At 45.3% G+C, this 113152-nt stretch overlaps 4 protein-coding genes across 9 annotated transcripts; 3 read left to right on the top strand and 1 right to left on the bottom strand.

The window, feature by feature from the left end:
• Window positions 1-4134: 4134 nt before the first annotated feature.
• Window positions 4135-23789, bottom strand: LOC308672203 (synaptophysin-like protein 1). 2 transcript variants are annotated; one of them, XM_081334916.1, is made up of 6 exons: window positions 23667-23789; window positions 12787-12905; window positions 10859-11069; window positions 8878-9066; window positions 6350-6501; window positions 4135-5012 (listed from the first exon to the last, which is right to left on the bottom strand). In XM_081334916.1, exons 1-5 carry the CDS (start codon window positions 23733-23735, stop codon window positions 6370-6372), a joined length of 720 nt encoding a protein of 239 aa, XP_081191042.1. In that variant the 5' UTR covers window positions 23736-23789; the 3' UTR covers window positions 4135-5012; window positions 6350-6369. The 2 variants fall into 2 exon arrangements, with proteins under 2 accessions (XP_081191042.1, XP_081191041.1); XM_081334915.1 differs by having other exon boundaries at window positions 4135-6501.
• Window positions 23790-24913: 1124 nt separating this feature from the next.
• On the top strand, window positions 24914-88140 carry KMT2B (lysine methyltransferase 2B). 5 transcript variants are annotated; one of them, XM_081334253.1, is made up of 37 exons: window positions 24914-25649; window positions 37491-37566; window positions 39706-41894; window positions 43915-44022; window positions 44271-44433; window positions 47038-47278; window positions 50419-50474; window positions 56983-57228; window positions 57699-57793; window positions 58165-58263; window positions 59104-59217; window positions 59438-59584; window positions 61981-62076; window positions 62750-62867; window positions 63759-63872; window positions 64935-65119; window positions 66139-66231; window positions 66317-66406; window positions 66870-66943; window positions 67901-68025; window positions 69002-69105; window positions 70665-70802; window positions 71765-71923; window positions 72195-72315; window positions 74754-74832; window positions 75678-75829; window positions 76631-76846; window positions 77410-78925; window positions 81734-81829; window positions 81914-82020; window positions 83203-83340; window positions 84036-84110; window positions 84283-84460; window positions 85005-85112; window positions 85720-85803; window positions 86366-86495; window positions 87221-88140. In XM_081334253.1, the coding sequence occupies exons 1-37, from the start codon at window positions 25308-25310 to the stop codon at window positions 87494-87496; spliced, it is 8448 nt and encodes a 2815-aa protein (XP_081190379.1). In that variant the 5' UTR covers window positions 24914-25307; the 3' UTR covers window positions 87497-88140. The 5 variants fall into 5 exon arrangements, with proteins under 5 accessions (XP_081190379.1, XP_081190378.1, XP_081190382.1 ...); XM_081334252.1 differs by having other exon boundaries at window positions 24915-25649; window positions 75669-75829; XM_081334256.1 differs by lacking the exon at window positions 63759-63872 and having other exon boundaries at window positions 24915-25649; window positions 75669-75829.
• A 2733-nt stretch (window positions 88141-90873) lies between these two features.
• Window positions 90874-95428, top strand: PSENEN (presenilin enhancer, gamma-secretase subunit). The gene is made up of 3 exons (XM_081334946.1): window positions 90874-91109; window positions 94580-94684; window positions 95064-95428. The coding sequence occupies exons 1-3, from the start codon at window positions 91049-91051 to the stop codon at window positions 95201-95203; spliced, it is 306 nt and encodes a 101-aa protein (XP_081191072.1). The 5' UTR covers window positions 90874-91048; the 3' UTR covers window positions 95204-95428.
• A 10514-nt stretch (window positions 95429-105942) lies between these two features.
• HSPB6 (heat shock protein family B (small) member 6) lies at window positions 105943-111397 on the top strand. Its single transcript, XM_081334841.1, has 3 exons — window positions 105943-106232; window positions 108009-108131; window positions 109988-111397. Exons 1-3 carry the CDS (start codon window positions 106038-106040, stop codon window positions 110177-110179), a joined length of 510 nt encoding a protein of 169 aa, XP_081190967.1. The 5' UTR covers window positions 105943-106037; the 3' UTR covers window positions 110180-111397.
• The last annotated feature ends 1755 nt before the right edge of the window (window positions 111398-113152 follow it).

The raw sequence follows: 113152 nt of genomic DNA, 5'->3' as shown, positions 1-113152 counted from the left end.
GAGATTGGAGCACTGCTATCATGTCACCCTCACCCTTCTCTTCATTAAACTAGACACACCCAATTCCAGCAACCATTCTTTGTTAAGTTTTAGCCTCCAGTCCCCTGATCATCCTTGTTGCTCTTCTCTGTACTCTTTCTAGTCTCAACATTTTTACATCATGGTGACCAAAATGATGACATGTCTTTCTTACCAGAACTTTACTTCTCACCAATAGACTGCTCTTTCCCCAGAAGATTCAGCATGTCTGAAAAGGACTCGCCTGCCAATCTCTGCAAGTTAAGTTATATTAGTGGTTCTCAAACTGCTAGAAGAAGAGATTCAGGGCCAGGAATGTATGGAATAAGGGTGCAGACTCAGTGCTAGGACTGTAGTATAACTCCCCCTTGTCCTGGTCAAACAGTAAGTGATTTGGTGGGTGGCAGAGGAAGAAAAATGAACCAAGAACACTTAGATTCTGGCTGGGCCACTTGATAGGTGCTCCAACAGAGCTGGGACAATTGCAAAACACAGTGTGGTGAGCACAAAACTGGCTAGCAGAGAACTTTTGGTGTTAATCTGGCTTTCATGTGGCTTGCTGCCAAAGCGTGCTTTCAGCAAGGAGCTCTGTTAAGAGTGATGTTTAGTGAGGGGAAGATGTTAAAATATTATTTTAGGGGCTCACTGTCTCACACAAGTTTGAGAACTTCTTGGTTAAGCCGAGGACTGCTAAAATGGGCCTTTTAATCTTGTCAGCAAGAGAGGCCCCTGAACCTCTCTTGGAAACCAGAGGCACACTTCAGGAGAAGCTCCAACTTTTGAGAAGCCCTTGTTTAGGCCAAGAGTAAGGTTCCCAACAAGATCCATGGCCCAGACAATGCCTAACTTGCTTTGGTCCCTGTTCAGTTCTCTTCTCTAGGCACGCCAACCAAAGATAATTATAGAAATGTTCACATATGGACTTCACATATATTTCCCTGTCTCTGCTATTCATAGACCTACACAGGAATCAAATCCTCCCCCCTCCCACACCCTTTGGCTTCAGGATTTCACTTAAACCTTGCCTACAAGCTGTTGAACACACCGTTTCCCCAAAAACTTTCTTTAATGCATTTTGAGAATGGCAGATTTGAGGCTTTCCAGCTATCATTTTAGGAACTAAATCCCGAAATCTTTGTATATTTGTCTATTTACTCCCATTTTTGTGTTCAGATACTTTAGGAACAAGAACTTCACTTCCTTAGCTGCTTTCAAATAAAATCAGATAACTAGCAGATCAAAAAGGCACAGAAGCGTGGTGAAATGTTGAAACCAAACTGTACAAACTCTGCAAACTAGAAAGCAATTGCAACTGAAGATATTTGATCGGTGAGCAAAGTATGTTTATTAAACCAGTTGTGCACAGAACATATACATTCCCAAATAATTCTGATGAGTGGAGGAAATGCTCAAGGTGTGTACATGAACTTGTTTAATATATTTATATACGCGTGTGTGTAACAAAGCATTTGGCCTCTGTCTCCAACATAGCAAAATGCAAAAGGCAGATATTGGCACATCAACTGTAATTCCAAATGTGTTCAAGCTGATCAGGTATATAAGGCCATAGTTGCAAAACATGGAATTCCCTGGAAATGAATGAATAGGCCACAGACAGCTTTATATTGTATTATATACAGTACAGGGGAGGGAAAACATATAAAATGAGCTTTTATTTGTGTTACTTACAGGGATTTTGGAGAGAGCTCATCAAGTGATAAAATATACAGCAGAAGAAGTTAGCTCTGTTTTATTAGCATTCTTTTCAAATATTCTTGCTTTCAGCATTTCAAAGGAAGCAGCAGCAAATCTGCATAGCTAAATGGGATTTTAATTGCATCCAGTGTCTGAACTGCTGTGCAAGACCTGAATTTAGACGGAGGGTCTCTCTCATGGTTAAGCTTTTGCTCTACAGGCTGAGTTGTGACTAGCACTTTTTTGTCACTTCCATTTAGTGGTAGCAAAGCTGCAAGGTATTTTAGGAAATGGAACAGAAGATGAAATCAGATGGAAAGAAGACCAGCCAGTTATAATTCTGACATTCCCATAATCCTGCCCCTGAAAGGTGCTGCACTGGGATGACTTCTGGGGGAATTATGGGAAGGAAAGTCAACCTAACATCCTAGACCAGTGTTTCTCAACCTTAGCAACTTTTAAGATGTGTGGACTTCCAATTCCCCGAATTCCCCAGCCAAGAGTTGAAGTCCATACATCTTAAAGTTGCTAAGGTTGAGAAACACTGTCCTGGACCAGGAGAGGGACCAGGAGAGCTGGCTCAGGAATTCTGGGAGTTGAAGTGTGCAACTCATAAAAGAGCCAAGGGCCCCCACCCCTGTCCTAGACCAAGGTTCTAAACTTCCTCTCACGTCTCCAATGTAATAGTAGATACAATTTCACCCACCCCTTGGTATCTGCTTTCCAAATTTAGGCCAAAGGGTCTCTCTGGAATACTTTCACCCAACCCTCACGAAGATTCATTCAGTGTTGGTCTGAGATTTGTGTGCCAAGAGATCAATTTTCACAGCTTAGGATGGTCAGGACCGACAATGTTGTCAAACTGGAAGTCCACTTCCTTCAGCACCACCAACTGGCCAAAGAAAGAATTGCAGCTATCTAGGAAAATTTAAGATTACCTAGCTTGGACCTCACTAAATGACTATCGTGTTTAGTGACTGTTTGAAGTTTCAGCGGCACTGAAAGAGTCACTTTACACCAGACCTTGAATCTACAACTGTTGCACTGTCCCAAAGTCACCTGCACACTTCACTGCCGGCTTCCAATAAGAAGAAGCCAGCAATAAAATTGCAAGTTCTGATCATGTCACGTCTCGCTTAACAGCTGAATGGAAAGTGACAGTGTAAGCCAGGGGTCTTCAAACTTGGCTGGCTGGCTGAGGAACTCTGGGAGTTGAAGTCCACAAGTCATAAAAGGGCCAAGTTTGAAGACCCCTGCTGTAAGCCCCGTGCAGTCACGTGATGTTTCACTTAGCAAATGTAATGGTGTGTGGGAATGACCTTGGGAGAGGGCTGGGGAGAAAGGCAGCCTAGAGAACAATCAGATAAAAGAGGGTACAGCCCTCAGCTGCACAATGGGCGGAGAAAGAAACTCAGAAAGGAACATAACATCTCAAGCTGTAAAAGAGACGTTGGGGAGAGTTGTACTTTCAAACTTGCAAGAATCTGTTAATGTAGCCTTACAATAAAGTAGAATTAGCTCATCTAGTTATGTTTCCTGTCTGTTCTATCAGGAAGGCTGACAATGACCTCACTTGTCATTAAGTAAAGGCTTCTGAAAGAGGTCCAGAGCTACTTCTTCCTCTTAGCAATAGGGGACTTTTTCTTATGGTTTCCAGCCTATAAATCGAACGCTTGCATATTTGTTCTCTACTGTAGCAAAAGGATAGGGTTCTATGGATTGGGAAACCTCATGCCCAAACCTTAATTTTATAGGAAGAACCAAAGCTTATTATTTTAAAAAGTGGGAATTCTCTCTCTGTGGCAATAACAGAATAACAGACTTGGGAGGTCTACTAGTTCAACTTTCTGCTCAAACAGGAGGCCCTATATCAGGGGTCTTCAAACTTGGCCCTTTTATGCTTTGTGGACTTCAACTCCCAGAATTCCTCAGCCAGTGTGTCTGGCTGAGGAATTCTGGGAGTTGAAGTCCACAAGTCATAAAAGGGCCAAGTTTGAAGACCCCTGCCCTATATCATTTCAGACAAATGTTTGTCCAATCTCTACGCTATTCCATTCACCCAACTGTACATTCTGCTCAAGCCAGGAACAAACAGTATGACAAGTCTGTTAACAAGCATAATGATGACACTGACATGACAATGATTTTTCCCATAATCTCCCCAATGTTGATGAAACACTATTTTTAATAAGTAAGCTTGTAGTCCTAGCTTTCACTGTCCTGCAGTAAAATTAAGAACAGTGATTAAGTGAATAACAGTGAATAAGATGGGTTTTACAAAAGGTTGATCTTATATAGGTTGATCTTATATAGACTGGGGGGGGGCAGATTAGGTGCTGTCCCTAACAAAATATAAAAATTGAAGGTTTAACTGTAACATCTTACTATGAAAATAATTGTAAATGAAAGAAAGACAATGAAGAAAGTAAATGCAAATTATATTAAAAGGGGAGGAAAAAATCATACAAGCACATCTAGGCATGAATAGGAATCAGAGCAAAAATTGATACACGGCTGATCACATTGTCCATTATTTTAAGAATCAATCCAAAGAACACACATGTTCTTTACGTAAGTTTGCAATCGGAAACTTTTCTGGATTTCCACAACCAAGGTGGAATACCTTGGCAAAGCAAGTTGGCACATCGAAGGCAACAAAACAGCAGCAAATGGGGCAAATTCATACATGGCAGAATGGGAAACATGATTAAAGTTAGCATAAATGGACTGATAATATTACCTAGTGTGGTAATAAAACGTCTGCAAGAAAACCACCATGCTCAGAGAGCACCAAGGACCCCACAATTCAACCTTGGGCTACAAATGTTCTCTTCTATTGGTAGTTAGAATAAAAAATAAAAACCATGCAAGATACATTTTCACTTCCAGAGATCCTGTCTCTTCATTTCTGGTATTTGACATCATGACAAACAGAACCTCAAGTTCTAGCCAATTAAAAAAAAAAATTAAAACCAAATATTTGGATGACAGTATTTAAACCAAGATATCTGGAAAATTGTGCCAGAAAAACCACCAACCCCCAAACCTCACACCAAATTCTGCAATCACAAAATGTATATTTACCCAGAAAATATAGGAGATGACCAGGCTGAGCTGGAGGGAGGGGTCAAACACACCATCAGTCTTCAGTCCCTTCAAGCCCACAAGAAATCTAAGTCCAGCCCATCTTGAATTCCTTCCCCTTGGCCGTTAATAGTTCAGATTCTTGCAGAGAGCTCAAGATTACAATAAATCTTTAAACCCATTTGAACTGTCTGGATCTCCTGAATTTCCTGGTGCTTGACAGAAAAAAAGCAATTGTCAACTCCTTCACAGTGTGATTCCCTCCCCCCTAAGCTTCTGTACAGTTTATAGAAAGCCCTGATTCTTTGGCATATATATTTTGCTTTGGGTTGGATCATTTTTTTTAAGAGGAAGAAGCATAAATTCACAGCCTTGAGTGATGCTGATCATTATTTTAAAGGATGCCTCGTCTGCCAGAAGGACTAGAAGTTAAACTCTTGTTTAGAATCCCTTTCAACAAATTGGAAGCCATGATCAGACACCACTTTTCCTGCAGGTTCCTTGGATTCATCAGCAGAATTCACTGCCATCCTGCACCAGGGCTGCGCCATTATTTTTCAGCCATGCTAACTAAGCACGTGAGTGACATTTGAGGAGACCCCTTCCAGCTTGTGAAAAGAAGCAGAGTAGTCCAGGCCAGGCTAAAACCTAATCTGAATTCAAGTGTCATTAAACAAGCTAATTAAATACAATCTGGAAGATCACTGCCCATGGGTTTCGCAACATTCAACAATATTCAGGATTACAACTCGGTGGCCTCTTTTATTGCAGTTGCACCAAGACTACGAGAGGGGTGGTGGTGGCTGTGGAGCTTCAAGTTGTGCAGTCGCTTTGGGGGACCTGGGGCCCTTTAACTACGTAACATGCGACATGCTCACAAGGGCCACATTAGCCAAGTCTGTTGGGTTTGTAGATGAGAATATTGGGGGGGGAGGAAGATCAACTGCCAGCATTTTAAGTTATCTAGCTTTAAAGAACTCCCAGAGTTACGGTTGATTTGGAGTTCCATGTAAACCGACTGCAAAACCCAGGCATTTATGCATTCTGGACAGCAGTCAGAAAGGCAAGATCAGTATAAAACTGGATGCTTTAAGCGCAACTCTCTTCAGGGGAATCCAAAGGCAGGATCCTAAGCATGCTTAATGGACAGTCTGTCCCACTGAATTCAGAGGGGGACTTCCTTCTAAGGAAGCATATGGTGATAGAGGTGGCACTTCATATCAAGTGGGACAACTGAACCCTGACAAGCTGCCTTTGATCAATTGAAATGCTGGCCACTCAATCTTTTATTAACATGGTGGAGCCTTCGAACCCAAGACAGCAAAATCCTCTTTTTCAATGCAGGGAACAAGTTTTCACACAGCATAATGGTCCTCATGCATGGTGTCACTTTCGGTTCTGTCCTCAGCATGGGAGCAAAAACAAAACATGAAACCCCAAAGGGAAACCCATCAATTTTTCACACAACAATTACACAACGGAGGGAGGGAGGAGAGGGAAGGTTTAACAGCCACGAGGATCATCCTGAGGCGAGGACGGCGCTTTTCCATACCAAAGGCCTTTTCAGATTCTTCACATCCCTGAAGGAGACGGAGAACTGATCGCATTTGGAGAAGCGCTGGAGGGAGGATTATGTAGGTGAGTTTCCTTGTAGACAAACCAAGCGTTGCCGGCCCACAGAATCAGGTTGAGGAAGCCAACAACCTAAGAGGAAGAAGAAGGTGGGAAAGGTAAGATTTTTAGGCCTAAGCAGCCCAAATGGATTGGATGATCCAGCAGAAAACTGAAGCAAAGGCTTTGATTCCAGCTTTCGAAAGTGGTGGAAATGTATTATTCAGTACCTCCAAACAATATATTTGACACATGATATTGTATAGTTCAGGGGTAGGCAACCTTGGCTCTTTTATGACTGGTGGACTTCAACTCCCAGAATTCCTGAGCCAGCCATGCTGAGGGGAAATGGAGAGGTTTCCAAGCTGTGCCATGCTGGTAAAAATTTGGTAACAGAGGGTTAAAAATGTCTGGCACGTTTGCCAACTGTTTCACATTGGGGAAACAAAACTAAGATATGCCAGCAAGATATCCATGGGTTGCCAATAGGTTCAACCCATGGAAAGCAGCTAGCAATAAAAATGGAAAGACTCAGAATATGCTCGCCCTAAAAATAAAATTGGCTCCCTTCATTTGTGTGACATTTTGACAACACGGCCCTCCTGGGTCTTGCATGACCTGCTGGAATCCCTGCCAAAAAAAATGTGTCTCCAGTTACAAAAAGTTGTGATGAATGTTATCTGCTTTAGCCGTGGCATTTCATCCTGGTCACTTTCCAGAGAAATTTCCTTACCACGTTTTTCCTTAATATTCCTGATTTTATAAAACAAACTCCTGCTTGATTTCTTTTCTAACTCAAAAAGGCTCCAAGCCTTTATTCGAGAACATTTATTTTTTATTTTACTTGTAAAATTTATCGGCTGCCCATCTTATCTCAAGGTAATTCTGGGCAGCTTACAATCATAAACGACGAAATATATAAATTAAAAGCATAAGTAAGTTAGTACAAAATGTCAAACATGCAGCACAATGAAAAGAGGGGGAGGGCGGGAGCAGGATGATGGGGGAGATGGGAAACTGTTCTTCATCGATCCACCACCTCCGCTAATATAGACAAAATATAAAAACAAAGATCAAACAGCTGAAAAGGGAACACGTCTAAGCAACAGGGCTCTTTTGCAATGGAACACATTTTGATGTACGCAACAATACACAGTGCCAAAGAGTGCCCCATCTTGAAATTCTGTCTTGCAGAAGAAAACACACAAGGCACATCCCAAAGGGCTGTGTGGAAATGCAGAAAATGAGATACTAAATCCTCATAGAGAGAAATCCACTTGAACCGCTGAGAATTGAAAGATCCAGCAGAAGCATTTTCATTTTGAACAAACAGGTAGTTCTCAACCTAGGACCGTAATGGAGCCTGCCCATTATGGTCATTAAGTCGGGCAGTCTTAAAGCAGGCTGTCATTTGTCTGACCCTATTTTACGGCCTTTTTTCGTAGGTTTGCAGCAGTTGTTAAGCAAATCACCACAGTCATTAAGTGAGCACTACTATGGCTACTTAAGTGAACCCATCGTTTGCTATGGGGCGTTTTTGCCGAAAACTGGAAGTAAAGGCCAGTCTTCAGCAAAAAAATGTCTCAAACTGCAGTCATGAGACTACAGGATACTGCAAAAAACCATAATTGCAAGCCATCTGAAATGCAATCACGTGACTGCGGGGGTGGAAGTGGGACAGCCACTGGAACTTCAAAACTGGACTGTAAATATCTTTTGGGAAGGTCAATCATAAGCCTGAAAGGTCACTAAGTGACCAGTTGCAAGTTGGGAACTGCTTGTATAAGTATTTCCTACAAAGCTCACACCACCTTTCCAAAACATAAAGTTCTAAAAATTTTAGAACACAAAATTCTCAAAGTTGAGCGTATGGAACCCAGCCAGTTTTTATCTTCTTCATCATGCCCTAAGGAGTTGTGGAGGAATTCAATTTTGAAGCATGCCCAAACATGCTCTAGTGAAACACACCTCAAGAGAGGCATATTCCTAAATAAATACAAAGAACGCTTATTCCTGACGGTTTGTCTAGATCGGGGGTAGGCATTCTTGGCTCTATTATGACTCGTGGACTTCAACTCCCAGAATTCCTGCAAGTCTTGGTAGCTGAGGCACCCTATGTCCACTTTCCGTGTCCCCTCACCCTTTCAGGCAACATCCCCTGCCCTTTCTGAATTCAGAATTCTCCTCTCCATTTCTTTCCCAGCAGCTGTTGCTTAGTAGATAGATGTGATCATCAGAAAGTGAGAAAGACGAAAAACAGGAGATCAGAATTAAGGAAAATAAGATAATGTTCCCCATTCATGTTTGGCTCCAATTCTTCTTACTGCTAGTTTCAGCTAACATGCAATCTGCATGAATTATTAGCCTATTATTCTGTCTCCAACAGAGTGGCCAAGAGTCTGTGGCAGCCTCATATCAATGGCACCCCTGCCACCTGTTCCTCCCCCCATGTACCACATGCCCACGTACCACAGACACATTCAGGGATCCCATCCTCCTGATCTCATTGAAATGGCAAAACCCAGGCTGTGTCGTACAATACTCATTTCCCGTAACTATGTTGGATCCGGTGGATATTTTGATATCGACAAGTGCCTTCGCCCAGGCTGATGTGCTGACCAGCCACAGAAAAGAAATGATGACTGTAAAGATGAAGTCCTGGAGAAGGAAGAAAAAAAAAAGAGGCTTTAGCAGAAACGATCAAGTAGATCAACTCTTATCACTCTAAGGACTAACATTGACTATATCATAACTATGGGATCCACCAAAAGCTTATTGACCAAGGAATGGCCCAAACTTTCTGAATTTCAAATTTGAGCAGGTGGGCTTGCTAGTAATATCTATTACAGCTCCTGCCTTGTGGATCAGGAGGTATTTTTGATCTACAGAAAAGATGTCACACTCACCACAGCTCCTGGAATCCCGGCGGCAAGAGAAAGAGGAAGAAAGATTTACTGTTATGGTTAAATATTTCTCTGAAGGATGCAGAACCTCTTCTCAGCATCAGTTAACTGTTCCAATGCATCCAGCTGCCTAGGCATGGGCTGAGGTGCTGCACACTCACCAAAGGCATAGAGCAATGGACAGAGATGAGAGGAAAACTGTATTTAAAAAAAATCACCAAGTAAGTGAATCTTAGGGCTTTAAAAATATCTTTTGTCGGGAAACTGCCACTTTGGCTGGAAGGAGGAGGTCAAGCAAGGGCCCAGTTTGGAGTCTTTGCACAGCAATAAGCAGCATAAGCTAGACCTCCTCTAAGATCCCTGAAGCCTTTACTTGCTCATTCCCAGTGGAAGGCAAGCAGTCTGGTGAGATTCTTGTAACATAGGCAATAGGCAATAAAGTTGCTGACTTTAGCTATTTACAAGCTCTGGTTGCTTGCGCTTGAAACTTTTCTTGCTTTTATTCCAAATAAGGGTTTTCTCTATAATATTTACGGTATTTTCTAATAAGAGGAAAATATATTTGTACTGAAGAAATACCTTTAGAATAAGGCTTTCAAAACTTGCTTTTAGAAACAGGTTTTAAAAAAACGGCATGAGACTCAGTGAGGGTAAGTGAATGATGAAAGAAAGGTATGATAAATCCTTGGTCTGCCCAAGATTAATAAAGCAATCTCAATTAAATAATTATATGTTAGCCTTAGTTACCCCACCTTTCCAGAAGCCTTTTTCTCTTTTGAAAGGCTTGTTGGCTAAAAAGAAGGGAGATTAAATTCTAATCCCATCTTAAGTGTGAAAGTTGGCTGGGTGACTTTGGGCCAATCACCAGGAGATAGTGAGTTCTAGTCCCATCCTAGGCATGAAAGCCAGCTGGGTGAATTTGAGCCAGTTCCTCTCTCTCAAGTCCAATTCACCACATAGGATTGTTGTGGGGGAAACTGGAGGAGGAGGGGACATTATGTATGCTTACCACCTTGAGCTCTTTATAAAAATATCAAAGATGGGATATAAATGAAAAATAAACAAATAAAAATAAAACTGCAGCTCAGTAAATTAACCTTATGGATAAATGGCACCCACGATTGTTTCCCATCCATGAAGTATGCATACCTTCAAACAGTGCTATGAATTAGTGGTCCCCAACCTTTCCAGTTTGGTGGCATGGCGCCCGGGGGGTGGGGGGGAGAGGCACACACGTCTGTGCACAGCTCCATTTGTGAGAACAGCACGCAGGTGCGCCTTCCATACACGCAGATGGAGTTTTGTGCCCGAGCGAAGGATGCTTGCGTTTACACATGACGTTCCACTCGCGGGAGCGTCAGGCGCTTGAGCAGAGGGTGTTTGCGTTCGCACACAAAGCTCTACTTGCGCAAGTGGAGGTTCACGTGCCCGCGTGCTTGCCCATTTCTCCCGCAGCCTGGATTCTAACAGGCCGCAGCCCGGGGGTTGGGGACCCCTGCTATAAATAATAGAAAAGCAAAGTAAAAAGCCAGATCAAGTTGACTTACAACCATGGGGAGTTTTCCAGCACCTCGATACAAGTGCATGTAACCGAGATACAGAATTAAGGCTCCGATGCAGTACAGGAATACGAGAACTGCAAAAGTCACAAAGAACTCAGCAGAGGAGGAGAAATCTCCCAACAAGTAGATGGGCGAGCTCCAAGTAGTGTTGCATTTTGCTGCCGAGTCCAGAGGTCCAAATGAAATTTTGCTCAACCTGGCGACAAAAAGGAAAAGCTGACAGTTTTCAGCCATATCTTTGCCCAGCCAGGCATCCATACATATGAGGCTGACGAAAAGCTTGTGTGTTTGCGTGCCCGTGTGTCATGTCGCAAATACTGCAATTGAGTCCTTCGGGAGAAGGGCGGTATAAAAATATAATAAATAAATAAATAAATAAATAAATAAAAAAATAAATTTACATACTCGCATCAGATAGCCGAAAAAGAGTATAGGACAGGGTTTACAAAGGGATAGGCATGTCGTAATTTCAACATAATTTTGGTTTACTGTGAATGTCCACTTTTTCAACCAGAATACATTCCCACAAATATGGAAGCTTCTTTGTCTCCAGCAGTTTTTGCTGATCCAAGTTTCTTTAAGTGTTTTCAGATCAGGTATGTTTCTACGCAGAAGATCTCATATATAAATCTAACAATACTTGGGCAGGATACATATAGACCTCAGGTTATAGGTTACAACAATTGGGACCAGGATTGCCATCACTAAGAAATGTGGTCATAAATCACCACATCATGCGAATGCATCTCTTAGCAATGACAATCCCAGTTACCACCATAATCCCAAGATACGCAGCTCGTAAAGTGGGAAACGGGGTGGGAATCCCAGTAAGGAGTGCAGCCTGCCATTGGGAAGTGTGTGCCACCGGGGTGAGGGCCTGCACAGGTCACATGCAAGCTGGGGGAAAATAGAATAGAATAGAATAGAATAGAATAGAATAGAATAGAATAGAATAGAATAGAATAGAATAGAATAGAATAGAATAGAATTCAGAATGAATAGAATAGAATCCAGAATAGAATAGAATAGAATAAAAAAATATTGTTTGCTAATGTATGCTACTTTATTGGTTGCTAATCAGCATACATTAAAATGAAATTTCATCATATTCAGCTCTCAAAAAATAGCATTATGCATATACCCACACACACACACACATATGACAGAGAAATATCACAGTCTAGTTTGAATGTACATATACATAGCAAAAAAAAAAAGAATGCTGTGAATTTACAAGACAGAAGGCATGAGGAACAAAGCCATTACAACAGAAGTGTCAAACTGCCGGCCCGCTGACCGGATGCATCATAGTGAAACCGTACCCACCCCATTGCCAGCAATGGAAAAAAAGTCGTGACACGTCGCGACATATCACATGACATTGCGAGTTTGATACCCCTGCATTAGAATCTAGTAGGTCTGCTATAAATACTCGGAAACCTGAATAGGCTTTGGGGAGCAAAAAATTGGAAGCAATTTTTCCAATAGTAAATGCCTTCCATAGAACCAGCCATGAGGAAAAGGCTTGCTAAGTGTTTGAAAATGGATGACAAAATTTACCCTTCCATCCTTATTTCTTGGTTGTGCAACTGAATGAGAATTATTTCCAAATATTCAGCTGCCACAGGATATTATAACCATGTGTGTCCTGATTACTGTAACTTCTCCAACAAAAATATTTATCTGCTCATTTGATTCAGATCCTGTCTTTCCACCAGGAACTCAAGATGGCGTCCTTAACCAACCTTCAATTTTTCACCATACAAGGCAGATTGTGGAAAAGAGTAGAATTGGCCCAAACCAGCTCTATCTCAATTACAAATAACTGTCATCTCCTACAATAACTTTTCTTAACCACAGGCAGATACACCCAAGAACAACCACGTGGATTTGAAAAAGTGACATAGTCTCACCTGAAAGGATAGAAGAAATCACGGGTCCATGTGATATTTTGGCCACTTTTACAGGTGAGAAATATAGATGTTTGCCCACTGTATCCGCCACAGGTAGCAAAGGCAAAAATGGAGAATATCTATGAGAAATTGAGGCAAAAAAAAGGTTACATGTCAATGATGTTTTCCAGAGACAAACACAGTATGGGCCTTCACAAGAACAATCCATAATTCTTTCTGCTCTTCAAAACCATCTTCCAATTTAGGCCTATTGAAAGCTTGCTTAGAGATCCATCCTTTGAATCACTTCAGCAGAGATCTCTTAAGAACTTCAAGAGAACAGAGAGTGGGTTCATATCTTGTACTGTTTGGCAAACTGGTGAGGTTTGCACATAGTTAAGATATAAGCTCCCTTGGCTGGATTCAGCCTGTAATTTATGCCCCGCTCCCAAAAAATATACAGTGGTATTTTGGTACTCATTGTTAATTGGTTGTGGGAGGTGCGATGAGGATCAAAAACAATGAGTACCCAAACAAATTTTTCCCACGAGGAATAATGTAGTGAGTCACAAGGCAGCCGACAGTGACAAGTTCTAGCTTGTGCATTGAGTATCAAACAAACAATGAGTACCGGGACAAAAATTTTGCATCAAAATGTGTTGAATACCAAATTCGATGAGTTTCAAAGCAGTTGTGTACCCAGGTTCCACTGTATTAAAGTTTGATGCAAGGCATTAATGTTTGCAGCATGACAAGGGAGAAAGTAATGGTCAGATTGTGGGAAATGTTATCAAAGCCCTTATCAAACCCAAAACAATTTAAGTTTTATTTATGTACTACCCGATCTATATGATTTTTACAGACAACTCAAGGTGGCAAATATATCTAATTCTCCTTCCTCCTCCTATTTTTCCCCACAACAACCCTGTGATGTGAGTTGGGTTTGTATGACACAGGCTGGGTTCACAGATAATAGAATCCCTATCCCTGAAAAATAGAGACTTATCTTTTAGTCCAATTTATCTCCTACAGTTTTCCTGTGCTCTTAAGGACGCAGTCAAAAGTACATGTCAGTTAAGGAAGGCCAATCTACTCAGACTGACTGCAAATTATGTCATTCCACTATAAAGAGTAACACCCAGAAAATAGTCTCCTGTTAACTAAGGCTGTGCAAATCCAAAGAGGTCTTTGAAACACCTTTCAAAGCAATTCTCTTCAAATGGCTAAAGCTTGGAAAATAATATGGCTGCTTTAATTCCAAAAAATGCTTCATGTACTTTTCCTTGGGTTCCAAATATAGCACCTTTTTTAAAAAAAATCCACAGGACCCTCCAGGCTCATTTAAAGCAGGTCATTTTCATTTTAAATTTAGGAGAGCCTATCCAGAAATTCCTGAAACACACATTTCATTCCTATACCGATTTTCTTCGGAAAGCCAAGGTTGCTATTTCAACATCTTATTTATTTATTTATTTATTTATTTATTTATTTATTTATTTATTTATTTATTTATTTAAATTCCATTTATATCCCGCCCTTCTCCGAAGACTCAGGGCGGCTTACAAGCTTAGCAGTAGCCTTCATTCTATGTATATGCCTGCTTGTTAGGGCTTTCACACACACACCAAGCGGCATTATTACAAAGTCAGATCATACTTAAAGCCAGGAACCTGTTGTGCAACATTTTACAATTTGCTTCAGTTATTGCTTACCAGAAAATCTTCCCTCCCCAAGAAGATTGTAGTTCTAAATTAAAACTGTTAAGGGCAACCAAAGAACAATGAAAAGTTGAACCCAGGAATGACTGATGTCTTGTATCTCCACTCAATATGTCCTACGGATTAAGGGGCAAGAGAAGAATTTTCCCCTTTGGCTCTGTTGGATTTCCTCGTGCTATTGTGAACTTCCTCTCTCCAGCATAGGCTTACACAATTATTACCCAATGTGAATAGAAGCGCTGAAACTGAACATAACCAACCACACCATGGGATGTAAAACTAAGGGAAGGACAAAAGGTCCATTTGGATGATCACACATTGGCAAGGCAAACCTAGAAATCTCCACACATGGACGCCTAAGGACCCGGCCAGGTTTTCTGTGAATGGCCCTAAAATACCATTAGAGCAGGGATCTTCAAACTTGGCCCTTTTATGACTTGTGGACTTCAATGCCCAGAATTCCTCAGCCAGTCTGCCTGGCTGAGGAATTCTGGGAGTTGGAAGTCCACAAGGGACTTAGAAATCTACAGATTGTCCTTGACTTACAACACTTCATTTAGTGACCATTCAAAGTTACAATGGCATTGAAAAAAGTGACTTAGGAGCGTTTTTTTCATAGAACCATTGTAGCTTCCCCGTGGTCACATGATCAAAATTCAGAGGCTTGGCAACTGACTCATACTGATGACAGTTGCAGTGTCCCAGGATCATGTGATCACCTTTTGTGACCTTCTTCACTTATCAACCGTGTTACTAACTTAACAATTACAGTGATTTACTTAACCGTGGCAAGAAAGTGGGGCAAAATTCACCTAACAGATGTTTCGCTTAGCAACAGAAATTTTGGCTCAGTTGTGGTTGTATGTCAAGGACTACCCGTATATAAGAACTCAAACAAACAAGCATCTCCTGGTTTCATTCTTTCTGAAATCTGTCTCTTAGGAACAAAAGGCTTCAGAGCACAGGAAATAATTCAGAACCAATTTGCATCTCTGTTGCATTTGCCCCAGAGCTATTTTAAAAATTAATTTTGGCAGCCAATCAAAACAGTGTCATAGACTATTTTATGCTATCATGATTAATTTCACTTTTATATTGTTCTCTCCCTGGAGTCATCCAGTGAGGCATACAAAAAGAAAATCGTATTTCTATAAATAAATAAAAAACAAAATGATCTATCATTTTAAAAAAGCTCCAGAATTAAAAAAAACAATGTTCATTTTAGAACAGGTCAAAAGGCAGTCTGGTCACCTAATCTACTGTTTAGGTGAATGTCCTTAGCTATTGCTTAAAAGAAAACAATATACCGGTATTTGAAGAGGACAGTTAATATCTCTTTCTTCCTCTGTATTGCCCTGTGGGTTTATTTTCTTTGCCATCATTGTCTTGTGATATTTTGGTGGAGGTTTTTTTTGTATTATTCTGTTTTTAAAAATGTTTTAACCATTGTAAACCACGCAGAGTCACTAAGAGTTGGGCAGCCTATCCATTCTGCAAATTATTATTGGCCCATAGTTTGCAGGAACAAATCAACAATATGTACGGGTGTACCTCAGCAATATTGTGGGTTCGATTCCTGACCACTGCAATAAAGCAATATCACAGTAAGGCGAGTCACATAAATGTTTTGGTTTCCCATTGCAAGTTATAACCAAGTTATATTTATATTATACTGTAGTCTATTAAGTGTGCAATAGCATTGACTTTAAAAAATGTACATGCCTTAATTAAAAAAAAACTTTATTGCTAAAAAAATGCTAACCATCCAGACGTCGTACTTTTTTTTTTACTGGTGAAGGATCTTATTAAAAAAAACCTCACAATATCTGTGAAGCCGCAGTAAAACAAGGTATGCCAGTACTTTGGGATGTACACTGGAGATTTATGCAATGTGCGAATTGACTTATCTATAGCTGAAATTCTGAAGGAGAACAGGAATAGCTGCACCCATATCCATTCCTTCATTTGGTATCCTTGGAATGCAACATGAAATCCTGTAAATGTCAACTTTTGTTTGATTTTAAAAAAAAAATTCTGAAGAATTTGTTTGTTTACCTTTGGATTCTTCTCAGGACGTGCACAGCTCTGGCATATATTCCTGCCAAATGTCTACACCAGGGGTAGGCCATCTTGGCTCTTTTATGACTCATGGACTTCAACTCCCAGAATTCCTGAGCCAGCATGGCTCAGTTTGGAAACATGGCTGGCTCAGGAATTCTGGGAGTTGAAGACCACGAGTCATAAAAGAGCCAAGGTTGCCTACCCCTGGTCTAGAGAATAACAAGCCACAGGTAGGCCTGGACTCACAACCATTCATTGAGTGACTGTCCAAAGTTACAACAGCATTGCAAAAAGTGATTTACAACCAGTCCTCATATTTATGACTATCATAGCATCCGAATTGGTCATGGGATCAACATTTTGGAGCTTGGCAAACAGCACGTATTTACAATGGTTTTAGCGTCCCAGGGTCATGTCAACTCCATTTGTAACCTTCCCCATCAACTTCTGACAAGCAAAGCAATTGGGGGGGGGGATCCAGATTCAATTACTGACCGCATGATTCACTTAACAGCTGCAGTGATTCACTTAACAATTATAGCAAAATATGTTGTCAAATTGGGCACGACTCGAAACTTAACAACCGTCTTGCTTAGCAATGGAAATTCTAGTCCCAATTGTGGTCATTAAGTTGAGGACTGCCTGTATTCAGAGTGGGGTAGTCAACCGTGATTGTGAAGAGCTCCAGAGGATCACCCAGTGACAAATTCAGCGTAAGTGTAAAGCCAACCCCATTTGGGTGAGAACAAGCGATTGTGGGGTCTGAACTATCTACAACAAGCCAGGGAAATGATTTTGAGGTCACAGCGGACAGTTCAGTTAAGAAATCAGCCCAATGTAGCAGTTGTAGAAGAAGCAAATTCCACACTAGGGATCATTAGGGAAGGGATTAAGAATAGAAATGCCCAGATAATGCTCTTACATTGCAGAATACACCCACAAAACCTGCTGTGCATACATAATCCTGACTAGTTCTTTTTGCCCAACCTAAAAAAAAAGGGTAAAATACAGCTGGAAAAAGGGCAGCAGACAGCAATCAAAATCATGCAAAACTTGAATGCTTTCCGTTTCAGAAATGGTTAAAATATTTGTGACACTCATTCCAAGTTGAGGGCTGCAGGCTTCCAAATATCGGTTACCAAGCGAAGAGTAACAACAGAGGGATTTGTTTCCTTCGCTCATTTGCCAGCAGCCAGAGGCCTCCAGTTGGTCAGTAAGAAAAATCTAATGCTTGCCTGGAGGGCTCATCCAGCAAAATTATTCTTGCATTAAGTTCTTGGAACAACCTTGCCCAACATATCATGTGTGAGATGCCGTCATCTCAGAATCATCTCTTTCCTTGGGTTTTCCTCTCCCAGGTGTTTCTACTGAAATAACTTCTTAGAGCAGGGGTAGGCAACCTTGGCTCTTTTATGACTCGTGGACTTCAACTCTCAGAATTCCTGAGCCAGCCAGTCATAAAACAGCCAAGGTTGCCTACCCGTGTCTTAGAGGTTCCTCCTCCAACTTCCATCGTGGAGAGAGACAGAATCTCTGCTGGCTATCTATCTGCCGGTCTGCCCATTTTAGACGGCTGCCCATTTGACCAGCGATTCAGGGCATGTGAGGTTGTGCCATCTGGTGTCAGGTGAAAGAAATCAGGAGCCAGGACAGAGTTCAAAAATATAACTTTATTTCATGCTCCGTATACCCAAAATACTAACAGTCAAGGCAAACTGGAGATAAGTTGTCAGTGGACTTCAAGGAGAGGAGGGAGGGACTGGACTCAGGTCTCTGACATGGGCATAGAAACGCCAAGCTGAGGATGCATTTGACCCTGCTGTCCTCTGGGCTCAGACTGGTCATCTCCTACTACAACTAGCCCAGCAAGAGAACAGCCTGTCCTCCTTCCCCTATCCAGACTTCCTGATCTCTCAAGATCTTTGAAAAGTAAGTGAGCAATCCCTGACTTGTGATTGGAGGGGTGGAGAAGCTGTGGGGACCCCAAGGAATGGGAAGTGGAGCATGGGGTATCTCAGGGGATAGGAGAGGCCTAAGACAGGTGGGCTTGTGCCTGCACTAGGTCCCCCTAGGTCAGGGGCTCCCAACCAGGGGTGTGAGACGATATTCCAGGGGGTGCAAAAACTTGGGGTTTTTCAAAATTATAGCATTTGGTTTCAATGTCACAAATGGGACCTTTGGGGAGGCAAAACATCAAAAAGAATTGGAGTATTTGTTCAAAATATTTAAGAACTACAGGTAGTCAACTTACAACAGCTCATTTAGTGGCCAAAGTTACAACAGCACTGAACAAAGTGACTTATGACTGTTTTTCACACTTAAAACCGTGGCAGCATCTCCATGGTCATAATAATCAAAAGTCAGACACTTGGCAACTGACCCATATTTATGACGGTTGCAGTGTCCCGGGATCATGCGATCACCTTTTGCAACCTCCTGACAAGCAAATTCAATGGGGAAGCCAGATTCACTTAACCACCATGCCACTAACTCAACAACTGCAGTGATGCACTTACCAACTGTGACAAGAAAGGTTGTAAAATGGAGAAAAATTCACTTAACAACTGTCTCACTTAGCAACAGAAATGTTGGGCTCAAAATCCTAAGTTGGGGACTACCTCTAATTAATTACCAAGGAGCCACCAATTAAGAGTCATGGTGGCACAGCGGTTACAATGCAGTACTACAGGCTAATTCTGCTGACTGCCAGCAATTCGGCAGTTTGAGTCTCACTAGCTCAAGTTTGACTCAGTCTTCCATCCTTCCGAGGTCAGTAAAATGAGGACCCAGATTATTGGGGGCAACAGACTGACTCTGTAAGCTTCTTAGAAAGGGCTGTAAAGCACTGTGAACCAGTATATAAATCTAAGTGCTATTGCTAGTGCTAATTAGGCAGCATATATTACCTGAATACAAATGTACTTGCTTGTGTCCCCATATCAAAATAGCTTACCTTATGTCTAGCCAGAACTTGAAAATAACATTTAACATAGCACAGTACTTAAACAAAATGGTTCAGTTGAGATCTGCATATGTGCTACTGATTGGGGTAGATTGCAAGGGCGACTCCGAAATATAATTTTATCATATTTTATCTATATCTTAAATTATTGTACACTATTACAATTTCATTTTAGATTGTATTTTATTACCATTTCATTTTAAATTGTATTTTATTCTAATTCCATTTTAAAATGTATTTTATCAAATTCCATTTTAAATTGCTTTTTTCAAATTTTAGTAACAATTTGTTGCTGGAACTTGGCACTTTGATATGGCCCAAGGGCTAATCAATAAAGACTTTACAAGGAACTAAGCATACTTGCTTGTGGCATTTCTTTTCCATGAAAAAAGAACAAAGCTTCTTCCAAAAATTGGGTCCCTATTATGTTTAAAAACTCATGCTTTCTTTAAGGAGCTCAAGGAGGCTTAAATAGCTGCCCCCCCTCCCCCCACCATTCTTTATTCTCAGAAATAGACTACAAGGCGAAAATAAGAAGGGGATGTAATGATTTGGATGCAGATTACATCAGTCATATTTAATCCCACTGAAAATCAATGGGCCTGAAAATAATGAATCATGTTTCAGAAGAAGGAAAGTCTGTTGAACCATGTCTGGATTTCAGAAGACCTATGCTGAAATGGCCAGAAGCACAGCGTATACAACCCAGCCTTGGTCCTTTTCAAATGGTTTAACTCCACGTAAAACTCCTACTGGCTGGGGAATTCTGGGAACTGAAGTCCAGGCAGTAGATCTTAAAGTTGCAAAGTTTGAACAAACACTACGCTGAACTCAGCCTCCAGATGTCTCGGATCACATTTCCTTATTTCTGACGCTGGTGGTGATGCTGGTGCGTTATAATCCAGGAGTGTTTATCTACAGTAGTTCTTCTTTGCAGCACAAGACAAAGCCTTGGATGCGAGCATGCCCTCCTCTTTAGCCTGAACAATTCCATAACGTCTGATTCACGGTCTACCTCTACACCTTTTCTAATCATGTGCCCTCCAATTTGTTGAAAAAGACCATCCCCATCAAGACTTGGCCATGGGAAGAAAGTAAGGACCTTCGTCATTCATGGCGACTTCACTTCTGATTATTCTCAGCAAGTTGAGAGTCAGCACCCACCGAAGACTGCAATACCCATTAACCCCAGCCTGTATAGTTCAGACCATTAGCCATGCTAGTTGGAACTGAAAGCGAATCTGAATTCACATCGTGGAGGACCATGCTCAACAGAAATCTAGCATCTCAGGTTTCCCTAAGGTAGTACTTATGAATCACCACAATCCCTACCCTGCACTGTTTGAAAGTCTTATGGAATTAATATAATATTAAAAAGAGAGCCCCATCAAAGCCATGATCAACAATCAGATACTGTACTCGAGTATTTGGGTGTATCACACTCTTACTCATGCTCAAATGCCTTTCTCACAAACCGCATTGGTACAACTTTCTAAAGGTGCAACAAGGACATGTTAGGTTTTGCTGCATCTGTTTGTGGTCTACCCAGGCGATGCATTTGAACACGCTGCTCCATTGTTTTACTGGAAGACTCCAGGCAGAATCGATCATTTGAGAATTCTTTCTCCTTCAACAGTTTAACTATAGGTAACCCTCAACCTATAACCACAATTAGGAATAGAATTACTGTTGCTAAGCAAGGCGGTTATTAAGTGAGGTACACCTGATTCTGCTAAATGAATTACAGCTAAATGAATCAGGCAGTCGTAAAGTGAATCTGGCTTCCCCCATTGACTTTGCTTGTCAGAAGCCGGCTGGGAAAATCAAAAACAGCGATCAGGACACTGGTATGTTTGTAGTCATTCTAAATAAATGCTAACTGTTGAGCGCCTGAATTTTGATCATGTGACCATGGGGATGCTCTGACAGTCATATGTACAAGGATTAGTCATAAATCACTTTCTTCAGTGATTTTAAAGTCACTAAATGAACAGTTGTAAGTCGAGGACTAAATGTACTATGAACCATAATGTAGTGCAGTGTTAAAGAATCTGATTATGTGCTTCCATGAGAGATATCAATCTATCTGTATTTAAGGTGCCCCCAAATTCCCAAAGAAATAAACACTGGGGATTTCATTAATATTAAAATGCTTTCTTTCCCAGAATTCAGACACTGGAAACATTTTTTTTAAAAAAAATTACCAAACCAGTCATCTTACCCCTCAATAATATCTAAAACCAATGGGTTTGGTTTCCCCCCCCCCAAACTTGTCAACTTTTAAGATGTGTGGATTTCAACTGCTGCCTGGGAATTCTGGGAGTTGAAGTCCACACATCTTAAAGTTGCCAAGTTTGGAAAAAATCCAAACGATTATTATGTGGAGTCCTTGGCACTCTCCGAACCTGCATGTTTTCTTGCAGACTTTTCATTTACCCCCCCCCAACTGGGTAATGAAACGTCATTAAGAAAACCACCCAGCTCAGAGAGTAGTGCCATAGGTAAAGGTAAAGGTAAAGGTTCCCCCACACATGTGTGCTAGTCGTTTCCGACTCTAGGGGCCGGTGCTCATCTCCGTTTCAAAGCTGAAGAGCCAGCGCTTGTCCGAGGACGTCTCTGTGGTCATGTGGTCAGCATGACTAGACACCAAAGGCGCACGGAACGCTGTTACCTTCCCACCGGAGTGGTCCCTATTTTTCTACTTGCATTTTTACGTGCTTTCGAACTGCTAGGTTGGCAGAAGCTGGGACGAGTAACAGGCGCTCACTCTGCTATGCAGCACTCGGGATTTGACCCGCCAAACTGCCGACCTTCTGATCTACAAGCTCAGCGTCCTAACCCACTGAGCCACCGCATCCTTACACAATTCAAGTGTGAACTACAAACACCCCTCTTCTGTTAGCTAAGCTGTTTGTACCCCGAGTTGAACTGCCAGCAGTCAGCCCCCCCCCCCAGCCTTTTATCAATAAATCAGACTACAGTACAGGAAACACAAACACACGCCAGCCTTCCCTTGAAAGGGACACCATCTGGTAGCAGTAGAAGACAGAGGTGCCATTTTGCTCTCTCTCCCTCCCCCCCCCCAACACGAATAAACTTACATAATCGCCTCTTCGGAGAAGATACCAATTTCACTCCCCCACAGACCCCTGGATCAGACCCCCCCCACACGGCCCTTTTTCCCTTGCAACCCCCTCCCCACTTGGCTAAAGATCCCATTTTCAGCTATTAGCCCCAGGCCGCTTGTTAGAAGCCTCTCTGGATTCCTTCAAGCAACGTAACGGGCGCTTTGGATCTGGCGTTCCTGGGAAAGAGGTCAGTCGTGTGTGTGTGTGTGTGTGTGTGTGTGTGTGTGTGTGTGAGGTCAGTCGTGTGTGTGTGTGTGTGTGTGTGTGTGAGAACCCCAACCGATTCAGGCAGAATTCTTAATGGATTTAAGAGCGACCCGTTGGAACCCGGCGGGACCCCTCGCCGCAGATTGCACGGCTTAGGCACGAGGCTTTGCGGGGCGAACCCAGCACAACTACGGTATGCGGCGAAGGCGGGGGCGGGGGGGAAAGAGAGGAAAAAACTCCCAAAAATAGACCGCCGGAGGATTAGGGTGTGGGAAAGCCATAATACGTTTCCTAGAAGCATTAAACTTTGCAGCCCGGAGGCCACGCCTGGGTTTATAAATCCGGCGGGCGGGCGGGTGGGGGGAGAACAACGGGAAGGGAAGGAGATGGGGGGGGGAATGCAGGCGGAGACGCTAAAGTGGGCAAAAGCAGAGCGGGCGGGAGGAAAGTTCACCCGATGCTGCTCGGGACGAGAGAGTGGGGCGGGGGGGGGGCGCTAAGGAACTGGCTGCAACAAGTCTCTCTTTTCCCCCCCCCAAAACACCCACGATCCTCCCCCAGGAGCGGCGAGGCCAGCGGGAAATGGCAGAGCCCGGATTGCACGCGCGCTCGTGCCGTGGCACGCGCGCGTGGCACCCCCCCCTTTCCCCCCCCCCTCCTCCGGTTGCCTCCTTTGCGTTGTTTTCCACCCTTTTGGGGGTGGGGGTGGGGGTGGAAGCCCGCTCCAGCTGCGGGCCCTGCGCGACATTCCTGGCTCTCCGCCGCGCAGCCCCGCCGAGGCGCGACCGCTTGGCTGGGCGGCTCCGGGCGCGACCGCTCGCTTACCCATTGCAGGCATTTGATGAAGCCGATGGGCTCCTTGACGGGCCCCAGATCCAAAGTAAACCCGGACATTTTCAGCGGGGAGCGAGCAGGGCGCAAAAAGGGAGGCGTCTCTTTCGGTTTCTCGCTGCGGGGAAGGCGGAGCGGGGCAGGGCAGGGCAGGGGAAGGGGCGGTTACGGCCGAAGGGGCCGCCACAGCCTCTCCTACCTGATTCACTCGCTCCGGGCTGGCGCGGCCTCGGGGCTGCTGGCGCTCCGCCCCGCGGCGGGAGAGGCGGCTGCAAGGCGTCGCCCCCCCCCCGCCGTTGGGGACGGTCGTCCTTGGAACCGCGAGGCTAGGCTGGGAGCCTCCGTCCGGCCAGGCCCGCTCTCCCTCCAGGGCCCGCTCTTTTTTGCTGGGCGCCCCACTCGGCCCTGTTTTGCTGGGCCCTCCCCAGCCTCTGGGGGTGGGGAGAAAAAAAATCCCCCTTTCCTTGGCTTAGCGGGCTGTGATCCTTCATTTGCTTAACCCAGGGGTCTTCAAACTTGGCCCTTTTATGACTTGTGGACTTCAACTCCCAGAATTCCTCAGCCAGCTTTGCTGGCTGAGGAATTCTGGGAGTTGAAGTCCACAAGTCATAAAAGGGCCAAGTTTGAAGACCCCTGGCTTAACCTAACAGTTTGGCCGGGTCACTTGGGGTGATGCCCTGGAGAAGGCCATTAAATTTGAAAGATTGGGGGTCGAAGGAAAGGACACCGGCCAGAGCATATCGAAAAAGCTCCCCCAAAAATGGGAAGGTGTGGAGAGACCTTGCTAAGAGTAGGACATGACTGAATGGGTAACACCCACACTGGAAGTTTTTAAGGAGAGATTGGTATAGGGCAGGGGTAAGGCAACACTCGGCTCTTTTATGACTCGTGGACTTCAACTCCCAGAATTCCTGAGTCAGCATAGCTGACTCAGGAATTCTGGGAGTTGAAGTCCACGAGTCATAAAAGAGCCGAGGTTGCCTACCCCTGGTATAGGGTTTCTTCACGGAAAGGGAATCGCACTGCATCCTGGGACCGGTAGTCTTGCAGCTGCATTCCAGAGTGAACGTAAAGGAGATTCACTTCCTATTAGCGGTTTTAAAAGACTTCTCTTGCAACAGGGCATGGAGAGAGCAGTAATACTCTGCGCCGTAAAGCACAGGCAAAACCCGAATTTTATTCTTTGTACAGACATTCTAAAAGATCCTCCGACCTCCCTCTCTCTCTCTCTCTCTCTCTCTCTCTCTCTCTCTCTCTCTCTCTAGGGCGAGCGACCATTACACCCGACTCAATCGTTCACCATGCCTAAGGGCCGTTCAGCTTCAGTGCGATCGCGGTGCCCGATGGGAAACGTAGTTTTCCTCTTTCACGGCCTCAGCCGGACTGCAGAGGGCCAAGCGCCAGCTAGGACTCTTTCCCCCACAATCCGCATCTACGTCAGACGGGCGTTTCCGGCCCGCGGCGCCCGCCGGGAACCGCGGTCCCGGAGTCTCGCCCCCTCCTTTTTCTCTCAGGGCACCGCTGCCCGACGCGGAACTCGGACTCCCAGGCTGCCTCGCGCCGCGAGCTAGAGGCGCTGGTGGAGGATTGTTATTGTGGTGGCCCGGCCCCCTAGTCTCAGCTCAGTGTTTAAAGATGGCGGCGGCGGCGGCTGCTGCGGCGGCGGCGGCGGGAGGCGGCGGCTCCTCCTCCTCCTGGGCCTGGGTGCCGCGGGGTCGCTTTCCGGGACGACCCGGCGGGTGCCGCGCGCGGGGAGCCGGGGCCGGCAGCCGCGCGCGGATCTCGCTGCTGGCGCCGCAGCTGCTCCTCTGGGCCGCCTCCGGAGAGGGCGAGCGGGCCGCGGCGGCGACGACGACGACGACGACGACGACGGGGGACACCACCCTGGGGAGCCTGCTGGGCCTGAGCCGGAGCTGGCGCCGCCTGCAGAGCCTGCTGGGGGACAGCGGCAGCAGCAGCGGCGGCGAGGAGGAGCCGGTGAGAATCCCGCGGCGGCGGCGGCGCGGCCCCTTTGACAAGGAGGGCGGCCCTGGCGCCACGGAGCCCGCTCCCTTCCTCGCCGGGCGGAGCGGCCCGTGCACGCGGTGGGGCGGCGGGTCGACCTTCCGGGCAGCCGCGCTGTCTCCCTCCCTCCCTCCTTCCTTCCCTCCTCCCCCTCGGATCGGGCGTCTCCTCCTGGGAGACTGGCCGCAGCTGGGCTGCGATGCTCGGGCCGGAGGTTCCGGCGGGGCCGGTGGTGGCTGCTCTCCATCCCGGGCTGCAGGCAGGCAGGCAGGCAGGCAGGGAGCGTCGTGGCAGCCCTTCCGCCGTGGCTCTGTCTCGGGCTCCGAGCCGGGCCCGCGTCTCCTGCACGTGGATTGCGGCGGTTTTCGCTCCTGGGCGGCCTTGGGGAGGAGGAGGAGGAGGAGGAGGAGGGGGCGGGTGGGTTTCCAGCTGACTTAGCGCTGCTGCCTGGCCCCGCGGGCTCCAGCAGTGACTTCTGCCGGCTGCTTTTCAATGCTCCGAGTGGCCTCCGTCGGTGTTGATAGCTGCCCACCTTCGCCGCGCTCGTCCGGGCGTGCACTTGGGTCCCAGGGGCGCTTCCCCTTCCCGAGGAAAAAAAAAAAGGAAACCCCGGCTGGGGATGGCAGCTGAGCTGGCAGGGAGCCTCCTGGAACTTGCGCCCCGGTTGCTATCAAAGCCGCTCCTCCCTTTGTGCCGCTTGGCACGGCGTGGTGTGCAACTAGTTCAGGTGTGATGGGGTAGCCATGGTGAACAGATGCTGTCCTCCTCCGGGGGAAACCGTGGAGGAGGGGTTTTTGCTTCCAGCCCTTGTTGTTTGTAGGCAGCTGTTCTCCCTTTTGCTCCTAGGTGCTCTTTAATAGGAAGGTGATGGCTCTTTGGGAGAGAGGGAGGAGGAGGGCCTGTTCCTGGTTAGTTGGGGGTGTGGTGCATTCAGACATATGCTGCCTTTGTTTCTTCCTGGATCCTCCAGAATTACTCCTGGAACAGTCACCTGCCAGAGAGGCTTTCTCCTCCTCCATCCTCCTGTATCCTGATCCTTGGAGGAACCAGCTTAACCGGAGAGGTCCTTTCGTGCAGCTTCTTACAAAGCAGCTTGGCAGATGCTTGCAGGATTCTAAAGGAATCCCTTGATTCCTGAAAGGTTGGAGGTTTCTTTGGAGTAAGATTCTGTTGCTTGCTTCTGGAAACTTCAAAAAGTTACCTGGGAACGTTTTCAGGAAACTGAAAATGTCTAGGAAGTGCCAGAAACAGGCTGGATGGTGGCTTGACTTTCATACATTCGTGGCAGCTCCTTGCGTATGAATTGCATTTCCATAATCTTCATGCAGGAAAAAAAACATTTAGTGGAAGCGCTAAATTGAGGGATATCCACTCCCCTGGAAGGGGTTATTGATATGGAAGAGCTTTCTGTCATGAGTCCCACTTGTAGACAGCAGTCATCCAGTCGATATAGAGTATAAGCTTTCCCCTGCCTGCTTCAGTTTGATTGGCATCGCCCCTGAATATTTGCAACTTGTCTTTGCAAGCTTGGAAGCAGCACATCAAATAGGCCTTTACCACTTATTTTATTTATTTGGGGCTAGTTGCTGTTGCTGATTGCAAAATGATGGGTTATGGCACCCTGACAGGGTTTCAGAAGCCCGGTGATATCAAGCACCTAGTCTAGGGGTAGGCAACCTTGGCTCTTTTATGACTTGTGAACTTCAACTCCCAGAATTCCTGGCTGACTCAGGAATTCTGGGAGTTGAAGTCCAGGAGTCATAAAAGAGCCAAGGTTGCCTACCCCTGACCTAATCTTATAGAAGAAGCTAAGGCAGGGGTGTCAAACTGTCGGCCCACGGGCCAGATGCATCCTACTGAAGCCACGCCCACCCCATTGCTGGCAATGCAAAAAGAGTCGCGACACGTCACGTGATGTGGCAAGTTTGACACCTGTGAGCTAAGGGAATCAATCCTAACAGAAAGTCTATGTGGCCTTTGAAACAAGGCCACAAGTAAAAGGTTTGAGAATTGTTTGGCATGGGTCACTGCTTCCTAAGGTGGAATGCTTTACATCTGAGGATAGACAGTGACCTCAGGCCTAACATGGCAAAGCAAAGCGGATACCTAGTTAGTACTTCAAGTGGGCTTCCTTTTATCACCTGCTGCAATAGCCATAGTCTCTGTGGTCCCAGATGAAATATTGCAAGCACGACTCTCTTTCTCACACCTTTCACAAAAGACAAAAGATGCACTGTGTTCATATTTTTAAAGCCACAATTGTGAGGATTCTGCTACAGCTCTTGGCGGCGACGATTTTTGTCATCAAGGTTTTTCTTCCTCCTTTGATTTTGTCACTTGGGTATAACTTGAAAGTTAGCCTGGTCATTAGTGACATTATTTAGCTTGCATGAGAAAGACTGAGGGTTGGGCCCTTAAGCTCAATTCTTATTCCTTCTCCCTTAGCACTTGACATCTTGAGAGCACACAAGAAAGCAACGGGGTGTTTGGATTTGTGAAGTAACATTTTAGGTTGATCAGGCTAGGTAGGCAGAAGACACTAAAAGGGTTTGTACTCCACATCAAAACTGATGAAAATTAATCTGTTGTGATGAGTTTGAACGTAAGTCTCTACCTCTTAAGAGAAGGTCTCTAAGATTCATCTAGTTTGCTGCTGTGCATAATACAGCGGCCAACCAAATGAATATGGAGAGCTTGCAAACAGAATACAAGAGTGCCAGTTGTTTGTTTTTAAGAATTGCCTGATCTTTGATTTTAGAGATTAATATACACCTATCAGAATTAGTGATAATTTACAGCCCAGTCTTCTATTAGTGCATAGTTCCCTTTATGCTTAAATTGATAGCTGTTCACCACATCTAGTGTTCAGTACATTCCATAGCTATAATTGTACAAACTATATTTTTTGAATAGTCATGCATCTTGTGTGTAGCTTCATTAAATTCACTATTTCAGTTTGGAAGAAAAGTGTTTCTCCACGTTTTTCTTTTCTGTAATTTCTCCCTCAGCCACTATTTTAGTTTGTCCTTTCCTTGCCAATGGCTCTTGCCATGATCCTTACTTAGTGTAAACAAGTACTGTATGTAGACCTCGGGAACTGAAAGATTCAATTGTTCTTTGTCTCTGTTGATCTATGCAGTTTTTGCGCTACCGATTAAGCAGGCCTCAATTAGAGTTCCATTAATAATGGCATATACATTTTTCTTACAAGTTACCTTTTCCACTGCAATCAGTTGCCTGACAATTGCACATTTCATGACACGAGATTGAATACATTCTAAGATAGAATTCTAGTTCCTGGGAAATATATTTTATCATATACCTCCAAATTATAGCCTTTTCATAGCCCCAGAGCTGCCTGTGAGCCTGAGGATGTAGGAAATTCATGGACGCTGCACTGCTCATCCTTAAGTAGGTCTAAGGAAAAGGAATATATATATATATATATATATATATATATATATATATATATATATATATATATATATATATATATATATATATATATATATATATATATATATATATATATATATATATATATACACACACACACACATATATATATATACACACACACACACACACACACACACACACACACACACACATATATATATATATATATATATATATATATATATATATATATATATATATATATATATATATATATATATATATATATATATATATATATATATATATATATATATATCAACTTGGAAAAAAATCCTCAAAGCATCTTATCTCTGCCCTTGTGATTAATCATCACTCCATGTATTGCATCTTTTTTTTTAAAAAAAAATCTGAGTATAGTTTCCAGCTATCAAAATGTTGTCCACTCCAGAGTTAAAGCCCACAAAAGAGGGTTTGAAGGCCTCCTTTGTGATCGTAGAATACATCTCAGAATCCATTGCAGTGGATAGATTAAACAGACAGCAAGTTTGAAAGCTGCAGAACTAGTAAGGAGTGGTCACCGTACTTGAATTACAGTAATACAGGTAGTCCTCGACATACCACAGTTCATTTAGTGACGGTTCAAAGTTACAAAAAAAATTTAATTAAATAAATAAAATAATAATACAACCGCACTGAAAAAAGTGACAGCCGTTTTTCACACTTACAACTGTTTTGTTTTTTTAATCCCATTTATATCCCGCCCTTCTCCGAAGACTCAGGGCGGCTTACAATCTTAGAAGCACAAACCAATGTGCTTAGCAATAGCCTTCATTCTATGTATATGCCTGCTTATTAGGGCTTTCACACACACACCAGCGGCATTATTACAAAGTCAGCTTAATTGCCCCCAACAATCTGGGTCCTCATTTTACCTACCTCGGAAGGATGGAAGGCTGAGTCAACCTTGAGCCTGGTGGGACGCGAACCTGCACTAACTGCAGGCAGCTGGTGTTACTTAAGGAGGCATTAGCCCACTGCTCCACCAAGGCTCTTGCAGCATCCCCTTGGTCACATGATCAGTATTCTGACACTTGGCAACTGACTCATGTTTATGACGGTTGCAGTGTCAAGTGATCCCTTCTTGTGACCTTCTGACAAGCAAAGTCAATGGGGAAGCCTGATTCGCTTAACAAGCGTGTTTCTAATGTAACAATTGCAGTGATTCACTTAACGACTTGGTCAAGAAAGGTCATAAAATGGGGTAAAATTTACTTGAACTGTCTCGCTTGGCAGCAGAAATGTTGTGTTCAGTTGTGGCCGTAAGTCAAGGATTACCTGTAGAGGACTTATATGATTTCTAATTACAAGCATAAAGCTGCTGGTTTCTACAAGTATAAATAATCCGTAAAATAAAACTGTTTAGATCTTTACTCCCCTCCCCAGGCCCAATAAGCTGTAACCTCCTAGCTCAGGGGTAGGCAACCGTGGCTCTTTTATGACTCGTGGACGTCAACTCCCAGAATTCCTGAGCCACGATTGCTTACCCCTGTCTAGCTTTTCATGAAATATGCTGCTGGCGATACAGTACTAGCAGCAACTGAAGCTGCATACTTGTTTGTACCATCCATCTTCTGCTGGAAATGCATGAGCATCTATGCTACTGTGGATTGTGTCAGGACCTTCAGGCAGCCCACCTGCAACTTCTGTTTCCTCAAGGCAGCTGTTTATGGGTGGCTATGGGTATCTCATAAAAAGTTGTTCTCATTTTGCAGCTCACAGGAATAAAAACAGTTTTCTAGGATGTGCTAGTGATGGCTGATCAAGACTCAAATCAAATGAACTCTCAGGCAAATAATTCAGTTCAATCCAGAGTTTTAAGATGGGTGAGTCTCTCATGTCTTGGACTCACCTGTTCTCTTTTATATATGTTCACTCCATGCTTCTTTCTCTCTTAGAACAGAGCTCTCCAACCTTTCCGGCTTGGAGGCTCGGAAGGAAAGGAAGCAGCAGGGAAATGTGCACAAATGGGCACGCGCATAATGGTGGTGCTAGCATGCACACGCATGCACAAGTGGGCCATGCGTGCCCATGGTAGGCACACCCTGGCACCCGCCTGCATGCACAAATGGGCCGTTGCCATCCACGCACATACGCAAGTGGGCCGCTGGCACCTGTGTGATTCTGGTAGCGGTGCTAATGTCCCCACGCATACACAAATGGGGCTGCTAATGCCTATGCGGTGGTGCTACCGTGAGTGGGGGGGGTTTGCCAGCGATTCCCAGGCCCCAGTGGCCAATAGGCCACGGCACGGTACCAGGCCACGGACCATAGGTTGGAGACCCATGTCTTAGAACTTTTGCCTTTGCTGTAACTGTAGAATTTTTGTAGGATGAAATATGTACACACAGACACATTTAAATTGTTGGAAACATCATAAATTATGTTGTGTGTGTGTGTATGAGATGCTTTGTATATATGCATGCGTCATCGTCCCTCCGTCCTATACGTTCCCACAGAGAGGGCCTCCTCAGGGTACCACCGGTCAGAGAATGTCGGCTGGTGACCCCCAGGGGGAGAGCATTCTCGGTGGGTGCTCCAATCCTTTGGAACCGCTTACCAGCTGAACTCCGGATGGCCCCCGACCTTCGCTCCTTCCGGCGTGATCTAAAAACTTATCTATTCGAACAAGCCGGCCTGGCCTGATGGATTTGGGTTTTAAAATTATTTATCTAATGTATTCTTATTTTATTGCCCTGTACACCACCCTGAGTCCTCTAGGAGTAGGGCGGTATATAAATCAAATAAATAAAATAAAAAATAAATAAATATGTATACTACACACTACATACATACACACATACATATACATACATATACATATCTGTATATGTATACACACAAACACACACACTGTATTTACTGCTTCATCTCATCTGTGCCTGCCTACAGGGGAAGAAACCCCAATTCACATTTGTTTCAGTTAATAAATTTTTATCTGCCGGCCGCCTGAGGAGAATCATTTACTATCCTCAGGCAGCCAGGTGAATGGCTACCTCAGCCTAGCAAACTTCGATTGAAATAAAATTTGCCTAACATTTTTAGTCACATTTAGTACAGGTAACTCTCAACTTACAACCGTCTGCTTAGTGACTGTTTACATTGGCAGTGAAAAAAGTGACTTACGACCGTTTTTCTCACAACTGTTGCAACATCCCCCTGGTCACATGATCCAAATTCAGAGTCTCAGCAACTGGCATGTACTTCTGACGGTTGCCGAGCCCCAGGGTCACGTGATCACCTTCTGCGACCTTCTGACAAGGCAAGTCAATAGGGAAGCCCGATTCACTTTAACAAGTGTGTGGCTAACTTAACAATTACAATGATTCATTTAACAACTGTGACAAGAAATGTCATAAGATGAGACAAGTCTTGCTTAGAAATGGAAATTTGGGGTTCAGTTGTAAGCCATATAGGGCTACCTGTACAGGCTTTCTCAACTGTGGCAACTCAGAAATGTGTGGATCTCAGCTCTCAGAATTGATATTACCCAGTGTGGGTAATATTAATATTTCAGGAAGAGAGTGTGCTTGGTATTAGTTCTTATTATGACTGGTTGCAGAAACATTTGTGCACATGAATTTGAAGACTGCTTCAGTCATGTTCTTCCTTTGAGTGTTGAATTTCCTGCGGTTTATAGCTAGGTGCTTTGATTACTAGACAGAAGTTAAGGAACAAGAAGGAAACTTTTCCCTCCTATTTTTTTTGTAAAATGTGCTAAAGAACTGATTGTCTGTAATCCATTCATTAGACTATAGCAGGGGCAGGCAACCTTGGCTCTTTTATGACTCATGGACTTCAACTCCCAGAATTCCTGAGCCAGTCATGCTAAGGGGAAAGGGAGAGGTTTCCATGCTGGCTCAGGAATTCTGGGAGTTGAAGTCCACGAGTCCTAAAAGAGCCAAGGTTGCCTACCCCTGGCCTATAGCATTAATTCTGCCTCTGCATTTTTTTGAGTTTATTTTTTCCATTTCCAAGGTGCATAAATGTACAGAATCATGAATGGGTTGAGACACTCACAGGCCTGTATGCAAGAGTGAATGAATAAACATTCTTGCATTATCCCTCTTTGTGCTGTATCAGGGTTGGAAGGTGGATTAGTTGGAAGCTGGGATGTCAGCCATGCATGTATGAAATAAGCTGATGCACTGAAATATGTAATATCTATGAACATTCTGGTAGAACTGGGCTTCTTAAACTTTTTTTTTGTTCCAGGGACCCCTTTGGGAGCCTGGTGAAACTTGCAGGTCCTTCTCAGAAAAAGGAATATAAATATACAAAATAAAATGATATAGCCTTGGTGGAGCAATGGGCTAATGCCTCCTTAAGTAACACCAGCTGCCTGCAATTAGTGCAGGTTCGAGTCCCACCAGGCTCAAGGTTGACTCAGCCTTCCATCCTTCCGAGGTAGGTAAAATGAGGACCCAGATTGTTGGGGGCAATAAGCTGACTTTGTAATAATGCCGCTTGGGGGCGGCCGAAAGCCCTAATAAGCAGGCATATACATAGAATGAAGGCTATTGCTAAGCACATTGATTTGTGCTTCTTAGATTGTAAGCCGCCCTGAGTCTTCGGAGAAGGGCGGGATATAAATGGGATTAAAAAAAATAAAATAAAAAATAAAGTTGTATTTTTTCCCCTATCCAAGTTCACAGACCCCCTAAAATCTATTGATGGACCTCCAAAGCTTTAGGCTTTTAGCACAGTACAGCATGACCTATGAAGGGGCAAGCATGACCTTTGCACCTTAACTGGCTGCATAATTTATCATCTGATTATAGAGAAGTTGGTTGATTCCTCTTAAAGAGCTTTCTGTCAGCTAAAATTGCTCCAAGAACTGAGCCGAGTCCCAACCCACCTATCTTTCTGATAATTAATAAGAATACCTGCAAATTAGTTACACCTTGCCTTGAATTTCAATAGGGAAGAAATATAATAAAACCGTTGCATGTGCACACCCCCAAACAAAAGAATAAACCAGGAGTTCTGCTTTATTAAACAGTATTGTGCCACTATTCATTCATTTCCTCTCCATGTGTTGGTGAACATCCTGCACAGCAGAATGTTAACAAGAACCTGGGATTATGGTTAAATAGGTTTAAAAAGCCAGATTTTGTAAAATAACAGTGCTCCCTGATTTATAAATCTGCTTCTTTGTAATCCCTGGTTTATAGGCAATATTGTGCTAAATGTATATGCTTATTATACATTTACTGTACATGCTACTTGCCTAAAGACACTGTACAAATTGCTGCTTAATGAGGCAGAATTCCTAAGTTCTGTATGATGGCACATAATTATGTATTGATTAGTTGCAAAGCCATATCAGAATAACAAAAGACAATAATAAAACCGTCTAACATAATACAGCGAGTAGGCAAGAAAATACAGTTCTCATTTCTATATCATCTCTACAGTTTACTTCCATAAGATCCATATATCCAGTTCTCAGTTGTGCTGTTTTATTCAGGTAATGCTGGCTGGGGAATTCTGGGAATTGAAGTCCACAAGTTGCCAAGGTCGGATACTCCTGGTCTTAACCAACTTGCCTTGCTTTCTTTTCCCAAATCCTGCAATTCAGGGGTTCTAGGTGCTTCCAAATTGTTTCAGAAAGAAGCCTGGCATCTTTCTGGCATCATCATTATCATGGTCAGGCTAGATTTTCATTTCTTGACAGCCGCTTCCAAGTGCAGTAGTCCTCTCCATTTCCTGTGTTTGTTTTTCAAGTGATCCACATGCCCCTTGCCACAAGAAAATGCTGACAGCTCTTTCTGTCCCAGGCTGAATAATAAGCTCCATTCGGCATTCTGATCGGATGAGCCGGTGGGAGAGAAAAGTTGGAAGCATTTGCTAGCCGGGCACGGCTCTGTTTTATGCGTATTCCTGTTTTCAAAACACTCCTGAATTATTTTACCGCCAGTGGGTGTCCCTTTACCAGCTGGAGAGGGTTGCCGTCGATTAATACATCTGTTTTTGGGGATGAAGGTCTGGCGTAACTCGCTGCAACTGGCCACTGCCGTCCTCTTTGCCATACACTTTTAAGAGTGGCATCTTGGGAGCCTGGAAGGGATACAGGTAGTCCTCGACTTACAACATTTCATTTAGTGATCATTTGAAGTTACAGAAGCAATGGAAAAGTGACTTACGACCGTTTTTCAGCACTTAGGACCATTGCAGCCTCCCCAAGATTATGTGATCAAAAATTCAGAGGCTCGGCAACTGACTCATATTTACAGCTCATTTAGTGACCACTTGAGGTTACAATGGCACTGAAAAAAGGGACTTATGACCATTTTTTCACACTTACAGCCATTGTAGCATCCCCGTGGTCACCTGATCAAAACTCAGATGCTTGGCAACTGATTCGTATTTATGATGGTTGCAGTGTCCCGGAGTCATGTGATCCCCTTTTGAGACCTTCTGACAAGCCAAGTCAAAGGGGAAGCCAGTTTCACTTAACAAACCTGTGACTAATTTAACAACTGCAGGGATTCGCTTAAGAACTGTGGCAAGAAAGATCGTAGAATAGGGCAAAATTCACTTAACAAATGTTTCATTTAACAACAGAAATGTGTGGGCTCGATTGCCGTCGTAAGTCGAGGACTGCCTGTATGTTTGTATTTAGAAACAGCTGGGACAGCCATCAACGTTACAGCTCTGAATGTAAAGGTGCAACAACCCACGAAGAGCGCACAAATGCGAATAAAAAGCGTAGGGGCAAAGTATAAGGCCAGGGGTCTTCAAACCTGGCCCTTTTATGACTTGTGGACTTCAACTCCCAGAATCCCTTAGCCATCCATGCTGGCTGAGGAATTCTGGGAGTTGAAGTCCACAAGTCATAAAAGGGCCAACTTTGAAAGACCCCTGGTATAAGCAGTCAGCTTAATTTTGAAATTTTGTGCCATTGGATCTGAATTTTCCTTCCCTGAAGAGAGAGACAGAGATGAGATCGTCCCTGCATGCTTTTCTCTCTGACCCTGCCAACAGCTGGGTTTGACTGCTCCGCCATGTGATCATTAATCTTGAGAGAATTTGGCCTCAAAACAGAAAAAAAGTTGCTCATTTCGGCTCTGCTGTTTCTTTCTTGATTTTCTGCAGAAGCCCTGCCAGCTTTAGCTGAATCTGTACCTGATCTCAGTATTCTTTCTTTCTTTCTTTCTTTCTTTCTTTCTTTCTTTCTTTCTTTCTTTCTTTCTTTCTTTCTTTCTTTCTTTCTTTCTTTCTTTCTTTTTTGCCACCTGTTTCCCAGGTGCTGCTACCTTGACTACGTCTTGACACTTGGGTCTGAAATCTAGCAATTATCGTGGATCACCTGTCAAAAGAAAAAGGGTTTTCGGTCGCTTTTGTAGAATTATTTTTCTCTTTTGCTCTTGAGTCCCAGGATTGTTTCATTCTCCGTTTTCAAAACTTAACACCTGCAGTTTTTCTTTCTGAAACTGAGGACTAATCCACTGGCATTCAAATCTATTAAAAGCTTCTGCATTTGGGAGGTGGGGGAAGCAGACAGTTGCTACGACTTGGGTGACCTTTCAAATCTAAATTGTGAATAAATAAATAGTAAAGATCTAATGAGGCCCCATGCAGAGCTGTCAACTTGATCCTTCCTTTCGATGCAACGTGCCACTTGTGCGTGCGACCCGTGTGTTAAAATGGCCAACCTTTTCTGCTGTATGTGCACGTGTGCCTAGGATATTTTTCCCATTCTTTCCCCAAAGATAATGGGAAAGGCATCCCATTAAGAGCCGTGGTGGTGCAGTGGTTAGAATGCAGTACTGCAGGCTAATTCTGCTGGCTGCCGGCTGCCAGCAGTTCGATTCTTACCGCTTCAAGATTGACTCAGCTTTCCATCCTTCCGAGATCGGTAAAATGAAGACTCAGATTGCTGGGGGCAGCATGCTAACTCTGTAAAACGCTCAGACAGGGCTGTAAAGCAGTATGAAGCGGTATATAAGTGCTATTGCTATCCGAACATTGTTCCTGTTTCAGTTAATGTCTGTGGAGCTTCTCAGTCATCCGGATCATGGTTGTCCCAAGGGTGCTTTTTCAAAAGGCAACTGGGCTTTCTTTGTTTTTCTTTGAAGACGTTTCGCTTCTCATCCAAAAGGTTTCTTCAGTTCTGACCGAATTGTGACTGACCATTCAATCGGAACCGAAGAAGTTTCTTGGATGAGAAGTGAAAGGTCTTCAAGGAAAAACAAAGACAGTCCAGTTGCCTTTTGAAAAAGCACCTTTGGGACATCCTGGTGCTGGGTTGGGGGTGACTCTGGCCGCATTCTGCAATGTTGCCTGTGATAAGTACGGTACCCCCCCTCTTTCTGTTGGAATGACCATGGCTACTTTTCTTTCTCCTGGCAGGAAGAGTTCCTGGGCTTCCATTCAGAGGACGATGCTTTTCAAAGCTCACTGCGTGCTGCTCTAAGATCTAAAAGAGGTAAGGAATTTATGTAGGTATAAATGAGCGTTTTGGGTCTTATCTGCAAACATGGTCTTCGGGGTTGGGCATGGGCCAAACTCAAAGGATTTTCGTGAGGGTTTGATCTTCTAGCTAGCTTAACATCTTGCTGTGGAGTTTCAGTGTTCTCCTCCAAAACTTCATGGGGTATCAGTTGAGAGCACTGCAATCAGCAATAGGTATCAATCTTGCAAAGTGGTAATCTCAACCATTATTTGACATTCATGCTTTTTATTAATTAATTTTGAGTCTCCCACAGATTCCACTTTTGTGTTGTGTTGTGTTGTGGTTTAGTATGCTGGGGGAACTAGGCCATCACACTAACCATAGGTTTCTGTATAGTACATTGTGTGGTTTTTTTTTAAATTCCATTTATATCCCGCCCTTCTCCGAAGACTCAGGGCGGTTTAGGATCAAAAAGTCTGGGACTCAACCAAAATATAATCTAGTTATGTATTGTAAAGTCCAAAGGCTGACTCCCAGACAGAATGTGAACCCGTTTTTTAGTCTTCATGTGAAAGTCTTCAACTCTGATGCTGTTAGTCTGAGTTGGACTTTAAAAAAAACCAATATTTAATCATTTTAAAGACAAGTTGCTGTCCCATACTTATACGAGATCTGCCTCCCTGAAATTGGATATATTGTATTGCAATACAGGAAGGACATTGTTCATAACTGGTCCAAAAATTCTTCTGTTTTCCAGCAATTGTGTCCATGCACAATAATCACATTAGTTATGACACTATACTTAAAGCAGTAGTTTTTCTAGTGGGTCTAATACTAGGATCTGGGGGGCTTTTTTGTATGAATGTGGAAAGATTACTTCCAAGGGCTCTAATACTGCAACTTTTTAAAGTCACTACTAATACCATTTATTAATTCTTCTGAGACTTGGAAAGCTCTCCCAATTTTATAGGATTCCCAGTGGTGCAGCTTGGTTTGGCTTGTATGATTCTCTGCCAGATGTGAAGTTTTGCCTTTGATTCCATTCCTGACATCTGCTTTCTTGACCTCTTGTCATTGAGGTTGTCTGCTGTTCAGAGCATTTATATGTGAAGTTTAAATATTATCACAAAAATTATTATAAGCCTCAACCTAAGTTTTCTTTGGGTATTGTAATTTCATTCGTTGCATCATTCACTGTTAGAAAGAAAGCTGATTTTGAATGTTCCAGAAGATTTCCAACTTATAGTACAGTATACACAATTGAGACTGGACTTTCCATTATTAAACAAGGTGTTTGTTAAGTGAATTGTGCCCAATTTTACAGTCTTTTTTGCCACTGTCGTTAAGTGAATCACTGCAGCTATTAGGTGACGCACACGAACATTACGTGATTCCAGCTTCCCTCACTGAGTTGGCTTGTAAGAAGGTGGCTAGGAAGGTCACAAATAGCAATAGCACTTAGACTTATATACCGCTTCACAGTGCTCAACAGCCCTCTCTAAGCGGTTTACAGAGTCAACTTATTGCCCCCAAAAATCTGGCTCCTTATTTTATCAACCTCGGAAGGATGAAGGGCTGCGTCAACCTTGAGTCGGTCGGGATTGAACTCCAGGCGGTGAGCAGTGAGTTAGCCCGCAGTACTGCATTCTAACCTCTATGCCAGGGCGCTCCAACCTTGGCAACTTTACGCCTTATGGACTTCAGCTCCCAGAATTCCTCAGCCAGCATACGACTTGTGGACTTCTGGGAGTTGAAGTCCACAAGTCATAAAGTTGCCAAGGTTGGAGACCCCCTGCTCTATGCCACCACATATGGCTTCTCCACATGGTAATCATATGGCCCCGGGTCACTGCAGCCATCATAAGTACATGCTGATTACCAAGAGCCAGAATTTGATCACGTGACTGTGGAGACGCCGTGACAGTTATAAGTGTGAGAACCGGTTGTAGGTCACTTGTTCCACTGCAGTTGTAACTTTGAATGCTCACTAGAGGAATGGTTGTAAGTTGAGGACTATTAACAGAACCGTCACAACTAAATATCGGACAATCTTCAGCTAGCAATGGGATGTTACCTGAATGGATTCTGCCTGGGTAGGAAATTGTTTTGTGAGCGCCCCTTGTAGCCGAGTCATTTTTTTTTTACAGCTAAGGTTTCTCTCTCTTTGTACAGGTGCCTCTCTGTCACCGCACGGCAGGAGGAGGAGGGCGTTCGCTGAGGACTCTGTTTCCAAAAGGTTGGTCAAACAAAAAGCTGTGGAATCCCAGCGAGACCGTATGGTAAAAGCGTTGGCTGAGCTGCTTCAGAGGACCAAAGGGACCCCAGCCAGGATAGGCCGGCAACCAACATCTAGTCCAAAAGTTGTCAGGATGCTTCCTAAGCAGACTCAAGCTGACCCAGAACCAGCTGTTGACCCAATAAAATCCACCGCTCCTCCCCTTCTCCCACCACCAACAGAGAAGACTCTCAATTCCACTGTCTCACCTAGGCCACGAGGCCGGCCACGCGGCTCCTTCACAAAGAAACCTATTCCAAGGCCCGGACCTCTCCACCAGAACATCAGAACTTCATCTTCCATCCCGGAGCCTAACAATAATATACAGTTGCCCTCCTCGTGCGCAGAGATCAGCGCATCTTCCGAGCCATCCGAAGCGTTGAAGAAACCACCGCTCATCCTCAAGTTCTTCTCCAAAGCCAGGCGGCATAAATCTGGCCAGTTGGTGGTGACCCACGTCCGGCTAAAGACCCACGGTCACAGAAGGGGCCGGAAGAGGAAGTGGAGCGTGGTGCCAGAAAAGAAGCTCTCTCCGCTTCCTTCCGAGGCTGTTTCTGAATCGGAGGCAGTTTTATCAGAGCCGGATACTTCTGACCCTGAACCCAAACAGAAGGAGCCCCCTGCTCCTCATTTGCTGTCAGAAAACCTTGCCCCCGAATCATCTCCTCCGCCCAAATCTCCAGTCTCAAAACCAGAGCCACAGCTGGAGGCAGTTGTCCAGGAACTGCAGCCAGCCCCAGAGGCCCCTGACCCAGAAGCCTCTGGACCAGAACCAAAGTCTTCTGTACCTGAAGCTGGCATTCTTCCTTCGTCCACCCAGGTCTCTTGGAAGCAGGAACCCCAGCGGCCCTGTCCGCAGAGCGACAGAGCAGTCCTCCTTCCCGAGAAGGGGCCTTCTCGTGTTGCCCTTTCTGTAAGGGCACAATGTTTGAAACGGGGTCGTGGGCGGCGCGTGGCAACTCAACAGTTGCCAGGCAAGATGAGGCTGGAGGAGGCTGGGGGAACCGCTCAGCAGTCTGGAGTCACTGGCTCTGAGGAGGTCCCAGCTCTCAAGACCACCTTCCTGAAAAATATCCGTCAGTTCATCATGCCGGTGGTGAGTGCCCGGTCATCCCGTCTCATTCGGACCCCCCGTCGCTTTATGGATGAGATCCCACAGAAGGCAACCAAGCCCTTGGAAAGCCCCGTTCCTGATGGGGCTTTAGACAAGCAGGAAGCTTCTCTGTTGCCCTTGCACGGGACCCCTCAACAGCTGAACCCCCCAGTCCCTAGTTCTCCTGAAAAAGATACCTCTAGAGCCCCGTCACCCCCATCTTCCCCTAGTGGGCTCCACGTAACGCCTACTGCACCAGCCCTGCCTGAGAAACGGCGATCCATCCTACGGGAACCCACATTCCGATGGACCTCACTCAGCCCCACTTTGTCTCCCAAAGATATGGGGAAAGCTCTCTTTCAGGTGCCTAGTGAAGATGCGTCTCTTGTGCCCAGCGCACCAGCCCCTGTCTCTTCCACCCCAACCAAGCGCACTCCCCTGCTACGGGCCCCCCAGTTTACACCCAGTGAGGCCCACCTTAAGATCTACGAATCGCTCTCTGTATCTCCCGAAGAGTCTGACCCGGTGCCGGTTTCCCCTGAGGTCAGAAGGGACCCCCCAGTGCCGCTGCAAGAAGCTACCTTGCTCTCCAGCGAGCCCGTGGTGACCCGCAGTGGCAAAAAGCTGGTGGGAAGGACCAACCACCTTGCTTTGCCCCTCTTCACGGAGGTTCCTAAGCCCCTTGAAGCTCAGAGCAAAGAGCTGATCACCATGGAGGATGTCAATTCTCCCGGCGTGGTTCACAAGGTGGCGATCCGAAGAGTGGTGCCTCCCTCCGCCCAAGTGCAGGAGCAAGAAGGGAAAGCAGATGACAGCTCAGAGAGCGAAGCGGAGCCAGCAAGCCTCTCTGTGGAGGAAGCGAAACCCCCCATGCCTCAGCCCAAATCCATTGTCACTTCCCTTTCCAGCATGGATAAAGTGTATAGCCTGCTGACTCGTGCCAAGGTGCAGCTCTACAAGATTGACCAGCAGAAGCAATTCAAGTTCATTCCGGTAAGAGAAGCCCTCCGCCAGGTTGAGTGATGTAGGTTTGGGAATTGTAGCGAGGGTAGGCCATGTCCATAGGGGAATCAGGTGCGAGAGGTCAGGATCCAGGAGAGAGGTAAAAAAAAAAAGTACTTACAGGTAGTCCTTGACTTATGACCACAATTGAGCCCAAAGTCTCTGTTGCGAAGTGAGATATTGGCTAGGTGAGTTTTGCTCCATTTTTTGACCTTTCTTGCCACAGTTGTTAAGTGGGTCATTGCAGTTGTCGACGTAGTCACAACAGTTGTCCCAAGTGTGCTTTTGGGCGAGGCAACTGGACTTTCTTGTTATTCTTGGAAGACGTTTCGCTTCTCACCCAAGAAGCTTCTACACCTCTGAAGCTTGGATGAGAAGCAAAACGTCTTCCAAGAATAGCGAGAAGGTCTAGTTGCCTCTTGGAAAAAGCATCTTTGGGACAACCATGACCTGGATGACGGAGAACCTCCATAGACATTTAGTAACACAATTGTTAAGTCAATCTGCCATCCCCATTGACTTTGCTTGTCAGAAGTTGCAAAAGGTGATCACATGACTTCGGCACACTGCAACCGTCATAAATACGAACCAGTTGCCAAGCATCTGAATTTTGATCACGTGACCATGGGGACAGTTGAAAAACGGTCATCAGTTGAAAAATGGTCATAAGTCCCTTTTTTCAGGACCGTTGTAACTTTGAACGGTCACTGAACGAACTGTTGTAAATTGAGGACTACCTGTACAAGTTTATTTCATGCTACCTATACAAACGATGGAGGGACGTTGGCGTCAGATAAGAGTCAACAGGACTTGAAGTGGGGCTGGACTTAGATGTCTTAAGAGAGTGTAGAGATTCCAAACTAATGATGCATTTGACCCTGCCCTCAGGCTCAGCCTGATCGTTTCCCACAGGGGGCAGGGAGTTGTGGTCTTCAGGTTGTTGGTTTTGCTTGAGCACAGCCCACAGATCCATTTTGATACCAAACAGATGAGTTACTTTTATGAATGCACCCCAGGTTAGAAGTCTTTGTATTTGCATCCTCTGTTTGGAGAATTATCAGTGGAGCATGTTATAACAATAATTAATAGAGTTGGAAGGGACCTTGGCTGTCTTCTAGTCCAACCCCCTGCTCAGGGAGGATCTAACGCACAAAATACTATAAAGATGGTGCAGCATCCAAAGAATTGGGCTTATTGTCCTATCTTTATTTATGTTCTCCCCCTAGGAAAGAAATCAAGAGGTTCTGAGATATTCTGAGCAGTAAATGAGAAGCAAATGAGGGATTGGGACAGGCTACCACCTATGGTTAGAAGTTGATAGCTACTTTGAGGTTAGGTCTGTATTTTGCTCTAGGCCAGGGGTGTCCAAACTCGACGCTCACTGGGAATTCTGGGACTTGGAGTCCATAAGTCTTAAAGTTGCCAATATTGGACACCTCTGCTCTACACCATAATAGCTGCCTTTATCAAACATGCTTAATGTGATCAGTGCCAAACCTACTGGCTGCGTGCACACAGTGTGCCACGTATGATGACTTCAAATCTTTTTTTAGTGTGTTTTTGTGATACAGTTTTTTGTGACGTAGCCTGAACTCTGGCCGTTTGGTAAGCTTACGGTGCGGTGTATTTTGAAAATCCTATCATTGGATTCCTACAGTTACCAGGTTGAATGTGCTATGTGAACACATGAACGGAGACATTTTTCTTCGGTTTTGACTTGACATGTGTGAATACAGCCATCTGTTGTTTATTCAATTAGCCACAGTAAAGCAGTTGATGGTTTAGTGTGATTTGAACGTGCACTTGGGACTCTGCATGCCTGGGCATAGCTGTGTGCGCCATGCTGTGCTTCATGGAAAATGACTGGTGCCACTGTATTGAGAGATTTCTGGAATGAAAGCTGCCATTGTGTTGGAAAATGGGCAGAATTGTTGCGGGAAATTAAGTATTGAAGAGGTGGGGGCAGGTCCCAAACCATGTGGAGTATAATGCTTGTGTCCCTTTCTCCTAGGGGTGTCAAACTGTCAAAGCCGAGGCCTTTGAGACTCCAAAAATCCCAGCTGAGCAGGAGACGACTGCAGACCTTAAAACGGAAGATCAAAAAGAGGCTAGAAAACAGGTAACTGACTTGCAGCAAAGCAACTAGATTCCAAATACAAAAGCACGGGAAATCTAGGTGCTGTGCTTGATAACTTAGCTATCGTGGCTGGCTTCACAGTTTGTGAGCCCAGCCACTCACAGGTCAGTCAGTGCCACGTGGCCCGGCACAATGCATGGACCCTGGCCAAACAGATAACAGTTTCGAAGAACTAGCTCTGCTGCTTGTCACTCATGATAACGGAAGCTCTTCCTGCACTTTCTTGACAGGGCCAGGAATCCCCAGTGCAGGGCCCTCGGATCAAGCATGTTTGTCGGCATGCCTCGGTGGCCTTAGGGCAGTCTCGTGCAATGGTGCCAGAGGATGTGCCACGCCTCAGCGCCCTGCCTCTGCGGGAGAGGGAAGAGATTGCTGCATCGCCCACCGTAGAGGGTGAGTGTTGGTGGAAAAGATTGGCTGAAGATTCTCCTTCTGCCTTCTGGCCTCGCTTTGTCTTGCTGGGTAAACCTGTTTCCAGAGCATATGGTGTATCTTAATCTGTAATGCCTGCTAATGACATCAGGAGGCAAAGCTTTTACCTGTGTTTCCCCAAAAATAAGATAGGTCTTTTTTATTTTTATTTTTGGCCTCCAAAAGAGGCGCCATGCCTTATTTTCAGGGGGTGCCTTTTATACTCAACTCTGGGACCGACAGCCCCACCCAGCCGGCCCACTTCTTCTGACCGAAGGAGCAGCTTCTTTTTGCAGCTGCATTCCGGCCTGGATTTTGCAGTCAGGTCTTTCTGGAAGGCCTATGCAGCCGAGTACCCAGCTATGGATCACAACTCAGTTCTTGGCTGCAGTGGCCTGTAACTGAGAAATGGAGGCCTGGCTGCAGAAAACGCCACAGAAGAAGTGGGCTAGCGAGAAGAGGCCTGGCTGCAAGGTGAGTGGGTACAGGATGCGTGGGGCAGCTCCACCCCCACCCCAGCTTGATTTTTAGGTGTGCGCCTCACCCCAAAACTAGGTCTTTTTTTGGGGGGTAGGGCTTATATTAGGCCCACCCCCCAAAATCAAGCTAGGGCTTATTTTCTGAGTAGGCCTTGCTTTCGGAGAAATAGGGTATTCAGCCTTGGGTGCAATAAACATGGAAAAGGACTGGAACACCCACGTAGCAGGCTTTATTTAGACAGAATATGTCTGTTTGGGTTAGGAGAAGAGGAATTCTGACTCAGATTGATTGAGGTGGGCGTGTCAACAAGGGAGGAAGTACAGATGGTCCTCGACTTACACCAGTTCGTGTAGTGATCGTTCAAGGTGACAACGGCACTGAACAAAAGTGACTTATGACCACTTTTCACACTGAGGAACACTGCAGCATCCCCGGGGTCATGCGATCCCTTTTTGCCACCACCTGACAAGCCAGATTCACTTAAAAAAACTGTGTTGCTAACTTAACCACTGCAGTGATTCACTTAACAACTGTGGCAAGAAAGGTGGTAAGATGGAGCAAAACTCACTTAACAAACTCACTTAACAGATTTGGGGCTCCAGTTGTCGTACGTCGAGGACTACCTGTAATATATAGAAATATGTATTTTTGGATTCCTCAGTATGCTTGCAGATCAGTGCGGTCCCTGCACTGAGGCAGTGCTCATCGTGTTCACAGGACCATTTTGTTGACTTCTTACTAGCTTCCTTTTGAAGATTGTGGCGTATTCATGACAGTTTTTTCGTTGGCAGTGCAATGTGAGCCTGTATTAGGAACACCTTGCAAGCATAGCTGAACCAGGCGCTCGCTCTCTTTTATTTTTTAAGCCAAGCTCTAACTTTCATGGTGCTGGCTCTTGGGCCATGCTGGTTTCCTGTGATAGGGTTCAAGTGGGGGTGAGAATCTGAATGTGTGGTGCTGTGGTATATACAATAGAAGAGCCAAGTTTCAAAGAGTTGGCTTAAGGCAGGGGTCTTCAAACTTGGCCCTTTTATGACTTGTGGACTTCAACTCCCAGAATTCCTCAGCCAGGCATGCTGAAGTTTGAAGACCCCTGCCTTAAGGTGTACCATCCCTGTACCTGAATTTGCCATTTTTACACTTTTGCTTTACAAGCAAACCTCTATAACATGTAAATCCAAAAGTCCTTTTATGGGTGTCTTATCATAGTTGTTGGGCTGAAGCTTCTTCAGCCTGTCCCATCCATGGTTCCATCGTGGCACTTTTTCTCTAATGAAATCAGATTTTTGCTACTCCCAGGATAAGATAGAAATAGCAGATCTAGAAGGTTTTGTCTAACTCAGGGGCTCCCAAATTCTTTAGCTCATTGACCCATTGAAGTTTCAGATTGTTCGACTCCCAAATATCTATTATATATAAACAATTCAATAAATACTATTTTAAGTAATACTGCTAGTACTACTACTAATAATAAGGGCTACCCAAGTCCGCTCTTGCTGGTCTTCATGACTGTGCATCTGTAGGTAACATCTCTCACTGCTGGCTAACTCACCTTCAGGGCTAGTGTGGAGATCTACAGAGACCCCAAAAGATTAATGGATCCCAATTAACCTTCCATCATTTATCAACTACCTCTTCACCACCAGCCGTTTATCAACCCCTTGGATCAGGGGTCTTCAAGCTTGGCCCTTTTATGACTTGTGGACTTCAGCTCCCAGAATTCCTCAGCCAGGCATTTTAGTGGGACTTTAACACAATTTAATTCTTTTTTAATATTTGTATTCATTTGTATTTTATTGTTGTTAGCCGCCCTGAGTCCTTCGGGAGATAGGGCGGCATACAAGTCTCATAAATAAATAAATTCTGGGAGCTGAAGTCCACAAGTCATAAAAGGGCCCGGTTTGAAGACCCCTGCCTTGGATGGCCCCATTGACCCTTGGAGGCCAATATTGAACACCTTGGGGAGCCCTGATCTAACCTGACAAGTCAGAATCTTATGTCAGCTAACAAGCATAGATTCATTTTAGCTGTAGCTAAAGAGGCTTAGAGGATTAGAGATTGTAGCATCAGGCTTGCAGTCAAGTTAATGTTTGGACTGTTCCACAGAGACCTCGTCAACGTCTGAGAACGAGTGTGGCCTCCAGAAACAAGTGAAGCCAGATCCCGCAGTCAAGGCTACACCGCCCCCTGTGCGTCGCCACGTCTCTCATCATCACGGCAAAAAGAACCGAATGACTCGCTGTGGGAAGTGCAAAGGATGCCTAAGGCTCCAGGACTGCGGCGAATGCATCAACTGCCTAGATAAACCAAAATTTGGCGGGCCAAACACTAAGAAGCAATGCTGCGTGTGAGTGTGTCTGAGAAGTTCCCAACTCCAGCCCTGACCACTTGTCCACTCCTTCCGTACCTGCTGAGCATTAGAAAGCAAGGCTTCAGGGTTTTACCCGTAGCCAAGGAGAGGCTGCACCTGTACTTGTAAATGGGGGTTGTAAATGCTGATTCTACTAGGCAAGCCCTGGCTGCAAAGTTTAGCATCCCCTCTCAACAGTTAGAAGCAACTTTCTGCTCCTTAAGGTAGGCAAGGCAACTCTAAAAATCCACAGCTACTTGCTGTGTTTTTTCGGAGGAGAATCATAAGTCAGGGAGTCGGATGTTTCAGCAGATAGGAGTCCACAGGCATTGACATAGTGATTTCTTTGTTTATTGGTTTGATTTATATTCCTCTAAAACAGGGGTCTTTAAACTTGGCCGTTTTATGACTTGTGGACTTCAACTCCCAGAATTCCTCAGCCAGCGTGCCTGACTGAGGAATTCTGGGATTTGAAGTCCACAAGTCATAAAAGGGCCAAGTTTGTAGATCCCTTCTCTAAAACCTCAGTGGCCTGTATAGTACTATCAGTTTTTATCCCAGCATGGACTCAGTGATGGCGACTGGCTAGAGTCACTCAGTGAGTTTCCATTAAGTGTGGGTTTTATTATGAGATTCCCTTAACAGAGTTAATACCTAAACCAAGGGCGTCTAACCTTGGCAACTTTAAAACTTGTGAACTTCAACTCAGAATTCTGCTGAGTGAGGAATTCTGGGAGTTTGAAGTCCCCAGGTCTTAATGTTGACAAGGATGGACACCCCTGCCTTAAACATTACACTATAATACACTTACACGTTCTGAGACCCCGGTTTAAATGCCCTTTGAAGGTGCAGCTAAAGTTGAGTCAGAATACCGAAACCTAAGCATGATGTGTTATTTTCTGTATCTGTATCACAATTAGTATGCAAGTTAAATAAACACAAGGTTCACCATGCCACACTCATTGTGATAAACACCCGAAACTCTTGGGGTGTTGAGTTGGCTGACCCCTTTCCTTTTGTTTCTTGCATCTTTTCTGCTTTCATAATTTGTCTCGTAAGTAGGTGGGTGTCACTTTGGAGTGCTGTGAAGCTGAACACATCCCATTCTTCCAGCATCTTAGTGCTAACTCACTGCTAGAAATCCTTTCTGTCTTTCCAGGATTGTCTTAACAATTTTCTGCAACTGGATGTTTGGCTGCTGTGAGTCTTTGGACTCTAAAGCTAGCTATTATTAATATTTGTGATAGGACAGTAAGGAGAAGGGGATTAGGCAAACTCAGTAGCCTTGTTTTTGTTTTTCTAATCTCAGGCAACTAGCCCTGATGATGTTACCTGGTTGGGTAATGAAACGTCTGCAAGAAAACAACCCAGCTCAGAGAGCACCAAGGACCCCTTGTTTTCTTACATGCAGTCCTTAGAGTCGAGAAATATCCTGGTGGAGGGCATGATCTTCCTGGAACAGAGAAACAAAAAGATTTCAGTGAAAACCGCAGAAGTGTAGGATGGAGAAAATAATCCCTGAAGAAAACTTTGGAACTCTCTAGCATGTCCACTAGAACAGTTCTTTTTCAATCTTGGTAACTTTTAAGATGTGTGGACTTCAACTCCCAGAATTCTTCCGTCAAACTGCTGTCTAGGGAATTCTGGGAGCTGAAGTCCACACACCTTTAAAGTGGCCAAGACTGAAAAAGACTGCAGTAGGACCTCAAGTCTTCTCCTAGCTTAAGTCCTCATGGGACAAGGTAGACTTGTCAAGGAGGATGGGAATTCCTTTTCCTTTTTGATAGGTGGTGGTGGTGGTGGGGAAATAAAGCAATTTACAAGTTATGCAGGCAGGACACTGCATTTCCCATAGCAGTATATGTTTTAGAGGTTTCATTTTAAGCATAAGCCACCTTTTCCCCAACCTGGAGTGCCAAGAGGTTGCATTTGGAAAGCTTAATGAGTCCAAAATTTTACATGATACATGTTGATTTCCTAATTTTAATAGGAGTCATTATTTTCTTGTTTTAGGACACATGTGTCTCTCGCTTCAGGCAGAGTGATACGAGAGAAAGGCCAATTTCCTAATTAATTTCTCCAGTGGACCCACCTTGTCCCGAGGGAGACCCTAGGGCTCTGCTGCTGGCTTTGCTTGAAGCTTGTGGCAATAATAATAATATAATAATAATAATAATAGTTGGAAGGGACCTTGGAGGTCTTCTAGTCCAGCCCCCTGCTCAAGCAGGAGACGCTGTAACATTCCAGACAAGTGGCTGTCCAGTCTCTTCTTAAAAGGCTTATAGAAAAGATTTATGAAAGGCCTCTGGTCTGTATGACTAAGTTTCAGTGGCTGGCATATGTGAACTCCGTGGGGGGAAAAAGGTGCTTCTGGCATCATGAGGCATTCAGAGCCCACCCAGTCCACCTGCCTTTTTTTTAAAGTATCTTTTGAAATAAATAATTACAGGAAGATGGCATAGAATCATAGAATTCTTTATTGGCCAAGTATGATTGGACACGTAAGAAATTTGTCTCCGGTGCATAAGCTCATGGTGTACATATAAACAGCAAGGAATAGGTCATAGGACTTAATAAACAACATTTAATAAATCATGAGAAACCAACAGGAGAGGATAGTAGGAAAGATGAGTGGCTAAGAAAAGAGAAAGGAGACAATGCTGTGGGAATTGAGCGTTCCGCAGAGGGGAAGGCACGGGGGGGGGGGGGGAACTATCTTTGTGTAGTTGTTTTGGCATGCAACTCCTGACGGGAAAAGTTGAAATAGATTATGCCCAGAATGCGAGGAGTCTGTAGCTATTTTCTCAGCCCTCTTTCTGGTTCGTGCAGTATACCGATCCTCAATGAAAATATCTTCGCTGCCAAACAAAATATCAACCTTTGGCATATTTTCAGGAGCGATCCTGGTCCCCACAAAAGTCTTCCTGGGATGCTAAGAGAATTCAACATCTAAACAATGGATGTTCTACTTAATGGTGACAGCCGTGTTATTCTTTGTGCTCTCCCAAATCTAGATGCGTCCCCCCACTCCCAAGCTTGAGTCCTCCTGGCTTATTTCTAAATCCCTGGGCTGAAGAGTCTGTTGGAGGTAGTTTTTCTTTTTTCCTCTCCTCTGACAATGTATGTCTGGCTGACAGGTATCGGAAGTGCGACAAGATTGAAGCACGGCGAGTGGAACGGCTGTCTAAGAAAGGTAACAGTTGAGTGGTTGAACTTGACTGGACTAATGTGCTCCTGTGAGTTGGTTGCGTGATCATGTGTGGTCTCTTCTCTGTGTGTGTCTTTGGTTTTCCTGTTAGATATTATATGACCTTCTGATCAGGGGCATTTTTTTATTTTTATTTTTTTGGAATATTTGTATACCTTTGTATAATCGTACTAGCTAAAGTCCAGCCCATACCAAAGGGCTGGAATTCTGCACTGAAGGTCCAAACTGGGATTTCAACATTATACCGGAATGAACGTTTGATGCTTCACATCCCAAGTGCCTGTGTTTAGACAGGCTTTTTAATGTTCTAGTAGTTTTGCCTTTTAAAAGTTTTGTATAAGTCCAAAGCTAATGTTTCTACTGTCTTTAACTGTAGCTTTTTTGAAATTGTGTGTTTTTGATAACACTTTTGCTGTTTTTCCTCGATTTGGCTTTGTTTGTTTATCTGTCTTCTTGTAAATCACACGGGGCGCGTTAATGTTTGTGGAAAAGGCGGATTTACAATGGAAATGACTTATTGCCAATGACTCACTTTGTATACTGGCGGGTTCTACCTTGCGACTTGTGCAGATTAACATATTAAATTGTAACGCGGCACAATTTTGTGAAGAAGTTGAAATGTGGTATGTAAACCGTCAAGAGATGGGGAAGAAGCCTTCAGGCCTGTGAGAAGAAGAAAGGGAGGGTGCAGAGAAGTATGTAGTGTTCCTGGAAAGAAACGGTACTGCCCTTAAGAAAGGCACATTCCCTTGACCACAGGATCCTTCTTCCTTTTTGGGAGTGTGGGAGGAACACATTCCTCTTTATGGTACGTTTCTGTGCTGCGGTTGCCTACATATTTCTTGACAAATACATGCATGCTGTAGAATATGATCAACAAGCCCACAAAAGTGACTAGCCTGCTCTTGGCTGAGTGCTTGCAAGGTGTTTGGTACTGGTCACAGGAGAGGGAAAACCAGTATGAAAACCCAACAGACGTTGGCAGAGAAGGAACCCAAAGCCATGCCCTCTTCTGCCAGCCCAGTCAGTCACCTTGGATGACCAAGGCAGTTCTTAAATATAAAGGTCATCAAGTGAAGGTGAGCTCCTGAGGATCTGTGTACAGGATTTGTGTCGTAAGCCAAATAATGCATTATGTGATTTGATGATAAACATACAGAACATCAGATGTCCCACTCGGGAGGAGCCAAACTCATCTGCTGCCCCCAGGATACTGCTGTGACGCTGTTGAACAATGTCTGCTCACTCACACTGTCCCTGAGCTGCTCACATTTCTTGGAGCGAAGTCAGAGGGTTTATTTCATTATGGGTAGTTTCAGAGAATCTTAATAAATAAATAAATTTCTAATGCAGTTTGCTTCAAGAATATTGGGGTGGGGGGCAGGGGCCCTATTGGGTTAGGATGATTTAATATTGGGCTCCTATACTTTGCGCGGTTAGGCCTCAGCACTTTTAGCAACAACATATTACTGTTAGAACGTGGCCTTTGATTTTGCTTTTTATTTCTTGATGAACATTGCAGTCAGTTTAGTTTTGTAGGCTGTCCAAATCCAAAGATCTGAGGCCAGAGAGCTGACCTGTTTTTTGTCTCAAAGGTGCTTTTTTAAGAGGCGACTGAGCTTTCTTTGTTTTTCCTTGAAGGCGTTTTGCTTCTCATCCAAGAAGCTTCTTCAATTCAGAACTGAAGAAGCTTCTTGGATGAGAAGCGAAATGTCTGCAAGGAAAAGCAAAGTCCAGTTGCCTCTTGCAAAAACACCTTTGGGACAGTCACGACCTGGATGACTGGGAATCTCCATAGACGTAGACCAGGGGTCTTCAAACTTGGCCCTTTTATGACTTGTGGACTTCAACTCCCAGAATTCCTCAGCCAGGCACGCTGGCTGAGGAATTCTGGGAGTTGAAGTCCACATAAAAGGGCCAAGTTTGAAGACCCCTGACATAGACCTATTCTTAGATTTGCTTTCTGAAAAAAATGTGCTTGATTAAACAAGCTTTATATTAAAATAAAATAAATTCCAAAGACTTGCGGTTCCTCCACAATTGTAGCTGATCTTTTAACCAAGGAAGCTATTTCGTACCAGGTCAGACTTTTCCACCATTATGTCTTTGAGCTGTCAGCAGCTCTCCAAAGGCCGGCATAGTCTTTCCCCTCTCCTGCTATTTCTCTTCAGAGCTGCCAAAAATTGAATTAGGGATGTTCTACAAAGCATGGGCTCTATCACTGAACTGTTGCCCACGCTTGTCTCGATGCTGACTGGTGCAGTGACCTGGTTTAACATATTCCTGGCTCTGTATTTTGTTTCATCTTAATGTGTATTGTCTGTAGCCATTACACTGAATTATGCTTGTTTCCCCCTAGAACAGGGGTCGGCAACCTCGGCTCTTTTATGACTCGTGGACTTCAACTCCCAGAATTCCTGAGCCAGCTATGCTGGCTCAGGAATTCTGGGAGTTGAAGTCCACGAGTCATAAAAGAGCCGAGGTTGCCGACCCCTGCCCTAGAATGTGCTGTTCCATTCACTCCCCTTGTTTCATGCTGTGACAACTGCACCTATCCCTGAATCGTGAACTGTTGCCATTTGAAATGCTGTTCCATCTAGCCGACATTCTTGGGCAGGCTGTTTTTCACTAATTCCATGAAAGCTGAGATTGGTGCACCAAGGTTTCCCATCTGGTCCTTCTTCCAAATGCTAACCAGGGTTGCTGCTGCTTAGCTTAAGGAAGATGGCTTCATCACACAACCTCTAGGCCAGGGGTAGGCAACCTCGGCTCTTTTATGTCTCATGGACTTCAACTCCCAGAATTCCTGGGGTCAGCTACAGTATAGCCCTTGCCTTCACTCCTTGTGGTTTCTCTCTGGAGGTACATATTTGGTTTCATGAAATAAAAGCCATTTAAAGTGAATGTAATTTAAAGAGATACCCTGTTCAGATAATTGTCTCCTGCCCCAAAGCTATTTAACAGGCCCTTTGGCCTCAGATTTTTCCTCTTAGCACCATTTCTTCAGTCACCTGTGTCCCCAACCAAAGAAAGATGATGCTCATCTTGGGTCTTTTGTTTTTTTCTCAAGTGATGGGTTCCAAAAACAAATACTTCTCTCCCCCCCCCTCCCCCCCACCCCCAAATGGGAATGTGGAATCTGATCTGCTGCAATTTTAAGTTTTAAATATTGGTGAGGATATAAGCACTTCTGTGATATCACCAAAAGGTGCAGATTTTCTACCACTGATATTAGCTGTGCATTCATCTTGACCCCTTTTGTCCTTCAGATTTTGTAGGATCCTGTCATATGGAAACATTTTACCCTCTTAAAGTGACTATTAAAATGCTATCTAACATTTATATCCTGCTTTCAAGTGTACTAATTGCTCTTAAGATGCCTTATGTTCTACTAATCCTTAAAACAGCCTTGGGAAATGGGATATGTGATGCTCTGTGTCTTGCACATGGGTGTTGGAGTTGCTGAGGCTCACAGCGGGGAAACTTCCCTAATGTCACCTTGAAGTAAGATTTTCCTGAGTCATAGCCTAGAGTAGGTGGTCTAAATTATAAGAATTCAGTTTAAACACAAGTTCCTTGATTTGGGTGGATGTGAAAGAAGGAAGAAAAAAAAAAGGTCAGTTCAAGTTGTGGGTTGAATTGGTCACTTAGCTCTGATATTCCCACTTCCTGTTATCCACTGCAGCTTTTCCCTAACCTGTTTCCTCCTCAGATGTTTTGGGCCTGGCTTCCATCACAGTTGAACAGACTTGGGACCTGCAAAAGTTCATATACTGATTACTAGAACGAAGCGCATGGGAGCGGCTTAGTTATATGAACATGCGCTAAGTCTTGAGTTTACAGCACACATTTACCTTTGTACCAAATGAATCCATTTCCTTGGCTCAAACAGTACATTGAAGCTTCTACTAAAGAAATGGAGCTAGGTTTGCACAACATGCTAATAATCAACCACAAAAGCTACCAAATGGGAAAACTAAACCTTGCCTACTGGGCCAGTGAAACTGCTAAGTCTAATTGGCCTGAATCAGCGTATTGTGCAGACATAGGTTGCCTCTGAGCATATGTATAGCCCAGGAATTTGGGATGGCTCTCAAAACAAGCTCACACCCCTCTCCACTCTCACAATAAAACATCCTGAACGTTAGAAGCAAGCAAGTTTTTGTGATGCTTTTTCTTGGAACAATATAAGTAGGAAACCTTTGCTGTTCAACAAACAGATTCCTAATCCTGCTGCTTATCCCTGCTGTAATTAATGCTGTAATCCAGCCTAGCTGAAATTACCCATGCTTTCTGCTTGCTTGTAAAACCCATGTCTTCCGCCTCCCTCTGTTGTTTTCCCCTCTTGTTTAAATTTAGATGTTTCTCAAGCTTGGCGGCTTGAAGATGTGTGGATCTCAACTCCCAGAATTCCCAGAGTTGAAATCAGCACAGCCAAGCTGAGAACCATAGTTTAAACTTTAACCTTCTGTAACTACCACTTAAATCAGGGGTCTTCAAACTTGGCCCTTTTATGACTTGTGGACTTCAGCTCCCAGAATTCCTCAGCCAGGCACACTGGCTGAGGAATTCTGGGAGCTGAAGTCCACAAGTCATAAAAGGGCCAAGTTTGAAGACCCCTGATTTAAATGTTCTTTGGAAGAAGTCCCAGGTAGCAGTTTCCCTCATTGTCTCTGCTCCCCTCCCACCCCAAGATCTTTTAGATGTTCTGGGGAAAAAGGGGGTTTTAAAAGTAGACTAGTCTTCCTCAGTTTGGCATCCGGTTGGGGAATTCTGGGAATTGCAGTCCTCTGGAGGCCAGCAAGTGGAAAAGGCACTTGCTAGGTGAAGGAATGCTGTTGTCTGCTAAAGACTGGGATGGGTGGAGCCAAGGATACCATAGATAGTTCTGCAACCGTGGGAGTGGGTGGAGGTCCTGTCCTTTTTTATTTTCGGGATTATGGGAAGGAAGTGGGCAGGTACTAGGAAGGGGCTGGGCTGGGGAGGCCATTGTGATCTGAGGGGGCCTGAGCAGAGTTGATCATGCATGCCCCTGAGAATGCCTTCACTTGCTGTGCAGACTGAAGAAACATTGCTTATGTGAGCAGATAAATCTGGGAAAGGAGGCTGAAGGTGGGGAGGGTGGCAAAGAGTGTGTATGTGTGTGTGGGGGGGGGGGAGAGACAACATTTGGCTTGTTCTGCTCTTGGGGGGTGGGGAAATTGGAGCTTAGATTCCTGGCTTCTTCAGCTCAGCTCTGGGGGTGGCTTGGGAGAAATGCTAGAAGGTGCAGCCAAGGTGTTGAGGGTCCCTTTGAGCTGCTGAATCTTTTTCCTGCCTTACCTCTTCACTGCTTCTTCATCCTTTTTCTGGCTTCCACAGTGGGAGCAGAGGCAGGGAGTTTTGGCCCTCCACCCCTCCCTCCCTTTGAATTTCACACAAAAAAACTCTTAATGGTACCTTCAAGGGGGAGGGGTTGGGATCAGAGACTTCATTCGGCTTCATCTGCATATGAGAAAGTCGACAATGACTGCTAGAAAGCTAGAAAATTGCTCTTTGGCTTTGCTGCAAACCAAGGAGAACTACAAGCCAGTGCAGCTTTCGAGTAAATCCATAGTGCCTGATTGAAGTTGGATCTATAGGAGCTCAGAGCCTTGAGCCAAAGTCAGTATGACCGCGGTGATAATGGTCTCTGAAGTCCCATCTAGTTTTTTTCCTTATCTCTCTGCTCTTAGCTGTAGACCTTAAATCTCTTTTGTTTAGGAAATGAGAAAGTAAGGAGGAAGACCATTTACCGGGCCTTTTAAGAAAGGAAGAAAGGGCCCTTTAAACAGCATTTCCAGCAGGGATGGGTAGGGATTGGAGACCTAAATTGCTGACAGGAGGGAGGGGGGAAGATTAAAGCATTGCCGCAATAGATGGAAGATGAGCTGTGGCTAAGGTAAGTGAGCTAATAAAGACTTTGTCATGGGGAGAGCCTTAGATGGGTCCGTGGCTAAGCAGAGCAACAGCTGACACAAGATGTGTTGTTGTGTTGAGGTGCGGCTTCTTCCACAAGGCAGGTGAGAGTAAGCATCTCTCACCAACCTTAAATCCGGGCTGCTAAAACCCAAATGCCCTCTGGTTGCAAGCAGAGAGATACAGAAATATTCTTTTGGCAACTGGAGAGCTCTTCTTGGTCCTTGTCAGTCCTGCAGCGCTGAGCAGTAGGTTAAGCTGAAAGTTGATGCTGGTAAGAGCACCTAACCGAGCTGCAGAGCTTTTTTGAATTTTGGTCTGGTCAGAGGTTCAGAGCCTGTTGGGATGGCGGTCAGCTGCACTAAGTACCGTGCCTCAGTTCAAGGGTTTGCATTCATTTTTCTCTCCCATCTCCCCACCCCTGATTATGCATTTATAACAAGTCTTGGGCAGTGTGCAAGGGGGATGGAGGAAAGGGGAGGAAAGTTCGGCCCAGCATCCATCTGCTGCTAGAGTCGGACTGCCGGGCTCTGCTCACCCATGCCTTTGTCTTCAGGCCGTACAGTAGTGAAGCCCATCGCCCCCTGGGATTCAGAGGATTCTCAAGAGGAGTTTCCAGCCCCCTGGGAAGTCATGCTGGGGGCCACAGAGACTGCTGAGCAAGACTCTTTGTTGCAGCGTAAGTCAGCCCGGCGCTGCGTCAAGCAGAGGCCCTCATATGACATCTTTGAATCCTCTGACTCAGACACAGAGCCGGCCTCCGGCTCAGCCACTCATCGCCGGAAATCTTCCCGGGACTCAGGTGAGATGTGAACTTTTGGGTTGCTTGGTCCATGACTTCCAGGCTAAGATTTGACAGCTACTGGGCTACTATCGGTAGCCATCTATGCCACTTGCACAAAAACAAGAAGCTCTTGCATGTGTCTGAAGCATGTGGCTAGCTGCAGCTTCCGAGGGCACAAGCATGGTTGTTGGTATGCCCACCCTGGGCACAATTTTCTTAAGAGGAAGCTCTTGATGGGAAGACCAATAGGACCTGAGAGGTTGTCTCGTTTTGGTGTGACGTGACGTGACGGCAAGCCAGAGATCCTTGATGCTCAGTGATAGATAATTCAGTAGATTCTGATTTATTCTTGACTCACAGCATCTCTGAGGTGAAGCCTAGTGGAGTTGCCATGCTTTGTGCTTTCGAGGTGAAGAATAGAGTAGCTTCTCATCCTGTTTGAGTCTGATGCAAAGAGAATACGCTCTGAGATGCTCATATGTTTCCAGATTTGCTTCCCGTGGACTCCGAGGAGCAAAGCCGGCCTCGTAAAAGTTCTTTGCAGCCTGTGGTGCAGTTGAAAGCCAGGAAGAAACCGGAGAAGGTGAGCCATCAAGAAAAGGATGAGAGAGGCAAAAAAATTCATGTCTGGGCTAGGTTTTGTTGTTGTTTGTATTGTAACTCAGGAGGGTGCACAGCGCACATCAGGGACTTCAAGGAATCCACTGTGTGTTGTGTTCTTTAAGTGGGATATGAGCCAAGTGGCAAGTCATTTCTTTGTTTTCCCACCGAGATTCATTTCCCTTATAGCAAAATATGCCAGTTCTTCCGTCGTCCTTCCTTACCCTCCCCCACATCAGTTTATTTCTTGTCATATCCTAATACCAGCATCATGTATCCCATAGGACACCTGGATGTCTGGGAATATTCAGTTAATCTGCCGCTATCTTTCCTTCTTTTCTCTGTCCTTTTCAGGACATCCCTCTTTCTGCCTCACTGCCCTCCATCTCCAATGGCTGGAATGGGAAACAGAAGTCCACGGACGGAGTCCACCGGCTCAGGGTTGATTTCAAGGTGAGGGAGGGACTTCTGCCTCATAGACACCATGGAAAGGATGGCATATACAGCTAAGTCAAGTTGGCAATCACTAGACTCCAAAGCGTATTCCCTAGCGCAGGGGTAGGCAACCTTGGCTCTTTTATGACTCGTGGACTTCAGCTCCCAGAATTCCTGAGCCAGCCATGTTGAGGGGAAAGGGAGAGGTTTCCATGCTGAGCCATGCTGGCTCAGGAATTCTGGGAGTCGAAGTCCACGAGTCAAAAAAGAGCCAAGGTTGCCTACCCCTGCGCCTAGTGGTACAAAATCTCAGTTGGCGCCTGTTCCTAAATCTGCTATTTACAGTCTTATGCCTATTAAACCCAAATGGCTCTATAGATGATATTGTTCTAGACCTGAACAGTTTTGGTCTAGGCTACTGCAGCATGCTATACACAGGACTGTCCTTGGAGATTGTCCTATAGTTTCAGCTGGTGGAAGGTTGCCTGCTAATCTTATGTACCAGTGCAGTTTTGCAACCTTGTTTGTCCCACATTACAGGATATGTGATGGTTCCTAGTTCTTTCTGTGACTCAGTATAAGCTGTTCGTCTTGGTTTTAAATTTTTAAATAGATTACAATCTCTAAATCCAAGTCTCTATTTGTCTTGTTAATGCACAAGAGGATTTTTCCCCCCCTGTGTCATTCCCAAACTGCTGAACAAATATCCTTTGAGGCTGATTGGTCATCCCTCTACTGTCAGAAGAAGTCATCAAGGCATACCATTGAAAGTTTTTAAATTCCCTTTCCGTTCATCGATTCACGGTGTGTCACTCTATAGCTTTTAGAGCATTTTTCCCCCACTTGTGTGCCCCATAGGAAGACTGTGACTTGGAGAATGTCTGGCTGATGGGCGGTCTCAGCATCCTCACTTCAGTACCGGTCACAACGCAGGTGGTCTGCCTGCTCTGCGCAAGCAAAGGTTTCCATCAGGTGTGTCCAATGATGGAAGGAGCTAAGAAGTACTGAAAGTTGCCCTGGGCAGGAATTTTGAGGAAGGGCTTTCCTTCCCATTTGGGAATTGGTCAGGTGGAGTTGCACATTGGGGTCCTTTTGCCCTCAGGGTTTGGGGATTAAAGAGGAATCAAGAGTTATCCAGTTTCCTGTTTTCATGGATGTAGGATCTCTAACCTGACTGCTGCCTGTTCTGTAGCTTGTGTACTGCCAGGTGTGTTGTGACCCTTTCCATGTCTTCTGCCTGGAGGAGGATGAACAGCCACTGCCCGAGCAGGAGGACAGCTGGTGTTGCCGCCGTTGCAAGTTCTGTTATGTCTGTGACCGCAAAAACAAAGCCTCCAAGGTAAGGAAGTGGTGTGTGTGTGTGTGTGAGAGAGAGAGAGAGAGAGAGAGAGAGAGAGTGCAGGGAATACACTGGCTTGTATGCTCCTTCTGCTAACAGGAAAGTAGCAGTCCATCATTGCATCACCAACAGCTCTGTGTAAGGGGGGGCAGGAACCAGCATCCTGGAAACGGCTGTGCTTTTAGCTTGTTCATGCTCACAGATGGAGGACTTCAAGCGTCAGGAAAGTGACCTTAAATCAATTGCTCCTTGGTCTTTATCTCCCCTTTCAGGATAATGGGGAGAGTGTGGGGCATTCCCCTTCTTTAAGCCCAGACTCGGAAAACATAACCAAAAATGGGCAGATGTAGCAATAGCAGAAGCAGCAGTAAACTGAGGTTTCAGAAAACATTAATCCCATCCTTCTTTGGCTTCCTCTTTTGCTACCACACTTCCTTCCTTCCTTTTCATGAGTGCTCTGTCTAGAGCCACTTGGGTACTCAGGCATCATCCTATTATTTTCTTCACTCTTGGTTTCCTTAACATGAGTACTCCATCTACCAAATGGCTTCAGTGGTTCCCTTTTAGCTGACCTGAACCTTGATTTGCCTCCCTGGTGCTCTTCTCCTCCTCCTCCCCATCTCCCTTCTCCCATAAAAATGTAGTGTGTTATGGATTTATATTCCATTTCTCTTACTTTTATGCACTTAGGACAGCGAACACTTGACCAAATACAGAATTTCAGATCACTCCTTCGCTTTTTTTCCTTGGAGTCTTCTGCCAAATTTGGGTCTTTTGTACCCGTGTCCCCACATTTCTCATGCCTGGCAACTTTTAAGATGCTGGCTGAGGAATTCTGGGAGTTGAAGTCCACAAGTCATAAAAGGGCCAAGTTTGAAGACCCTTGTACTAACGTAACAACTGCAGTGATTCACTTAACAACTGCGGCAAGAAAGTTTGTAAAATGGGGCAAAACACACTTAACATGTATCTTGCTTAACAATAAAAATTGGGGGTTCAGTTGTGGTCATAAATCAAGGACTACCAGTAAACAACCAAAGGATTCTCAACTGGAGAGAGGTACTTCTGCAAGGTTTTTTTTTTAAGCAACATATACTGCAAAGAGAAACAGAAGTAAATAGGGGAAGGGTGTTAAAGGAGAGGAAAAAAAATGGCAGTATTAACAGCTGTGCATGAAATAGGGAGGGATACGGTGGCTCAGTGGGTTAGGCCGCTGAGCTTGTCGATCAGAAGGTCAGCAGTTTGGCGGGTCGAATCCCGAGTGTTGTGTAACAGAGTAAGCGCCTGTTACTCATCCCAGCTTCTGCCAACCTAGCAGTTTGAAAGCACGTAAAAATGCAAGTAGAAAAATAGGGACCACTACGGTGGGAAGGTAACAGCGTTCCCTGCGCCTTTGGCGTCTAGTCATGTCGGCCACATGACCATGGAGACGTCCTCGGACAAGTGCTGGCTTTGAAACGGAGATGAGCACCGGCCCCTAGAGTTGGAAACAACTAGCACGCATGTGCGGGGGAACCTTTACCTTTACCTTATGAAATAGGGAGGGAAATGAAGGTGCCAATTTGAACAAATGGCATATAGATTCAGTAATGCCCTGGACAGGTGCTGGACAGCTAGACAGGCATTTGAGTAGAAGAAGGAGAAGCTGCTTTTTTTTAAAATTATTATTTTATTTTTATTTTATTATTATTATTATTATTATTATTATTATTATTATTATTATTATTATTATTATTATTATTATTATTATTATTATTATTATTATTATTATTTTAAAAAATCCATTTCTACATTGTTGTCTAGGTATACAAGTATTAAAATATAATAACCATCACATTCGTAATAATCTTATCAAAATGCAACCATATACTAGGAAATAGCAATTGAAATATCTAAAATAATATTACCCACATTAACATTAGTTATATAACAATCAAAAGTATTTACTAATCCGTTATAAATCTTGCTCACAAAATCCACCTGTTCTCCTATTTCCAACTTTCTAACCTCTGTTTTTATCAGCTCACCATTGGTAAAATAAGTCCCGTGTCATATAATAATTCCGTTTCTTCTTTTTCTTTAATTTTTAACGTTAACCTATCCATCTCTGCACATTTCCAGTATTTTTTTTTAAAATTATATTCGAAGGAGAAGCTTCTTTATCATGAACGTAAATATTTGGAAAAAAATAAAACCAGAATTCTAAGGATCTGGTTTTCTTAACATAGCTTTTGTGTTTAGCTCTCGGCTTTCTTTTTTTTCCCCCTGCACGTTTTGCATTTCTGGCCGCAGTTCTCCGTTAGGAGATGCGAAGGATTCCAAACACATGGGTAGCGGCTCAGTTGTTTTCCTGTGCCTTACTCCCTTTTCTCTCTCTCTTCTATAACCTGCCACAGCAACTGCTGGAGTGCGAGCGCTGCAGGAATTGTTATCACCTGGCCTGCCTTGGCCCCAACTATCCCACCAAACCGTTTCGTAAGAGGAAGGGCTGGGTAAGTATCCGCAGAGTGGAAAATGTTGGGCAGTGTTTCTCAACCTCTGCAACTTTGAAGATATGGGGGACTTCCAACTCCCAGAATTCCCCAGCCAGCACACTCTGGGAGTTGAAGTTCACACACCTTAAAGTTATTTATTTATTTATTTATTTATTTATTTTATTACATTTATATACCGCCCTTTCCCGAAGGACTCAGGGCGGTTTACAGGGTAATTAAAAAAACCAAGATACAAAAGTTAAAAACAATTTTTTTTAAAAAAAAATTATATTTGTCCCTGCATAAATAAAACCCCAGTTAAAATTAAGATTAATTCTCAGCCTGGGCCAGAGAGCTCGAAGAGCCAGGTCTTCAGGTCCCGGCGGAATGAACGGAGGTCGGGGGGCAGTCCTCAGCTTCACTGTCAGCTGGTTCCAAAGGGCAGGCGCCCCCACTGAGAAGGCCCTATCCCTGGGTGTTACCCGCCGGCAATCTTTTACCGCCGGCACCGAGAAGACCCTCCCTGTGGGAGCGCACTGGACGAAGGGAGCTTGATGCCGGCAGCAGGTTGCCGTAGTTGAGAAACACTAGAGCAGAGGAGGAGAGTGAATCAACTCTACAGCCTTTGTACTGCAGGCTCAACCGCCCCTATGTTGCAATTGTGAAATCCTTTTCCTTTTGTGTCCTTCAGATCTGTTCTGCCTGCATCCGCTGCAAAAGCTGTGGGACAGCGCCAGGGAAGAACTGGGACACGGAATGGTCCAGCGATTACAGTCTCTGCTCGGCCTGTTCTGTGCTGTACAATAAAGGTGAGTGCAGCAAAATCTTCTGAAAAGTTTCAGACGTTTCCATTATAAATCGGAATGCTTAGCAAGTGTTTCAGTACAAGGACATGTTTAATGAATTTATGGACCATTAGTCTCTGGGGTCAGCCCGTCCTTTTAACCATTATTCCACACTGGCTTTCCAAAGTAATTCTTGCGTATGCATTACCTATATTTTTTTTACAGAGGTATAGATTACTAATACCAATTTTCCCCGTAAGAATAGCCTTGTAAAGTAAGTTGGGCTAAGAGTGAAAGGCTGGCCCAAAGTCACTCAGCATAGACTTGAACCTGAGTGATGTAACTTCAGAGAGATTAAAATATATCTGTGCTTATAACTGCCATGAAGAATACCAGAAGCCACATTTTATATCTTTTTTTTTCTTTTCTGTTTTTCTTCACCTTTTTCTCCTTGCAGTTTTTGCTTTTTCCTTGATTTACTTTTGTTCCCCCCCCCTTTTCCCCCTTACTTTATATTAGTTTGTATTGGCTTTTATCATCTGCTTTAAAAGCTTCAGTGACCATTTTAAAGAATAGACTTCAACCTCGGTGTCCCCCCTGGTTCTAGCCCACCTTTTCATCATTCCGCCAAACCGGCTATTTTCAGGTGCCAGGCAAGAATGGTTTATTAGTTTTTCAACCTTTTAGGCATTTTAGTTTTGTTCCGTTTCTACACCGAGGCATAGTTTTTATTCTACTTTATGGCCAGCAGCTTCTATTCTGCTTTTATTGGTGTTTCGGTTTTTGTTAACTGAATATTGTTCGGCTACTGAAATACGGGGTATGAATGGAGCGAGCGTTGAAATCTTCAACATTCGTTTCAAAAACCGGGTGGGCTCATCGTCCCTCTTAATGTGGGGTCTCTTCCTCGTGCAGGAAACTACTGCCCGATCTGCCTGCACTGTTACGAAGATAATGACTACGAGAGCAAAATGATGCAGTGTGCCAAGTGTGACCACTGGGTTCATGCCAAGTGCGAGGGACTTTCAGGTTGGTTGTCTGGAGCAACATGGCTTAATTCAGGAGGCTAAGCCATTTTGTTGTCCATCCACATTGGGAAGGGACTAGGACTAGCCCTAAGAAGATGGATCGCATTGCTGCTGCATTCTTCTTTTTTTTTTTAACTATTACCATCTCGCAGACGGTACAGGATAATAAAAACCAAGATAAACCGGCTGAAAAATAGTTTTTATCCCAGAACTGTAATCATATTAAATACTACTGCATAGTGCAACATTGAAGTGCAATATTAGGGGCAGCGCAATGGTGAATAGAATGTGAAGGATGCGTGTATGTCCTTAGTTGTGGTTTATACTTGTCTGTGGTGTGCACTGAGGACAGCACTTAATTTTGTTGTGAGTTACACAACGACAATAAAGATATTCTATTCTATTCCATTCCATTCCTTCTGAAATTATTCTATTCTATTCTATTGTATTCTATTGTATTGTATTCTATTGTATTCTATTGTATTCTATTGTATTCTATTGTATTGTATTCTATTGTATTCTATTCTATTCTATTCTATTCTATTCTATTCTATTCTATTCTATTCTATTCCATTCCATTCCATTCCATTCCATTCCATTCCATTCCATTCTTTTCCTACTCCTACTCCTACTCCTACTCCTACTCCTACTCCATTCCTATCCTAATATCTCTTCCAGACTGGTTTCAGTCGTTATACTAATCTATCATTCGAACCAGGATATTTAACAAGTCTGTTGGGTCAGGCAGTTCAAACCCATAAATGATTGTTTTCAAAGTCTTAGACGTTGCACTAAACTCAGCATGAATGCTGAATCCAGATATTATGTGGGGAAAGCCGTTGATGGTAGCAGAGGTATTGCAGCAGGGGATTCTTTTGTTCTAGAATTGTGTGACCTTTGTGGTGTTTTTCCCTTTGTGGGTTCCCCCAGCTAGATTCCGTATTCGTAAATGTAGCTCAATAGGGCAGCCTGTACCAAGAAAAGACTGGAGGGGGGGAAAATGGGAGTGTCATTCGACCTAGGAATGAACATGAGCGATGTGCTCCTTTCCTGTCTCTTCCAGATGAGGGCTATGAGATCTTGTCTAACTTGCCGGAGAGCGTGGTGTACGCATGCCGGCCCTGCTGTGGCAGCGATAAGACCAAGTGGCGAGAGGTCCTTAACTCCGAGCTGCGCAAGGGACTGCGGCAAGTGCTGCAAGGGTTGCTAAGCTCCAAGTGTGTGGCGCCACTGATGCAGTGTGCACAGGTATGGTTTCTGGAGCATCGTGCTCTCGATTTTCTCTCTTTCCCCAACCCAATTTGATAGCGCAAAGTGCTCAGTGTAGGTGACCCAAATGTACTGGCTGCCAATTAGCTTGGCAGACATTCTCCCAGGCACTGGGCTAAGGTAATTAGAGCTTTGTGATGAGTGTACAGCTTCTTTCTCTGGTTGATCGGTTCTGCCATCTGGTTATTGTCATCGTCCCATGCTCTTTGTAGATCTGTTGTTTGCTTTTATGCGATGAGCCACTCAAAAGTCGATCGCAGTTGGGCGACGCCTAAACTAAATAAATACAGAAATGCAAACATGCCAGTCATCATTGTTTTAATCAGTTTGTGGATTGGGAGTTATTTGAAAAGCTATTTCCTTCCAGGTGGCTTCATCCATATCTTAAGATCGGTTGCTAAACCCTTCTGACACATTATTTCAGAGGCAACTGCCAGCTTTTCTGCATGGCTGCACCTTTTAGTGGAAGTACTAGTTGATTCTAGTGCTCCTGGAGCTGAGGCTCTCATCCTGCTCCAACCAGATGTATGGACTTCAACTCCTAGAATTTTTCTCAGTGTCCACATTGATTGGGGAACAACCGGGATTTTTAAGCCTACGTATGTGGTGGTGCCCAGGTTGGAGAAGACTAGTCTGAAAGTTGCTTGCATGTTGCTACTGTTTTGCAAATTTCTCTTCCTTTGGAAGAAACATAGCCTAGGACAGGGGTCCCCCACCCCTGGGCTGCAGCCCACTACCAAGCTGCATGAGTGATGGGCAAGCACACAGATGCTCACGCACAAACCTTCACTCGTGTGAATGGAGGGCACACGTGCCCCCTGCTCACACCAATGGAGCTGTGCACACGCATGTGCGCCTGCCACCCATGCAACACCCCCCCCTCCCATTCCAGGCCAGGCTGCCAAGGTGTGGGGATCGCTGGCCTAGGAGAAGGTGGCTTATAGGCTGCAGGTAGAAGTGACAGCAGCCCATTTTCCTCACCTCTTTGCTCTCGGCAGTGCTGCCCGGATGATGGCGTGAAGGTTCACCTCCGGCCTTGTGACCTACGCACTGTCAACAAGCTCTTTGAACAGGGACATTACTCGTCCGTGGTGAGTGTGGGGAAAAGAATTACATGCTGGAACTGGAGAATGGGAGCTACTTGTAACCTCCATTGAGCTTTTTCTCTCTTTGCAGCACAGCTTCCATGAGGACATAGTGGGAGTCCTGTTGGGACACACAGAGGAACAGCAGGTCATCTCCTCTGCAAAAACACTCTATATCGAGGTACTCATCACCTGTCGGTGGTGGAAGATGGTGTCTTGAATTAATTTAGTTGATAAGGATTAAAGTGTGCAGGGATGCATAGAGCAGGGGTCTTCAAACCTGGCCCTTTTATGACTTGTGGACTTCAACTCCCAGAATTCCTCAGCCAGTGTGCCTGGCTGAGGAACTCTGGGAGTTGAAGTCCACAAGTCATAAAAGGGCCAGGTTTGAAGACCCCTGCCATAGAGTATCCGTTTCACCTTAGCCTCATGTACCTTCTCTCTTATAGTTATGAATAACATCTGTCAGGGTTAGGCAAACTCTTCCAAGTTTAGAACAGCTGTCTGGAGTGTATTTGGCAGCAAGTATTCTGTGTTTGCAAGTTTTTATCCTGAGCTTGGAATAGTTCTTGGTTTGTTTTGCTTTCCTGGGAACTGCTGCCTCTCGTCTTAGCTCTCTGAACTTCTCTCTCTTGTCTTTCCAGCTGATGGGAAAGTATTTCAGTTGGTTCGATGCTCAGGATACAAAACACTGGACCCGCAACAGCTCCCTTCCAAAGTGAGTGCTCAAAACCCAAAATATGGAAGTCTTTTCCAAAGTCATATCGGGCGATGTGGAATCTTTATCCAGTTGGGGCTGTTGGAGGCAGCGAAGCCCTTGGTTACACCATGGAAATGAATTTGGTGCACCAAACTAATTGATCCATAGCAGCAGTCCCCAACACGTGTCATGCTTTCTGTTTAAAGTCCTGTTTAATCAGCCGTTTTCTTGTAACTGTATCTTAATGGAAGATGCTGTTCCCAATGAGGGATATGAAGAAGGGACAGTTGGGTGGCCTAATGCAACCCTTACCTGTTTTAGAAAGCCCAGTGATAGCAAACCTTTTAGAGATCGAGTGCCCAAACCACAACCCAAAAGCCACTTATTTATCGCAAAGTGTCAGGGGCCGCATCAGCATTGTGGTGCCCTCAGGGTGTGTGTGGGGGTGTGACCCACTAGGTGGGTGTGGCTGCGGTGGTCATGGCAGACTGGGTGGGCGTGGCCGCCTTGATGCTGCTCATGGGGGAGGGATGCCTGTGGGGGCTGGGCAGGATTGGAGGAGATCCAGAGGGTCTCTGGTGGTGGAGCGGTGGGCAAGAGGCTTGTCCTGCAGGGTGAGGCAGGGGATAGGGTGGGGGTGCCATTGCTGTGGGGCAAGGCAAGGCCAGGGCAGAGGCTGCCTGACACCATCGGCCCCCGCACACAGAGGCCAGCGAGCACATGGGGGCGTGATGTACCACCTCTACTCAAGCTTGCTAGATGGCTGCTTTGCCTTCTTTGTGCTGGACGGGGCTGCTGCTCCGGGTGGCAGCGGCAGCCTAATGGACCTGCTCAAGCTGCTGGCAGCAGCAGGCATGCCCACAGAGAGGGCTCTTGAGTGCCGCCTCTGGCACGCGTGCCATAGGTTCGCCACCACTGGAATAGCCTCTGCAGCTTCTGATGGTTTCCTGTTTTTCTCCTCCCCTCTTTTGATAGTGGCATGCTTCCCAATGCAGTTCTGCCTCCTTCCTCTGACCACATCTATGCTCAGTGGAGGCAGCCACAAGAGGTCAGCTCAGCTGCCAACAGCCATCTGAGTTCTGCTGGCCCTGAATACATGGGTAAGGCTTGGATGGAAAGGCCTCAAGGGTCAAGCGTTTCCTCTTTGCTTGCAGATACCTTCAGACCAACAACTTGCTAAAGGGGTGGGGGGGTGGGGGCTGTCTTCTCACCTCACATCTCCCCAATACATAGAGAACCTATGACCCTTCCTTCTTTTGAGCCCGATTCCTGCTCCACCGCTGCCTGTAGCAGCCTTCTGCAATCCAGCCCTCTCCAAATATTTATTGTTTGCTTGTTAAATTTACTCGCTGCCTATCTCTCCATGGGGCTACTCTAGGCGGGTTAAAATAATGAAAAGGAAGAAAACGAAAGGAGTGTAAACAGGAGTAAAATAATAGAGCAATACAACAGGCATATACATCGAATGAAGGCTACTGCTAAGCATGTAAGCCGCCCTGAGTCTTTGGAGAAGGGCGGGATATAAATGGAATTAAAATAAAATAAAATAAATAAATGATGAAAAGGGCTACAATGAGAATACATCAAGATGATAACCAAAAAGATGGTCGTATGGAGAGCATAGCACAGGGGTCTTCAAACATGGCCCTTTTATGACTTGTGGACTTCAACTCCCAGAATTCTGGGAGTTGAAGCCCACAAGTCATAAAAGGGCCAAGTTTGAAGACCCCTGGCATAGCACAAGGGGGGGGGGCCTGGGGCGGTGGAGTCTGCCATCAGTCCAGCAGCCACCTCCAGCGTGGGACTGCCCCATTTGGTCATCAGGCCAACCAGCAGATATGCAAGTATGCTGGATTACACACTCCATCTTTCCACCCAGCACCACACAGTCAGAAGATTAGTCTGGCATATTAGAAGGGCAGAAGGCTAGTTTTTCTGATTCTACTTGAAGATACTCCGGATAAAGATCCTGTCTCCTTTTCTGGATCTCCTGTGCCCTGAGGAAATATTAGAGGGGTTGTAGGGAATGAGGATCAAAATCCAATGTTTTTTTTTTCTTTCTTTCTCTCCTTGCAGTTGGGAAAGATGCAGAGCGTGTCTCTCCACAGCAGCTGTTGACAGACCCCGAGGATAAGAGACAGTGTGCCCTCTGCCTTCAGTTTGGAGATGCTCCTTCCAAGGTAAAAGTGGTCCTGCTGGTTCGTCCCAAAGTCCTTTGCTCTTGGAAGGGCCAACCTCGGGAAGTCCTACAAGGAAGACTTTCACGTAGATCAGTGATTCTCAACCTCTTCTTCACCACAGATCCTCTTTAAATGCTTTTTATGGCCATGAACCCACAAGACTTAGCTCAAGATTTAAATCATAAAATTTTTTCAAGACCACCTGTGACAACATCGCTGCTCCTCCACATACACACAGGGGTCCAAAGACCACAGGTTGAGAATCACTGGTGTAGATGAACCGTCCCATCTCCCACAAATGATGATGATGATAACAACAACAATGTTGGCAGGGACGTTGGAGGTCATCCAGTCCAACCCCCTTCTCAGGCAGGAAACCCTAGACCATTTCAGACAAATGGCTGTCCAGTCTCCTCTTAAAAACTTCCAGTGTTAGAGCATTCACAGCTTCTGGAGGCAGGTTGTTCCACTGATTAATTGTTCTAACTGTCAGGAAGTTTCTCCTTAGTTCTAGGTTGCTTCTCTCTTTGGTTAGTTTCCATCCGTTGCTTCTTGTCCTGCCTTTAGGCGCTTTGGAGAATAGCTTGGCTCCCTCTTCTTTGATATACCATATACCAGGGGTCTTCAAACCTGGCCCTTTTATGACTCATGGACTTCAACTCCCAGAATTCCTCAACCAGGCTGGCTGGCTGGCTGAGGAATTCTGGGAGTTGAAGTCCATGAGTCATAAAAGGGCCATGTTTGAAGACCCTGCCATATATCATAGCATGCTGGATTTGGAATTTTAAAACAATAGGTGATTGGGTATCACCAGAATTCTGATTTGCTTTGCTGCTACAGCTTGTTGAGCAAGCCATAACATACCGATTTACACATATAGGTTGACCCTGACCAAGGACCACAATTGAGCCCAAAACCTGTTTCTAAGCAAGACAATTGTTAAGTGAATTTTGCCCCATTTTATGACCTTTCTCGCTGCAGTTGGTAGGTGAATCACTGCACTTGTTAAGTTAGTAACACAGTTGTTAAACGAGTCTGGCTTCCCCATTGACTTGGCTTATCAGAAATTCGCAAATGGTGATCACATGACCCCGGGACGCTACAACAGTCACGAATGTGGACCAGCTGCCAAGCGCCCAAATTTTGATTGCATGACCACAGGAATGCTGTGTACGAAAAACAGTCATAAGTCATTTTTTTCAGGGGTGTAAGTTGAGGACTAGCTGTAACGCTAGGCCAGGGGTAGGCAACCTCGGCTCTTTTACGACTCGTGGACTTCAACTCCCAGAATTCCTGAGCCAGCCATGCTGAGGGGAAAGGGAGAGGTTTCCAAGCTGAGCCATGCTGGCTCAGGAATTCTGGGAGTTGAAGTCCACGAGTCATGAAAGGGTCATAGTCCCCCCCACGCTGGCTCAGGAATTCTGGGAGTTGAAGTCCACGAGTCATAAAAGAGCCAAGGTTGCCTACCCCTGCGCTAGGCAATCAAGCACGGTGGAGTTCAAAAATCATACTAAATCAAAACCAAACACGTCACCTCTCCTCCGAACCCTTCTCTCTAGGATGCAGGGAGGCTGCTGTACATCGGCCAGAACGAATGGACCCACGTCAACTGTGCCATCTGGTCAGCCGAGGTCTTTGAGGAGAATGATGGCTCCTTAAAGAACGTCCATGCTGCTGTGGCTCGGGGCCGGCAGATGGTAAGTTTGGCTCATTCCTGTTCCCCTCTGCTCTCCCCTCTTATTTGGAGGGGAGCAAGAACAGGCCCTCTCCAGGGGAAGCACACCTTGGAATTGTTTTGGCGTTATTACAGATCACTTTCTCAAAATGCCTTATGGTGCATTTTGTACAGGGATGTAAATGTTATAATGTGGAGTCTTGCACCAGAGATGGGAGCGGTGGCATCAAAACCAGAATTGTTACGTTACATCTATTGTTCAGACAGGATTTCCTAAGTCCAATAATGCAGTAGTAGCCCGGCTGCTGATGCTGGAAGATCTGTTCTGGATTCAAACAGGAGTGCTGGTGTAAATTCTGCCTGAGCCCCAAAGACTCAAAAGTGGATCAGAAAAAATGTGTGGTTGTATCCCAAAGCAGTTGGATACACTCCAAGTTGAAACAAGAGCAAAACTTGCACCCACGGGGAGACCATCTTGAATCCTTTTATTTTCAGAGCCTTGACCTGGCAATATTAATCTTAAGAAAAAGTTGAGTAGAACAATGGCCCCAACCTTTGGGGCACTAGAGAACGCTTCCGTGAAGAGACGTTTTTCTGTGGATCGGAGGGGGCGTGGTTTCACCTGTTGGCTGCATCCCGCGGATGGGGCTTCCACTTGTTTGCGTGGCCTGGTTCATGGCATGCCGTGGCCTGGGGCTGATCCACGGGCCGAAGGGTTGGGGACCCCTGGAATAGACTACAAGATTGCCATAGCCACTTTTTGTAGTTGCCTGGGCTTGTTTAATGATGAGAGAGAGACAGTAGGCAAAGGAGAGCGTGGCAAGCACAAGAAATGTGTGCTTATATGTCTCTTTTCTGCACACTACAAACAATAATTTGATGACAGCAAACTCGGTAGTGACTGCTGGGCCTTTTACGTAGGTTTGGCCTGCTGTACTGACAGGGCTACCCCGTCCTTGACATATCTCACTTTTCCTGTTCTAGCGCTGTGAACACTGCCAACGCACCGGGGCCACTGTTGGCTGCTGCCTCTCTGCATGTCTCAGTAATTACCACTTCATGTGTGCCCGCCTCTGCCATTGTACTTTCCAGGAAGACAAAAAAGTTTTCTGCCAGAAGCACATTGACCTTCTGGATGGAACGGTAAAAAACGGAGGGGTGGGGATGGGGGGGGGGGAAGGGAAACAGGAGAATTGCCAAAGGGTGGAGTGGAGAATGCCGGAGTTTCCATGAATGCTGGGATTAAAAGGTTGGGATAGTTTCATCGCTTCTGGCCTTGGCAAGCTGGAGGAGTGAGCTGCCTTTCCCACAGGGCTGCGATCTGCAAAGAGGGCGGCCTTTGTCCCTATGTGCGTTCTGGTGACACCTTTATGAATAAGCAGCGTGTTCAGCTGCCATTCTGCCTGCCCTCTAGGAGATTGTCGCTGAAGATGGGTTTGACGTCCTGCGACGGGTCTACGTCGACTTTGAGGGAATCAGCTTCAAGAGGAAGTTTATGGTGGGCCTGGAGCCGGATACCATCCACATGATGATAGGTACTTGAGGGGATGCAAATGAGCGGCGATGTGCTAAGGCAGGGCTCTTCAAACGTGGCCACTTTTAAGACTTGTGGGCTGGCTGGGGGGGTTCCGGGAGTTGAAGTCCACAAGTCTTAAAAGTGGCCAAGTTTGAAGACCCCTGTACTAATCCATTGGGGTGGCTGAGGAATTCTGGGAGTTGAAGTCCACAAGTCTAGTGGCCAAGTTTGAAGACTCCTGTGCTAAGGGAAGCCTGGGGATCCAGAGTAGATAAGCTTTACTTCTCCCGTAAGGTGGTGATTCTCGTGGTGGATGTGGAAATGAGTTTAAGGCTACAGCGGTAAAGAAGACCTGATCTGAAAATGTCTCTGCAGCCCTGTCACATTCATGCCTTCTATTCTGGCAACGCTCATGCTCAGATTGCATTGAAGCCAAAGGGGGCCATGCCTGAGAGCATTGCATGCTGGTGGAGGTCTCATATGTTTCTGAGAGAATGAGTTCCACTCCCTTTTTCTTTTTCCCCACATGGAAGTGAACGGGAGCAATTTATGGACAGGGGATAAAACACCAGTTCACATCCCTGGAATTAGAATTAAACCTGGTCTTGGTGGCTTCCGTGGCTATATATGTGTGGGAGGGGGCAGGGGAGAATATTAAAGCAAACATTGCCTCCAGTGGCTGCATCGAGAACCAGGTTGGTGTCTAGGTGAGCCATGATAGCACAGTGGTTAGAATGGAGTATTGCAGCCATACTCTGCTCACTGCCAGGAGTTCAATCCTGACCGGCTCAAGGTTGACTCGGCCTTCCATCCTTCCGAGGTTGCTAAAATGAGGACCCAGATTGTTGGGAGCAATATGTTGACTCTCTAAACCGCTTAGAGCAGGTGGACGTTCAGAATGCCATGCCGCAATTGAGGAACTGCTCCAGAGAAGAACTTCTTTTCTGTTCTTCTCTAGATAGCACTCAGACTTCATAGTGTTGTACAGCACTCTCTAAGCCAGGGGTCTTCAAACATGGCCCTTTTAGGACTTGTGGACTTCAACTCCCAGAATTCCTCATCCAGTGTGCCTAGGAGTTGAAGTCCACAACTGGCCCTTTTAGGACTTGTGGACTTCAACTCCCAGAATTCCTCATCCAGCGTGCCTGGGAGTTGAAGTCCACAACTGGCCCTTTTAGGACTTGTGGACTTCAACTCCCAGAATTCCTCATCCAGCGTGCCTGGGAGTTGAAGTCCACAACTGGCCCTTTTAGGACTTGTGGACATCAACTCCCAGAATCCCTCAGCCAGGCACGCTGGATGAGGAATCCTGGGGGTTGAAGTCTACAAGTCCTAAAAGGGCCAAGTTTGAAGACCCCTGGCTTAGAGAGTGCCGTACAACACTATGAAGTCTTGAGTGCTATCTAGAGAAGAACAGAAAAGGAGGTCTTCTCTGGAGCAGTTCCTCAATTGCGGCATGGCATTCTGAAGGTGCACCCCATTGTTTCAGGATAAAAATCATTTGGGCTTTCAAAACTACTCTAATTTTAGCTGGTGGCATGCTTTAGTCCCTCTTAATTTTATTGTATGTGGTTTGGCCCTTTTAATATTTTATCGATTTTTAAATTTGTGCGTCGCCTATCCTGAAATCTCTTACGTAGCCTTGCAAAATAGAACTGTCCCCAAATACTGTACATAAACTGATAGATGCCTTTAAATAATTTGCCTGGGATTGTACCCCTCCACCCCTGCTTTCAGTTCTTGGCTATCCAGGAACTGCTGTTCTTTTATCTTGCGGGTTATTGTGTTTAATTTTGTGGGTGGCGGATTAAATTCAGTTTGATGGTTGGGAATGCCGGCGGGGGAGGTGGGGGGGTTGGGGCCCGTTGCCTACGGGGAGAGGCTAACTCAACATCCATTTTGGCATCCCCCCCCTGCCTGCCCCCTTGAGAGTCTCTCCCAGCAAGAGCCGGCAGTGTTGAGTAGGGCGCCAGAAGGCTCCGACTCTGTCGAAGACGGCTTCCCTATGTTCTTTTTGCAGGAAGGGCTGTAGCTCAGTGGTAGAGCAGCTGATTTGCATGCAGAAAGTCCCAGGTTCAGTCCCATCACCTCCAGGTAGGGCTGGGAAAGTCCCCTGCCTTGGAGACCGTCTGCCAGTCAGTATAGACCATACGTAGCTCGATGGAACAAGGGCGGCCTGACTCTCTGCGAGGCCGCTTTCTGCCTTGGTATTTGCTCTGCAGCATTGCCAGCGTGGCTAGTCTGAGGGGCATAGCTCTTGCCCGTCCTTCTCACCCTGCCCCCCCTTTATTTCCATGGGCCACCACCCACCGGGACATTCTTGGGAGCAAGCCCGGTGGCAACCAGGGACTCCCACAGCAGAATTTCTCAGGGACTTTTGCCCAGTCGGTGAAGCGTGTTGGATCTTCCGCTCGGTGAGCCTTTTAACAGCTTCCCAAATCTTGTCTCTGCTGTCAGGCTCCATGAAGATTGACAGCTTGGGGATGCTGACGGACTTGTCCGAATGCGAGGGACGGCTTTTACCTGTAGGCTACCAGTGAGTATCTACTTCCAAGTTTTTGGTCTCAGTGTCATGTTCCCTTCTTTTATCCTAGAGAGGCAGAATTTTGATGCCAGGTTGTACGCGCATGCGTACGTCACGGTTACGTGATTGTGTTTTGTGACAGTTTTACCAAAAACTAGCCTTTACTTGGCTTGCTTGACGACGGCCGCAACGAAAGGTCATAAAATTGGGCTGGTCACCTGACTAATCCCTTTTATGACTCTGATGAGTGTTCTCCGTTATGGTCATAACTTGAAGGACTTGCTTGTATAGGAAATGTGCTAACTAAAGATGCTGCTTCTTCCCCCAGCCTCTAAAAAGCTCCCTGAAGGCCACATTAGCTGGGATGCTTTGAGTTGTGGCCCTACACTTCTAGAGGGCACCAGGTTGGAAAAGGGCGATTGTCCTTTCAGAGAGGGAAGGGCATATCTTTGATACCATTTGATGGGAGATTTTTTTTCCTAATGGAATTGGACCAAGATTTTTTTAAAAAAATCTGCCCTTTCCAGTTTTGTGGCATGTTGGAGATTCTTATTTTTAAGCTTGTGTTAGAAGTAGAACTTAAGCCAAGCTGAAGGCTTGATTATAATGTTTGATTATTTTCCAGGATTTCTAAAAAATATTTTCTTTCTCTCCTGATGGCAGGAAATCTTCCTACAAAATTTCAGCAATAGCATTTAGGGGAAACCCCCCCCCCAAAAAAAAGGGTTAGGGATTGCAGGTTGCCCACCTCTTCTCTAGCAGGCAGGTGCCTGACTCCTAGGCTTCTTGCTGCTTAGACCAAGACGGTACAGAGATCCTTTGCTTCCTTCTGAACATATCCCCACCAGATGTTCCAGGTTATATTGGAGCACAGTGGATGCCCGTAAGCGGTGCCGATATACATGCCGGGTCCTGGAGTATCGACCCAAGCTGAGCCAAGAAGAGCCAGATGCCTTGGGAATTCAGGAAGAGAACCACACTATTGCTCACAGTCCTGCTGCCCCTGTAGGTAAGTCTGGTCTGGGCCTTTTTTTTTTAGACCTCTTTTGCATTTTACTTTTCCACCTCATGCAGAAATGTGACAGAAGATTTTCTGCATCTCTTAATGTCCTCCTTAATGATGGGGGGGGACAGAGGTTCGGAGTCAGCTCAACAAACTCATTGGATAGTTCTGCAGTCCTTCTACCTCCTAGATTTTTCAACCCTGGGAACCTCTGGGAACTTCTAAGATGTCTGATTGGACTGTCCCTCCTCCTCCTCCTCCTCCTCCTCTACTCCAGTGAATTAGGGAGGCATCTGCCTGAGTCCCTTCCAGATGTTGTACTGTTAGAAGAGAATATTAACTAACTGAGGGTTGAACTGTGGGCTCCTTGGTGCTTGGTGGTTTTCTTGCAGACGTTTCATTACCAAACTAAATAACATCATCAGGGCATTAACATCATCTTGTTGTTTTGGACTTCCTTCAGCCCCTTTTTTTAAAATCCCATTTATATCCCACCCTTCTCCGAAGACTCAGGGTGGTTTACAATCTAAGAAGCACAAATCAATGTGCTTAGCAATAGCCTTCATTCTATGTATATGCCTGCTTATTAGGGCTTTCGGCATATTTCTGCCAAAGATATCTTGGTTATTCTCTGCACTCCATCAGCCAGGTCTGGAGTGGCCTCACAAACTGGAGGTTTATTATCATGAACCTACAAGTAACTTGTCACTAATAAGAGCCTGGTAAAGGTCCTTGCCCCTCAGCCATTGAAGGTCCCTGGGTTCCACTGCTTCTGGTTTCTACTTCTGACCTGCTCACTCTTTTCAGATCCTAACCTCAGAGAGAAGCCACTTCAGGAGGCACCTTCTCCTGTACCACCACTGGAGCGCCACTCTCCAGCACAGAACCCAGGACCTCTGCCACCTCCAGAGCCTGCTGTCTCCAAGCCTAAACCTCTCACTGGAGCTCGCATCAAAGTGCCCAACTACTCCCCCACCCGCCGCCCCCTAAGCGGGGTATCGTCCCGCCCGTTGCCTTCTCCCGGTGAGTACTTGGCAGTCCACGTCCATCGGGTGTGCGGATCGCCCATTTTTAAAAATCAAGGGCTGGCTCTTGAACCAACTCAATTCGCAGAGAAGTAGCCTAGATGTGGTAGGGTCCCTTTTTCCTTTTCAGTTTTCCAATTGAGCCACAGTGGCTTGGGATTCATTCATTGTGTTAGACCACAATCCAGGATTGTTGGCGTGTGAAATACAACGCTAGGCTCAACCCATCCCAACTGTAGGAGAAAGGATGGCAGAAGCTGGAGGTAGAGTGAAAAGGGGGATCAGCGTAGAATCCCTATTTAGCTGTAAGAGAATTAAGTCCAACCCTTTGCTGTCGACCCTTCTCTAATTCTTAAGCAATGTCACAAAAGCGCCTTGTAAATACTACTAAAAATGTCCCCACTGAAGTGAAGGGGCGGGGAGGAAGAGTTGAAAACTGGGGCGATAGGTTGCGGGTTTGTCTCCATAGCACATTCCTGACCTGGAGAGATCCCTGCAGCCAATGCATCCTTGCTCTTCTTAACACCTCCATTTTTCTCTTTCCCTCCTCTTTTTTTGCAGGGAGCGCATCATCCATGTCCCATCATATCTTGACTGTGGGTGACCCCGACTTCCCTCCCCCGCGCCGCGCCCAACGCCTCAGCCCCATGTCACCTAGCAGAAACCCTCGCCCCCGCCAGTCCCCTCTCCCGCCCCAGGCCCCCGCTAGCAGGACTAGCCCCCCCAGCACCTCTCTCAGGGCAATGCCGCCCCTCCCAGACTACCCCACGGCTGGGAATGGCTTCAGGCATCCTTCTACCTCAGCCGGGTGTGACGAACCGCCACCCGTCGCAGCTACCTCGCCCCCTCCCTCCTCCCCCCCAGTGCCGCCAGAGCTGGCCTTTGAGCTCAACGTCTCCGACTTGGAGTTTGACGACAGCCTTCTGGATGAGCCTTTCCAGGAAGAAGAGTTGGGAGGGCCGCGGACGTGTCCCCCTTCACCCAGCCTGGGCCTGCCCCAGTTAGATGGGCTGGGCGACGGCGAGAGTGAGGAGGAAGGAGAGGCCAGCCACTACTTCCGCTTCCCGCGTACGGTGGTGACCCGAGACCCACCTCTGCCGCCCTACCCGCTGGACCTCCCACTGCCCCATATCCACCAGCTAGATGGCATAGATGACGGCACTGACAGTGAGGCGGACGCGGCGGGGGGACACCCTTCCACCAAGGGCAAACAGCCTGAGCCGAGGGTCGAGCGAGAGCTGGCCGGCCCCACCCCAGCGCCAGAGGACTTGCCCTCGGACATTGTGGACTTTGTGCTGAAGAACATGGATGCTCCCGAGAGCAAGAGCAGCCCACCTTCTTGTCTCAGCCCGATGCCACTGCCACCGGCACCTCCTACCTCTGCCAGCCTCAATGGCACTGAGTCGGCCCATCCCATCCCTGCTCCGGCTCCATCCTTAACCCTTGGTTGCGCCCAGGTGCCCTCCACCCCTGAAGTGACGGTGCTGGGACCTGAGGCACAAAAGCCCAACTCCAGAATCATTCTGGTGAACAAGCTGGCCCAGGTGTGCATGAAAGTTCAAGGCGAGGAAAGCCTGTTGGCAACTCAAGATGGGGAACAGGCTTCCAAACCCAACCCCACACCGATGTCCACTGCTCCCAACCTTGGCACAGTTATTCTGCGGGCACCTCTGGGCCTGTCTCCTAACCCTTTGCCCACTTGGACAATCCGGGGCCCGGTGCTTAGCATGGTACCCATGATGAACGTGATGGGCACCACATCTCAGGCTGTTGGGGGTGGGCAGTTGGCGCTGGGTACCCCAGCTCTGGTGACGCCCTCACTGGGACTCCAGCAGACCTGTCTTCTTCAGCCAGTCGCCATGAATTCTAGTGTGCTTAGTATTCCTGGCTTGGTGTCGTTGCCCGGGCCTCGCCCAGCCATCCGTGTCAAGAGAGTTTCCACCTTTGCTGGAAATGTGCCCGTCAAGAAGATGAAAGTGGACGGAGTTAATGACGAAGATCCCTCTCCTGTATCCCCAACAGTTACTGCTGATCACTTGGCAAATAATTGCATTTCTGGCAGTACATTGGGTCCTGGGTAAGTATAGTATAGGTATCTTAAGTTATCCCTTTTCTGTTCCTCCCATGCTGATTGCATAGAAGTTGCGTTGAAACCAAAACGGCACGTGGTTTTGTAACAGGACCCAGCAAATTGAGACCCCTGATCCCAGGAGAGCATGCTACAATAGCTGTGGGATCCATGTTTCCAGATGTGCATCCCTGTGCTTAATGCTAGCACAGTCTTAAATCTAGTATCTCTCATGATCTAGAGCAGAGACGTCCAAGCTTGGCAACTATTAAGACCTGTGGACTTCAATTCCCAGCTGGCTGGGGAATTTTGGGGGTTGACATTGAACTTGCCTGTGGACACCCTTGTCTAGACACTATCGTTTTAATATAGATGCAACAGGTATCTTGCAGTTCCATCTAAAGTTATCTCCATTCTAACACCAGGTCTCCTTACATACGGTTTTTCTTTAAGACTGCCACCGTTCCACAAATAATACCAGACACAGCCATTCTATACATGCATAATCTTGAGTTTTGGTCCTAAAGGTGGAGTTGCATGGAGAAAACGTGGATTCAGAAATAGGTACCGGTGAATAATGCCCATCCTACCAGCTTGGACTATTTTCTATATACCTGGTTTCTTCTTTGTTTTGTAGCTCCAGTTCTCTGTAACGAGAATAAAGCAGCAGCTTTCTAGGATTAAAAACAGTCCTGGTGTGATGAGTCTGGTAATTGGGTGGCATTAACATTCATACTCAGCTGGTTTGCAGGCACAGTTTTATCTCAGTTCAAAAGGCAGCTAACTGCACAAATGATATTAAAACCAAAGATGGGAACAGGATAAAAATGCAGACAGTAGCTTAGACTTAGCTGAAGGTGGTTTCCTCGAGTGAAGTGAGATTACTGTTCAGCTCTTGATGACAAGGGTATCTAGAACATTTTCAGTCCAACTTGAAGCACCTGGCCCCAAAGTAACTTTTATTGACCTGATGGGTCACTTCTATTGTTGGGGCAGGACAGGAGCAGCAGGGACAAATGGAAACTTAGAGGTCATCTTGGATTGCTTGGAGATTTTCACCTTCATTCATGGTGTCATTCATACTTCACAGCTATCTGGAAAGCCAAAGGATACAATTGTTTTTCTTTGACTTGTAGGGTTAGGGTTTTGTGGGCTTTCTTTGGACCATCTGTTCATCTATTTGGCATTGCACTAAATGTCCCAGAAAACCCCTAACTCGATGGTATTTTTTTAAAAAAAAAAAATTAATGTGAAGCTCCAGGTTGAGAATTTGTAATGAGTTGCTGTCAGTATGTTAATTAAGCCTGCCTCTTTTTGTGAACAATAAGGTGAAACTGGAAATGCTGAACTGGTATTGGGAGACAAGGGTAGAGGGACTGAGCTAATTCCGTTAAGCTTTCCAAAGGTTTAACATACCTCTTTTATTATTTAGCCTTTAAAAAAAAACCTGACATGCATAAATTGCATCACTGTTAAATAGCAATTCACCCTTTCAGTGGCACAATTTTGAGGGAGCTCCAGGGATTGCCAAAAGAACTAGAAGAATCTTTTGTATACAGGCAGTTTGTAGGGTAAGTTCCCACCTACAACAGCTCTGATTTAGACTATAGAATCATAGGACTGGAAGGGACCTTGGAGGTCTTCTAGTCCAACCCCTTGTTCAAAGCAGCAGACCTTATACCACCCTGGTCAAATGGTTCTCCAGTCTGTTTTTGAAAATTTCCAGCGATGAGCACCCACAACTCCAGGAGGCAGGCTGTTCCATTGATTTAATTGTTCTCACAGTCAGAAAATTTCCCCTAGGTTGCATCTCTCTTTAACAAGTTCCACCCATTACTTCTTGTCCTGCCTCTGGTGCTTTGGAGAATAATAATAGGATCTACCTTGTTTTAACCCAGCATTAACTGCAACCAATCATGGAAAGGAAGAAGCTGTTCACATTTATCCTCCCTGCCTTGGTTGTTTCCTGATCAAATTACTGTGATACTATGTCCAGAGTTTGAAGGAAATCCAGCTAGCATTGCAAAGATTTTCTAGATGCTTTGATATGATTCTGATCTCATCAAAAGCCTGTTATTTACTTTCCATTTTTTCCCCTCTGTTCATTTTTGTTTTTGAGACTCGAAAGCATGGGTCTCAAACTCACCGCGTCACGTGACGTGTCGCGATGTATAATGACTTTTTGCATTGCTGGAACTGAGGTGGGTGCAGCCTCCATATGATGCAACCGGCCCGCGGGCTGGCAGTTTGACACCCCTGCTCTAAAGGAATCAGGAATTGGGTTTCTGGAGGAGTTATACCTGTCTCCCCCCAATATTCAGTTCATGAATAAAAAGCCTTCTCCTTCACAGAGAAGGAAAAAGTAATGACAACTGAATGGAGACACTTTTATTATGTGGCTATACAACTTTGATTTTTCTAAAAAAAAAATCATAAATGGTCTTGGAACCCATTTTAGGAAAGAGAACCTACATATGCTTTATGTTAGTAAACAGAATGTGTCGGTAAGGTTTTCCATTCCATTCCATTCTTCTATCACAATATAAAGCAATTTTGAAACCTCAGGAAAAAAAATGCAGTTATTATTGTTATGACTAGCTGGACACTCATCCACATTCCCCCTCCCAGCATCAACTAACTCTAAAAGCAATAGAGAAAAATGGCTGCATTTCCATCTGTTGTCAAAGCAAGAACATCCGATGTTAGCAGCGCTGGCAATATCTAAATCGCATTGGTTTCCCTCGCGCAAGTGTCTGTTTATGCAAGTGTGTGTGTGTATGCGTGTGTATCTATTGAAATGGCCCCTTTGCCCTACAGCATTGGGAGGGTACGGATGAAGACGCCCACAACAAGGGGCGTCCTAAACCTGGATACATTCAAAGAGGAGACAAGCATCATCAGCGAAAGTGAGCTGTAAGTGGATTGGCTTCAAGCTATAGGAGCTCTGGAGTTTGCTTGCTGCTGGCCCTTAATCTTTCATTTCCAATGTGTCTGCAGGTCTCCGATGGAGCATTCTCCTTCCTTGGCAGCACTGCATTCCCATCCTGGATCCCCGGAGCAGATCCCAAAGTCTATTCTGGAACACGTCTGGCATAGATACGCAGGTAGAGTCCTCTGCTTGCGTCTGGTTGGGGAGGTTCTTGAGTAGCTCCTGAAAAATATATTCAAGGATACACACATCAGTCTTTATTATGGTCCTACACCGGCATAAATTCAAAGATAAAATGGCGATTTTTACATAACCCCCGGGGGATAACCAGCCTAGTGTGGAAATTGCAGCTTTTGAATGGAGGACTGAGAATTCAAATCCCCATTTGCTCATAAAATTTAATGGGTAGTCCTGAAACTGCCATTCAGCCTAACCCTTGTGCATCCTCTTGGACCCGCACTGCACCTCCTTCACACAACCCACGCACCGTCCCCAATTCTCACTACACCTCTGTGACCCTCACCGTGCCTCTTTCCACCACACTTCCGTTGCATCCCCCTGCACCCCGAGCTTCACCACACCTCTCTCACCCAGCAACAGCCACTCTCACCTTCCTGCCATCCTGTTTGCAAGCCACCTGGGACTTTCAATTTCCTGCCTGCTTCCCCACTGACTTGTCTATGAGAAGCCAGCAGGAAGTTAATTGCCTTTCCTAGCAACTGTGGGATTCAGTTAACAACAGCCACGGGACTGCAGAGATCACTGCTGCTAAGGAATGCGGCTGTGCTTTACAACCACATCATTTAGCAATGGAAGTTCCAACCCCAATTGCCATTGTGAGTCGAGGACTACTTACACAAATGCAGAAAGTAGAATGTATACATAATGCATTGGTCAGTTGGTCATCCCAGTGCTACAGAGCAGTCATTGTAGGTATATAGGTTCAGTGCCCGGACAGACAGCATGCCTGCCTCTGGAATTCTGGAAATTGCAATTGCAACTCCACACATCTGGAGAGACTGGCCTTATTGAAAACGTTAGGTGAGTTGTACTTGTGGGAAAGTCTCAACTCAAGGCTGGTTTTTGAAATTATGCTTTGTGAGATGAAGTTCTTGGCAAACCACTTTTTTTTTTAAAGAGATCCTTGAATTTTCTTGTTTTCCCTCTTCCCTGCTATTTGGGCCTTCCCTGTGCCACTGCATTAGCAAAGACCTTTACATAGGCAGTCTTCACACAGTCTTCTTGACCGACCCTCATTGGATTTTGCATCATTGTCCTGGGATACTTACATTTGCCTTCATTCGTGAGTCTTCACACAGCATACTAGAAGGGATTTGGGCCTCTCTTTTGCCTCTAGGAGATCTTTCCAGCTCAGACGAAGACAATCTGAAACAGGAGGACAAAGAAAATGAGGTGCCCCGCAAAACGCAGCCCCACTTGTGTTTTGAGATCACCAGCGAAGATGGCTTTAAAGTGCAGGCTGACAGCGTTGACGGTGAGGAGGGGAATCAGCCTTGGTAGAATTCCCTTAGCCATTCTGCTAGGTGCTCTGCGCCATCTGCAAAGCTCCCTCAATAATGGTACTCATGGGTTGAATTTTCTTGGGGTGCCAGTGGCAGTCATGGTAGGCTTGCTTGAGAATCCTTTGGAGTTCCAAGCAGTGGTGGGATTCAGTCAGTTAGCTAAATTTTATTTGCATTCAGAGAACTGGCTGGCTTCCAGAAGTCCAGTCTAGGCCTGGGAGGAGGCCTCCCAGGCCTAGAACGGCTTGCCGGAAGTGCATGGATGCTACTTCCAGAAGTCTGTTCTAGGCCTCAGAGGCCTAGAGGAGGCCTCCCAGGCCTAGTACAGCCCACCGGAAGTGCGTGGATGCCATTTCTGGAAGTCCCTTCTAAGCCTCGGAGGCCCAGGCCTGCTTCGAATAAGAGAACTGGTTCAGGTATTTGAATTCCACCACCGACCCCAAGTCTCCCTCTGCCCATCTCTTACATCAGGGATGTCAAATTCGCCATGTCACGTGTCGTGTTGCGACGTATCATGACTTTTTTTCCCCTTGGTGCTGGGGTGGGTGAGGCTTTCACGTGCCGGCAGTTTGACACCCCTCTGCCGTACATTGATAGGCGATTACATTTGCAATGAATTGTTTAGCCCTCTCCTAATATAATAGTTCATTTGTGTTCTGTCTATCAGGTGCCTGGAAAGCAGTGATTGAGAAGGTCCAGGAAGCTCGCACCAATGCCCGGTTCAAACACCTATCCTTTGCAGGTAATAAAAGTTCTACACTGGTTAGGATTTTTCAGCATTTTCCATTTGAAGGGAATAAACTATAGGAGGGAAAGGTAGATTGGCATAGCTGTAGGCTTTCTTCTGTGCAAGCAAAGACACCTTGGAATCAGGCCTGGGTGCTGAATTGCACAAATTGTATTTTTCCTTACAGGAATGAACGGAGTGAGAATGCTGGGGATGCATCACGATGCTGTCATCTTCCTGGTGGAGCAGCTGTATGGTGCCAAGGCCTGCCACAAGTACAAATTCCGATACCACCAGCATGAAGGCGAGGAAGAGGAGTTGCCTCTCAATCCTCACGGTTGTGCCCGGGCTGAAGTTTATGTCAGGTGAATTAATTTTCCTTTTTACTTGGTTCAGGGTAATAGCCACTACAGGCAATCCTCGCTTTCAACACAATTGGGGCTGGAAAATCCATCGTTAGGCGGACAGCATTTTGCTGCAGTCGTTCAACAAGACATGACATAATTAGAATTTGCGGCCTGCGGGGCCAGCTTCTCCATTGTCATAAACCAGCTGAGAAGGTTGCAAATTGTGTTCATGTAACCCAGTGACAGAACAGCTGTCATAAAGGCGAGCCAGTTGCCGAGCACCCAATCACGATCACTTGACCACAGGAATGCTGCTATGGTTGTAAGTGCAAGGACTGGTCATAATAAGTCACCTTTTTCATGTTGTAACTTGGAGTGGTTGCTAAACGAATCATCGTAAGTCAAGGGCTACTACCTGTATTTGAAGCCCGTGCAGCAACAGAAAGGGGTTCCTGATCCAGTAGATTTGAAAAGCAGGCTAGAACATGTGAGAAAGGGTGATTGAAAGGACAGAGAATCCATTTGGGTTCTGAATAATGGTGTTATGTTCCTTCCTCTTCAGGAAATGCACCTTTGACATGTTCAACTTCTTAGCATCTCAGCATCGTGTGCTTCCTGAGGGTGGCCCTTACGATGAAGAAGAAGATGAGGTGCAGCTGAAATCCACCAGGTAAAGAGGCCCTTCCAATTTTATAGTCCTGGCGTTGGAGTAGACCTCATTATCATCTGTCATGACTCTTGTACTGGATATTGTGCCCAGCAGCTGTGTACAACTAAGAAAGCTCAATTCTCACCATAAAGGAAGAATGTGCTAATGTTTTAAATTTGACTATTTGCAAGCCACCGTCCTTTTTTCCAGATTTTATGGCATTCATTATAGATAACAGATTTATTCACGAGGAGAGAACAACCATTGAAATCAAATTAATTAACTCTTAGATTTCTGATTTCAATAGAGCAACATGACAGCTTATAATTAGACCTGGGTTGAACCCGGTGCCTATTACTATAGAGCCTGCAAAATGCCAATTATTGATGATTTGTGTTTTGAGATGGGTGGGATATCGACCATGCAACCTTTTAATTTAAAGTGTGCTTTTTCTTTAGCCAATAAGACTTAACTAATAATAATCTTTCTGTCACATCTGTACCAAAGTATTGCTGGTAAAAAAAGGGGGTATGAACATTTCCTACCAAAATCTTGTGCCTGTTCATAAGATCCTATGAAAGAGCAATCATATGCTGTTTTGGATCTGATCTGATCTATTATTTCTTAGGCGGGCCACCAGCTTGGAGCTACCCATGGCTATGAGGTTTCGGCACCTGAAGAAAACTTCCAAAGAGGCTGTGGGAGTGTACAGGTAATACTTCAGAGAATTGGAAGGGACCGTGGAGGTCTTCTAGTCCAACCCCCTGCTCAAGCAGGAAATCCTATACCATTTCAGTCAAATGGTTGAACAGTCTCTTCTTAAAAACCTCCAGTATTGGAGCGACCACAATTTCTGGAGCCAGGTTGTTCCACTGATTAACTGTTCTGTCAGGAAATTTCTCCTTAGTTCTAGGTTGCTTTTCTGCTTGACTAGTTTCCATCCGTTGCTTCTTGTCCTGCCTTCAGGTGTTTTGGTGAATAGCTAGACTGCCTCTTCTTTGTGTCAGCCCCTGAGATATTGGAACACTGCTGTCATGTCCCCCCTAGTCCTTCTTTTCATTAAACTAGACACACCCAATTCCTGCAACCGTTCTTCCTATATTTTAGCCTCGAAATCACCAGTCAAACGTTTTAAGTCCTCCAGACAAGGTGTAGTAGGCAAAGCTGTGTTCTGTGTTTGTTTCAGGATTTCAGAAAGCAAAGCTCCTGCCATCTTCCTGGGCTAATTCGTATCCCCCTTAGTTTTCACCTCTCAGATGTCCTCTCCATTTTAGGTCAGCCATCCATGGGCGGGGCCTGTTCTGCAAGCGCAACATTGACGCGGGCGAGATGGTGATTGAGTACTCCGGCATTGTCATCCGTTCGGTGCTCACGGATAAGCGTGAAAAGTACTACGACAGCAAGGTAATGCTGATGGAAGGAAGGGTAAAGGAAAGAGGTGCACGCTGGGAAGGAATTACCATGGTTGCCAGCTTGTCCCAAAGGTGCTTTGTTTCCCAACTAGACTTTGTTTCCTGAAGATGTTTCACTTCTCATCCCAAGGAGTGTCTTCAGTTCTGAACTGAAGAAGCTTCTTGGATGAGAAGCAAAATATCTTCAAGGAAGAGACAAAGAAAGTCCACTTGCCTCTTGAAAAAGCACCTTTGGGACAACCGTGACCTGGATGACTGAAGATCTTCATAGACATGGTGCCAGCTTGTTCTCCTCTTAGCTCTGTTGGGTTCTTGATGTCCTCTGAGCATGTTTCTCTTCCTGTGGGCATTTTCTTATTGAGTTAGATAGCACTTAGTAATAGCACTTTGACTTATATACCATTTCACAGTGCTTTACAGCCCTCTCTTAAGCAGTTTACAGAGTCAGCAAATTGCCCCTAACAATCTGGGTCCTCATTTTACCAGCTTCAGAAGGATGGAAGGCTGAGTCACAGATAGATAACTTTATCACTGCAAGCTTGTGGTTCACCAAATTTTCTTTTCATTCTGGAACATGGAGTGGAACTCATTTCCAACTTTTCTCCTCCTCCATGAGGACCAGGGCACCAAATTCTCCACCGCCATGAATCCAACAACTCAACCCTGAGCTCCGTGGATTCTCCACTGGGGCCCCTCTTAACTCTCTTTTCCTTGCAGGGCATTGGATGCTACATGTTCCGCATTGATGACTTTGATGTGGTGGATGCCACCATGCACGGCAACGCTGCCCGCTTCATCAACCACTCCTGTGAGCCCAACTGCTACTCCCGTGTCATCCATGTCGAAGGCCAGAAGCATATTGTCATTTTCGCCCTGCGCCGCATCTTCCGGGGTGAAGAGCTGACCTACGACTACAAATTCCCCTTTGAAGATGCCGGCAGCAAACTCCCTTGCAATTGTGGAGCCAAACGCTGCCGTCGTTTCCTCAATTAGAGACTGGTCCCTCACTTGGCTTTCCAGATCCATAATGCTTGCCCGGCCTCTTCCCGGTGTCAGTCGAAGGCCGTGCCAAGTGGATGGAAGGGAGCTTAATCATGGCATAACCTTTTTGGTGGGCTGCTGCATTGCTGACTCATCCCTTTAATTCCTTGAAGCGTGTGACTCCAAGGGCCTCAATCATCTCCAAAGAGCATCAGGGATGCCACTGTTATGGGTGATGAGGGAAAGCTCTTAGCCGCAGCTCGGCCCTCTTTTTTTTTGGCTTGAAATTATGAGACGCAGAGATCCAGGGCAAATGTGGGAAGAATCACCTCTTATTTGTGCCCTTCTGCTTCACAGACCTCTTTCCCTTCCTCCTCTTCCCTCCCCCCTCCACCTCCCCAATCCTGTGGGGCGAGAACAATCTTTTATTTTGTACTTTTAAATTTTGTGGTTTTTCTCCTTCCTCCAAGATGATCCTCTGTTTTAAAGAAGAAGAAAAAAATACATCAAACCCAGGAGGATGTAAATAGTTGTACAAATTTCTAAACCTGTTTATTTTCTATGCACTTTTTTATTTAAGATGCTCAGTCAACTCAGACGGGAAAGGGTTGGATTCTTGTTGGTATAATTTTAAATAAAAAGCAATTTTGACACAAGATTGCGTCCTCATGGCTTCGGTTGCTTTAAATTTTGTGATGAAGGGGAATGTGTTTTCTGTAAGTGTAGAACCAAACCCCTCCAGAGAAGGACAGTCGCAGTTCTGTGATTTAACGAACTTCCCTTGGTTATAACCGAATTGAGGATACAGGTTCTCAACTTGCGACAATTGAACCTGCTGTTTACAGTGATGGTTGTAAAGTGTGTACCATGCTCTATTTTACAACCTTTTTTTGCTGTGGTCGTTAAAAGTGAACCCATTGTTCCCTATGGGGCGTGTTGTTGTTTTTTGCCAGAAAACAGAAGTAAACACCAGTTTCTGGCAAAAACATTATAAATTATAGTCATGTAACTGCGGGACACTGCAAAGGCTGTGCTGTAGGTGTGGGCTGGTTGCCAAGTGCCCAAAATGCAGTCATGTGACTGCAGAAGAGGGACATGGATGTGGAACTTCAAATCCACAAGAAGCTTTTTGGGGGTCTGTTGTAGCTTTGTACAGTTGATAAGCGATCAGTTGTAAGTCGAGGATTACCTATTGAATTTTCTCAAGAGAGCCTCAATATAATTGCTGCCTGAAAGTTCTTATTGCCCTCCTTCCACTAAATGCAGCTGACCAGGCCATTGCTTGAATTGGCTTCTCTAGGTTTTGTTTCCCCTAAAAAAAACAAAAAAACCACACCTCAGAACAATGAGCCAGGATTTTAAAGAATTCAGATACTGCAAGCCATACAAGCTCAGTGCCATAGAGTTGTACTTCCAAACAATGGGCTGGCATTTCCACCTTACTTGTGAACTTAGGGGCATATCTTTTCTAATAGTTGGCTGGAAATTCTGGGAGTCCACAAGTTTCAAAAGTTGCCAAGATTGGCTGCGCCTGAGGTACTCCCGTCTTTCGCAAGTTCGGAATGTATTGCGAGGCTAAAACTCATCCCAACTAGCAGCCCTTGTGTGACAACATCTGGAGTCAAAGGTTCAGGCCTGCTGTTCAGAATTAGCAGAGGCAAGGCGCAGAGAGGGACGATGAAAAAAAAAACAACCTGGAAAAAACGGCAAAACAACAGCGTCCAGAACCATGCCCAGTGCAATTACCACGTGTACGGCAACATCACATAAATATCCTCATTGCATCTTGCTATCCAAATAGCAAACACAAGTCCCCAAGTTGTTGCACTGACGTAACTGCCTTTGCCCCCGGAAAAACACTTATGGCAGCATTTGTGGTGTCGTTGCACAGGTCAGCATTTGGACTCTTGCAGACGCTCATGTAACAAACTTTCCCTGCAGGGATGTAAAATGAGCTGGAAATTTTACTTCATTTGGATGAGGTCACCTACGCCAGGGGTCCCCAACCCCTGGTCCGTGGACCGGCACCGGTCCGTGGCATGCCAGCAACCGGGCTGCACAAACAAGCAAAGCCCCATCCACGGGATGCAGGCAACACACAAAACCACACACACTCCAGTCCACAAGAAAACCTCTCTCCACAGAAATGGTCTTTGGTGCCCAAAAGGTTGGGGGCCACCGACCCAGGCAAATTGCTCTGTAATTTGGAGTTACACCAGTATTTTTCAAATTAGGCAAGTTTTGAGATGTATGGACTTCCCAATTCCCCAGAATCCTGCTGCTGGCTGGGGAATAATTGGAGTTGAAGTCCACATATCGTTAAAAAAAAAATACCCAGTTTGATAAACTGCTTTAAAACACCGCTGCGGGCCACCCTCAGAGAAAAGGGCGGCGGGGGGCGAAGGGAGAGAGAGAGAGAGAGAGAGATAGTTCCGCACGTGACCCCCTTTCAAAAGAACCACAACTTCCGGCATCCTCTTCTCCGACGAGAAATAAAATCCCAGCATGCTGCGGGGTAGGTGTGATTTCGCCCTGTAGGTTTCAAAAAGTAGATTTTTGCAAAGTTGTAGAATCGCAGAGGATTTCGGCTGGGTCCGGAATAAATAACAACAACAACAACAATAAAAGGGACATTCCAACAACAGGCTTCTTTTTTTAATGTCTTGGGATTTGCTTTTGCCTAATTGTGACATCGAGCGACGGTTAGTAGCTTTATTTTCCTCGGGGTGAGCTGCAGATTGGCTTCCCTGCTTTCTGCGAGCGAGAGAAGACAACCGGGTGCCGCGTCTCCTTCGCATTACAAGTCCTATCAACCACAAGTAGTTAAAAAGAACAAAACACCTAACCAAAAAGAGGAGTTGTAGTCCAAAGCGACCTGCGGGATCACTTTAGGCCAGGGGTAGGCAACCTTGGCTCTTTTAGGACTCGTGGACTTCAACTCCCAGAATTCCTGAGCCAGCACAGCTGGCTCAGGAATTCTGGGAGTTGAAGTCCACGAGTCCTAAAAGAGCCAAGGTTGCCTACCCCTGCTTTAGGCCATTCACAGGGACTGTGCGCCTCTATCTCTTTTGACCCAACACGCTTCCTCTGATCCATTCCAAACCAAGGGGCGGCTATGTTCGTTTTAAACCCGGCTTGGGCTTTTGCACGGGGGGGGGGGGAGACTGCGCGTCGCGGCTCCCTTCTGTTCCCACGTGTTGTGCCAGCCCAGAAAACGCGCATTCCAACAGACGAGTTCAGATGACCCTGGCTGTCAGCCCCGCGCCCGGTGTCCGCTTTCCCTCTCTTCCTAGCTCCCGTTTGGCCCTTTCCAAGCATCTGGCGGACTACCGTTCCCAGAGTTCCTGGCGGCGGGGGAAGGGCGGGGCGGAGCTTTCGGCCAGGAAGCAGCTGCGCCGGGAGGGAGAGGAGGAGCGGGGTGGGGGGGTGTCTCCTTCGGGCGGGCGTCGGAAGAGAGCGGAGCGACGCGGGTTGGGTCCCCCTCGAGCCCCGCTCCGTCTCCAGCGCGGGCTTTCCTTTCCTTTCCTGCCGCGGGGCTGGGAGGGGCCGCCAGCCGTGGGCACCATGAACCTGGAGCGCGTCTCCAACGAAGAGAAGCTAAACCTCTGCCGCAAATACTACCTGGGTGAGCCGCTGCTGGCGGGTCCAGCGCAGCCCGATTGGGGGCTGGGGGAGAGATGCGGCCTCGGGGAGACCCCGCAGCCCCTTGAAGGCAGCCCCAGGTCTCCGCAGGGCGCCCGGGGGATGGGTGGGGTGGGGTGGGGTTGGGGAACAGGACTGGGGTCAGTAGGCAAGGTGCTCAAGCGGAAGTGGGTCAGTGGCTCTCCAGCTGGGCAACTTTTAAGAGGCTGGCTGCGGGGATTCTGGGAGTTGAAGTCCATGCCACTTGTAAGTGGCCATGTTTGAAAAACACTGGGCCGGCTCAAGGAAAATATATTCATCGTGGCTGGCTGGGGGGATTCTGGGAGTTGAAGTCCATGCCACTTGTAAGTGGCCATGTTTGAAAAACACTGGGCCGGCTCAAGGAAAATATATTCATCATGGCTGGCTGGGGGGATTCTGGGAGTTGAAGTCCATGCCACTTGTAAGTGGCCCATGTTTAAAAAACACTGGGCCGGCTCAAGGAAAATATATTCATCGTGGCTGGCTGGGGGGATTCTGGGAGTTGAAGTCCATGCCACTTGTAAGTGGCCATGTTTGAAAAACACTGGGCCGGCTCAAGGAAAATATATTCATCGTGGCTGGCTGGGGGGATTCTGGGAGTTGAAGTCCATGCCACTTGTAAGTGGCCATGTTTGAAAAACACTGGGCCGGCTCAAGGAAAATATATTCATCGTGGCTGGCTGGGGGGATTCTGGGAGTTGAAGTCCATGCCACTTGTAAGTGGCCATGTTTGAAAAACACTGGGCCGGCTCAAGGAAAATATATTCATCGTGGCTGGCTGGGGGGATTCTGGGAGTTGAAGTCCATGCCACTTGTAAGTGGCCATGTTTGAAAAACACTGGGCCGGCTCAAGGAAAATATATTCATCGTGGCTGGCTGGGGGGATTCTGGGAGTTGAAGTCCATGCCACTTGTAAGTGGCCATGTTTGAAAAACACTGGGCCGGCTCAAGGAAAATATATTCATCGTGGCTGGCTGGGGGGATTCTGGGAGTTGAAGTCCATGCCACTTGTAAGTGGCCATGTTTGAAAAACACTGGGCCGGCTCAAGGAAAATATATTCATCGTGGCTGGCTGGGGGGATTCTGGGAGTTGAAGTCCATGCCACTTGTAAGTGGCCATGTTTGAAAAACACTGGGCCGGCTCAAGGAAAATATATTCATCGTGGCTGGCTGGGGGGATTCTGGGAGTTGAAGTCCATGCCACTTGTAAGTGGCCATGTTTGAAAAACACTGGGCCGGCTCAAGGAAAATATATTCATCGTGGCTGGCTGGGGGGATTCTGGGAGTTGAAGTCCATGCCACTTGTAAGTGGCCATGTTTGAAAAACACTGGGCCGGCTCAAGGAAAATATATTCATCGTGGCTGGCTGGGGGGATTCTGGGAGTTGAAGTCCATGCCACTTGTAAGTGGCCATGTTTGAAAAACACTGGGCCGGCTCAAGGAAAATATATTCATCGTGGCTGGCTGGGGGGATTCTGGGAGTTGAAGTCCATGCCACTTGTAAGTGGCCATGTTTGAAAAACACTGGGCCGGCTCAAGGAAAATATATTCATCGTGGCTGGCTGGGGGGATTCTGGGAGTTGAAGTCCATGCCACTTGTAAGTGGCCATGTTTGAAAAACACTGGGCCGGCTCAAGGAAAATATATTCATCGTGGCTGGCTGGGGGGATTCTGGGAGTTGAAGTCCATGCCACTTGTAAGTGGCCATGTTTGAAAAACACTGGGCCGGCTCAAGGAAAATATATTCATCGTGGCTGGCTGGGGGGATTCTGGGAGTTGAAGTCCATGCCACTTGTAAGTGGCCATGTTTGAAAAACACTGGGCCGGCTCAAGGAAAATATATTCATCGTGGCTGGCTGGGGGGATTCTGGGAGTTGAAGTCCATGCCACTTGTAAGTGGCCCATGTTTAAAAAACACTGGGCCGGCTCAAGGAAAATATATTCATCGTGGCTGGCTGGGGGGATTCTGGGAGTTGAAGTCCATGCCACTTGTAAGTGGCCCATGTTTAAAAAACACTGGGCCGGCTCAAGGAAAATATATTCATCGTGGCTGGCTGGGGGGATTCTGGGAGTTGAAGTCCATGCCACTTGTAAGTGGCCCATGTTTAAAAAACACTGGGCCGGCTCAAGGAAAATATATTCATCGTGGCTGGCTGGGGGGATTCTGGGAGTTGAAGTCCATGCCACTTGTAAGTGGCCATGTTTGAAAAACACTGGGCCGGCTCAAGGAAAATATATTCATCGTGGCTGGCTGGGAGATTCTGGGTGTTGAAGTCCACACACCTTAAAAGTTGCCTAGCTTGATAAACACTGCTCTAAAATATAATTTACTGTTTGAAAAGACTGCAGGGATTTAGCAGGTTTATTATTTATTTAGCGTATGGCATACCGTACATGGGCTAGCAAGGTAAGTATAATATTTCAACTAGATTAGTAGAAGCCAATAAAATATAAATGTCAAAAAGATCTATGTCTAAATATCAGTGTCTAGGCCAGGGGTAGGCAACCTTGGCTCTTTTATGACTCATGGATCTCAACTCCCAGAATTCCTGAGTCAGTTATGCTGACTCAGGAATTCTGGGAGTTGAGATCCATGAGTCATAAAAGAGCCGAGGTTGCCCACCCCTGGTCTAGGCCATCTAACCATTGAAGTGCAGCATTGTTTATATATATATAAAAAATCAGATACTGGACCCATGTATGCCCTCTGCTCACAGCCAGTCACGATGTGATCTACACATTGCTTCCAGGTAGGGAAACAAACTTAAATTTTGACTGGTTGTTTATGGGATTGTTTTCCTGCTCTTCATATCTGTTCGGTTCTTAATGTTCCTGCCCCCTATTTTCCCTGAAACAGCAATCCTGTGAGGTAGGTTGGGCTGAGAGAAACTGGCTCAAAGCCCCTCAGTGGGCACTTGTTCCTAAATAAGGACTGGATCATAGGATATCCTGTTTTCTAGCTCATTGCCCCTTTACCAAACTTGCAAGAATCATTTTAGGCTTCCTTATTCACTCTCAATTTTTGGGCAGTGGACCAAAAAAACATTATAAGAGGGCGTAGCAAGAAAACAGTTGCAGTCAATTTCAGCCTTGAGTGTCCATGGAGAGCTGTGTGCAGATCATCTACCTCCATGCATTGTAGTGGTGAAAATGTGGAATTGGGAGGGACATGGTTGAGGAGAACAGATCTAAACTTTAGGGATTAAGGAGTGCAGGTATCGGCAAATATAATCCACTGAAAACAAGGATTTGTGATTCAAACAATCTTTTTACTTTCTTTCTGAACTTGAGTTTGTGAAGAGGAAAACCAATTGGGACAAATTTACTTTTCTGTTCATGAAGCCCTTGTGAAAATCTCTTTTTTTCCCGCACCATCCCTTGAAGAAAATTCTTCCAGGCATGTAAGATAATATCTTTCTCCCATCTCTTTAGGTGGCTTTGCTCTGCTCCCTTTCCTGTGGCTGGTGAACGTTATCTGGTTTTTCCGAGAGGCCTTTTTTGCACCAGCCTACACTGAGCAGCTTCAGATCAAGCGCTGTGAGTTTCCCATGGGGGGAGGGGCGGGAGGAGATTCTAGTGTGTACAGCAGGGGTCCCCAACCCCCTGGTCCGTGGACCAGTACCGGGCCAGGGCATGCCAGCAACCGGTCCGCACAAACAAGCAAAGCCTCATCCGCAGGATGCAGGTAGCACACAAAACCACGCATGCACTCTCCGATCCATGGAAAAACCTCTCTCCATGTAACTGGTCCCTGGTGCCCAAAAGCTTGGGGACCTTTGGTGTACAGCATGTCTTAAGGCAACAGCCCTGACCGGCACTCGGTTCTTGATGAGCTGGGAGGGGAGAAAAAGCATTGAAGGAGAAAAAAAAGGAATACTTAATTATTTCCTGGTCATTTCTTTCTACCTCTTCACAGATGTCCAGCGGTCAGCCTTAGGCCTCCTTTTCTGGGTGATTGTGCTCACAACATGGATCTGCATCTTCCAGGCACGCCGGGCCGAGTGGGGTGAACTTGGCGACTATCTTTCCTTCACCATTCCATTGGGCGTCCCCTGATACACCTTCGTCCTCAACATGGAGCTTTGCATTTTACTGTTGGACTCCTTGAATAGCCACCAGGCTAATTTTTTTTTCCTAATATCTCCTTTTCACAGAATCCAGGTTGGGATATACTGTGGTAAACTCTGGTGGGGCCACCTCTTCTCTGTGGTCCCCTGGATCATCAACTTCAGCTCTCCTTGACTACAAGAGATGATCAATAAAGATATGGTGATCTCTTCCTGTTGGCCTCCAGCGTGATGGTGTTGTGAGGAAGGGATAGGTGGTGTGGGGTGAAACCTCTTTTTTTTTCAAAACAGGTGTCTGGTTAGTGCATGAACCTTGAATTTCTTGTTTCTTCTTTGGTGGCATTCTTGTCATGGAGTTGCATGTGAGGAGAATGTAGATCCAAAGGGCTCTGCTCAATGCTGAATGGTTCTGAACAGACCGAGACTTGAAAAGTTTGCTTTCTGAACTACTTTGGTCCATGATTCGTTTGTTTGTTTTTTTAAGTAAAATATTTATCAACACAGATAGACCTCGACTTACAACCATTTATTTAGGTACTGTTCAAAGTTACAATGGCACTGAAAAGAAGGACTTATATCACGTTTCACTCTTATGACCGTTCCAGCATCCTCGTGGTCATGTGATCAAACTTTGGACTCTTGGCAACTGAATTGTATTTATGACGGTTGCAGTGTCCCACGATCATATGATTTTTCCCCCTTTTGCAGCCTTCTGAGAAGCAAAGTCAATGGGGAAGCCAGATTCACTTAACAATCGTGTTACTAACTTTTAACAACTGCAGTGATTCGCTTAGCCACTATGACAAGAAATGTCATAAAACGGGGCAAAACATAACTGTCTCACTTAGCAAGAGAAATTTTGGGTTCAGTAGTGGTCATAAGGGACGCGGTGGCTCAGTGGGTTAGGACGCTGAGCTTGTCGATCGGAAGGTCGGCAGTTTGGCGGGTCGAATCCCGAGTGCCGCGTAGCAGAGTGAGCGCCTGTTACTCGTCCCAGCTTCTGCCCACCTAGCAGTTCGAAAGCATGTAAAAAATGCAAGTAGAAAAATAGGGACCACTACGGTGGGAAGGTAACAGCGTTCCGTGCGCCTTTGGCGTCTAGTCATGCCGGCCACATGACCACGGAGATGTCCTCGGACAAGCGCTGGCTCTTCGGCTATGAAACGGAGATGAGCACCGGCCCCTAGAGTCGGAAACGACTAGCACACATGTGCGGGGGAACCTTTACCTTTACCTTTAGTGGTCATAAGTCAAGGGCTATCTGTATATCATCTCACTGAGTATATAGCTCCATTTCCATGCTAGCTAGGGATTGAAAGCTGACCTCTTTGGAAGGTGCCAGAATGGAAAAAGCCACCGTCAAGTAGTGTTCTCACGGTATAATTGATAATTCAGTGTTTTATGATTGCAAAATTGAATGATTGATTATTGAATTATCCCACTTTCTGGATAAATTAACCTGGCTTGGGTTCATACCATACCCAGGGGTAGGCAACCTTGGCTCTTTTATGACTCGTGGACTTCAACTCCCAGAATTCCTGAGTCAGCCATGCTGGCTCAGGAATTCTGGGAGTTGAAGTCCACAAGTCATAAAAGAGCCAAGGTTGCCTACCCCTGGGCTAAGCAGTTTAAAAAGTCTAACAAAGGATAAGGTTATGCATGATTCACAAGTTGTATGAATGCAGGTGGGATTTTTAAAAAATCTCTTTCTGAGGTGAAACATATCTAATACTCCTCCCCCCTGTTTTCCTTACCATAACAATCCTGTGAGGTGAGTTGGGCTGAGTCAGAGGGACTGGCCCAAAGCTATCCCAAAGGTGCTTTTTCATGAGACAACTGGACTTCCTTTGTTTTTCCTTGAAGACGTTTTGCTTCTCATCCAAGAAGCTTTTTCCGTTCATGTTCTTGGTTGGGAAGCGAAATATAAATCATATATAAGATTACAAGAAGAAGGCTTATAAGAATAAGCTAAGAAGAGGCTAGACAGTCACTTGTCAGAGATGGTATAGGTCAGGGGTATGGAACCTTGGTTCTTTTATGACTGGTTCAGGAATTCTGGGTATTGAAGTCCACAAGTCATAAAAGAGCCAAGGTTCCCTACCCCTGGTATAGGTCCCCCTGCTTGAGCAGGGGGCTGGACTAGAAGACCTCCAAGGTCCCTTCCAGCTCTATTCTATTTTCAAGTAAAAAGAAGTCCAGTTGCCTCTTGCAAAAACACCTTTGGGACAACCATGACCTGGATGACTGAGAATCTCCATAGACATTTGGTGCAAAGCTGGTTTTCATGCTTTAAAGCAGGCCCAGAACTCAGTCTCTTGGTTTCTAGGCCAGCAACTGCTGTCTTTGGTGATAGTTATATGTAACAGGAGGGCAAGACTCAGGGCAGATAATATCTTTGGTGGGCTTCTGCTTTATAAAAATTACATTGAGCCTGTTTTACCACTTTCACTATGCATTCCACGTCTCTTCTGCCTCAGGGCGGTAGAGAATTCTGCTGCTGATACCTTGCAGTTGTGATTGGAAGCGACTGGAAAATCCACAACTAATTACTTCTGACAGCCTTACGTAGGTTTGTGGGTTTCACTTGCTCATACCCGCTTAAGGGATCGAAAATTGGATGTTGTGTTGGCAAAGGGCAATACTTTTTGCCCTAGCCTAGACGGTGGCCTTCAGGTTTGTGCACGTTTGGTGGTTTTAAGTAGAGCCAAATGACACAACTTCAGAAAAATGGTTCCGATTTGGCAGATGGCTAGAGTTATAGGAGCTGCAAACAAAATTTGCTTTCCTGTCACGCCACAAATCTCCCTGGCGTGTCCTTTTTAAACCCATAACGTGTGTTGGCAAGCCAAAGGCAACGGAGCTAGAGACACTCTGATTTTCACTCCTTCTTCCAATCTACCAAATGAAGTGGTTCATAAAAATCACAAAAATGGGCAGCTTCTGCCAATGCAAAATTAGGACCAGGATAGCTATAATCTGAGTTTAATTTTTGGAGCTGAAAAGAGCTTGTGAGAGAAGCAGCAGAGTGGATACAGTTGTGTCACAAATTTTGGCACGATATGATTTTCTCCTTTTGCTAGATATGGGTGTGTCCTTATTTTCATGAAAGCAATATGGGGATTGTGTTACTTTTTTTAGCACAGTGTGGCTATCTTTATGGTGGCACAAGGCTTCCTTTATCAATTCAACAATGATCGTATCTGCTGCAGGCAACAGCAAAACAGCATGCCTGGGCTGTGTCCCACATCCGTCCAAGCAAACATAGTGCAGAAACCTCTGCAAAACACAAATGATCCTCCGAGACCAGGTTAATATAGTACAGATACCCTTCAGACAAAGCTGAGATTATTAATCTAAAACCTTGATTACCCTGGAATCTTGGATGCCCTTTCAGTTTTTTAGCATGCTCTTTTAAGACAACTATTTCCTCACAGTGATCCTCAGCGAAACAGCTCTAACCAAAACGGGGTGTTCTTCAATCCTGTTGGGAGTGAATGGAACTCAGAAGCTTCCCTAGTATTTTGAATCTGCTTGATTTTTGCAAATGCTAGAAGCGGCTATGAGCATTTATGCTGATGCCGAAATTTTCAGGAATCTGTAGCCTGTGCAGAATTTTGAAGCTTTGTGCGATGTTTCAGAAGTTAAACAGGAATTTTTTGATTGCTAGGCAAGAGCTTAATTCTTTATCCTCTGCCCTCTCACCCCATGTGAGGGAAAATGTTGCGGGAAGGACATTGCCTGGATGTGCGGGTATTTCTGATGTAGGCCATTATTTGGCATTATTCCCATTGTGAAGAAGAGAGACTCAGCACCGATTTGCCATAACGTCTCAAAGATGGAGGATTTGAATACATGACTCATCCAATGTAATATTATCCACTGACAATTGGGCAATATAGTGTGCTTGACTAGTTCTGTAATGTGATTTATACTTCACCATAAATGGGTCAAACTGAGGTACCTGGTGAGCTTTGAAGTAGAAACATTTCTCAGTTTTAACCAGCAATGCCAGCAATTAAACTTCTGGTAAATCAAAGAGGTAGTTTCAACCCAGAGCGACGGCAAATTATACTTCTGCTTCATTTTCTTCTAAAACTGAAGGCAACGGTGGTACATAATTCTGGATGACAATAAAAATGACCGCAGTCAATGACCAGTCCATAAAGCACCTTACATACAGAAAACTGATATTGATTAACCAATTAGGCACTGTAAACAGATCAATCAGGCCATCTGTTGCACATTTCTCCTATCACCTAAAAACACCTGGCCACTTTTAAGGAAATAGAACTATTTGAATCTGAAAATAAAACTGAATGACCAAGATATTTAATTAGGTGGGGGGTTATGCTTCATGGCAAGGGTGTGGTATAGTGGTCAGTGTAATAAAATAGGTTTAATGCTTTCAGTTACTCCATCACATGGTCGAAATTTGAATTTAAATGGAATGTCTTTGTATTTGCTTGGAAGTGCTGCAAATTAAGTAAGAATGTGGAAGATCAATAATTTGGTGGGAGGGGTTTCAGTGGAAACTCTTAAATAGATGGGGAAAAATGTATAATAAAAATCAGACATATACCGGGTATTTTTTGTTGTTATTTACTAATTGCTGGTTAAGTGTAGACATTTCCTCCCACAATAATCCTGTGAAGTACAGATAGTCCTTGACTTATGACAATTCATTTAATAACCATTCAAAGGACTGCAGCACTGAAAAAAAAGTGATGATTATTGCAGCATCCTGGTAGTGACATGATCAAAATTTTGGTGCTTGACAACCACCATGTATTTACAACGGTTGCAGGATCATGTGATCACCATTTGCAAGTTCCCAGGAGGCTTCAAATCAGAGAAGATGGATTTGGTTAATGATTGCAGTGATCTGCTTAATGACCATAGCAAAAGGGTCATGCAATCAGTCATAAATCACTCAATGTCTGCAAAGTCCCCCAAATTTGAGGATTCTCGGCTAAGGGACTATTGCAATAGAAAGTGTGTGTGATAGAGTCTTCCTCTTTTAGGTGGATCAGCGTTTCTTAACCTCAACAACTTGAAGATGGGTGGACTTCAACTTGCAGAAATCACTGAGGAATTCTGGGAGTTGAATTCCTCCATCTTTTAAGTTGCTGAGGTTGAGAACCACTGCAATAGACTGGAGGCCCTGAGGAAAGACAGTAGAGGGAAGGACTAGAGAAATCAGCTCAGAAGGCTTACTACTTAGCATTGTAATTTGTTCTTAGCATGTTAGAACGGTAAATGCCTTGGCACAAAGAAAGCAGGCTTTTGCACGAAAGCGTAAATTAAAAATTCATCCAGGTGTGTTCCTCTTTCAGAGCTTTAAAAACCTGTACAAGGATTGCTTGCTTGGCAGTTTAAGAAAGCTGTTTGCTCCAGGGCTGGGCAGAACAGTATCAGCCCCATGTGGCTTGACCTGTGGGAAATTGCTTCATGACATGCTCTAACAGATTTAGGATGAGAACATGACAAAATTGTGCAGTTTGAGAAAGAGTGGAATTGTTGTAGAGCTTCCCCCCCCAATTATATCAAGATTGTATTATTTTATAGGCATGTCGCTGTAGAGATTTAGACCAAACATTTTCCCTGGCCTGGAAAATCAACGATGGGGATACTATATGGATAGTCCTCAACTTACCACCCTTAATTTAGCAAGTATTTGAAGTTATAATGGCACTGAAAAAAAGTGATTTATGACTGGTCCTCAAAATTATAACTGCCACAACATCCGCATAGTCATGTGATCCAAATTTGGGCACTTGGCAACTGGCATGTATTTGCAATGGTTGCAGCGCTGTCATAACTTTGAACAGTTGTTAAATAAATAGTCATAAGTTGAGGACTATCTGTAGTGGAAAGATGAGCAAACGGACTTTACAGTCTCTCCTTGTGTACTCTGGAGTCTCTGCTGTTGCTATTGAACACTGATCTCACTATTTGGAGAGAGAAAGCAGAGAAAATTGTAGGCAAAATTGTAGGCTCTTTGAGCTATCTGGTCTGGACTGAGGGGTTTAATGTTTTTAAATTGTGATTTTAATTTTTTGCGGCTAGACTTAATTTAATTTTAATTTTATATTGTTTTTAAATTTTGCCTTGTAAACCGCCCTGAGTCCTTTGGGAGTAGGGCGGTATATAAACCGAATTAATAAATAAATAAATAAATAATAAAATCATATAGTAAAAAAACCCTAAGCATCCATAAAACTCACAATATCATAAACTATCCAAACTCATTTTAGCCAGATTTAGGAAGCTACACAGCTTTAGCCATGGAGTTTGCAAAACATGTTTATTCAGTTAACAATGGTTTACAGTACTGAATTAATCAACTGCCTGGCTTTGCCATATACACAGCAATGTAAACTGAGCAGTTATGTGGTTGCTAAGAGTCAACACCAATTTGACGGCACATAACCAATGTTGGGTGAACCCAACCATGCAGTCTCGGCTGGCTTTATGCATCCTTGAGCTGAGTTATATTCCTTTGGATTAAAAAAAGAAAAAGAAAAACAGAATTAAATTGCTTCGGAGGAGTTTGAATGCGGGCTTGACATGATTCAGAATCTCAAAATATAAATTGCTCTCATTCAGCCTGCTAAGGTTAGCTGCTGAGTATATTTTTACTAAATTAACCCATTGGGTCAGGCCAATATAACATGCTAAGGCTAAGCTATGAGCAAAAGTAATAAAATAACATTCATCCAAACTGACACATGTTCTTAGTGCTTCTACTAGGTCTATTTTTGAAATGGTTAATCACTGTATAAAGATAGGTGGTAAATTAACATGTATGAGCCAGGTCTGTATTGACGTGCAGGGTTTAAATGAAAACAATATGGCAGACATACTTACTTGTTTCCAGCAAGCCTCCCCATATTCATCTCCCAGGTAGGTCCTGTTTTCTGATACTACTTCCAAGGGTGTCTACATCACCACCCTCTGCACAGAAACTGCTGAAGTTGCTAATTAAGCCGGCTATGAGATCTCTTTGATCAAGCAAAAGTTGTGTGAGCAAGTATTTTCCCTTGCCAGCAGCGAAACACACTGTGATTTGGGCTTCATCTTGAGAACAATTGTTCTTATCTTGGTCCTCCAGTCCTACCACTCAGAATCACAGGTCATTCTGACTGAGGCAAGGGGGAATAACACATCTGGAACACATCAAGTTGGGGGGGTGAATGTACTCCCTGAGAGCCATCTGGCTTCTTGTACTGTTGTTGGAGAAGGTAGGCTTGGGGAGAATGTGGCACTATTTCCCTAAAGTAAACGCAAACTTTTGCTTTAACAAGGAGTTGTTATGCGGTGACCTTGTTTCTTAAAATGGTTGTCAGTGTGTGTCACCGTGTTACTTAGTTGCAGGAAGCCCACTTTTTTTTGTAACAGTTGGAAGGGACTTGGAGGTCTTCTACTCCAAGGGTAGGCAACCTTGGCTTTTTTATGACTCGTGGACTTCAACTCCCAGAATTCCTGAGCCAGCTGGCTCAGGAATTCTGGGAGTTGAAGTCCACAAGTCATAAAAGAGCCAAGGTTGCCTACCTTTGTTCTAGTCCAACCTCTTGCTCAAGCAGGTCTTGAGCGTGTTGCTCCCATTTTATTCCTTTTTGGTTTAGTGGTTTGTGTTGTTATATAAAGCTTAATACGTAGCAGGGGTGTCCAACCTTGCCTACTTTAAGATTTCTGGATGTTAACTCCCAGAATTCCACAGCCAGCCATGTTGGCTGGAGAATTCTGGGAGTTGAAGTCCACAAGTCTTAAAGTAGCCAAGGTTGGACACCTTTGCTGTAAAATGTTTCATCAATAAAAACTTAGAATGAAAACACTTTCCATACCAAAATAATTTATTACACAGTCTTGACTTTTCTGCATTACAGGCACTGGTTGGGTACACATAGTACGCTTAACCTAGTTCCAGAATTACCCACTGTATTAGGATATGCTAAAACTGGCCAATGTTAACCTTGATTAGTTTAGGTGTAGATGAGTACGCTGCCTGAACTCTGGGCTAGTTTGATTATTTACGAAGCTTATAATTTAGCCCTGTGACTTTGGGTGGCGCACACAGTTAAAATAACAAAAACCAAACAATCAAAATAATTTGAAAACAAAACCATAAAAATGCAATTAAAAACTATAAATAGAAGAAAAGACACAGGAGTCACAGGAAAATTTCCAACACTTAGAAACAATGGTATCACTTGGCAGCCTCTGCACAGTCCATGAGATCCCCAGGCTTGATGACAAAAACAGATTTTAAGGGCTTTCTGGGTGGTCAGTCAGAAGAAGGCCAATGGGTGGGTGGGGGGAGAAAAATGATGTCCCACAGGACAAGTGCCACAACAGAAAACCTTCTCTTTCCTGGAATTGCCAGGTGAGGCCCATTTGTGCAAACCTTGAAAAGTGTTAGGATGGGCATATTGTATGACCCTCTTTTACCGGTCTACTATAGAGAGCGTCCTCTCGTATGGTATTGTGGTTTGGTATGCTGGTCTGACAGCCGCAGACAGGAAAGTATTACAGAGGGTAGTGAGCACAGCACAAGACATTGTGGGCTGTTCCCTGACACCACTGGATGACTCGTTGCTCATTGCCTTGGAAGAGTGAGGAAGATTCTCAGGGATGACTCACACCCTGGACGGTATCTCTTTACTCTCCTCCCATCCGGTAGGAGATATAGGAATATAGCTAGCCATACCAACAGGCTAAAAAATAGCTTTTATCCGTGGGCTGTTAGGCTTTTAAATAGGACATAATCTTATGCAGAATTGACTTGGGAGGCCGGTGTGTTGTGTAGTTGGTTCACATGGTGTGGTAGGATGGAGGGTTTGTTGTCACTGTGTGTTGGGGGGAGAGAGGGGGGGAGGCTCAGCTAATCTCAATGTACACATGTTATGCTTTGACAATAAAAGTTTATTATTATATTATTATATTATACCAGACCATCTTATTTGTCTTTTGAGAAACCTATATGCGGGCCAAGAAGCAACAGTGAGAACTGGACACGGAACCACTGATTGGTTCAAAATTGGGAAAGGAGTCCGGCAAGGCTGTATACTGTCGCCTTGCCTATTTAATTTATATGCAGAGCACATCATGAGAAAGGCAGGGCTAGATGAATCAAAAGTTGGAATTAAGATTGCCGGAAGAAACATCAACAACCTAAGATATGCAGATGACACCACTCTAATGGCAGAAAGTGAAGAGGAACTAAAGAGCCTCTTGTTGCGAGTGAAGAAGGAGAGTGCAAAACTTGGGTTGAAACTAAACATTAAGAAAACCAAGATCATGGCATCTGGCCCTCTCAATTCCTGGCAAATAGATGGGGAAGAAATGGAGGTAGTGACAGATTTTATTTTCCTGGGCTCCAAGATCACTGCAGATGGGGACTGTAGCCAAGAAATTAAAAGACGCTTGCTCCTGGGGAGGAAAGCCATGGCAAATCTAGACAGCACACTAAAAAGCAGAGACATCACCCTGTCAACAAAAGTGCGTATAGTCAAGGCTATGGTCTTCCCAGTTGCAATGTATGGCAGTGAAAGCTGGACCATAAGAAAGGCTGAACGCCAAAGAATTGAAGCCTTTGAACTCTGGTGCTGGAGAAGACTCCTGCGAGTCCCTTGGACTGCAAGGCGATCAAACCGGTCAGTCCTAGAGGAGATCAACCCTGACTGCTCTTTAGAAGGCCAGATCCTGAAGCTAAAACTCAAATACTTTGGCCATCTAATGAGAAGGAAGGACTCACTGGAGAAGAGCCTAATGCTGGGAAAGATTGAGGGCAATAGAAGAAGGGGACAGAGAATGAGGTGGCTGGATGGAGTCACTGAAGCAGTGGGTGTGAGCTTGAATGGACTCCGGAGGATGGTGGATGACAGGAAGGCCTGGAGGAACGTTGTCCATAGGGTCGCGATGGGTCGGACACGACTTCGCAACTAACAACAACATTATATTACGACCACAGCTGGTCATTTTGGTGATGCTCTCCTTTAAGAAAAGCTGTTTTAAAGAAATGATAAAATCATCCTGCAAAAGGCCGAGTCGCAGCCGTCTCTTGACGCTGATCCACCTGTCGAAGAGCAACGGAGTATCAAGTTACGGCGACTACGACTATTATCAGATTTGTGTTGTAGTACCCCGGATGGCCTCCAGATGGCAACATAACCACCTGCTGCCTCCTAGCGGCCGTCCCCTCTTCGCAGTCCGGAACCGCGCTTCTCTTCAAAATCTCTCTTAAAAGGGCAAGGCTCGCTCTTTTTTCGCGGGTGCTTATTTGGCCTGTTCCCCGTGCATAAAATAACGTCTGAAATGAGCTGGGGGGGGGAGGGGGAAGAAAAAAAGAAAAAAGAACGACCCCTTTTTTCCAATCCCGGCTTGCAAACAGCCTGTCCCATGCACCGACCAACTTTCCCCGTGTCCGCTTGCGATCACACTACCAAACTCTCGCACCGAGCCAGAGAAAGGCAAAAAAAAAAAAAAAAACAACACACACACACAGCTGGAACAGCTGCCACCGCCACCCCAACTCTCTTTTTGGACTCGGAGGAGTCCCGGCTCTGCTGCTGCTGCTTCCAGACGATCGGCTTTCTCGCGGCGGGGGCTGAACTCCACCGACCGAGGCGACGCGCTGGGTCCGGAAGAACCGAAAACCTTCCAGCTTGTTCCAAGACGGGGGTGGGCGGACCGGCGGCGGCGGCGGCAGCGGCTATAAAAGGGACCGCCCAGGCGCGGCTCTCCGTCTGCGTCTCGCGCTGCAGTCAAGGCTCGCTGGGTCGGTATTGCTGAGCTGCTGCTTCTTCTTCCTACCTTCCTGCGCCATGGACATCGCCATCCAGCACCCCTGGTTCCGCCGGCCCATGGGCTTCCCGTCGCTCTTCCCGCCTCGCCTTTTCGACCAGAGGTTCGGAGAGGGGCTGATGGAGACCGACCTGCTCTCGGCCACCCTCTGCCCGTATTACATGCGCTTCCCACCCATGCAGATGCCCAGCATGCCGGAGACCGGGCTCTCGGAGGTGAGCGCCGCGCCCGAGCCTTGGGGAGGGGGGGCGGCGGGGGGGGCAACTGTAGGGTCTCTTCGAGGTTGGGAAGGTCTTGGGGAATCGGCTGGAGGTGCTGAGACAGGGCTTGCGTCGGGGGTGTGCGTGTGTGTGTTTGTTTGTTGGCTCTCCGCTGGCCGTGGACTCGCGTGCCGAGGGCGCCGTGGGAATGGGGCTGCGCGCATCTAGCAGCCGAAGGGGTGAAAAGGTCTGGGCCGATGAGTGAAAGGGAGCGGGGTGGGGGGGGGGAGAATCACGGAAAGATTGCCAAGCGGAATGGGAGAGTCCGCTACCTATTATGGTAACGTTCTTTTCCCTGCCCGAGCTGAAAGGACAATGCCAGCCCAGTTGCCCTCCGGGCCAGAAGCCTGGCATACACCCGCCCTAAAGGCGCAGAAGAAACACTATCCTGTTGGATGGCTGCCTGCCCTTGCCTTAGCTCCCTTGACTAGAAAGCCAGCCGGGAACGAGAGGAAGCTGTTCCTTGGTTGGATTGCGACTTGGCTTGTGAAGTCAACGAGGAGCCAATTTGGCTTGTGTGAAGTCAAAACACCTATGGTGGCTTGTCAGTCATTGGATAAGGTTTATGGATTGCAAGAACTTGGCCAGCTGCAGTTTCTTCTGTAAACTATGGCTTGGTGCACTCTGCAAATTCACCTGCTTGTTACATTCACAATGCTTTTTTTCTGGAGAAGGATGGAAGATGTTCCTGTTAAAACTATTATCTTTTTTCTTCTTCAAAAATCCTACTGTGGGGAACCCTTGGGGTGCAGAGCATCTAGTCTTACCCTGGAGTTTGACTTCTTGCCTTCTTTCCATGACTGAACGTGATTAAGGCAGTGAGGAGGCCCTTAGATTAGTTTCAAGGCATCCATGCCCAACTTTTAAAGCCAGAAAGCAGCCTGGGGAAGCCATTCAAGTAACATTGTTACTTGTTTCTGCAGGATGAATTGGCAAATGCAAATAACTGGGTGCCCCAATTGATGCAGAAATTTGGTGATCAGAGTTGTGGAAACTCTTACAAACTCCATTTGTAAATCATTTTCTAATTTCAAAGACTTGGACTTTTAACATCTGGATTGTAGCAAGAGAGGCAGGGATGGCTGTTGCCTAGCGGCATAGACCATGGTCCCACCCTATATAACCTAGCGGTTGGTTTCTGATTGGCTGTTGTAGAGAAACAGATGCCCTGCAGCTGCTGCATGCTTGTAATCTGCGCACCTACGAGTCACTTGCACACTCATGTTTTCTACTCTTCTAATGCTGGATTTCCTTGTGAATGATAGGGAAAAATCTTGCATTCTGCCTGTTGCTGGGAATGATGAGAAATAGGATTCAGATATGATTTTGTGGAACTCTGACCTCAAACCTGTCCTGGTAGCTTTCAGGTGTAAAAGAGCCACGAATTTATAAACATGAAAGTGTGTGTGTGTGTGTGTGTGTGTATAGACATAAAGTTGCTTCTGATTGTGATTAAACGATGGATGGAAACTGTTTCCAGTGGAAATGCCTTAAAACAGGCATGTCCAACCTTGGCAACTTTTAAGACCTATGAACTTCAACTGAGCCAGCCATGGGGAATTTTAGGAGTTGAAGTCCACAGGTCTTAAATTTGCCAAGGCTGGACACTCTTGGCTCAAACCAATGCAGTTTTATGGTATGCGTCTGCTGAATTACCCCAGCAAATATTTTCTGCTAGATTCAGAAAAGTTGCTAGTTTCTCACTCACTTCCCCCCACCTACTGTTTCCAGATGAAACTGGACAAGGATAAGTTCTCTGTCCTACTGGATGTCAAGCACTTTTCACCGGAAGAGATAAATGTGAAGGTGGTAGGCGACTACATTGAAGTACATGCCAAACATGAGGAACGTCCGGTACGTAGCTTTTTAGGCCTTCTGCAGTTTACATTGTTAAAAGATGAGATTGAGGTGGGGGGGAAAATAATTTAAAGCTGAATTTTTGAAACCTGTGTGTTTAACCTGGAACTCAAACTGAATTTGCATCGCTCAGCATTTTCACACAAAGATGTGTTTAGGATGATGTGAAAAGGTGGATCTTACACAAACTGCTTAATCCTAGCCTTGGGTTAATAAGCTACAATTTATATACAGGTAGTCTTCAACATACAATTGAGCCTAAAATTTCCGTAGTTGTAACATGGTTGTTAAGTGAATCCGGCTTCCCCATTGACTTTGCTTGTCAGAAGGTCGCAAAAAATGATCACATGACCCCAGGACACTGCGACCGTCATAAGTACGAGTCAGTTGCCAAGTGTCTGATTTTGATCACATGACCATGGGACTGTTGTAATGTCAGTAAGTGTGAAAACCGTCATAAGTCACTTTTTCCAGTGCTGTTGTCATTTTGAATGGTCACTAAACAAACTATTGTAAGTCAAGGACTATCTATATTCATCTAATCTGCATTCGGACATTTAAACCTGATGACTTAATGTGATGCCTTGATTTTTCCAATATGTTGAACCACAGACCTTATTTTTGCCTATTTTGCAGTTAAAGACAAAGGATGCATTACAGCTGTGACACAACCCAGTTTGGGTTAAAAATTTGTTGCTTTTGGCACCAGCGGAATATTTAAATTTTGGGGAGCTCTTTTGGATGCTTTCCTGAAATATCAACTATATATAATTTGTAGATTTGCAAAAGGGCTACTTTGGTGACTTTGGCCTTTTACAAAATCCCCACTTCCCTGAAGGAAAGTAACAAGTTTGTTCTTTTTTCCAATCTGCTTCTTGCTTGTCCCACCTGGAACCAGGTGGACCCAACATCTGAACAAAACTCTACAATACTGGAAGCGTTCTTTTTGTTTTCTGATGATGCCTAGGGATGGCGTGAGGAACCATGTGGGAGTTGAGTCAATAAAGATAGTGATGAAAATGTTCTTTGTAGCAAGAGTTGTTGTTTTTTAAGATGCTTTAATTCGAAAAGGTGGGTCAGGAAAGGTCTGATTGCAAAAGCCTGAAAACTTTGCATGTCAAAAGATTGCCCTGTATAGGTAGTCCTTGATTTACAACAGTTCACTCAGTGACGTTACCCAGAAAAGTGACTTATGACCATTTTTCCACACTTAATGACTGCTGCAGCATCCCCATGGTCATGTGATCAAAAATCTGGCTGCTTGGCAACTGCTTCATATTTATGACGGTTGCAGTGTCCCAGGATCATTTTGCAAAGGTTGGACAAGCAAAATCGATGGGGAAGACAGATTTGCTTAATAACCAACATGTTACCAACTTAACAACTGCAATGACTCAAGAAGCAACAGATGAAAAGCAATCAAGGAGAGAAGCAAGCTAGAACTAAGGAGAAACTTCCTGACAGTTAGAACAATTAACCAGTGGAACAACCTGCCTCCAGAAGCGGTGGATGCTCCGACACTGGAAGTTTTTAAGAAGAGACTGGATAGACATTCGTCTGAAATGGTATAGGGTTTCCTGCCTGAACAGGGGGATGGACTAGATGACCTCCAAGGTCCCTTCCAACTTTTTTATTATTATTACCTCCCAAAGCAAAATGTTTATGAACATGCAGATACTTAACAACTGGGGCAGGAAAGGTTGTAAAATGGGGCAAAATTCACCTGACTGTCTCTCTTAGCAACAGAAGTTTTGGGCTCTGTTGTGGTTGTAAGTCAAGGAGCTACCTGTAGTATCGGGCCATCTCTTCCCTGTTTCGCCATTCATTTGTCTTGTGTTGCTCTGTTCTTACAGGACGAACACGGCTACGTCTCCCGTGAGTTCCACCGTCGCTACATGATCCCCAAGGGGGTCGATCCAGGAGCTATCACCTCCGCTTTGTCTCCAGAGGGGGTGCTCTCCATCACTGCCCCCACCAAAACCCCTGCATTGGAACGGAGCATTCCCATCACTCGTCAAGAGAAGCCAGCTGTCACTGGAAAATAGAGAGGCAGCCTGGCCCAGGATTTTTCATATGTTTCCCCCCTATTAGATATCAGCATTGTGAGCTTGGACTCCCCTTGCTTGTAGGTACAAGGTTGTTCACACTTAAGCCTTTAAGGAAGTGACGTTCCTTTCCTACCTTGCTAAGTGCTGCTGGGATGCTGACAGCAAAGAGACCGTTGTCGTAAAATTTCAGTCCACCTACCGGAGAAGAGTGCCATTTTCTTCTTCCGACTAGAACCATCTTTCTTCCTTTGCAGGCTTACTCTGTACCACTCTTCATGTTGAAATGACTTCCTTGTATAAATACCCATTTGCAATAAAGTGCTTTTTGCTTAAGAGCCAAACGTTGCCTGAGGGATACTTGCCAATAAACGTGAAGCTATTATCCTATCTTTAGGGGAATGGAATGGAGCGCAATTGCCCATGCAGCTTGAAGTGAAGTTGCTGTGGGGTGTGAATGTGGTTGGAAAGATGAATGTTTGATGTTCTAGACCTGTGTGGGATATTACAGAGAAAGTAGGCTTTTCAAAAAGGCCGGGAAGGTTCGCTACTTGCTGCTAGAATTTGAGCTATGAAATGAGGTGTCCCTGCACTAAATTAGCTGTGCTTGGACTGCAAGGTGGCACGAGAAATTAACCAAGTTGCTATGCAGTTTATATGGATCAAATCTAATTACCGGTAAGAGTCTCCTGAGCTTAAGTAGTTCATTTCAGGGACATGTGTGCACAGCAAAGAGAAACATTATGGATTACAGCCGGGGTCTCCAAACTTGGCAGATTTAAGACTTGTGGACTCAAGTTGAAGTCCAGAAGTCTTAAAAGTTGCCAAGTTTGGAAAGCCCTGGAAGTGGTTTGTCTTCTGGTTTGTTTTTCCCCCCAACTTCCACTCTACCATATAACCCAGATATTTCCTTGTGTTCTCTCACCAAAGCACTTTCCAAGCCTTGACCATTGCTTAGCTTTTGAAAAGTAGAGAAACTGATCTGGTTACCTGTTTTTTTTTATTATTATTATTATTATGGTATCCATTCTACAGCAGAAATACATTTTTAAATGCTACATTGCAATGCAACTATTATTGACTGGGTGAAACAGGTGGATCTGTTAAAGTTGAATAAGGTTAACAGTTTTGGGAGAAGTTTGTTTTTAGACTCTTGTCATTCTTGCTACTCGAGTGTCTAACCTGAGACTATAATTACAGAATAAATTATCATGCACATTTCATTTCACAATTTCTCTGCTAAATAATGATTGTCTGTTATCAGTGAAAGGATGTTGAATATAAGCAGCACACAGAAATAGTGATGCTTGACCTGCCCAGCTTGATGGATTGTTGATATTCCATCAAGTTGGTGTTGGGTCTACCAGCTATTTCAATAATTAAGGCTGGTTGATACACCTGTTGTCATTAGCTTGGTCTTGATATTTAATCTCAACCCATTTTTTTTCATGTGCTCCTTGATTTTTTATTAAAAGAGCTTGCATATCATTTGCATTTTCAGTTGTCATGCCCATGCTGCAAAGTTGGGGGGAGTGAAATCCGTGCTTTGTGAAAACGGATCAAATTTCCAGTTAATGGGTAAAGGTAAAGGTTCCCCCACACATGTGTGCTAGTTGTTTCCAATTCTAGGGGCCGGTGCTCATCTCCATTTCAAAGCTGAAGAGCCAGCACTTGTCCGAGGACGTCTCCGTGGTCATGTGGCCGGCATGACTAGACGCCAAAGGCGCACAGAACGCTGTTACTTTCCCACCGTAGTGGGAAAAATTGGGACTATTTTTCTACTTGCATTTTTACGTGTTTTCAAACTGCTAGGTTGGCAGAAGCTAGGACGAGTAACAGGCGCTCACTCTGTTACGCAGCACTCGGGATTTGACCCGCCAAACTGCCGACCTTCTGATCGACAAGCTCAGCGTCTTAACCCACTGATCCACCGCATCCCTATAGTTAATGGGTACAATTGTGCAAAACAAATCCTGTGGATGATAAACTAGGACTTCACATAAAAGGTTCCTCCGTTGTTGAAATTAAGGAGAAGGAATAGGTTATGGGGTCTTCTGCAGAAAGGGGGCAGGGGCAGGGAGTGGGATAGGTGTAAATCAACAACCTTCCTTTATGGACGATAATTCCTAGCTCCCATGTTGAAAGGAAAAGAAAATTCTTTTTGTTAATGAAGTAGAGAATAAAAGACTTTTGAATTGTGCCAAGGAGAAACTTGGAGCCAGGTGGATGCAAATCATACAACCAGGTACACAATGCCCATGAAAGGAATTATTTCTTGACTGTGTTGGTACTTGTCTACATTAAGTTTAATGAGCAAATCCAAAAAGCTGATCTCCACCCACAATTAGGAATAGAGATGGTTTTCAATTGCATTCTTTTCTGAATGGATTGTAAAGGAGATGGCTTGGATGCAAGACAAATTAGGTGTGGCAAATCCAATGGAAAGCTACCAAAGTTAAAAATTTAGCTAATAGTGAAAGCACATATTTTCAAGATACAGTTCTGGGGCAAGTGTTGGGCTGGTGCCTGCCTTTTGCAAAAAAACAACAACATGCAATTTGGCATATTGTTTATCTGGGAGTTGGCCATACTGCCCTCTTTATATTTGGTTTTGTTCTAAATGTGATTACAACTTTCCCTATTTGGCTTTTGCTGTATAGGCAGAACACTGCTCTACATATTTATCTATAGATTTTAAAGTGAATTTCTAGATCCATAACCTTGGCAACATTAAGACTTGTGGACTTCAACTCCCAGAATTCCCCAGCCAGCCTGCCAAGGTTGGACACCCCTGATCTAGATTCTTCTACAGATTCTAGGTTCTTCTAGATTCTAGTTATAGCTAGCTATAACATCTTAAATGAAACCTTTGCCCAAATTACTTCTTAAACATTTAAATGTTGCTTTGAAAAGACTAGGTGGCTTTTTGAAATTAAGGATTTCAAACACTTAGCAAATGGCAAATGAAAACCC

This window comes from Vipera berus (assembly GCF_964194415.1).
Source record: "Vipera berus genome assembly, chromosome: 9".
NCBI classification, from domain to species: Eukaryota; Metazoa; Chordata; class Lepidosauria; order Squamata; family Viperidae; genus Vipera; species Vipera berus.
The sequence above is the reverse complement of the archived record's forward strand: the minus strand, read 5'-3'. Positions and strand labels throughout refer to the sequence as shown.

Bases quoted from the DNA above. Each gene is read 5' to 3' on its own strand.
- PSENEN (XM_081334946.1), top strand. From the start codon at position 91,049: ATGAACCTGGAGCGCGTCTCCAACGAAGAGAAGCTAAACCTCTGCCGC. The intron at 91,110-94,579 runs GTGAGCCGCTGC...CCATCTCTTTAG, and splicing joins CTGCCGCAAATACTACCTGG to GTGGCTTTGCTCTGCTCCCT. The intron at 94,685-95,063 runs GTGAGTTTCCCA...ACCTCTTCACAG, and splicing joins GCAGCTTCAGATCAAGCGCT to ATGTCCAGCGGTCAGCCTTA.
- LOC308672203 (XM_081334915.1), bottom strand. From the start codon at position 23,735: ATGTCCGGGTTTACTTTGGATCTGGGGCCCGTCAAGGAGCCCATCGGC. The intron at 12,906-23,666 runs GTAAGCGAGCGG...AATTTCTCATAG, and splicing joins TCATCAAATGCCTGCAATGG to ATATTCTCCATTTTTGCCTT. The intron at 9,067-10,858 runs GTAAGTCAACTT...TTCCTTCTCCAG, and splicing joins CTGGAAAACTCCCCATGGTT to GACTTCATCTTTACAGTCAT.
- KMT2B (XM_081334252.1), top strand. From the start codon at position 25,308: ATGGCGGCGGCGGCGGCTGCTGCGGCGGCGGCGGCGGGAGGCGGCGGC. The intron at 44,434-47,037 runs GTGAGTGTTGGT...ACTGTTCCACAG, and splicing joins TGCATCGCCCACCGTAGAGG to AGACCTCGTCAACGTCTGAG. The intron at 86,496-87,220 runs GTAATGCTGATG...TTTTCCTTGCAG, and splicing joins AAAAGTACTACGACAGCAAG to GGCATTGGATGCTACATGTT.
- HSPB6 (XM_081334841.1), top strand. From the start codon at position 106,038: ATGGACATCGCCATCCAGCACCCCTGGTTCCGCCGGCCCATGGGCTTC. The intron at 106,233-108,008 runs GTGAGCGCCGCG...TACTGTTTCCAG, and splicing joins CGGAGACCGGGCTCTCGGAG to ATGAAACTGGACAAGGATAA. The intron at 108,132-109,987 runs GTACGTAGCTTT...CTGTTCTTACAG, and splicing joins CCAAACATGAGGAACGTCCG to GACGAACACGGCTACGTCTC.